The 144,179-nt window shown below is 36.0% G+C and overlaps 4 protein-coding genes and 1 non-coding gene across 7 annotated transcripts; 4 read left to right on the top strand and 1 right to left on the bottom strand.

Moving 5' to 3' along the window:
• Positions 1–11,709: 11,709 nt before the first annotated feature.
• On the top strand, positions 11,710–11,818 carry LOC140837574 (small nucleolar RNA R71). Its single transcript, XR_012119402.1, has one exon. It is a non-coding gene; the product is annotated as a small nucleolar RNA R71 (small nucleolar RNA).
• A 19,115-nt stretch (positions 11,819–30,933) lies between these two features.
• LOC140836149 (uncharacterized) lies at positions 30,934–37,918 on the top strand. Its single transcript, XM_073201560.1, has 2 exons — positions 30,934–31,166; positions 37,286–37,918. The coding sequence occupies exons 1-2, from the start codon at positions 31,005–31,007 to the stop codon at positions 37,865–37,867; spliced, it is 744 nt and encodes a 247-aa protein (XP_073057661.1). The 5' UTR covers positions 30,934–31,004; the 3' UTR covers positions 37,868–37,918.
• Positions 37,919–45,618: 7,700 nt separating this feature from the next.
• Positions 45,619–46,859, top strand: LOC140835703 (uncharacterized). The gene is made up of 2 exons (XM_073201107.1): positions 45,619–45,839; positions 45,884–46,859. The coding sequence occupies exons 1-2, from the start codon at positions 45,619–45,621 to the stop codon at positions 46,857–46,859; spliced, it is 1,197 nt and encodes a 398-aa protein (XP_073057208.1).
• A 2,960-nt stretch (positions 46,860–49,819) lies between these two features.
• LOC140837246 (multicopper oxidase LPR2-like) lies at positions 49,820–58,724 on the bottom strand. Of its 3 annotated transcripts, XR_012119250.1 has the most exons (5): positions 58,375–58,724; positions 51,239–52,699; positions 50,473–50,541; positions 50,249–50,330; positions 49,820–50,192 (listed from the first exon to the last, which is right to left on the bottom strand). XR_012119250.1 is itself a non-coding variant. In XM_073203336.1 (4 exons), the coding sequence occupies exons 1-3, from the start codon at positions 58,597–58,599 to the stop codon at positions 50,488–50,490; spliced, it is 1,740 nt and encodes a 579-aa protein (XP_073059437.1). In that variant the 5' UTR covers positions 58,600–58,724; the 3' UTR covers positions 50,198–50,330; positions 50,473–50,487. The 3 variants fall into 3 exon arrangements, 2 of the variants coding, with proteins under 2 accessions (XP_073059437.1, XP_073059438.1); XM_073203336.1 differs by lacking the exon at positions 49,820–50,192 and having other exon boundaries at positions 50,198–50,330; XM_073203337.1 differs by lacking the exon at positions 49,820–50,192 and having other exon boundaries at positions 50,198–50,327.
• Positions 58,725–74,665: 15,941 nt separating this feature from the next.
• On the top strand, positions 74,666–77,017 carry LOC140835701 (uncharacterized). Its single transcript, XM_073201106.1, has 3 exons — positions 74,666–75,179; positions 75,294–76,318; positions 76,388–77,017. The coding sequence occupies exons 1-3, from the start codon at positions 74,666–74,668 to the stop codon at positions 77,015–77,017; spliced, it is 2,169 nt and encodes a 722-aa protein (XP_073057207.1).
• The last annotated feature ends 67,162 nt before the right edge of the window (positions 77,018–144,179 follow it).

The raw sequence follows: 144,179 nt of genomic DNA, 5'->3' as shown, positions 1-144,179 counted from the left end.
CATGAAAATGGTATCTTTACACAGAAGTATTTTTCACTGTTGCTTGTGGTTTTATACATATTATTTGGTATCAAGAATATGATGTGTTGAGTCTTTAGACTCAATAAGTGTGATTGATGCAGGTGAGTATGATAATAATGTTGAGGAAGGCTTGGATGCTTGATTTGACTGGACTAGAGGTGCACATAACCCGAGAACCAGTGCTTCTATTTTCCGCACTCATGATTTAATTTTATGATTATGTTAAAGATTTTAAGAGTTTTTGTTTATACTTTTTGAGGGATTTTTTAAAGGTTTAGTATGAGCTACACTTTTCAAATTTATTGCCTTTTAGGATTGGTAAATGTTAGATAATTTGACGATTGGACTATTTCTTTAATTTTCAAATACTAGTTGGTTGATTTATTATTTTAAAATGATGCAAAATATTTTATGTATATGTGAGTGTTCGGCCGATTCCTTAGAAAAAAAATTTCAACTACTTTTTAAAACAAAACGATTAGCAGACGTTTCAGTTGATATCAAAGCAATGGTTCTGTATAAGGTTGTGCCACCATCAGCGCCGGAAAGAACAGTTGTCAAGCCTCAATCTGTAAGTTTACATGCTTTATATGATTATATGTTGTTACCTGCATGACTACATGAATTATATGCTTACGTTTCATGTTTAGTAGCATTATGAGGATATATGATTTATATGCTCTAGAATTTTTTATACGTGATATGATATGAAATAAGAAATTATTTTATTTTAATGCATGTTGCTTTGTGGTGAAATTGGACTATGTTAAGTTTTGGGTTTTAGTATTTACGTTCTACTTTCTGAGGCATAAGTTAAACACAAATATTATGAATGCTTTTGGGACATGTAGATTTTCTAAGAAAATATTTATGATTCATGGTTAATAGTTGAGTTTATTTTGGGAATTAGACGTAAGGAATAATGATTCGAAGACTGCGATGATCTTTGGAAGTATGACAATGTATAAATCGAGATTTTAAGTTTTGATGAAATGTAAGATTGGTTATGATAATTGATTTTTTGGGTAAATAAGTTTAAAAATATTGAACTTTATGTTATGAGAAACCCGTAGTGGGGAATTAAGAATGCCAAAAACTTATGGGTTAATCGTAGGATTTTCGAAATTTAGGACCAATTGGATAATTTTTGAGGAAATTAAGTATTGATTCTACAATTGTTAAGAAAATTTGGGGACTAGTTTAGCAATAGAGAGAATTGAATGGTTAAATGATAAGAATTTTCGATGATTTCGACTTTGAATAATATTTGGAACCTTGGGATATATTGGTTATAATGTTATAAAGAATGTTAATCAAGGGCTTTTAAAGATGGACCAATATTAGGCTTGAAAATTTAAGCATTAGCGGATGCATTTGAGATTTTGATTTTGAAATATGATAAGTTGATGAACATTTTGGGTATAAAATAAGGAAAGTAACATACGATAAGTATGGCCATCCATCTTTTGATATTGAGAATTGTAAGAAAAGTTGAAATTCGAGGTTATAATAATATATCATTAAGTCATCATGGGTCTTTTTAAATTGCAAATTGCAAATAAGGATTTAGAAGGAAAATTTAATTGGGATCAAGGAGACGTAAGGACATTCTAGAACTTAAGTTTTATCAGAGTAGCGCAGCGAAAGCGTGGATTATTGGGATACTAGAATTGAACCTAAACTTTGGGTTATTGAGGATAAGCGACTTTCGAGTACGAAATTTTATTTTAAAGGGAGGAATTGTAAAGTCCAAAATTAAGATGACGTAAATCTAGGAAATATGAAAAATGGCTAATTAAATTATTTTAATTTCTTAATTGATTCTGTGACATGCATGATTATATGCTAAATAGGATTTTACTGTCATTATGCATACAATGTATTTTTAAGGATTATTCGAGTTGCGATCGAGAAACGGAGACCGATGGCTGAAAAATGAAAAATATTTTTATTAAATAATTGTTTTTAATTATTTAAAATAAGGTTGATGTATTTTTTTCATATTTTTGAAAATACGGGGTTTTAGTTAATTTTATACGTCGGAGCGTAAATTTTATTGGTGTTGGTTTTTCAACAAAAACACAAATGCGTGGCAACCCGACTAATAAATTCACAATTTATTTAAACAAAACTACTTTTAATATTTTAATTAAGCACTTATGGGCCTAATTTGTATGCTTAATGGGACTAAGCTTTAATTAATGATTTGTTAAGTATAAAATACTCAAAACCCTTCCCATTAACCCTCATAATTCACGCCCCACACTCTCACAATTCTCTCCATCAGCCTACACGACACAACACATCAAAGTTTGAGGAAAGTTCGAAAAGCTTCGAAGGAATTTCAAGCCTAAGCCCTCCTCGTCGTCGTTGTTCATCGTCAACGTAAAATCGTGCGTTAAATACACAAAGGCACGCATATTTCTTTCCTTCAATATCTATCACACAATATTAATCATCTAAACTTATTTTGAAGAAAAACATGGCACACAAGTTTAATTTTCGTAACTACATGCATATGTGTCCTAAACTTGTGATTTTTATTCCAAAATTATGTTTGCATGATGTTTCAGGGGCTGCCATAAGTTAGGAATTGATCAAGCTTGTTTTTACATGAGTTTAGAGTCCTAGAACATCATCAAACGCTGCACACAAATAGAACTCACAAGCTGGAACCAAATTCTGGTGTAGGTTGATCATAGGGCTCATTTTTCTTGACATGGTGGCTTGGCTTGGCTCGGTTGGACCAGGACAGGGCTAGAGAGGGCTCGAGACTAGGGCTGGGGAGGAGTCCTAGCAAGCTAGGACTCCCAGAGAGGTGATCAAGGGGCTGCGCATGGTGTTCAGCTTGTGCAGGGTTAAAAGTCTCAGCTAGGGGGCTCTGGCTGGGCTAGGGCGACTCATTAGGGTCCTAAGAACGTGCATCTTCTTTTCGGTAGCTCATCACATAAGAACTCCAAAGTTAAGAGTGGTTGACTTGGGGCAATTCTGAGATGGGTGAGCTCCTGGGAAGTTTCCTAGGGTACGTGTGAGTGATGACATAAGCACACTGGAAAAACCTGTCTTGGTACAGTGAGGACAGTCATCGAATCTGGAGCGTTACAAATTATCATCCAATATTTGAGAATAATTACTGGAATATCAAATACAGCGGAAAATTTGTCATTATATTTATGACATGGTGCTCATTACTTAATTATTAATAAAAGTTAAAGTTTACATTACATCAAAATATTGTAGCTTAATACAATTAAATACAATGATTTACCTCGTCGAGATTTAATAACAAAAGGTGACAATATATATATATATATATATATATATATATATATATATATATATATATATATATATATATATATATATATATATATATATATATATATATATATATATATCCAAGTCACCCTCACTGGAGTGGATCATTTAATAGAAGTCTAGGAAACTCATACGTAATTTCTTCAACCATCATACGAATCCCATTTACGTACATAATAACATGAGTAAATGTCTCACTCCCTTCCTCACTAAATAGAACTATTATCGCCATGATTAACTGACTACCATCCACACACGAAACAGTAACCGCCCCCGAGAGGGTGAGTAATAACCTAATATGATAAAACCAAATAAAAACACCATGTAACGTAATGCATGATATGTGGATGTAATTGTTGCGACTTTGATTGTTGCACTCCCAAGAGCAGGTTGTCCACAAGTAATATAATTCGATGAGTCCGAATATCGTATCCACGAGGAAGCTAAGGTAATTACAAGTCCACTACAATGTCTTTTTGTTTTGTTTTTGTTTTTGTTTCTTTTTAATTTTAATTGTTTGAATATTTAATGGGTAAATTTTAATTGTTCAAATTTTAATTTAAGAAGTTGAGATTAAAAGATCCACTCTTGGCATTTTAATAAAATTAACATTAATGAACAATATTGAAATCCACTTAATAAAATGGTTCCAATATATTAAAGAATCATATTTATATTATGTTATATATTATTATCTTATAAGTATATAATATATACCAAAACTTATAAATGTGGTCAAGTATTTATTGTGCTATATATATTTGTAAACACTAAATCAAGGTTCCCACTTTAAATGGTTGGTAAAACCAAACTGACATTTAAATGGTACCAAGAAAATATTATTATGATATATTTATATATAGTAAATCAAGGAATCCAAGTTAAATGGTTGGTAAAACCAAACTAACATTTAAATGGTACCAAGAAAATATTATTATGATATATTTATATATAGTAAATCAAGGCATCCACTTTAAATGGTTGGTAATACCAAACTAACATTTAAATGGTTCCAAGAATTTAGTGTAACATATAGCAACAATAAATCAAAACTCCCACTTATAAGTAGGGTATAAAAATGCTTAAAGAAATAAATATAAGGTAAACAATAAATAATGATTAAATAATATAAAATATAGATTCTTACCTTTTAATAACCTTATTATCATGCCAAGAGTTTCACCTTATCATCTCAACTTTAGGAAGTTAGCTATTCATTATTCAAAGTGTAAAACTTTGAATATGAAATTAACATGCTAATTATATTTAAATGAAGAAATAAAAGAAAAATATAGAGAGAAATATTATGAACTCAAAGATTTGTTCATAGAATGAGGGATATCCCAATACATTACAATGCACCCCTATTTATAGCCAAATTTGGGGAGACAACCACAAATAAAATATTATTTTTTACACATAAGTCTTCATTGGTGTTCCAAGAAATTAATATTATATTACACATCACTTTTGAAAATCTTCTTCTCCGAATTTGCTTCTTCACATAAAATGAAACATGTGGATAATTGAGTTGTCTAGTTGTGGTATTTTTTTCAGAATATTTGACCAAGTAATTTGAGAGATATGGTCAAAATACTATAGCATGGTAAAACTGCCACTCCTTTGGTAACTTTAATTGTTGCTTAATTTGATCCCACTTATGAGAGGATTTTTATCTCATGCTTGGCAAAAATATTGTAGATCTTATAATCAACTTTCTACAGGTCCAAGAATCATCTTAATCCCATTTGCAACGCCAAGGTTATTCTTGTTTTATCGAACCTGTAAAAAATAGTAAAAACTTATAATTACACAACAACTTATATTTTATACAATTTATTATAAAACATATAATATTTAAACATTTAATAAAACAAAAACTATATATTTATATTATAAAACATTTAATTAATGTACAATTTTTATGTTCATCACACCTCCCAACCAGCTTATTGCTAGTCCCTAGCAATTTAAGCGTTAATAGCAATGCAAAACATATTGATTAATTTAAATAGAAATGTAATCAGAACTATCTAAGTGTTTAAATTAAATTTGAAAACTGTCAAAGTTATATCAAGATCATCATAATTATAATTTATGAAATAATTTGAGATGATTAATTCAAAGCTTATTTCAGGTAGTTAAATGTACACGGCCTTCAGAAATTCCTAGTAAGAGTCTCAACTCCATATCCTCACAGGTTAATAAATGTTTCAATTTATGGCAACGATTTCTCTCATGGAGTTGGAATACAGATAAATGCTCAGAAAAATGGTTTACAGAATGCAGACAGACAAACGAGCCAAACTAATCAAAAGATAGGAAATCCATTGATTTAAAATCAAGTTGTTCTTATTATATATATATATATATTTTTTTTTTCCTAAATTTTTTTTTTTACATCATGGAATCAAACTAAGTTTATGCTTCTTGACCACATATTTATTTAATTTGTACAATGTATTTCTCTCTCTTTCTTTTTTTTTTATTTGTATTTTTATGAGAGAAAAATGGGTCGCAGCATATAACTTAAATTACATAAATCTTCAACATCTTTCTTTCTTTTTTTTTTCTTCGCTTTTTTTTTTCAGGAAATATCAATTTTTTTTTTTCAAAATAAGAACTCAAGATCTAAACAATTGATAGCCTCTCCGATGATCAATAAAGGCTCGCAAGCTGTTTTCTCAATCCTCTCCACTCACTCACAAAATATGTGTGAGTTCAAAAATTTTAGGCACTCTTGTAAGGTATATCTTGGGCCATATACTTTAATACCTAATTTTATCACAATGGTTAATCACTCAAAAAGATTTCATAAATCATATTTTTATATTGATCATAATATTAAAAATGACCTTTTTTCAAATAAAAATTTAAACATTCTTAAATAGATTAATGCATGTTCTAATTTAAATCTTTCAAATATGTAATGTATGACATTTTTGCAAAAATTACTAAGGTACAAACAATAAACATGGTTTTATTTTAAAATAATATTTAATTTTTTTTTAAAATTTGTTTTTTTTTTTAAAATGTGTTCTCCCCCCAATCAGAATATGACATTGTCCCTAATGTCAAAATAGCTATTAATAAAGAGTACATAATGAAAGAGATATCACCTGGAATTTTATTGAAGATAACAAACTGAAACAAACGCAAACCAATCCACGACTTTTGAATCAATGATCCAACTTCTTTTTCTTACTGCTTGATTGCGACCAATTGATCTTTGTTATCATCGGATCAGGCTTATGAACAAAAGCTTCCAAATCATCAATTAATTGATCGGCAGTCGAAGCACAGATGAGCATCCGTCGTGAATTTTCTGAAATGAAATTCTGTTCCACAGCTTTATCAAGAAATGTCAACAAACTGTCATAATAATTATTGATATTCAACAAGCCCACAGGTTTATTATGGATATTAAGTTGTGCCCAAGAAACAGTGTGGAAAATTTCTTCTAATGTACCAAAACCACCTGGTAGTGCGATAAAAGCATCAGAATTTTCAATCATTTGAGTGATTCTTTCATACATAGAAGAAACTTTTAATTCCTCCCCAATCGTAACATCTGTAATATTTCCTTCAGCTAAAGCTATAGGAATAATACCCAAAACCTGACTACCTCCAAGATGAGCAGATGTTGAAACAGATCCCATTAACCCAAAATTACCTCCCCCATATACCAAGTGAATTTTTCTCTCAGCCAATATCTTTCCAAGATTATTCGCTGCTTCTACAAACACTTCAATTTTTCCAGGACTCGACCCAAAAAATACACAAATATTTTTCAATGTTTGTGCAGAGGATCCAGCCATGTTTTTACTTTTTTTTTTTTTTTCTGCAAAAATAGAGAGAAAGATGAGAGATTTTATAGGGGTAATATGTTATCATGACAAAACTATGGGTCACAGCTGCAAACAGAATAAATAGTAAAAACAATAATGACACACATGCATATAAACAGTAGTGTGATTGTGGCTCACAATTTTCCTCTGGTTTTACGTCCAGAAACGGCTTCAACGCCTTCTATGAGTCGAGGATATGCTTCCCATCCAATTTTCTTATAAATTGGCAAACAGGGTCTTTTTTATTCGGATTCCCAAGACTATGACGCTCATCTTGAAATTTTTTCCATAAATGGAGAAGTTCAATATGCACATGTCCACTAGAATGCGTCTCAAGAGTCAATAAGTTGTTATCTAAAGACTCCTTACTCAGCCCATTCTTAATGAAATTAATTTTATCTTCTCTGTTATTGGAAACACATCCCAAAGATCTGCATCGTTTGTCACAAGTCAATCTCGCACACTTATGACAAACCCCTAAACTTTTGGCCCTTCGTTTTTCGCATAAGTGCTTTTTCCTAATCCAGGCAAATACCGAATGAGCAATGAGTGTGGAACTTCTCCTCCTAATCGGACCTTAGCTTTTATTACAAGACGAATATCTTCTGGAATTCCTTTTTGCATTAGCAATCTCAATCTTTCACACCTTCTTGCATAAATTTTTCTTAGAACATTTTCAGAAACAGAGGGAAAATATTTACAAATTTTTGAGAGAATTTCATCCATTTTGAAAAGAAAAGAAATGATTTTTTTTTTATTTTTTGTATCAGCAATTGTGGGAAACTGATTTAACCGACTATGAGAGTCACGGAGTACCGTTATCCGCCATTTAACCAGGAAAATAAAAGGATTAAGGAAACCTGAAATAAAAACAAACAAAATTAAATGCAACATAAAAATTTAAGGATCATAAAAAGGAAATAAACTCTTCTTCAGAGATTTCATTTTCCAAAAATGGTTTAAGCCTTTGTCCATTCACTTTGAAAACATCACTATTTTTAGGATTTTCAATATCCACAGCTCCATAAGGATACACATGCTTTACAACATATGGGCATGTCCATCTTGATCGTAATTTTCCTGGGAATATGTGAAGTCGAGAATTATAAAGCAAAACTTTTTTACCAATCTCAAAAGATTTTCTAAGAATTGTTTTATCATGAAATGATTTGATTTTTGCTTTATAAATCCTCGAATTCTCATACGCGTCATTTCTGAGTTCATCAAGTTCATTAAGTTGCAATTTACGCAATTTGTTGGCATCATCCATGCTTGAATTTAAAGTTTTGATCGCCCAATAAGTTTATGTTCCAATTCCACAGGCAAATGACAATGTTTTCCATAAACCAACCTATAGGGAGACATATTCAATGATGTTTTAAAAGCTGTTCGATATGCCCACAGTGCATCATTAAGTCGCAGAGACCAATCTTTTCTATTTGAATTAACAGTTTTTTCCAAAATTTGTTTCATCTCCCTATTAGCTAATTCAACTTGTCCATTTGTTTGAAGATGATAAGGAGTAGTTACTTTGTGAGTAATACCATATTTTTTCATTAATGAAGCAAATGGTTTATTAACAAAGTGAGTTCCCCCATCACTTATCATGGCTCGAGGAATTCCAAATCTACAAAAAATATTTTCTTTTAAAAATTTGATGACGATTTTATGATCATTTGTTCGACATGGAATTGCCTCTATCCATTTGGAAACGTAATCAACTGCAACTAAAATATACAAGTATCCAAACGACGGTGGAAAAGGTCCCATAAAATCAATTCCCCAACAGTCAAAGATTTCAATTTCAATGATAGGATTCAAAGGCATCATGTTTCTTTTTGAAATTGCACCCAATTTTTGACAATTTTCACAGATCTTGCAGATTTCGTGGGTGTCTTTAAAAAAGTGGGCCAATAAAATCCACACTGCAAGATTTTTGCAGCCGTTTTCTTTGAAAAAAAAAGTCCTCTGCATGCTTCTGAATGACAAAATTTAATGACACTACTTACCTCATTGTCGGGTATGCAACGTCGAAAAATTTGATCTGGACAGTACTTGAACAGATAAGGATCATCCCAATAAAAGTTTTTTACCTTATTCAAAAATTTTCTCTTATCTTGGGAACTCCATTGCGGTGGCATTTTTCCTGTCACAAGAAAATTTACTATGTTAGCAAACCAAGGTGTAGTAGTAACTGAAAATAGATGTTCATCAGGAAAATTATCGTTAATTGGTGTCATTTCAAAAGATGATCCTGTTACTAGTATCGATAAATGATCGGCTACAACACTCTCGGTTCCTTTTTTATCTTTGATCACAATGTCAAATTCTTGGAGCAACAAAATCCATCGCATCAGTCGTGGCTTTGCATCCTGTTTCGTCAACAAATATCTAATAGCAGAATGATCAGTAAACACAATAGTCGTTGATCCAATCAAATAAGAACGAAATTTATCTAATGCAAATATTACAGCAAGTAGTTCTTTTTCAGTTGTGGAGTAATTCATTTGAGCATTGTTTAAAGTTCTACTTGCATAATATATCACATAAGGCTTACTGTTTCTTCTTTGACCCAGTACTGCACCGACTTCTTGATCACTTTCTAGTTTGGAAGAAATTACCACCAGATATGTTTCATCTTCTCCAAGAAATGCATACTTCAATTCTTCTGGCAAGGGTTTTAACTCCAATATGGGTGGTTCGTCTTTGTTCTCATATTTCGCCTCAAATTCTTTCTCTGATCCTGGTAACGAGTGATACCTGATAAAATCATCAAGATCAATTTCAATATTTTCTTTAACAGTTTCAATTGAACAAATATCTAATTGATCACGAGTACTCCCTTCTTGAATGTTTTCTTCCACAAGAGTTTCAATAAGATTTTCATCTTCACTTTCATCTCCTTTGTCATGTGGTTGCTTACAAAGATTAAAAACATTGAGCTCCAAGGTCATGTTACCAAATGACAACTTCATTATTCCATTCCTGCAATTTATAAGAACATTAGAAGTTGCTAAAAATGGACGACCCAGAATTACAGGAATTGCATTACAAGCTTCGATAGGTTGTGTATCTAAAACTATGAAATCGACAGGATATACAAAGTTATCAACTTGGACCAACACGTCTTCTACCATACCTCTTGGCACTTTAACAGATCTATCGGCAAGTAAAAGTGTTACCGAAGTAGGTTTTAACTCGCCTAGATTGAGTTCTTGATAAACTGAATATGGAAGTAAATTCACACTAGCTCCAAGATCAAGCAAGGCTTTTTTAATCTTTCGTTCTCCAATAATACAAGAAATAGTAGGACAACCAGGGTCTTTGTATTTCAAAGCATTATTATTTTGAATGATTGCACTTACTTGTTCTGCTAAAAATGCTTTCTTTTTCACATTCAATTTTCTTTTCACAGTGCACAAGTCTTTCAAAAATTTGGCATATGATAGTACCTGTTTTATTGCATCTAATAAAGGAATATTAACTTTTACTTGTTTAAAAATATCATATATATCAGAATTCAAATTTGATTTTTTTGTATTTTTCAATGCATGAGGGAATGGTGGTGACACTGTCTGTTGAACCTCCTCTTCAGAAGTTATGGGTTCCACTTCCTTACCCTTTGAAGCTGATTTATCATCATCTTCACAAGGTTCAAGAATGGATTTTTCCATAACCTTACCACTTCGAAGGGTAATTACAGATTTTACCTGATCCATCGGTTGAGTTCCAGAAGTTCCAGTTTGTGAATGATGATCCTTGGGATTAGGCAGATGTTGTGAAGGAAATTTGCCTTTTTCATGAACATTAAGTGCAGATGCAAATTTAGCAAGAGTATCTTTCAAATCTGTCATGGTTTGAGCAGTTTGAGTATTGATAGACTCTTGCTTTGCAATGAAAGAATTCAATGTATCTTCCAAATTTGTTTTAGGTGGAGGAACATAAGGTGCATAATTTTGAAAATTTTGTTGATTTTGAAAATGTGGTTGCGGAAATTGTGCAACATTATCATTCCTCCAACTAAAATTTGGATGATTTCGCCAACCTGGATTGTAATTTTGAGAAAATGGTTCAAAATTTGGCCTTTTGAAATTGTTCAAAACATTGGCTTGTTCATTGAGACATTCTTTAAAAGAGGGCAAAGTGGGACAATCTTTTGTAAAATGATCACTTGTATCACAGATGTGACACACAATTTATTGAACAGATTTTAATTGACCATTCTTTTTCAATTCAAGTGCCTCAACTTTTCTTGCCAAAGAGGTAAATCTAGCTTGAAGATCATGTTCATCTTTGAGAGTGTACATTACCTCCACCAGATGTAGGAGATTGAATCTTGTTTGATGGTTCGATTGTACCTATAGTGTCCCAATTTTGAGCATCTTCAGCTAATGAATCGAGATACTCAATTGCCTCGTTTGGATCTTTATCTTCAAATGTTCCATTACACATAAATTCAACCATTTGCCTATCTTTAGGTGTTAAGCCTTCATAAAATTGAGAAACAACTCTCCAAATTTCAAAACCATGATGTGGACAAAGATTAAGCAATTCTTTGTATCAATCCCAACACTGATAAAAAGTTTCTCCTTGTTTTTGAGTGAAAGTGATGATTTGCTTTTTGAAAGAATTTGTTCTATGAGATGGAAAAAACTTTTTCAAAAATTGTTGTTGCAATTCATCCCAAGTTCGAATGGATCCCGATCTAAGATTTTGTAGCCAAGTTTTAGCTTTATCTTTTAAAGAAAAAGGAAAAAGCTTAAGGCGAATGGTATTCATGCTACAATTTAGATCATTATATGTGTTGCACACTTCTTCAAACTCTCGTAAATGCATGTATGGATTTTCAAAATCTAAGCCATGAAAGTTGGGTAAAAGTTGGATAATACCAGGCTTAAAATTGAAATGAGATGCATCAGGGGGAAAAACTAGACATGAAGGTGCACTAGTACGTGTAGGATTCATGTGATCTCTAAGTGTTCTTCGTCTATCATGATCATGTTGAGATTGAATTTCATCTTCATTTTTTTGGATGGGTTCTTCCGCCATGTTTTGTAAAAATAAAGGGTTATTTCGAATGAGTCGACCACTAAGTGTACGTGACCAAATGCTCATGCAAATGTAAATGCAAAAGAATAAAAACACACAAAAGCAATAAATATTAAAATAAATAAAAATAAACTATAAACAAAATTAAATAGACTTGAAATTAAATTATACTTCCCCGGCAACGGCGCCAAAAACTTGTTGCGACTTTGATTGTTGCACTCCCAAGAGCAGGTTGTCCACAAGTAATATAATTCGATGAGTCCGAATATCGTATCCACGAGGAAGCTAAGGTAATTACAAGTCCACTACAATGTCTTTTTGTTTTGTTTTTGTTTTTGTTTCTTTTTAATTTTAATTGTTTGAATATTTAATGGGTAAATTTTAATTGTTCAAATTTTAATTTAAGAAGTTGAGATTAAAAGATCCAATCTTGGCATTTTAATAAAATTAACATTAATGAACAATATTGAAATCCACTTAATAAAATGGTTCCAATATATTAAAGAATCATATTTATATTATGTTATATATTATTATCTTATAAGTATATAATATATACCAAAACTTATAAATGTGGTCAAGTATTTATTGTGCTATATATATTTGTAAACACTAAATCAAGGTTCCCACTTTAAATGGTTGGTAAAACCAAACTAACATTTAAATGGTACCAAGAAAATATTATTATGATATATTTATATATAGTAAATCAAGGAATCCAAGTTAAATGGTTGGTAAAACCAAACTAACATTTAAATGGTTCCAATAATTTAATATTATAATATATTTATATATAATAAATCAAGGCATCCACTTTAAATGGTTGGTAATACCAAACTAACATTTAAATGGTTCCAAGAATTTAGTGTAACATATAACAACAATAAATCAAAACTCCCACTTATAAGTAGGGTATAAAAATGCTTAAAGAAATAAATATAACATAAACAATAAATAATGAATAAATAATATAAAACATAGATTCTTACCTTTTAATAACCTTATTATCATGCCAAGAGTTTCACCTTATCATCTCAACTTTAGGAAGTTAGCTATTCATTATTCAAAGTGTAAAACTTTGAATATGAAATTAACATGCTAATTATATTTAAATGAAGAAATAAAAGAAAAATATAGAGAGAAATATTATGAACTCAAAGATTTGTTCATAGAATGAGGGATATCCCAATACATTACAATGCACCCCTATTTATAGCCAAATTTGGGGAGACAACCACAAATAAAATATTATTTTTTACACATAAGTCTTCATTGGTGTTCCAAGAAATTAATATTATATTACACATCACTTTTGAAAATCTTCTTCTCCGAATTTGCTTCTTCACATAAAATGAAACTTGTGGATAATTGAGTTTTCTAGTTGTGGTATTTTTTTCAGAATATTTGACCAAGTAATTTGAGAGATATGGTCAAAATACTATAGCATGGTAAAACTGCCACTCCTTTGGTAACTTTAATTGTTGCTTAATTTGATCCCACTTATGAGAGGATTTTTATCTCATGCTTGGCAACAATATTGTAGATCTTATAATCAACTTTCTACAGGTCCAAGAATCATCTTAATCCCATTTGCAACGCCAAGGTTATTCTTGTTTTATCGAACCTGTAAAAAATAGTAAAAACTTATAATTACACAACAACTTATATTTTATACAATTTATTATAAAACATATAATATTTAAACATTTAATAAAACAAAAACTATATATTTATATTATAAAACATTTAATTAATGTACAATTTTTATGTTTATCAGTAATGCATGATCAGGTAAACACATATGCATGGTTGAATGGAATAACGATAATTGCAAAATTAGTAAATGCAGCACAACAACAGCTCGAGCAACAGGCAAGGCTCGGATACACTACCATAGTAACCACTTCTCTCAGTCTACTACCGTGTGTTGGTCAGCTTGCCAGGGATTACAGACATATTGCGCCTTAACGGCTTGCAAAATCTCTCGGGCTAGTCACAGCTCCGTATCATCCCAACAATCACCTCGATCATACACATGATATCAAAATGTTCAGTGATACTCACTGAAAAATTAGGGTCCGATTCCAGCAACTGACACTAGTCCAGACGCAGGCGTCCAATTTGCTATGAGCCTGGAATCACGAAGAAGACCGTTAGAAGAGGGCCGAGAGGGTATCTCGGAGTAGCCCCTCCGACGCTCAAGTCAGAGACTGAGGATATAAGAGGAGAGCATCTAAGTGTACTGCTGAAAAATAATATAGTGAACGGATGAATCACACACTCAAACCTGGTATTTATAAGAGAATACATGGGTCTGCCTTTCACATGGGCTAGGGATGGGCCGGGGGTCCCAAATCTGGTTTGGCCTAACCCTAGTAGGCCCCTCCATGCGGTATCACAAGTCTCCCCCTCCCAAGTCGAATTGAATTGTAGGTTTAAAGTTCGATTAATTGTGTTATCCTCGGGTTACTACATGTAAGTTGTGCATTTTCTCCCTGTTGCTCATCAATATCCAAGAATTTGGAAGCAAATCAAATCACATTCCCTTTTTGAAGGACCAGAACTGACTTGGGCTTCCCCTATATATAGAGGTCCCCTCACTTCATTCTCATTTCTTCCACACAGAATTTACTCCTTGCTTCATTCACCAGCCCTCCCTCGCTTACGCCACATCTACGAGTTAACCCTAGATCTGCCAACATCGCTTGCAGCCTCTCACAGCTTCCCCCTAGCGCAGTCAACGCTTAACCTCGCCCCCTCCGAACAGCACCTCACCCATATCTCCTTCTTCCTCGTATGCCCCCACGCTGTCCACCCTACCACCACATCTTTCTCGCCAAGCCATAGCGCCCTTGCCTCAGTGCGCCTCCCACCTTGCCATCTGCTCGCCCCTCGCCCAGTGCCCCCTCGCTTTAGCCCCTTGCCACATCACCTTTCCTCGTGCATAGCCACTCGCCCCACACGACCACACGTTCTCGCCTACGCCCTCGCTAGCCCTTACTCTCACCCGTGCTCGCCTTGCCCATTCACCTTGCACCCTCGGCCCCTCGTCTCGCCCACTCACCAGCCTCGCCCCACCAATAGCCCTTGCCATCGCATAGCTTCTCCGCCTGTCACGCCCACGCCCGATCCACTCTCGCAATACCATCCTCGGCCCTACCCTGGCCCTCGCCGACCTCGCTCCTCACAAGCCCTCGCCTAGGCCTTACTCTCACCTGCGCTCACCTCGCCCATTCACCCTGGACCCTCGCCCCCTTGTCTTGCCCACTCACAAGCCTCGCAAGCACAGCCCTCACGCCCCACAAGAACATCCCTCGCCCATCCACCAGCCTCGCCTCGCCCATCTCTCATCTAGCCACCACGCTCGACCAGCGAGCACTCGTATATAGCATGCCAACGTTCGGCCCTCGAGCTCGAACGTTCGTCCCACCACCCATTCGTTCTCTTACTTTTATCCCTCGCATATTTCCTCACGCTTCCTCCGGGTTAGTTTGCTCCTCTATTTGTTTGATTATCCTTAACATTTATGTCTTTTTATAATTCCGAGTTTAGTTTTTCGAGTGATTCCGAGGGATCTAGCAATTCTAGCGAGAATATGAATTCCTTAGAAGATCCTGAATTTACTCTTAACTCTCATGAGGAGGAAGTCATCACCCATATCCGTCCAGGTAAAGAAATTCGTCATGTGACCCACCCAACAGATGAATATCTCTATTCTGATACCCTCTGGTACGGCCACCTATCACCCACATCCCCCCTACTAGCGAGTCAAAACTTAGGGCTTTGTGGCATATTCCTTCCTCTCACCAAATCATCATTCCTACCCCCTAGGACCGACCCTATCTAGCTCCCAAGGGTTACTATACTTTCTTTCAGTACCATTTTGATGAAGGTCTTCGCTTTCCCTTATGTGACTTCCTACAGGAGTTGAGAAATTATTATCAGGTGCATCTAGGTCTGCTAACTCCCAATGTTTTCCGCTCGATAAGCTGTTTCATTGTGTTATTCCAGGCCTTAGACCTTCCTTTAAATTGCTTCACTTTCTCTTACTTATTGGTCTTAGCCAAGTCGAAAGAAGGACCTTTCTACGTGACCTCCCGGTTTAGCCATAAGCTTTTTGATGGGGCCCCTAGTCATGTGAAGGATTGGAAAATATATTTCTTCTTTATCCAGCCTCCCAAAGAGTTGACTTGTTCCACGGATTGGTACCCTAATTTTACCAAGCCTAAGCTTTCCAAGGGTTACAAGAAAGATAAGGAATATCTGCGCATAATGAGAGTACTAGGAGATCGATACTTTAGTATTCCCCAACTCTTATCTGAAGATCTCTTGTCCCATGCTGGGTTGAGTCACGCAAAAATTAATCTACAGGAGGACGCTGGTATATATTCTCATCTTTTCACACTTCTTGTTTTTCTTTTGCTTATTGTGTTCTTTAATAATATTCTCATTTGGTTCATTGTTTTTATTTGCAGGTACTAGAGTCATGAATGTTGTAATGCTCCGTGAGGCTTCAAAGAAGAAGGCTGGGGATTCAACATCAGTATCCAAGAAGCCAGCTATCCCGGCAGTCACAACAAGCACGAAGGGAAACTGTTCTACTGCTACGAAGAAGCCTGCTAGCTTACCTACTGCCGTGAAAAAGAATAAGGTAGGCTCATCCTCCTCCACCCAAAAGCGAGCCTCCTCCCCTCCTCATTTTATCAAAGAGAAGACGTCTACGGATCCCAGCCCATCAGTCCAATAGAAAGAGAAGCGCAAAATCTCCGAGATCGCAGTCACATCAGCCTCTTTCCTAGAGGTGTTTGGATCAGATGATGAGCATCCTTATGGGCCGGTGATACATCCTTTCTATATCTCGGAGTCAGTTATAGTGTGCCGAGGCCCTACTCACATAGCTCAGAAGCTATTATTTCAGCTCCCCTCCCACGCAGACGCAGCTTTCTTGAGTTCACTGGGATGGTCTGATTTACCCCGCCGGACATGCAGCAGCCTTACCGAGGTATACTTCTCCTTTCAAACTTTAACTTGATAATCAATATATGATTGATATTTTTCTTGTTCTCTTGCTTTTGTCTCCTTTATTCAGGGCATCATGTATCTTGGGGAGTTGAGTGCGCCGACATTATCAGGTCCACTGCGTGCCACGATTTATGCCATGGTAAGGCTCTTCGTGACCAACTCCAGGCGACGATAGATGAGGTGAAAGAGACACATGCTAAGGAGTTTCGGAGTCCCAAGCTCGATGTGACGAGCTTCTGAAGGAGAAACAGGAGCTTCAACGACTGACAGAAGACCAAGCGAAGGAGATCCAGAAGCTAAGGACGAGTTAAAGAGTTCCCGAGCTGAAATGACACAAGTCCGCAGTGACCTTAAAGACGCCAAGGCACAACATGCTACAGAAGCCTCCTCATTCAAGGAAGAATTCCTCAAGTCTAAAGAACTCAACGAGATTTGTGGTCCTAAAGCTTAACATTACTTGGAGGTGGGTTTCGAGGGTGTTTTTGACCTCTTCAAGGCTCACGGTTTGACATCCAGGATTTCATAGCAAGTTCCCTCCTGATTCTTAAATCGTGCTTCTTTACTTATGCTAATTTTTTCATTTGCGTAGACGATGTATGCCTTCGGGCCGTATTTGTCACGCACTGCATTGTTTTACTTTCCGTACTAATTATGCGACTATGGATTTTATGACGCTTATATTTGGTTATCTCCTTTTGCGCACTTTTGGTATGTACGAAACTCGCTTTATGCCACATTGAATATTTTGCATTCGGACTTACCGCTTCTTACAAGTTTATCTATAATGTTTTTAAACCACTAGGGTAAATAAAATCCTAAGAGTGCGAGCTTACCGAAGCACTTTCCTTCTGATAACATACATTCTTCTGCAACACTTAATTCAGTAACTAAGATATAACTTTTGTTCCACCTCTCCTTCTCTTCTACTAGGCACATCCTAAGTAGATATATATGATTTTCGATCTCTTCACCACTTCTTCGTTATTTGCTGCAGTCCAGATAATAATAACTTCACCTCTTCACCCCCATGACTCTTAGGAAGAAGGCTATAAGATTTCCACCTCTTCATTCCTAACTCCTCTGCTAGACGAAGCCTTAGCAGGAAAATAAAAATTTCTCTACTCCACTCTGCTTCTATACTAGGCGACTGCTTAGTAGGAAAATTTAATCTTTATCCTCCCCAACTCTGCTCCTTTGCTAGACGATGCCTTAGCAGGAAAAATTTAATTTTTCTCCTCCCCAACTATACTCCTCTGCTAAAAGATGCTTTAGCAAGAAAATTTAATTTTTCTCGTCCACTCTACTCCTCTATTAGGCGATGCCTTAGTAGGAAAAATTTAATTTTCTCTCCTCCCCAACTCTGCTCCACTGATAGGCAATGCATTGGCAGGAAATTTTATGTTAGAAACTTAATTTCGGAAGTTTGAGAAACAAAGCGTAAAAAGATTGAACAAACTGATCAAGAAGACTGAAAAGAACTGATCTAAAAATACGCAAACTATTGGTTGCTTAACTTAAAATTAGTGCACAAATAAGGCAATTGAACTAAGCTAACTGAACTATGTAGTCGATTAGATGATCAATTGGAACTGATTAGTTTTACTACAATCAGTTGAGAGCTATCAGCAAATTCTATCGGCTGTGTCAAACTAATAAAATAGTTTGACACGTCATCAGTTAAGGAATGTAGCTATGAACCGACAACTATACAAAAGCAGACCGCAACATATAGTGGGATTTCCGAATTTCAGCAATGCTACAGTGTACGATTTTCAGAAGGATATTGATGTGGCAAACAACGGATAAAAAGATTCAAACACACTCATTGTTACCGCTGGAAGAAAAGCTTGTAAATAGCCGAGCAGAGCAGCTGAGAAGAGATCAAACAAACCGAGCTACCAAGTTTTATTCTGCTGAAATCTCTTCACAAGATTTCTGTTCACATTCAAAAGATCTCAAAAGCTCACACCTATCATGTAGTGCCCAAATTCAGTACATGTATAACTCATGCATTTAATTAATTATTAAAGCATTTATTTAAGTTATATTGAGTTTTTGTCATGCATGATTTATTTAAATGCATTGTTTTTAATTATTTATGTTTATTTGATGCACGTTAAAATGTTTTTCGAATTTCATGTTCACGCGATTATTCGAGGCGGGATCGAGGAAAAGTCCGGTGACGATTTTTAGCAATTTAATATGTGGTATTTTAATTTAAGTTAAGGATGAGACATTTTAAATAATTTATTAAGTTTTTAGTATTTTAAAAGCCTTATTTATGTATTTAATAATTTAAGAGTTTAGAACTTTTAAAATTATTGTGTACTTTTTTTAATTGAGGAGATTGATTAAATTAGTGTGTGTTAACTTTTAATTAGTAATTTTAGTTAGTTAATTTAGCACTAATTTCTCCTAATTAAAAACACGCACACACGTTACACACACTCACACATACTTACACGTTTTTACACACACTAAAACACACAACACACCATACACATCTTATTTTCAGATTTTTAAAAGAGAGAAAACCCAGGGTTCTTCCTTTTTCAACAGCCGCCCCTACTCCTCTGATTTTCCAGCGTATTTTCGTGTGTTTTCTTCAAAAAGTTTTAGCGCCACGATCGTCCCGGATCAACCTCGCATATCTCCCTGCTTCGGCATCGTCGTTACAGTATTTCAAATTATCAAAAGGCATGTATATTCTGTTATTTCTGCATCGATCTTGTCATATTATGTGTTGTTATTTTTATGCGTAAAAAATTCATGTGTGACGTTCGTCGTTTGAGCGGAAAATAGTTTGAATCAGTTTTGAAATAATTTTTAGATCTGAAAACTCGTTTTTATTGTCTTTTTAAATACAGTGACTTTTCAGTCATGATTCTGAGAAAACTTTCAACACGGAAATTGTAGAATTTTCGATACCTTTGATTTGACAGTAAAGTCAAAATATTTGGATAAATATTGAGTGAGTTATGGCGTTTTTCGTGGGACTGCTCAAACTGCATTTTCAGAAAATTAGGTTATTGTTGTGTTCTTGAAGTTTTATGGTCGCAGGCTTCGTTGGGGATCGACGGGTGATCGTTGCTGTGTTTAGGTATTCTTAGTATGATGTTGGGTTGGCATTTGGATTGTCGGTTAGTGTCGATATGCACTTTAATCCATTAGAAGTTGTAGGAAACGATTTGGTGTCAATTGCTATGTTTTTGACTTGTATAAGTAGTAAAGTGGACGTCGTTGCTTTGGGATGTTTGTATAAGTTTGGTTCAATGTTATGGTATGCTAGGATGGGTCTCGGGGTGTCATTTCATGGTCCGTATAGTCGAGTCTAGGATGATAAGTTGGCATGTACAGATTTTTCGTGAGTTCGCGTCCAACGAGGGTACACGGACCCGGACACGAACCCTGGCACGGGGTCCGTGTCTTCGTTTCTTCTTGAGTGTCCTTTTTGCGAGCTGACACGGACCCCCAAACGAACCAGAGCACGGGGTCCGTGCCTTTGTTTTCTTCTCAGTGTCAAGTCTGCACACACACACGGACTCCCACACGGACCAGGGCACGGGGTCCGTGCCTCCCCTTTTCTTCACGACACATTTCACCGCATGGACACGGACCCGGAGCCGGATCTGGGCACGGGGTCCGTGTGTTTTTTATTTTGGGAAAAATTTTATAGTATGCTTTGAGTTTTGATGTCATGGTTTAGTTCAATGATTTACAAGGTCGAGTCATGTGAATGTTAGAGCGTCCTAAGGAATTGAATGAGCTCGTAAGTAAGCTTGATATTTACATCTAAGTTATGAAAGTTAAGCATGTGAATTCATGTTAATATGTGCAGCAACGTCCCCAATTGAAGTCCAACGAATCCCTCAACACCAAGTAAGTATGTTTAACGTGCAAGAAAACATTTTAAGTTTTTGAGATATGCTAAATGTCTTGTAACCAAATTATATTTAGGATTGGAAAGCGTTAAATTATGAATGGGGACCAATTTTTCCCGTTAAATTATGAATAGGTTTAGATCGAGATTGGAAAACGTTAAATCATGAACGTTGACCAATCAGCCCGTTAAATTATGAACGGGGATCTAATGTATATGGCAGTGGATACGTCCCTGTCATCCCAGTATTGTGGTTTAATCTGATCAGGCGAATTATGCTATGGGTCACTTGCTTTGAAAGATGCCTTTACGTAAAATGGTGAAGTTATGTATTTTCAAGTATGTTCAAGTATGCAAGCATGTTTAGGAAAAGTTTATGGCACGTCTAAGTATTTATGTACGTATGTTCAAGTTTTATCATGCAAGTTAAAGTTTAAAGTATGTATGTCCTATTTTAAAGTTGCATGTGATCTTATTATGTAGTACATGTTACTTCCAGTTTATACGTGTTTAGTCTTTAGACTCACTAGACTTGATCGATGCAGGTGATGATGTTTATGAGGAGACTAACGGTGGGGACCGAGGAGCAGGCTTGGGCTGAGCGGGAGGCTAACCTGAGGACCGTCATGTTTTACGTGTTATGCAAACATTTAGTACTCTTGTCAAACTTCAACTTTCAAATCTTTTGTTGCAACAACTCTTGAAACGTACAGATTACTTCTTTTATCGAATTTTGAATGTTCACGTTTATTTAATAAAATTTTTAATTTTTATGCAAATTTTAAGTAGTAAAAAGTACGGTACGTTACATAGCATATACATTCACAGCATTCAAGGCTATACATTAATATAACAAGCACAAACACATATCGTTGTAATATTCGATATTATAGAGATCGGTTGTGCTAAATAGTTTCAGATCAGTTGAGAATTTTTATACCGTATTGAAACTAAGAATTTCAGTTTGGAATTGTTATGTCCAAAACTGAACGAGGTTTGTAAAAGTCTTGTATTGATCAAAGTCTTTTAGTGAATTTCTTATATTCTAGATAGAAGGGGTGACGTGGGAGTGATTGAAATCTCCAAACATCCATAAATCTCGTGTCTCTTATTTCAAGTTTTATTCTATCTGTCAGTTTATTTCCGAACTTTCATTAGTTAACTGATTGACATTGACGTAACAAGATTCTCGATCTCAGTTTATCACTAAACTGACTCATTATTTGAAAAGGTGGTAATATTATCAATTATTTGTTCAACACCCTTTTTCTACACACTCTTTCACCTACCAACCGATCCTATCAAGTGGTATCAGAGCAGTTGAATCTTGTTCCTGAATATTCCTACCTACAAAATCTGATTACCATGTCTTCCTTCAACAAAATTTCTATCAAGAGGAGAGTTCGATGACTGGATGATTAGAATGCAGGCTCATCTAGCTGCACAAGATGATGACATGTGGTATGTCATTATTGACGGACCCATGAGAATACTGAAAGCAAATACTGTTGTTGCCATAACTGATGGCGCACCACACCGTAGTGAGAAGCCAAGAGAAGAATGAACAGCAGAGGACAAAAGAAAAGCCTACTTGGACAATGCGCCTAAAGATATATTGTACAAAACGCTGGATAAAATCACTTTCACCAAAATAAAGATGTGCAAGACTGCAAAAAAATTCTGAGAGAAGTGGACTCAGCTCTGCGAAAGCAAACCAAAGAGAATAAACTTTCAGTTTTTGTTCAAAAATTAGATAATATTAAAATGAAGATTGGAGAATCTATGCATGAATATGATGAGAGAATCAGTGGCATAATAAACGAATTGAATGCACTTGGAAAGGTGTATTCAAATAAGAAGTAGCGCTGAAAGTAGTCAGAGGTCTTCCCAATGAATGGGATGTTAAGACAATGGCTATGAGAGAATCAAAGGACCTGAATAAGGTCTAATTATATGATCTATTTGCTGATCTAAAGGCCTATGAATTCGAGTTGCAAACGAGAGAATGAGATTCTTCCACACCAGCAGCTGCAACAACTCTTAGTGCTGTCAAACTTGAACCAACTGTTTCAGTTGAGAAAACAACTAATCAGTTAAGTAATGACGCAATGTCATTATTTCAAAAAATTTGAAAGATTCATGAGAAAAAATCAAGGCTCTTTTTGAAGACAATATCATAGGAATAACACCAAGGAAAAACTAAATGCTTGCTACAACTGTGGAAAAACTGGACACTTCATTGCTGACTTTTCTAAGCCAAAGAATGATAGTCGAGTGTCAGCTGAAAAGGGAAAGAAATCACATGAGCACGGGAGAAGAACCAAAGATGGTAAGAAATCATTCAGAAAGAAACACAAAGTTTTTCTAGCTTAATAAAGTAAATCCAAATGGGCTGAATCTAACAGTGATGAATCAGAACCTGAGATCTTGTATAGCTCCAGCGATGGTGAGGAATTCAAGTGTCTTATGGCTGATGACACAGAACTAGAATCAACCAGTGAACAGGTATTCGATTTTAGTTCAGCTGACTTTACTCGTGGTGAACTTATTTCCACATTGCATGACATGATCAACGAGTATCATAAGCTTGCCCTCACAGTTGAGAAGGCCAAAGCAAAACAACCTGATCCCAATGACGATAAAACTGAAACTGGTAAATCAGTTGAACTGTTTAGTCTTAAATGAGAGATTGCTGAGCTGGATGCTGAAAGAAGCAAGAATCAATCTATGATTCAGCAGTTAACGCTTGAGATTTCAAAGTAAACTGAGCTTATTCAGGCATGGAATAAATCATCAGTTGCACTAGCTGAAATGCAAGACATGCAAAAATCAGTTACTGATAAAACTTGTTTAGGCTTAGCAATCATGATAAAACTTCTACCAGTGATACTCAGCCAAAACTGAACATGGGCAAAGGGAAATATATTCACTTTGTTAAATCAGTTGTGGTACAAAAACAACTTGAGCCGAGTAGACCAGTTGAACAGCCTATTGAAAAAAAGAACAATGATAAAAGGTATGTAATTGGTTATAGCCCTAAAAATTCAACTGATTCACGTAGCTGGCCACCTAAAAGGTTCAACAATAAACACTTGATTTCTCCAAATGTCTATTCCAATTACCATAACTGTAAACTAATTTAGAAAAGATATCGGCTGAACAACCAGTTGAACAAGGGTAAAGCACATATTGCCTCGTATGCACACAACACACCAAGCACACACAAGCCGGGAAAAACTATTTGGAACACAGCAACTGTAAAGTCAGTCGGACTGATCCAAGTCTGGGTCCTAAAGGACTAATCAGTTTAGGACCCAAATAGATATGGGTACCAAAATTATTCATTGAGTGTAATTGCAGGTGACATGTACAAACAAAGAATCAATATGGTATCTTGACAGTGGATGCTCGCAGCATATGACAGGGAATGCAAATTTGCTATCCCAACTGATCAAATACACTGGTCTAAAAATCAGTTTTGGAAACAACTCTAAAGATAAAACTGTGGGTAAGGGTAATCTTATCAATAGTAACTTTACGATTAAAGATGTTTTACTAGTTGAGAATTTGAAGTATAACTTGATTAGCAATTAGTCAGTTATGCGACAACAATTTCTCAGTTCACTTCAACATACACACCTGCACAGTTAGAGACTCAACTGATGAGATCATTTTAACTTAAAATCGTTGCGAAAATACTTACAAAGTCAGTTGGACTGATCAACATAATGCACCAGTTTGTTTTATAGCTTCAAAATCTTCTAAGAACTAGTTATGGCATAAAAGGTTGAACCAGCTAAACTTTAAGTCTATTGCTTATCTGAGTAACCATGATATTATAAGTGGTTTGCCCAAAATAGATTTTTCAAAGTATAAATTTGTTCAGCATGCCAGTTTGGTAAGCAAGTAAGATCTTCATTTAAAAATAAGGAGAGTAAATCATCCTCCTGATGCTTAAAACTGCTGCATATGGAACTTTTTGGTCCTATACCAATCATGAGTTTAGGGGGAATGAAATACACCTTGGTGATTGTTGATAACTTTTCAAAATTTACTTGGGTTATCTTTCTAAAATCTAATGACCAAACTGCAGCACAACTGATTAAACTTTTCAAAAGATTCTTAAATGAAAAATCAGTTGGTATTTTGATAGAATAAGGTCTTATCGAGGGACTGAATTCATCATTCTAAATCTTTCACAATTTTTAGAAAATACATGGATCAAGCATGAGCTCTCAGCAGCTAGAACACCTCAGAAAAAATGGTGTAGCTGAGGGAAGAAATCAAAACCCTAAAGAATCTGCAAGAACAATACTTGCTGATTCTGGTATTTCTCAGAGGTTTTTGGCATAAGCATTAATGTAAGGTCCGAAATTAAGACGACGTAATCCAACGGCATGCAAATCTAGGAATTCTGAAAAATGGTTAATTAAATTATTTTAACTGCTTATTTGATTATGTGATATGCATGCTTATATGTTAAATATGATTTTTATTTTCATCATGCATAAAACTGTATTTCTAAGGATTATTCAAGCGACGATCGAGGAACGGGGACCGAAGGCTGAATAACGAAAAATGTTTTTATTAAATAATTATTTTTGATTATTTAAAATAAGATTGTGGGTTTTTCTTATTTTTTTAAAATAAGGGGTTTTGAGGTGAGTTTATACGCCGGTACGTAATTTTTATCGGTGTTGAGTTTTCAACAAAAATGCGAACTTTTTGGCAACCCGGCTAATTAATCCACAACTTAATTAAAGGAAAACTTTGTTATTATTTTATTTAATCCTAATTAAAGCTAATGGGCTTGAATTTTGTGGCTTAATGGGCCTAAAGCCTACTTAGGGATTTAATTACTATATAAAGTGTAATTTGATCATATAACCCTACACTTAAAAACCTACAAGAATCGGCCACCTAGAGTTTTAAAGCTGAAAACACTCCCCCACCCCTTACAACACAACACACACGGCACCACACCATATTTTGGAGAGAAAAATCGAAGGGCCTCAAGAAGATCAAGCCAAATTTCAAGTCCCGTTCTTCGTCGTCAACGGATAATCGTGCGTTTAGAACGCAAAGGCACGCCTATTCTTTCCTTCTAAAACCATCATCACACCATATTATTCTTTTATGCATGAATATTATGAAAAACAAGTGACAATTATGGTTATTTTCGTTTTAGCATCTAACATGAATTTTCAAGCGTGTTTCTCAATCCAAATTGTTGTTTATTATGATGAGTAGGGGCTGCCATGACTAGGGATTGTAAGGGGATAGTTTTACATGGTTTTAGAGTCATAAGACACCACAAAAACGCTGTACACGGAAATAGAAACATGTTGGACCCAGCTTCACTTCTTGTGTCTAGGTGATCGGCTTTTGGGAATTTAAGGCTGGGGCTTGGTGCGATGGGTTCCAGGGGATGGCTAGGGTCCTGAGAGAGTCTAGGGAAGAGTCCTAGCCAAGCTAGGACTCATACCAAAGGGATGGGAGGAGTCCTTGACAGCAAGGACTCCTACCCGAGAATCATGCTTGGGGGCAGAGGCTTGTCTCGCTTCGTGCGAGCTTGGGGCGCGGTCCAGGGGGCCAGGGCAGGGTTGAGTCATGTCCTTAGGGTCCTTAGTAAGTGCATGTCACGTTGGTTCAGGGGCTGGTGGTGTGGGAAGAGTCCTAGTACCAAGAACAAGAGTCCTAGTCTAGGTGCAACTCTCGGCCAGCACATGCATCATGTATGGGGCTCACGTTTTTGTTGTTGCGGACGGGTTCTTGGTAAACTTAGAGTCCAGTAGGGTACTTTGGCATGTTGGGCAAGTTTTGGCTCGATATGGTTCGGGGCTAACTCGTGAAAATCGAGAGTTGGCTCGGGGTCGAAGTTTAGGGGTCAAATAGGGTTTTTAAAAGAAAGAAAATTGGAGAAAGGCTCACGGGAGTCGAGTCGTGGTCCATAAGGGCTAAATAATATAAAAGGACTAAATTTAGAATTTAAGAATTTTATATTAAAGTTTGGTATTTTTCGGGATTAAAACACCGTTAAAACAATTAAGAAAAGATAATTGAAAAAGTCTCAGTTTTAAGCCAAATAAAATTACGAAAAAATTCACGTAAGCTTAAATAACTATTTGGGACATGTTATAGTCAATTAAATTAAGAAAATGTCGAAAACGGGAAATTTTACGTCCAGGGGTAAAACGGTCTTTTTACACCTAGAAATTAGTAAACGTCATGGCAGTGCCCTGAATGCTGTTTTATGTGATAATATGGTTATTTGAAATGTTTAAGATTTTCATGATGTTGATTTTAAAAACGTTTATGTTTTTTTTTATGATTTTTATATGTTAAAACGTTTATTTTAATGTTCATGGATTTTATGGATTAATCTTTGACATTTAAAAGATATGTTGCATGCTTGGTTTCGAAAAGATAAAACGATATGTATATACATGATTTTTATTAAGTGATGATAACATGTTGAAGGATGTGAAGAGATTGTGACTACTGAATATGTTGGAAATATCGTGAGGGTTATGGTCCCAGTGGGAGCCCGACGATCGTGTTTCCTTGGATACGGATACGAATATGTAATACGAATACAAATATGTGATACGAATACGAATATGTTAATACGTTGGGCAAGGCCTAGTTGACGGGTGAGAGTGTCGCTGGTGTCCCCGCCACCCAGTACTGTGGTTACATGTAGATGGATCCATCGCCCATTAAGATTAAGAATACGAGTCACAATCACGATCTGAATTCAACAAACACGAACATGAATATGAATACGAATATGAATATGAATATGAATATGTTTATGTTTTTAGGAAAATGTTTTTATGCATCATGAAAATGTTTACGAAAATGTTTAAGTTTAAGTTTATGCATCTTCATGAAAATGATATTTTAAGTACAAGTATTTTTCACTGTTATATGTTAACTGTATTACGTATTACTTGTTATCAAAGATAGGATGTGTTGAGTCTTTAGACTCACTAGGTGTGTTGATGCAGGTGACATTAATAATTATGATGTTGGAGGTCTTGACGAGTGACTTGCTGGACTGTCGGTGCACACAACCCGAGGACCAGCGCTTCTATTTCCGCATTTAAGTTTATGATTTTAAGTTAAAGATTTTTACGACATTTTATTTATGTTTGAGAGATTTTGAGAGGTTTAGTATGAGCTACACTTTTCAACATTTATTGCTTTTTAGGTTTGGTAAATCATTTGACGAATTCGTTTTATGACTATTTCACTTGATTTTTAAATGCTAGTCGGTCGACGTTTTATCTCAAATGGCAAAATATTTTATAAAAATATTTTCATATGGTAAATGTACATGGCCAAGAGTTGAGTGTTTGGAAAAAAAATTTCAAGTACTTTTAAAGCAATAAAAAAAAAAGGACAGGACGTTTCAATTAAACACTGCATGTTACACTCAGAACAGATCGATGGTTAATAAAAATCATTTGAAAACTCCATATAAGATCTGGCATGGACGTAAAAGTGTGGTTTCTTATTTCAAAATATTCGGCTGCAGATGTTTTATTCTCGATAATGGCTAAAATCATTTAAAAGCTTTTGATACTAAATCTACAGAGGGAATATTTTTTGGTTATTCATCAGTTAGTAAAGCTTATAGAGTATTTAACAAATGCACTTTGAATGTCGAAGAGTCAATTCATGTGGCATTTGATGAATCTGTACTAACTGATAAGCCAACTGATCCAGTTGAGCTAGTTCATCGTTTTACAGATATAAGTTTGGAGGATGATAGTGAAGAAGAAAATCACATCAATCAAAATATCCTTCAAACATCAGAACCACAAGTGCTGGATCAATCAGTTGAACAAGAAATTGTTCCTGATAATTAGTTGGTAGAGCAAAATGATAATATTCCAATACCAACTGAAGCATCAGCAACTGAAAATGAAGAGAACATTTAGTTGCCAACTGAACCAGTTGCTGAGATCGATGCAAAAAATGCTGAATACAGATGGAGAAATCTCATCCACCAGAATTGGTGACAGGTAACCCATCTGATCTGGTAAGAACTCGAAATCAAATGATTAATTTATTTATTCATTCCGCTTTTGTTTCCCAACTGGAACTGGAGAAAACTGATGAAGCTCTTGCTGATCCAAACTGGATAAATGCTATGCAAGAAAAGCTAAATCAGTTTACCCATAACAACGTCTAGAACTTAGTTCCAAGACCAATTTCTAAAAGTGCTATAGGTGCGAAATGGGTGTACAGAAACAAACTGAACAAAGAAGGTTCAATTGTGCGCAATAAAGTGAGGCTTGTAGCACAAGGATATAGGCAAGAAGAAGGAATAGATTAAGACAAGACATATGCACCAGTTATAAGACTGGAAACAATCAGAATATTCCTTGTTTATGCCTCATTCAAAAATATTAAAGTCTACCAAATGGACGTAAAAAGTGCAATGGTCAGTTGCAGGAAGAAATATATGTTGAACAAGCACCAGGTTTTGTTAATCACTCTCTTCCTGATCATGTTTATTATTTGAAAAAATCTCTATATGTTCTTAAACAAGCTCCAAGAGCTTAGTATGAAACACTTTCAAAATTCCTAACTGATCATGATTTTACTCTTAGATCAGTTGATAAGACTTTGTTTAAATTTTCCAAAAAAAATCATATTTTTATATGTGCAAATATATGTTGATGATATTATTTTTGAGTCATTTAAACCATAAATTATCCTAGGGTTTAGAGGAGACATAATGATTGTGTAGGAGACAATAGATAGACAACATATGTTCGATGACAAGGTGGATGTGACATTTATTATAATTATATTGCATTTACCTTTTCACTATACTTGCATATTTATTTTTTTATTGTATTATGGTGTGTGTGTCTGTCCATGTGTGTGTGTATAAATTATTGTTGAAGTTTTTAAACCGCCATCCACGAATTGAGACATTTATGTATTATTAGACTCCATATTATTTATATTTTTTTGAATATATATTTTATTATAGTTTTATACATGCATCGAAAATTCGTCACATCTATTGCATCACACGTGATTGACTAAATATATTTATGTTATTCGAATTTGAATATAATTGGAAAATAAATTGACTGTTTGTTTATTTTTTGACATTAAATATCACAAAAACTTTTGTGATTCGGTCTCACTAGCTAATTTTGTAACACGGATCTCCTATTTGGGTCACCAATTAAAAATTAAAAAACATTACTTATTATTGTAAATATGAATATGATTGATTTGTCTCACGGATAAAGAAATGTGAGATCGTCTCATAAGAGATCAACTAAATGAATTTATAGGATTGTATAAATGGTAGAAGATTTAGATATTATGATAGACGCATAAATAAAAGTATCAAAATATTATTAGTTCGAGAAAAACATTTTTAGATAGTATCAAGATAAAAACTTCAGTAATCCTTTTGATTTATTCAATCGTATAGTATATCTTATTTGTAAGAATGTATGTGCTAAAGAATTGTGACATCTTCAACAGATAATGGCAAAAACTCGTATTTTGGGAGACGGATATCTTATTTAGGTCATCCATAAAAACGTATAATTTTTTATGCTAAAAGTATTACTTTTTATTGTGAATATCGATAAGGTTGACCCGTCTCACAGATAAAGATTCGTGAGACCGTCTCACGCGATATTTACTCCAACTCTAATTAGAAATTCTTATATAATAGTACGTATCTTTGTTTACTACGAAATAGCAGGATAAAGTCTCATATGCCAACCAAAGTTTCAGCGAACAAAAACTAGGGTTTTTCAAAATTTCCTGTAATGATCTGAATTCTAATTATTTAGTTATTTAATTTTAACCATAGCTAAATATATATGGAGGAAAAAATTCTTGATTATGTTTTGATGCCATTGGAGTTGATCGTGATGGTGGCTTATCACATTTGGCTACTCCGTGAGATAATCAACCGCCCCACCACCACCGTCATCGGCGTTAACGCCATCTACCGCCGCGTCTGGGTTCAAGCAATGATGGAGGTTAGTTTTTGTTTTTTTAATATCAGTTTCCCATAAAATCTTGTATTTCATGTTCCATTTTTTCGAAAAATATATAAAATTATGTGCCATGAAATAAATTTATCTTAGAAAATTTGCTTATTCTTCTCTTCTTTTTGTGTTTATCAGCATGCAATCCGTAGAAATCGAATCATCCCAATCTTGTCTTCGTTTCGCGTATAGAAAAGACAAGTGTACAAATTCACTGGACTCATTCACACAACTAACCACCATCTTTTTCGTTCAGATTTGATGTTTGAAAAATGTGTTTCTGGGATTTTTCTTGTCCCGATCAATGTCGAGGATAATATTCACCTAATAAAATTGTTGTTCCGACCCGAAATAATATTATTAATATGTTATTCGCCAAAATTCATACAGAAAATGACTAAATCATTTAAAAAGGAATTGCTCATAGATAAAAAAAAAAATAAAAAAAAAATTAGGGCATAAATTAAATTATAAATAAGTCATCCCAATAAATAAATGAAATTTTTTTATTCTAACCTATGGTAAAGATATATTTTAAAAAGGTCTTATCTATTAAATATTATATAATATGGCATTTAAAATTTTAAAAATCATAAAATACCCTTCATTTACTAACTATCTCATTTAATTATAACTTATATATATATATATAATTAAATATTTATTGATTTGCGCATATTTTGATGTTCATATTGGTTTCATAGCATCATTAATCTCTTTTTTATTCTAGTTAATGTTGGTTGTGCTCGTATGGTTTTCTCGCAATACCTAATTTTATGGCCCTATGGTGCAAGCAAGACGCTCGATTTTTTTGTTTTCACATAGACATATTGGTTTCGTATTTGGATTATCTGTTGTGGCTGAAAACATAGCATCTAATACTTTACATTTTTTACACGAGATGATAAGTTGATCATCTGATTGACCTCACACAATATCAGATAAATTTGAAAAATTGTCACAGTGTCAGATAAATTTGAAAATTGTCAGATGTCCATCAGATGATCAACTGACTATCTCGTATAAAAAGTTCACAGCTCCAGATGCTATGTCTTCAACCGCAACAGAGGATCCAAATCAATTTGTTTCTCCGCAATACTTCTTGCGCTCCTAGATAGTGAGTCCTGGGTATGAATTGAAAAGATTTAGCTGGACCTGTCCGATCCACCCTTGAAAGATCACGTCCTCTCCTCAAGTGATCCATAGCTTTCCAAAATATATAGATCGATTGGGGCGGAGCCAATCGAGGCGGGTGTCCCCGTAATTTTTTTAATTTTATTGATTGTGGGCCCAAAATAATTATAGTTTTCACTTTCTTCCCTAATTTTATTGATATTATCTCACCCTAAAAGTTTTTTAATTTTTTTTTTTTGCCCAACTCCATTTTCTAGTTCCGTCCCTATAGATAGCGACCATAGATTTCAATTTCAATTTCAATCCACTCAAATCTTTTCTCCTTTCTCTATAATCATATTATCGTCAGTTTTCGAGTAATAAAAGCCAAGACTGGACTTTAAAAAATGTAAAATCATAGTTTTTCTTTTTTATGAAATCAAAATTCAAATTTGAAATTCGAACATGTTAGTTGATTTGTTTAACATTAAAGTAAAATATTAAATTTGTGTGTATAAGATTTTAGGTTATCAGATTTTAGGTGTTGTGTACAGATGTTGTAACACATATCCATAACATGCAACAGAATAAACTAGAAAATGGTATGAAACTAGAAAAACAATCTTTCTTAATAGGTCAAGGAAGTAAAGTGTATCCCAAACAACCAATTATCAAAATACATATGCATTATTTGTATTGACGAAAACCTGGAGACGCACGTTGCTGTTCGATCAATACTTTGCACGAGTGTTACCTGCGAGTGTCTTCAACACCTTACAGCAACACAATAAAACCATCGTGAGTTAATCACACGAAATCTTCACTTCTTCAATTTCTCTGCACGCCTTGACAATCAACACCAAAAGTTATGCACACTTCTCTCTCTGTTTTGTACAACTACTGCTCCACAGTTCTCACTTAACTTTTTCCCCTTTTGCTAGATTTCATTCCTTGTCCTCTTTTAGCTAGACTTGATTCCTTGCATAGAGTCCTACACAATTAGGAAATTAAGAATTTCATTAGTAAAAAAATCTTTTCAATAAAAATATAATATCTAGAGAAGTTATCATTAGCCTCAATAAAACTATCAATATTATAGAGCAAGAAAAAGTATATGAAGAAAACTTACTTAGTTTAGAAAGATATAAATTCTATCACTATAAAAAAAAGGTAAAACGATAGCTTTCAGAAAACCATTGTAATTGGTAGTGTTGTTGAAAGTGCGCTCAACGACAAATGTTTTAAACTATTGTCGTAGCTATCATATTGCGACGATTTTTGAAATACCATCACTAATTAGCAACGGTTTATACATAATCCATCGCTAATTTTTTAAGTAAAATAAAAAAAACATTACTTTTATAATTAAATAAATCTACCAAAAAAACTTACAATCTGACTAAGCTAATAATATTCATGATCTTATTCATGATTTTAACTAACACTTAGAAATTTACCAAGAATTGAAGCGAAAAGACTTGCCCTAAATCGAAACTAAAATTGTCTAAGAGAGAAAAATTTATCGTAGATGTAGACGGTGTGGAGGAAAATAGACCAAAAACGCGAGTATTTATAGATAATTAGCGACGATTTTTGATAAAACTGTCGCTATTAGCGATGGAATAGCGACGGTTGTTTATTAAACCGTTGATATTAGTGATGGTTAACCAAAACCGTCGCTATTAGCAACGATTTTTTAATTAAATCGTCGTTAATTAAGCAAAAAACCTTCGTTATCAGCGACGGTTTTTGTTTAAACCATAGCTATTTTAAATCGCGACGATTCTAAAATATTCTCCAAGTGCGTCGCTAATTAACAACAGTTCGCTAAAACCATTGTCGTTTCTCCAAAAAACACGCTAATCTACAACGATGTTATAAGACCGTTGTCATTTGTCCAAAAAAACAGCTAAAATACAACGGCCCCAAAAAATAAGGCTATAAAACTGTTGTCTTTTAGTGTTTTTTTGGGGTTGTTTAAAAAAATGCTCAATAACAACGGTTTTCACTAAAACCGTTGTTAAAAAGTAAAAGACAACGGTTTTTTATAAAACCGTTGTCTTTTTAAGTGTTGCGTATTCAGTATTTTCTTGAAGTGTATATTTAATGGCAAAAATTTGTGTGAGATGGTCTTACGGGTCGTATTTTGTGAGACGGATTTCTTATTTGGGTCATTGACCGACGAATTCGGTTGGGAATAACTCTAGCAAACGGACTAGGTCAAGTTATAGTAAATGGACGACAAGTCCAAGTATCGATCCCACAGAGACTATTATTTAAGTACTAAGATTTAAATTATTCTATTTAATCTAGTCGAACAATAACAAGTGATTTGATGATAATTTAAACTAGTTAAATTAAATTAAATTAAATTATGCTAAATTAATAACTAAGATCGAATTTGCAGAACATGTTGAAACTTGGGAAATTTCAAATTCAACAAAATGACCGGGAACACACAACGGTCCAAACTTTGATTATTGTCACGCATTGGAATTAATTAACCACATATTATTGATGTCCCGATAAAATTCTCTAATTTAACTATAAATCTATTTCTAGAATTTATAATCCTATTTTCATTTAATAGTCCAATTATTTCTAATTGAATTTAATTTAACAAAAACACATTATTCAACGATAGAATCATAGTCGTCGACTAAAATCGCACCTTGAAACCGAATACTATTTCTAGCCGATTTAACCATGTGTTGATTAATATTTTTGAAGCTAAATTCAATCTATTTTCTTTTGAGTCAAGATCAAACGACAGACATGCAAATAATTGGCTAAATTAAAAGCACGAAAATTACGCAAACATTAATCAATAACATGAAATTAATTCATTATAAATCAAATAATCCAGTGAATGAACAAGATCAAAAGTTTGTCTCTCTCGTGGTCCTGATCACAAGAAAAATTACTCCATAAATTCTAAATTAGAATAAAATCTAATATTCGAATTCATGAATGAAAATAAGAAAACAAGAGAGGAGAAAATCTCAGCGATAGTGCGCAAATCTTGCGGGTGAAGTGCGGTTTTCTCTCATTTCTCCCAAGTCGCCGCCGTCTTCTCTGCAATTCTCTCCAAGTATATTAAACGTTCAAAAGTCCTCTCCTATCTTTGGTCCCTCTCTTTTATCTTATATTTTTGAGCTTTATTTGATATCTTCTCCTGCAAACAAATCTTCGCCAAATCTCATGTTGATATGAAAGGCACGGACCCCGTGTAGACATCCGTGTACGGGTCCGTGTACACTCTGTAAAACTCTATCCGGAAAACACTGGACACGGATCCCGTGTAGGGGTCCGGATACAGGTCCGTGTAGGCTCTGTGATTTTCATTCTCGGATGATAATGGACACGGACCCCGGGTACAGGTCCGGAATGGGGTCCGGATGTGCTTTGTGCTATTCCCTATTTATCCGGGTGTTTCTGACATGTAATTGTGCAACTTGACTTTCTTTCACTTTCGTTGGCTTTAATCATCTTTTGGTCAAACCTGCAAATAGTAATAATAAAACGAATAAAGTGCAAAACTCGGAATAAAATCGCTAGATAAGAACAAATACGAAAAAATAAAATCCTTAAAATGCTATATAATTCGTGCTTATCAATTCCCCGACACTTAACCTTTGTTCGTCCTCGAACAAATCAGATATGAAATAAAGATGAGACATATCTTAGATTCAGAACTTAAATAACACAATCAAAACTTCTCAATTTGTCAAATTCTATCACCCCCGGTCAAAAGATCATGCTTTGAATATCACAAGATTCGTTTTCATCGTACTTTAAGATTTAAACATTAGCTAGTAAAGATCAACAGAATGAAATGTGTGTAGTGTGCAAGTCAGAACTCATATTCATCAACAGCTACTTGGTTTCAGGATAACTTAAATTCATTTATTCCTGAAACGTCACATATGCTTGACTTTCATACCCCTCTCTACTAAATGTTGAACGATCGTGACTTGGTTAATAAGTCTTTTCAAGCTTATAACGTAAGGCCAATGATCACGGCTACAATAAAAGAAATGAGAATCAAAAGTGAGAGAAAATAAACATATTCCTGCAGCGCATTCATTCAACTTTTAACTTGCCACCAATCATTACGGACCTCGTGTACAAGTCCGGAATGGGGTCCGGATGTGCTCTTTGTGCTATTCCTTATTTTTCCGGGTGTTTCTGACATGGCATTGTGCAGCTTGACTTTCTTTCCCTTTCGTTGGCTTTAATTATCTTTTAGTCAAACCTGCAAACATCAATAATAAAACGAATAAAGCGCAAAACTCGGAATAAAATTGGCAGGTAAGCACGACTACGACAAAATAAAATCCCTAAAACGCCATATAATTCGTGCTTATCAGTCATCCATGAAAAATTATTACTTTTTATGCTAAGAGTATTAATTTTTATTGTGAATATCGGTAAGGTTGATCCGTCTTATAGATAAAGATTCGTGAGATCGTCTCACAAGAGACCCGTTCATATTTAATTATATCAATATCATCATAAGGAAGGAAATTATTACAGAATATTAAGAATAAAATATTCTTTTCAGACAAATTTCGGAGTTTTATCGCTAAAAACAAAGACAGCTCGAAATATTTGTTGTTTCATTGGACTATGAAGTTTGTAGTGTCACTACATTGAAGTTTTACTGGCTGAGGTCTATAATGTTTCACAGATAAACAGTACAACTCTTGCTTTCATTATCTTTTGCTTTTATACTTTGTGTTCTGCTACCCAAAAAATACGTATATTTTTTCATGTAACAGAGAGTTTTTAAATGCCAAAAACAAAGACAAAGCTCAAAATATTTGCTGGTTAGTAGGTATTGGAAGTTTGTAGTGCTGTATTTTTCTACTCGAATGATGCGTATATATTTTTTTTATCATTGGATAAATTGTTCGTGATTCTTTCTAAAATCTAAAATCACATCCAGATCACAGCTGCATGCATTAGTTTAAAATTGAATTATGTTTTTATGACAGGATCCATCCAAGAACGGGATTCTAGCAGTGCAGACGCTTCGAAACAACATAATGGCATCGACCCTTTTGGCGTCCACGGCCATTATGCTAAGCTCCCTAATCACCGTCCTGATGACCGGCAGCAGTGCCTACAACCCTGCAGCAACACGGGTGGTTTACGGTGACCGTGGAGAACCCGAGTTTACCTTAAAGTTTTCCTCGATATTGGTGTGTTTTTTGGTGGCATTCTTGTTGAATGTGCAGTCAATTAGGTACTACAGCCATGCAGGCATACTCATCAACGTCCGGATGAGCCGAAATATTGATAATAATAACTGTAGTGATTGTGCTACGGCTGAGTACGTGGGATGCTTTGTGAATAGGGGCAGTTATTTTTGGTCATTGGGTTTGCGAGCATTTTACTTCTCATTCCCTCTATTCTTGTGGATCTTAGGCTCCATTCCGATGTTCTTGTGCTGCGTGGTGCTGGTTTTCTTGCTCTATTTTCTTGACGTGACGTTCGGTTTAGGATGTGTAGTTTCTGCTGCTCCAAAAGAAGAGATTGCATGTGTGGACGAGAGTTCGAATTTTCATAATATGTAACTTTTGGGATGGTTTTAATTTTTTTTTATTTTCGTTCGCCCAAAACTTGGTACTTATTTGATCGGAGTAGTTATATTTTTCATCCCTTGTACTTGTTGGATCTCAGTTTTTTCGTGCCTAAACGCAGCGGAAATTTTAAAAATTTTAGATCTTCACATTCAAGATATATTTGTTTGAATACTCGTATGGTTTTAAAGAACAAACATACATAGGATATTTACTCATATACTTTTAATGAATTTTCACTTAGCTCCAACTACGTCGGTATAAACGAACGTAGTTCTTATTGTAAATACCACGTTTATTCTTCTAATCTCCTTTCTTCAATCTTCGAATCAGGTCCACGACCGAATTACTTGTTCCTCTTCTAACTTGCACTAAATAATTAGAAGGATTTTTTTAGATTAATTAAACAAGAGGAGGCCGAAATTAGGAGAGGAGGGGAATTTTTGAAATCCTTGGTTTGGAGGCTAAGGTTTCAAAAATTGTGAATGAATTAATTATAACCCTAAACCTAATACACTTATATATAAGCTTAGGGCATTTTAAATAAATTAAATATTTAATGGGCTTAATCAATTAATTACTCTAGTCCAAGTAGTTTAATTAACTAATTAATCATTTTAAAGCCCAATTAAGAACCTTAATAATTTGTATGGTGTCTTGTACTTCTACAAGCCCATAATACATACACCCATTACATTTAATTTAATTTTTTTTATAAATTCAACATTTGAATTTAATATTTAAATTATAAACTCAACTCCTTGAATTTATCACCTCCAAAATTTAATATTTAATAAACTCAACTTTTGAGTTTAATAATCAAATTCTCAAATTTTATAAATTCAACTCCTTGAATTTATTCTCTCCAAATTTCATAAATTCAACTTCTTGAATTTACTATCTCGTAAATTCAACTCCTTGAATTTATTTTCTCAAAATTTAATTATCATAAATTCAACTACTTGAATTTACTATATCATAATATAAATTCAACTCCTTGAATTTATTCTCTCAACGTTTTATATAAATTCAACCCCTTGAATTTATTATCTCAACGAGGACAAAATAATCCAGTACTTGTGTGACCTTCAATGGTTTAGGGATACATCTATCTGTGGGTTCACAACTCCTTGTGATTCAGGACATAATCCTTTGTTCAGGCTTACCCTTATTTGCCTCATTCTATGTATCAATAATGATCACAATTGATCATGAGAATGTCAGAAATCATATTTCTGATTTAACCAATCGAACCATGGTAAGAGCGTCTAGTAGCATCGCCCCATGATTCCCTAGGTATAACTGATAGTGCCTGCAAGAACTAGTCGATTATGATTAACGTGCAGTATGGTCATATATCCCGATCGAATCTGCAACCATTGGTTCATCGATGGTTGCATATCAATTCGATAACTATGTCATAAATATAAATAGTGGCATCGCATGTACTATTTGAGAACTCCTTCTCCAATGTACATCTCATACTCTAGCCAAAGATTACACGCACTATTATTTAATCAGATCACATAAAATATCTACACCCGTAGGTGAGCGGTGAATCTCCGACTACAATGCACTGGCTTCTATATGTGTCGCAACTAAATCCAACCTTGCCACCTGATGACTCTCCTGGAGCCGGTAAACGAGTCAAAGCACATCCCTAGCATATAGAGCATGTGAGGGCTGGGGCCGAAGAGGGTGGAGGGTGATCGCCGGTGCCATGAGGTTGCACGGACAATGAACGGCTCCTGACAGGCTTCTAGGTGGAGGGAACATTAATGAACCGATCCCACACAGTAATGAGGGGGATTCCAAGACTGTTCAATGTAATGACTGTACAGTTGAAGAGGGCTTAAAAGATTTGATATTTACTACTCATATTAAGAAGGTGCATCTTCTTTTCGGTAGCTCATCACATAAGAACTCCAAAATTAAGCGTACTTGACTTAGGGCAATTTCGGGATGGGTGATATCATGGGAAGTTTCTTAGGGTGCATGTGAGCAGAGACGGATTTATTCTAGGGCTGTACTGGGCTGTAGCCCAACCCACTTTTTTTTAGCGACGGTTTTTCAGCAACCGTCGCTAATATTTGCGACGGTTTTAGTAAAACCGTCGCCGATTTGGATCGGCGACGGTTTTAATTCAAACAGTCGCTATTAGCGACTGTTTTTTGAAAAACCGTTGCTAATAGCGACGGTTATTTCAAAAACCGTCGTACATCAATGTCTTAGTCCAATCAAGTCTCGTCCATTTACAAGGATGAGACCAAATTCATCCCATATCCTCTGATCCGCCCCACCTCAATTCTACAAAATTTCTCTCCCAAGTCTCAAGCCCTTTAGCGACAGAATAGAATTGCGGACTCCCGAAGAAATCGAATTTCTCATCAGCAAAGCAACAATCCAGGTAAGAATCGGCTATACATTTTTTATTTTGTTTTTTATAGCTTCTCTGTGCGTGATTTGTAGTTTCTTGATTGTTTGTTGTTGAGTTGTTGATTGACTATTACTTGTTTATTTGTTTAATAATTATTTTATTCTTGTTTAGGATTATAACTTGAACTATTTCAAAAGAGAACATCAATAGAACATCATTACCACTTTGATGTTTTTAATGCAACAATAGATTTCATTTTGATGGAGTTAAATACTCGGTTCAATGAGTCATCGGTGGAACTTCTTTCTCTTAGTACAGCTTTAGATCCTAAAAATTCATTTGACTCATTTAACAGTGATGATATTTGCAAGCTTGCGAAGAAGTTTTATCCTGAAGATTTCACAGCTCAAGAAATTGTTGCTTTGGAGTATGAATTGATACAGTATAAACTTGATGTGATGCAGAATTTAAAGATTTGTACACTTGTTGAGTTGTGTCAGCAATTGACCGAGAGTGGACGGTCAAGTGTTTATGTTATGTTGACTAGATTGATTCATCTTGTTTTGACATTACCTGTGTCTACTGCCACTACTGAGCGGGCTTTTTCAGCAATGAAGCATGTGAAGACGGCACTTCACAATAAAATGGAGGATGACTTTCTTGCCGATTGTTTGACACTCTATATTGAACGAGATTTAGCTAAACATAATGATGTAAAATCTATTATTGATGAATTTTATGTTTTAAAATCTCGTAAGGCACAACTTCGTTGAACGATATAATGTAAATTTTTTTTAATAATATACAACTTATCATATTGAGTTCAAGCCCCCCCCCCCCCCCCCAACTTTTATTCTTGGATCCGTCACTGCATGTGAGTGAGGACATAAGCACGCTGGAAATACTCGTCTTGGTACAGTGAGGACAGTCGTCGAATCTGGGACGTTACAGAGCCTCAGTGTTGTCCCGGGTCGTAAGGACTAATGTTGTATAATCATAACCATGAACTTATACTCTCGATGAATGAGAACCACTTGAAAAGTCCGATCGAGGGATGTTCAGTATAATCATCATATGACTACGCATCTGCATGTTTGGACATCTCTATGCCCTTACCAAGAAACGTGGTACACGACATCACATATGCTAGTCTCGAGCTCAAGCGACCTTTATCCATGTTTTAGGCGGCTGAATCGACTAGGAACGAATTTAGAATATGTATTGTTTACAAATGAGTTTCAACATCGAATTACGATTCATTTGTATTAAAGCATAATCAAGGACTTTATCTATGCTGATTGCATGGGTATACAGATAAAGTAAAACAAAACCATGAAAAGTTAAATTATATTAAAATAAAGATGGTTTATTACACTTGAGTCAATAAATTCTCTAGCCAACAGTTGACTTGCAGGACATCTACTCCAACAATTCTCACGTCACCATTTCCGTTAGTTTAGTACCACAACTCAAGGTGAATCTTTTTGACAAATCACAATTTTTCGAGGGATCAAAACGGTTTGGCTCCAAGCCACGGTAAAAAAAAGGAAAAAAAATTGTACTCTTTTCTTTGTTTGGGATTAGTTTATGATGGTCCCTTCATTAAAAATGACTTTTATATTACGCTCTTTATTTTTATGGAAAATTACAATTTTATTATGTAAATTGGTCTATTTTGAGTTTTTTTCTGGTAAGTTGTCAAAGTTTAGTTTTCATACAGTAACTTTGATATTTTATTCATTTTTTTGTCTGAAACCACTAAACACATCGAATATGATTTATTTAGTGTTCTTTTTCTCCTAAGTGACACATGTGACTAGAACTAAACTCATATTACTTGAATTAAAATTTATCTCACAAAAAAGAAGGGAAAATGAATCAAAACGACTTTCAATACTTCAAAATGACAAAAAAATAAGTTTGTTGTTTCTCTTTTTTTATGTATATTTAATGTGTGTAATATAAATTTTATTCTTGGTACATGAGTTCACGTAGGAAAGTATTAGTATTAAATAAACAATATCCGGTGGATTTAATGGTTTCAAGAAAAAAAGAACCAAAAAAAAAAATCAAGTTACTGTATGAAAACTAAACTTTGACAATTTACATGACTAAACCCAAAACAACTTACAAATCTAAAATTAAAATTTCCCTCATTTTTATTTTTTGATGGATTGATGGATGAATAAGAAGTCAATTTGCTCTATGATCATTACCTTGTAACTTAACTTTGTAAGCAGAGTTATGGTAATAAGATGATTATATGTGTTGCGATTACTTTTCTTCTTATTTAGTGCCTTTATTTCAATGTTGCCAACCAAACTTCTTGACCAACAAACACTCTTTGGCAGGCCTTGAAATTTAGAAGATAATTCAAATGTATACTTTTTCCAGAAAAATAATAAAATACTTTAAGGGACGATTTAAATACTTAAAAAATTCAAGAAACCTAGCGAACTCTAGCCATATCCAAATTACATCGATTTTTATATAATTTATATGATCGTTTGCTTTGTTTCAAAAGTTTTAGCTTCAATATTAGGGATGACAACTTTCCCCACAGATTTGGGGCTCCGCGGAGAAAACCCGAAACGGGGATGGGGATCCTCGATTTTTTCGGATTTGGGAGCGGGTTCGGGGATTTTTTTAAATCCCCGATATAGTTCGGAGCGGATATGGGATTACTATCCACATTCCCGAAATCCCCGAACCCGTCCCGAAAATAATATAAATAATAAAATAATAGTATTAATAATATTAATACTATTATATTTTTAAATATTAATAATCTTATTATTATTAATATTGATATTGATATTAATATTATCTCTAATAATAAGTTTCGGCTTGGAAAAATCTCTGAATCCATCATCGTTTTTCCATATTAATATTTTTGAAACGGGGATTGTGAGAACCGAGAATTTTCAATAATGTATTTAATAAAATTGTAAGGAAATTTAATAGTAGAGGATATTCTTGTTGGATTATTGTATTAAAATAAGATTTACATATTAGAGAATATTTGATATGGGAAATATGGAGATACTCTAGGATATACAATATTAAGTCATTAAGTTATGAATATCATGCAAATTTCGAAATTAGGGAGAATGATTGCTAGATTGGTAGGTCATACAAGGTGCAAGGAAAGAAGATAAATTAGTCCTTGAGTATTCCTAAAAATTTAGGAATAAATCCCTCATCTTGGTAGCTAAATAACTCAATTGTGGGAAGAAAATTCTAAGCCAAAAACGTGAGATTGGGTGGTAAATTGAAAGGAAAATCAAGGGATTTTGATGCTTATCAAACATGATTTAGGTGCCATATTAAGTTCTTCTCTCCTCCCTATAAATATGTCATCACCATCACTCCACAACACACCCAATTTTCGAGATTCTAGGCTGCTGTTTTCGAAAAATTCAGCAGCACTCCCTAGCCGAAACTCTGCCCGAAAATCGTCCAAGAAATTAAGCCGAAGTTCTGTCCGAAGGAGGAGCAAGGAGCGATCCAATTTTCGAGTTGAGCATCCACGTTTTTAGCGATTAAAAATACTGTAAGTGGGCTGTTTTAAAACTTATAATTTCGAGTTATGCATACGTGAAAATTTTCGGTTTTGTTGTTTTAAAAATACGGTCGAGCACCGTCGTTTTGTCTATACGTTTTTACGAAAGTTATTACGTTTATGTTTGACACTGTGAGGATTCCCTGAAAATGGGTGGAATTCCAACATATGGCCCTTAACAGTGGGATAGAACTGTTTTATGGCCTCGCCCCCTTAGAGGATTAAAACTTAGGGACTGACGTCAGTAAACCGTTAAAGGTGAAAAATCGCAGTATTATTATGTTATGGAATTTACGTTACGATTATGAAAAGCATGTTGTACGTTTATGATATGTTTCGAAAATGTTATAAAATTGTTATGTTGTGTTCAAAGTCCCCCATTTACTGAGTATTCCCAAAATACTCACCCCCTTACAACCCTTCCCAGATAAGTCCGAAGAACAGGTTGAGGAAGAAGAGTCGGAACAATTTTGGGGTTGGTGATTTTCCAGATTAGTAATGGGATTTACATCGAATTTATGATTTAATAATTGTAAGACGCTTCCGCATTATTTATTATTTCATTGGATTTCTTTATTGTAAAGACAATGTTTATTTCGTGGAAATTATGATATATAAACTGGTTCGGTTTATACTGTGCTACGAAAGGCTTGTTGTTTCGATTGTGTGATTGCTAAACAACGCCGGTGTCGACTAACCCCGGTCTCGGGGCGTGACATTTAAGTGGTATCAGAGCCACCAGGTTCATAATCCGAGTGGGAAAATTCGATTTTCAAAAAAAAAAAATTCGGAAAATTCGCCAAACAGGCCTTAGTGCGCGCGCCGCTTCTCCACCGATTCCGGCCGCGTCCGGTACTCGTTCTTCGATCGGAGAGCAGTTCCAGAATCATCTCGACGAAGCGAATAAAAGCCCTCAAGCAATTTCATATTTCCTGTTCGTGTGAAACCGGAATTTCAGATCTACCAAATTTGCGTATGAACCCTAAAACCGAAAATTATTTTGTCCAATTACCCTAACAATCTTACTCCGATTTTCAATTAATTTTACCCAAACAATCTACAATCCATGGGTAACGTTTCCCAAGAATCAATTTTCCAATCGGATCAACCAATCTGGAACGCCCAATTTCATTGAATTAACCGAGTTGCGCGAGTTTCCGGACAAATTAGGTAGTGTTCCGACCGATTCTTTCTGTGCCGTCACCGGTTCCGTGACCCTTACGCCGTCGCCGTAATACGCCTTTCTCCGACCATACTCCGGCGAGTCAACCCGGCGAGTCAACTCGGCCGAGTCAACGAGTCAACCCGCCAGCATGTGTTCTTCGATTTTTTCGTAGGAAACTCCGAATTCGGTTCTGTCAACTGATCTGAAATCCTCTCGACATACTCTTCGAATCCATATGTCCATCTCAAAACTTTCCATTTTGGAAATTTTCGAAAAATTTAATTTTTTTTATATATTCGACTCTATATGACCTTGATATTTTATTCTGTCCTATTTTTTTGATATTCTGAGCATTTCCTTTTTATTGTTTCCAGGAAATGGAGAGATATCGGATTAGAGTGTTTTAGTGAACCGTTCTTAGTAGTTAATTTCCATTGTCGCTACGTTTTTCTATTCAGTACATTCATTTCATTAGATTGATCAAATACTTTTAATTCATTTGGATTGGTCATGTTCATTTATTTTCCTGCTGGAGAAATCAATAAAATATTTTATTTTTTCCATTGATTTCAATTTACTTCTACGTAACCTATTGCATTAATCATACTCGTACAACTTCTTAGAACTTGCGATTATAGGAAATGGCCGGCAGACCCCCGAGGCAGAACCGCAACCCGCGTTACGCTAATGTCAACCGTAAAGGCAGACAGGAGAACGAGCAAGGAAATGGACCCCAGCCGGCAGTCAACTTAAGCCAAGCTGATCTTATGGCCATAGCCACTATTGTGGCGACGACACTGCAAGGATTGGGAAATTCGAACGCCAATCAGCCATCACCACCTACACCACCAAATGGAATCAAGTTCCACTATGAATCACTGCGAAGAACAGGTGCCCAACTTTCAGTGGCGCTGCCGACCCTGAGGTTAGCCAGAGTTGGCTGAAAAGTGTGGAGACTCAGCTGCGACTGTTGGAAGTCCCGGATGCACTGAAAGTGGACGTGATAGTGCCCTTCCTGGAAGATCGAGCAGGCAAATGGTGGGAAGCAATCTCGCCAGCCATGACAGCTGCAGGACCAATGACTTGGCAGCGATTTCGAGAAGTCTTTCTGAAACAGTATTATCCAGCCGAGGTCAGACTGCAGAAACTGAGTGAGTTTGAAAACTTCACTCAAACTCCGGATATGTCAGTTGTAGAATACACCTCCCAGTTCAACGCCTTAGGATCTTATGCTCCGGCAATCATGGCGGACGAAGTTCTGAAATTACACCGCTTCAAAAAGGGTTTGAACAGCAGAATACAGTCGGCTTTGGCAGTCTACCAACCTACGAACTTCTCAGACTTGATGGGCGCAGCAATCCGAGCTGAAACTGATATCCAGCGCAGAGAGAAGGAGATTAGGAACAAAAGGCCTATGAATGATCAGTCATCTCATGGCAGTCAATCGTTCAAGAAACCGAACCATTCCGGCGAACCATCTAAAGGGACTTCGCCTGCCTCAGGCTACCAGGCCATTAAGCCTTGCCCAACTTGCCACTTACGACACCTGGGAGAATGTCGTAGAGCCAGCGGCGTCTGCTTTGGATGCGGAAAACCAAGACACCGTATGGCAGATTGTCCAGCTGCCAGCAACAAAACAACTGGACTAGGTAAAGGAGACGGGTCAAGCCCAGGGGCGAATGCCAATAAACCACGGGAGAACAAACCAAATGCCAGGGTGTTTGTCATTACGCAGGAGGAGGCAGATGATGCAAGTGATGTTGCGTCAGGTACCATATTTTTTCAACAAGTGCCTGCTTATGTCTTATTTGACTGTGGCGCTACACATTCTTGTACATCTAAGAGATTTGGTAAGAAGTTAGGACGTAAGCCGATAATCTAACCGAACCTTTCCAAATAGCCACACCTAGTAGAGCCATTGAAACTGACGAAATTTACGGAGATTGAAAAGTCAGTATTGGTAATTAGATTTTTAGAGCCAACCTGATACAGTTGATCATGGTCGATTTCGATATTATCTTAGGAAGGGATTGGTTAGCAAGAAACAATGCAGTAGTAGATTGTAAGGGAAAGGAATATCCCTACCTATTTGGAGACCAGGCCAACTCCAGTTTCGAGAACGAAACTTCTCATAAGGAGGGAGGAATATGAGAACCGAGAATTTTCAATAATGTATTTAATAAAATTGTAAGGAAATTTAATAGTAGAGGATATTCTTGTTGGATTATTGTATTAAAATAAGATTTACATATTGGAGAATATTTGATATGGGTATTATGGAGATACTCTAGGATATACAATATTAAGTCATTAAGTTATGAATATCATGCAAATTTCGAAATTAGGGAGAATGATTGCAAGATTGGTAGGTCATACATGGTGTAAGGAAAGAAGATAAATTAGTCCTTGAGTATTCCTAAAAATTTAGGAATAAATCCCTCATCTTGGTAGCTAAATAACTCAATTGTGGGAAGAAAATTCTAAGCCAAAAACGTGAGATTGGGTGGTAAATTGGAAGGAAAATCAAGGGATTTTGATGCTTATCATACATGATTTAGGTGCCATATTAAGCTCTTCTCTCCTCCATATAAATATGCCATCACCCTCACTCCACAACACACCCAATTTTCGAGATTCTAGGCTGCTGTTTTCGAAAAATTCAGCAGCACTCCCTAGCCGAAACTCTGCCTGAAAATTGTCCAAGAAATTAAGCCGAAGTTCTGTCCGAAGGAGGAGCAAGGAGCGATCCAATTTTCGATTTGAGCATCCACGTTTTTAGCGATTAAAAATATTGTAAGTGGGCTGTTTTAAAACTTATAATTTCGAGTTATGCATACGTGAAAATTTTCGGTTTTGTTGTTTTAAAAATACGGTCGAGCACCGTCGTTTTGTCTATACGTTTTTACGAAAGTTATTACGTTTATGTTTGACACTGTGAGGATTCCCTGAAAATGGGTGGAATTCCAACATATGGCCCTTAACAGTGGGATAGAACTGTTTTATGGCCTCGCCCCCTTAGAGGATTAAAACTTAGGGACTGACGTCAGTAAACCGTTAAAGGTGAAAAATCGCAGTGTTATTATGTTATGGAATTTACGTTACGATTATGAAAAGCATGATGTACGTTTATGATATGTTTCGAAAATATTATAAAATTGTTATGTTGTGTTCAAAGTCCCCCATTTACTGAGTATTCCCAAAATACTCACCCCCTTACAACCCTTCCCAGATAAGTCCGAAGAACAGGTTGAGGAAGAAGAGTCGGAACAATTTTGGGGTTGGTGATTTTCCAGATTAGTAATGGGATTTACTTCGAAGTTATGATTTAATAATTGTAAGACGCTTCCGCATTATTTATTATTTCGTTGGATTTCTTTATTGTAAAGACAATGTTTATTTCGTGGAAATTATGATATATAAACTGGTTCGTTTATACTGTGCTACGAAAGGCTTGTTGTTTCGATTGTGTGATTGCTAAACAACGCCGGTGTCGACTAACCCTGGTCTCGGGGAGTGACAGGGATGGTGCCGGGGATAGGAAGTTGATTCCCAAAGTTTCGGGTTTGTGGATTCCTCGAACCCGAAAAAGCGGGAATTGGGGCGGGTATGAGGGTGGGGATGGAATTCGGGGATGGGATGGCAAACCCGCCCCAACCCATTGTCATCCCTATTCAATACTACTCACTAGCTTCCTATTTCTTGAACATAATGCCATTTGAGGTCATGGTTTTTCTCGTGTTCAAAACGCGACGGAAGTTTTAAAATTTTATTTTGACATTCAAAATATTATCTTGGACACTCGTATGTGATGTGATCCGGGTGAAATGGGTGAGCCGTATCGAGTGCTCCACCGGATCTGCTATCAATATAATGAGGGAAATAAGAGCAGGACATCTGGATCAAAAGCTTTTTTCCTTGGACAGCCTAGGATATCTGCAAATAAGAAGATAACCACATGAATAGGCGCCAGAGGGATGTCTGGCGTGGCCGATGCTTAAGTCAGTGAATGACTCAAGCAAGAAACCAATGTAACCAGGTGATAGTTGTGATATTAGTGTAAACAATAAATGAGTAGTAAATGCGAGTATTTAATATCTGAATAGAGAGTAAATGTAAAAAGAGAACCTGATATTTATAGGAGGGGATGTAATGATTGCCTCGTTTTTTGTGTTGCCTATTAATGATAGTAGGACGGCTGATTATACCATACATTCAGACATGTCAAATCTTCCACTAGTCACATCCAGCCTTACTGCTTTTGTCAACTACTTGGTGTCAGAGAAGGCGGCCGCCCACACCCTACCTTACTAGTGTACTCGAGGGCAGCGCTTATACCGAAGTGGCCCGGGTAGAAAGCCTCCAGGGAATTTGTATGAGAACCCGGGCATCCAATAGCCCGGGGAGAAGACGTCCCCGATGTTCAATGGCCCGACCATCTGATGAACACTTTCCGTAGATTCACCTTGGAGAGCTATCTATCCAATATCCCCTTCACTCGAGATCCGGCTTATATGCAGATCCCCGCCCCATCGCCATGACCCAAGAATAATTCATTTTCCTGACCCGGGCACTATTCATGGCTCAGGGCATCCCGGGGTATCATCACTCCCTCCGTAAATAGTCGGGCTAGAGTCATACTCGGTGTCCCGATTAGTCTTGTGTGCCCGGTCAGGGAAAATAATTTGGTGTTTATTCTCCCTAGTTAATAAGGCTGATGTCATATTATTAGGGCTGACATAAGCACTAAAATTTAGTTTAGATCTCTACTGCGATCTACATGAGGGATCTAGTTTCTGACTATAAACTTTATTTTGGCAATGGAAGGAAAAATATCTCTTCGTAAAGAATTACAAAAAAGACCAAATCCTCTAATCCCGATCTGGGTTGGTGGCCAACGTTAAATGCGCAGAGGTAAACAGATCTAAACACACTATGAATGTTTTATATCATAGAATATCCAATGAATGTTTTGAACGTTAAAACAAAAAATTTTAAACTTTTGACGCATCTTAAGTGCGAGAAAACAGTACTCTAACAAGTATACCAGAAGGAAAATCATCTACCCCTGAACATTTATCAAGCGAAGCTCGGATGCCCAATATTGCAAAAATAAAAATAAAAATACAAAGTCATTATATTAACAACTCCAATTTTTTTTTTTAAAAAAAAAAATTTAAGTTGTGCACTCAATTCAACCTGTCAAATTCTATGCAACCTAAAAAAAAAAATTTAAGTTGTGCACTCAATTCAACCTGTCAAATTCTATGCAACCTGTTCACCTTTGGTTATCTATCATGGAAGTGCTGCAGCTAGCTAGCCTTCAATCTGAAAGTATATCTCATTGCTCTTCCTGCTAATAAAATAAATATAAAAGTATATGTTAAATTGTAGGCTGCGATTATCAAATATAATCACCAAATAAACCAATAAATTTCGATAAATTAGTTATTTCGTGTAAGATAAAAAAAAAAATTAATAACCATTACTCCACTCACCTCTACAGAACGTCTTCAGTTGATAAATTTCAAGGGTCTCATCATAACATTGTCCTCGTGATCTAATATCTGAAATTCAAAAAATAAATTATATAAAATACGATTTTATGCATAGCCATGAAAACAACTATAAATAATCTATGATATATGTACTCATGAGAAAAGATGACAAAAACTTATGTGAAACGGTATATGGGTCGTATTTGTGAGACAGATCTCTTATTTGGGTAGTCCATGAAAAATATTATTTTTTATGCTAAGAGTATTACTTTTTATTGTGAAAATCCGTCGGGTTGACCCGTCTCACAGATTAATATCCATGAGACGGTCTCACATGAGACTCACTCTGAGAAGATATATGCACCCAATGGATCTTAAACACACAATCAAAAATCAACTTAATTCCAAGCAGATTTAGATAGGGTTATGGTTTCTAATTATTCAAAATTTGATATTAATTCAATAAATTGGCCATTTTCGTATTTTAGCCCTTTTAATTTAAAAAAACTGATGCGCCACCAATAATCATTGGTACGTTATGCAAGAAAAGGACTAAAATGTGGAAAATGTCAATTTACTGCATTAAGACCAAATTTGACTAATTAGAGGACTAAAAATGCTTTGAAATTTTCCTAAAAGCAATATTTATCATGGTTTAATAAAATATTTCGATCATGAACACATGAGGAATATTCAGTCTATTATAAGATATATGTCTATATATTATATAAGATTTGAAATGAAATGGATATATTGAGATACTCACATGGCAATGGTACACATATCCAGGCTCTGCAGTTGCGTCAAAAGGGTATGATTCATTCGAATGAATAAACGAAAATCTGACCAATATTTTGGTCACATATCCAGGCATCATCTTGTACACATTCTTCCATCCGTTCTCATGCGTAAGCACCTCTATTTTCTTGCCACGAGCATATTTATCGACTCGGCATTCGATCGCGTCGTTGATTTTCATCATACACTCTTTAAATTCATCTACGTTCACCAATTCCGTTTGATCCAAGGTTACAAAGAGTCCCAAATGGATGTGCAACGGGTGATTATCCTCCGTCAGATTGATCACGTTCCAAATCTCCGTCGTACCCGCCTTAGGTGTCTCGGTGGCCGGTGCTTCGAATGGTTTTCCGTTTATGTATAACTTTGTAGGCTCGTCAGTGCTGCTCGTGTACTCGTACATCGCGATGTACCTCGTGATTGATGCACTCGATGGGTTCGGGGACGGATACTTGATCAACTCACGAGGAATTTTCGACCGGTCTATGTCATGGTTCGGTTTTATGACAAATTTCATGACTTTACTATTTGCATCGTTGACCGGGTCGCCCGAAGGGTATGGGTAGGGTGCGTCATTAGACAAGATAGTCGAATTCGAGATTGAATTTGCGAAGTCAACGACCACATCAGCTATTTCAGATGGTGCTAGTAGAATGTTGTCGAGCAACACTGGCTTGTCATGGTAAGCTGAATCTGATCCAATATGAACGAATCCCAAGCTACCATCGCTGAAATAAAATCTGAAAAACCTAGCGTTGCTTGCGTTGATTATTCTGAATCGATATTTTCTTCGTCGGACGATCATATAGGGCCACGCCTTCCCGTTGACCACGATGGCGTCGCCAAAATACTCCGGCTGCCACTGAGGATGTATCGAGGGATTGTTCCCGGTGGAATTCATGAATATCGAACCATCGGTGCGGAAGCTCCGATCGAACACCACTAACGGACGTTCGAACTCCTCGTCGTATGGGAGTCCCAATGGCATCTCGACGTGTGGCTGTCGAATAATATAGGCCCCGGACAGGCCAGCCAAAATGTTAACCCTAGTCAATCCCATGGCATGATCATGGTACCATAATGTCCCGGGATGTTGTAAATTATGGTAGTGATATTTTTTCTTGGTCCATAACGGCCCACGCTCTTTGAACTTGGAAGTGAACCAGGAGGCCGAGTGCCCGTCACTCTCGGGCTCGCCAATCCCACCGTGGACATGCACCACGGTCGGAATACCTTTTTTCGTGCGAGGTATGGCGGTCGGAATGGTTGGATCCCATGGCAAGATGTGCTTTGATGGAAGATAATTTTCCCAAGTTATATGAGTGTGGATTCCATGGAGGGCTTCAATTGTTGGGCCAGGAACTGTTGCGGATTTCTTTGATAGGCCGTATGTGAAGACTGGGCTAGGAGGGAGGTCTCTATGAAATTTCTACCAAAAAAAAAAAAATAGATACATAACAAAAGCATAGTTAGGCGTATTTAAAAAAAATATATTACAAAAAAAAAATGTTTCTACTCCCAATGAATGAGATAATGAATTATTGTGCCCTTCATAATTTTTTTTATATTAATACTATCAACATTAATACTACTCATATGTTGGGATATGAATTTGGATCCATGATTAGGATATTATCTTAGGATTGCATCTCATCTCCGACAGATATAGATATATATGAATTCGAGCAATATATGCCCAGCTTCTAGAGATGCAAAAGAGTCGAGGCGAACAGAATCAAGCATGAACTTGACTTTTTTAAGATTTATATAGGCTCGAACTTTTATCATTAGGTACTAGTTTACTTGTTTTGAAATTACAAAGCTCACGAATAGCTGGAGCTCCGATTTTTAATAACTCATTTATCATGTTTAACGAGTCTAGATTGAGCTCGACTCATCAATCAAATTCATTATAGAGCTGTTAAACAAATTCATTTTCGAGCTCGTTACATGAGCTCAATTTTGAGCTTGTTGAACAAGCTATTTTTCGAGCTCACGGAGATTTTTTTTTCAAAATGTCAACTAAGATAGGAGAATGTAAAATGATATGCTCTCATTTTATAGTTTCTCAATTCCTTCCATTATAAGCTATAATCATGGCCAACAAACAGCACAACAAACTAATCGAGCTTGAGCTCAAACTCGTGAACAGGCTCGCGAGCTTACAAACCAATATCATTAAGCTCGAAATCTACTCGATAAGCTTAATGAACGATCTCGAATGATCTTTTTATCAAGCCGAACTCCAAGTAATTCAAGAGCAGCTTGATTCATTATTCTTCTATATTTAAAAAGAAAAAGAACAGAAACAATAATTGATTGGATTTCATAGTATTTTTTTAAAGAATATATTTCAATCCGAGCAATTATCGCTGGGATTTCATATTACGTTTCATCCTCCTGTCACCGAGGAAACGGTTTTTTTATATAAAATTATGGAACTGAGAAAAATTGTTTGGATTCCTTTTTAAAAAAACAATCCGAATAATTAAAAATATATGAAATCCAAGAAATTATTTTTCGAATTCCTTTTTATAAAATCAATATTAGAGCGAGGCAATATCATCGTTTGGTCACCTGAATTAATAATAAAAATCTTGGAATTGGAGGAATTTTGAGAATCTAAGGAAAATTTCCTCGGATTGACACAAATCCGTAACTCCTCTCAGTTCCGTAGATGAGTCATTCAACTTGGGCCCTTTTTTTAATGGGGATTATAAATTTTTTTGTTTAAAAAAAACTTATTATATAATAATGTAAATTGATATAATATAAATTTATTATTCTCGAGCTTTTTTCTTTCTTAATTCTTATCATAAAAATTTACTTTTTAGTGGGTAATATTAATTCTTATTATTATTCCTGGGCCTTTTAAATTTATTTATAAAATTTATTATTCCTAGGTCTTTTAATAATTTTTTTCTCAATATGAAATTATTTTTTCTGTACCCAGTATAAACAAAAAAAAAAAACAAATTTTATTCCCTAAATTTATTATACAATAACATAATTAGAAAACAAAAATTCATTTCCAACTCATAGGGTTTTTTTTTTATATTAACGAGGACAATTTATTTTCGCAATGACATTCTTAAAGTTCTCGTTACCAAGAGAAACAAAACCAGCAAGTTTTTTGATATTAACGAGGACAATTTATTTTCGCAATGACATTCTTAAAGTTCTCGTTACCAAGAGAAACAAAACCAGCAATTCTTGTAGTGAATTACTTGTTAGATGATATTTCACAAATGCTTACATTACTTTTAAAATCTTATTGACTGTCACAGATACATTTGTAAGTGCAAAACGAAATTTTTCAAAGTTAAAGTTCATCGAAACTTTTTCTCGATCAACCATGTCACAAGAAAAGATTAAATGGATTAAATATGTTATCAATCGTGAAATATATCACTGAACACTTAGACTAAATTTTTTAGCTACAAAATTGTAAGACAAGTTATTTTACATTGCTTATTTTGTATATGTTTAATCTAATTACTCAACTATATATAACAGAAATACTTTGACCGTTGCGCATTGTCAGTCCACCAATGCTTGATGGGTTGGCGCATTTCAATTTTTAATTTTTAAAAATAATTAGTTTATCTACTTTATAAAATTATTTATAATTATTTCAAAAAAAAAAAAAACAATACTCACTCAATTAATTATTTTATGAGTATTTACAATTTCCTAGTCTTTGGTTCAAGATTGGTTATCGATTTCACATTGTTCTATGTATATTATTTAACAAATTAAGTAAATTAAATATTTAAATAAAATTGATTAATTATCTATGAGATGCCACAGTTGCGGTATTGGTGAAATAATCTTTGTCGGGGTGGCGCATATGGTTATATTCTATTGAATTGGATCCCATTATGCAGCACTATCTCCACCATAAAATTCGTTACGCTGTAAGCCATGTATCTATCGAAAGGAGTACAAAAGATTATCAATTTAAGAGTAAGTATCTCGTGAGACGATTTCACGAATCATTATCTATAAGACAGGTCAACCCTACCGGTATTCACACTAAAAAATAATTCTCTTAGCATAAAAAGTAATATTTTTTCATGGATGACCCAAATAAGAGACCCGTCTCACAATACGACTCGTGAGACCGCCTCATACAAATTTTTGCCTCAATTTAGAGGGCAGCCTAACCTCTAATGTGGAGTCATTAGTTAAAAGAGAAAATAGTGAAGTCGGTTATATGCATAAGATGACCTAGAATTAGATTTTGGTCATCGAAAATCTGGTCTTACTACAATAACTTGTTTTTTTTTTTTAAAGAAATTGAAGTGTTGATATAATAACGAATATGATTGACATGATGTCAATGTAACATCAGAAAATGATAACACATAGTTGACAACATTTTTGTTAGAAAAATTACTAAAATTTAAAACAAGATTAGAAGACTAAACTGAAATTTTTCAATATTGAGGATAAAAACACAAAGAGACAAACATATAGACCAAAATTGTAATTTACCTATTTAACTGTTTATAAAATTTAACCTAGAAAAACTCGTGTATCTTCTCATTGGATAATTAATCTTTGGCATTACTTTTATTAAATTATAAATAATAATGCTAACAATACTCAAATTGTTAAGGAACACAACGATGCCAATCAATTTTGGAATAGATGGAGTTTTTAAATAAAACCTAACATCCAAAATATCAAGAGAATAAGTAAAAGTTGCAAGTTGAACAAATAATGAATTAAAGGCAATTGGTTGGAAAGAAAAGGCAAAAAAAGTAACGCATGAAAATAGATAAGAAAACTCACACCTAACTTTATTTGACGAGATAGGTCAGTGGCAGTCGTTTTACAGGTTCGCCACAAAAATCTCTATATTTTGTCCATGTATGTCTGATTTGCGCATACGGATACAATATATATATATATATATATATATATATATATATATATAGCATTATTTCATTCAAATAATTGCCTTATACTTGGTCTGTATAGAATTTTAGTCATTGTTCGCATATTTAGTCCGATTTTTTGTTAAATTACAGACCAGGGAGACATATTTTTAACATGATTTTGGATATTACAGACATATTTTCACAAGATTTTTGTGTAAATTGAGTCGTGTTATAATCGATTTGGTAGGGCATCGTTTTAAGTTGTTTCTAAATTATGTAAGTAATAGACAAAGAAGTGATAAAACTATAATGTGTAGTTGTCAAGGCTCTCTTCAAATTAGAAGAATTTTCGAACTCATTTGTTAGGAGACGACCATATCACTCACCTCACATTATGGTTAAGAAAAAATGAGAAGAAGAACGAGATCGAAGAGAACCACATTTTTAGAAGGTTGATATCTAATAATATTGATTCACTGTTGATATTGATAGAATAGTTTTGTTGCAACTTTTTATAGCAATTTTTTTTTTTGTTCCGCTGTTATATTGGACGTACAATGGAATGTAGAGATATAATATTTTATTGTTTTTTGTGTTTTTTGTGTAATTAAAGGCTGATCTTTAGAATTTTGAATTTTATTTTTTTGTGACAACGTCCATATTATTGGCATGTGTAGCTCAATGATCATCCCTCACCTCACCTCCTCGTACTAAAGATTTTTAAGTTCTTAAAAATAGAAACTTTATTTTCACATATTTAATCCTATTTTCACATAAATGTTAGACATAGTGTTGAGAATCGATGGCATAACGCCAAGTAATATCGCTGGTTTTTAAGAAATAAAAGTCAGATTAAATACACACACACAAAAAATTTGTTATACTAAAAAATTAAACTTTAACTTGTTAAAAACCCAAAATTTATATAAACCAACTTACATGAAAATTTTTAAAATTTTCCTCTCCTCCGTCACAATTAGTATGAGATGGATCAAATCAAAGGCCACGTTTTTTCGGTTTATTTCTTCCTACCCATATGGGCATTGCCTCCATGATAGGATGGATGACCATGATTTGTCCATGCATATATAGGACCCACTTTTTTTTTGAAATTGTATGTGTGGCAAGATCTTACCCGTTGAAACGATGTGAGGGTAGTGCCCAAATAGGTAGGATCTCGTTAACCCACGTTTTCTTGGTAATAAATTAAGAGCTATTTAAAGCTGTAAAGTATGACACTATTCTTGCCTTTAATTAATTAGCACCCAAAGCTGAATAAATGAAGGAATTTTCTTGTAAATGGTATTGTTTGCCAGCAAAACATAGGCTACCCAAACGTAAATTCAACCAAAAATCACTCTTTTTATATGTTGATAATCTACCGTGTCAATCTCGAGCCCACCAATAAAGTGACACTCATATATTGTATGTGATGATGCCTATAAAATTGTATATTCAATAGATGGATGTCACCTTATAGATGAGAATGGAACTAGACACAATGGGTGGACAACATATCAAAAATCTATATATATATTGACGCATTCATAGCATAAATCAGAGGCCTCCACTCTGTATTTAGGGATAAATTTACCAACAAGTTGATTATTTTAATTGGCATTTTGGTGCAACTTCTACATTAGTTATGATATGCGTCTTAAACTGAAGTCAGATTTAGGCGTGAGTATTTACATTTAATTAAAAAATATACTTCATTGTTCTCACCTTAAGGATTTATGCCCATATTTCGCCGCCATGGTTGAATGATCTAACTACTCGAACAAAGAATTCTATAATTCTACAAATATTTTCAAAAATAAATACATGTTTGCTGGGAATTGCGCTAGTTAGGACAGGAGTTGATACATGACGGTAGGTTGTCCTATTATTTAAAAATATTTGAGTTTATCCTCAAGACAAAAACTTGTGTGAGACGGTCTCACGGGTTGTATTTGTGAGACAGATATCTTATTTGGGTCATCCATGAAAAAGTATTACTTTTTATGCTAAGAGTATATTTTTTATTATGAATATGAGTAGGATTGACCCGTCTCATAGATTAAGATCCGTGAGACGATCTCACATGAGACCCACTCTATCATTAAACATGACGGTAGGTTGTTGTATATATATATATATATATATATATAAATATATATATAGGATTTATGACTATATAATTCGAATTATATAACACACACATATATACAATACGTACCCATTTTTTGTGAAACATGCCGATATGGAGTGATTTGGGGACAGGAGAACCATTGACGACGTCGAAACCTTTGATTCTCGGCATGTCTTGAAGCTCATCAACAAACATCTCTAACTGAGATGGACTTGTAAGCTTATTATGATTTACTCCTCGTCCGAAAACATCAAATGATCCCTGTTGGAATAAAACTACTAAACAAAGAATGAACGAAACCCTAATCTCCATTGATGAAGATTACGATATCTCTCACTTTATCTTCTGCCCTAATTATTGATGGGAAAACCAAGCTGGGATATGTATGTATATATATCATACAATATATAGTGCGGTGTGTGTGAGTGTTTGTGTGAAGTACGTACCCAGTGAGAAGGTTTGGTGACAGTTTACATCTGTAGATGTAAAACGTCAAGAATATTGGTTTTTTTAGATTTAGAGAATTATGGTTTTCAGAATTTGTGTTTAGTTTTGAAAAATTATATTCAAAATAAACGGGAAATTTTCTCCTACTTGTTAGAAGGGAAAAATTATATTCTTCACTAAAAGAAAATTTTGTCAAAATAATAACGTACGTCTATTTTTTTTGTTGGTGCTTTCAATAATCAAAATTTGGTTTTAGTCCAATAAATAAGTTTTTCCCCCACCAGTTGGAAGGCTTAGATGTGGCAGCGGACATTGCTGACATACCAAACACTACATTAACTCTCAATTAAAAAAATAAGATTAGAAGCACCAAGAAAAATTAATTTACAGCATTAAGATAAAAACTTTGACAATTTAAAAAGCAAAACTCAAAATATACCAACTCACGGGACATTTGGATAATTTTTCTCAAGTAATTATTGAGTTTGTTTTTTTTTTTTAAAGTTGTTTTTTTAAACATAAAAAGGGGTATTTGTGTGAGTGAATTGTGTTGTCATGGAGAATGAATGATTTTATTAATAGAAAGTTGGGAAAAACTTTTTCTTGAATGGATGCCTTGTGGGGTTTCATGTTTCCCAAAAGAATTTTGTCCACACAGATTACCACTATGCATCATATTATTCTGCAGAGGGTCATTATGTACTAAAGTTTAACTTTATTAACTTTTTGGTAAAACTAAATGAAATATTCCATAAATATATTTTTCGATAAAATGGGCGATACATACATATCAAGTCACCCATTTTGTGAGGAGTGGGTCTCATGACCGTCTCACAGATTATAATCTGTGAGACGGGTGAACCCCACCTATATTCACAATAAAAAGTAATAATCTTAGCATAAAAAGTGATACTTTTTCATGGGTGACCCAAATAAGAGATCCGTCTCACAAATACGACCCGTGAGACCGTCTCATATAAATTTTTGTCTTTTATGAGACCCCATTTCCTAAAGTCCAATCCATATCATTTATATAATTTTTTTTAAAATAAAAACATAAAAGAAGAAAGAAAGAAAAAAAAAGAACTTTCTCTCTTTCGTCCGAATCATCTGCTACCTTCTGTTTCATACCTTCACAACCATTCTCGACACTTTGGAAAAAAATTCGATCCCCGTCAGCCCTGTTTCTGGACAGCTGCGCAACTTATTCCTCCACTGCCGATGGTAGCCGGAAATCATCGTATAAGGCTGTTTTGAAATTCGAGTTTAGCACATAGGGTCAAATTATCCACTGGTTTGAGGTAAATACGAAATTAGGGTTTAGAAATTTGGGAATTTTGATCCATTTAATTCCAATAATGATATGTGTCGAGGAAAGACTGGTGCCAAGAGGAAGGGCTAGCTGTAGGGTGAAGGTTGGTCGCGTGAGTCCAAGGTTGCACGGGTTTGAGGGTTCTAGCGTGCAAGGGCTGTAGGGCCGGTCCAGTAGGCTTTAATGGGTTCGGGAAGGGTCTCAGCTCGGTGATCTAGGGGCTGGATGGGTCAGTAGAGGCCTAGACATGAAGGGGCATATGATTGGTTCGAGCGAGGGTGTCCAAAAAGAGTGCAGAAATTTCAGTAGCTGTTTATGTTGTTCAAGGTTTTTTTTGGCTTGATTTGGGATGAAAAAAAGGTAAGTAAGGTTTTAATGGGATTATTTTACCCTATTCTGGCCCAATTTTTTTTTTTTTATTTTTTTATTCTCCATTATATGAATCTCAACCCTTGATCCTGGGTGTGGGCACTGTCCTCACACCCAGGATCGAACATTCCGTGTTAATATGCTACGATTTCAAGTTTTATTAAGTTTTGAGTTGATACGAGTTAAAAACGGGACATATGGTTAAGTTTTAAAAACGAATTGAGAAATTAGTTGATGAGCTTAATTTTACATCTAAGAAATGTTTATGAGTGTATTTTAAGATGTCATGTTAAGTTTAGGAATGAAAATTTTATGTTTAAAATTTGGGAAGAAAATATTAAGTTTTGAATTTATTCGAGTAAAAAACGCTTCATGGTTTAGTCAATAAGTTATTAAATCGAAAGGCTTAGGTTTACGTCTAAGAAAAATAATAAAGGAATAATTTAAGCTTATATGACGATTTGGGATAGGCTTGGGTCAATAAAAGGAGGAAGAAAATGTCAAAATTGAGAATTTTCGGGTCCAAGGATAAAATGATCATTTTGTGTCCCGGATAGTACGAAAGGCTTGGCAGTGTCCCGAAGAATCATAATATATGCTAAATGATATTTTAAAATGTTTATGATGAAAATATGGAATTTTATTATTTATGGTAAAACTGTGCAATTTTTATTGTTAAAATACTATTTTTGAAAAGTCCATATATTTTATGCTTGAAAAAGAAAAAAGATAAAAAAATTTAAGGGAAATTAATTGACTGCGACAAATAATATAGAGGATATGTGGGGGATCCGTTTTAAGAAGAAACAGTGAATTTACAATTTATGAGAATGTCGTGAGGGAAAAGGCTCAAGAGGGAGCCCGATGAATGTATTTCTATGGCGGTGTCTTCTACCCGTCCCCATGCGCTATTGTGAGCTAAGACTGATCAGTCGACCAGAGGATAAAATGCTAGTCACTTTCAAGGATCAAAGTTCACCCAAAATGATAAATGATGAAAGCTTTACGATTTTATAATTTTACGATTTATGATTTCTTTATGCTTAAATTATTTTAAATAAAAGTATGATTTTAATACATGTGCTTGTATATGTATTACTTGTTACTCATGTTTAGGACGTGCTGTGTCATTAGACTTACTATGTTTGAATGTTGCGGGTGATGATGATATTGAGAGGTTAGCTGAAGCTTGAGTGGATCGAGTACGGCAGTACACTCCCGAGAGACTTTATTTTCCGCACTAAATTGTTAGGCAAAGTTTAAAGGATTTTGTTAAGGATTTTATTAGAGATTTTATTATTTACTTTAAAGTTAAATTTTGATCATATTAAAGGTAGAAGTCGAATTTTGGTAAGTGACGATTTTAGGGATTTTATGCACTTGAGATTTAGATTGTTAAATTATTTTGATTTATGGAATTGTTAAAGTTATTTTCAATTGTTGGTTTTCATATTAATGGATGAAAAAAATAGTAGAATTTCAATGTAAAAAGTAGGTGTCGTTTCAGTTGGTATCAGAACGAAGGATCCCGAAAGGGTTGTGTTATTGTCACTTTGAGAAGCTCAAGAAGTCACGCCTGAGTTTACTGCTTTATAATTTATATGCAAAAAAAAATTTGAATGCTTTTCTGAAATAGAAATTTGGAGGTTACATTTTTTCTTGAAGAACCTAAAGGGGGGGTGAATAGGTTCTTTAAGGCCCTTTAGCGTTTTTAAAACGAGTTTGCAAAAATTGCAAGCGGAAGACTTGAGGGACAATCACAAATAAAAATGAATGCGTAAAGTAAGTGCGTAAAATAAATGCGTAGTAAAGTAAATGCGTAAAGTAAAGAGGGATAGAGATGTTTATGGAAGTTCGACGAAGAATCGTCTACGTCTCCCCTTCTCGATGAGGATCGAGGTATCACTATGACGACTTGGCTTTAGGAGCTCCAAGCTAGCTTTTACAACCACGCCTCGATGCGTCTACTTGGCCTTGAGGGCTCCAAGGATAGCCACGAACTTTACAACCCACTCGAGAGTATTACTTTCACTCTTTTTCTACAACTCTTTTGATATTACAACTCTTTTAATCAACGCACACAAGAGATAGTAGAAAGCTTTGTAAGAGACAAGAGAGAATGGAGTGGGATGATTGAGAATGCATCCTCAAAGGCCTATTTATACTAGTCTTGGACGCCAAGGTTCGGATCTTCTGTTTATACTTCGGAACGTCCGATGTGATTGAAATCAATTTGCGTAATTCTGGAATGACTTCGTATCTTCCGTTCTTGACTTCGTAGGGTCCGAACATATGCTTCGGAGGGACTGATCAAACTTCGTTTCTTCTGAACAGTTCTTTTAGACAGTGTATGAACAACTTCGGAAGGTCCGAACTCCAGTTCGTACCGTCCGAACATTCCCGCGTTTCCGGAGATTTGAAATCTTCAACACTTCGTAGCTTCCGATCATGTCCATCGTAGCGTCCGAAATCTACTCAATCAACAGTCAGATCAATTTGTCTCCGGATTGAAGTGATTTGATTGCTTGTGTTCGGAACGTCCGATCCAGTCTTCGGAACGTCCGAACTTGCTCCTCGCAGCTTCCGAACAGCTTCTATTTTGCTTCTGATTGGCACAATTTCGGAACGTCCGAACCAAATTTCGGATCTTCCGAACGTAACCTTGTTCTTAATTTCCTGCATGCCTCAATATAAAACATTAGTACATTTTTAATCCAAGTTTTGGTATCATCAAAACAAAAACTTTGGGATATGTTACAGCATTAAAAACATTAATCTCATCCTCGAGATTTGTATGCGTTTAAGGCGTAACAATCTCCCCCTTTTTGATGATCACAAAACTTGGTTAAAAATTGAGAAACAATAATCAACATAATCTAATGGTTATTAAATAACTCCCCCTTAATCAAATAACAAGTCTAAGAGGTTGAATTAATAGCAATTTTAATCAAATAAATTCTCCCCATTTTTGCGATAATAAAAAAGACATAAGCATAAAGAGAGACAAATAAACAGGTAAAATATCCACTAATAAATGCAAGTATTTTATACAATGATGCATAAAGATAAAATAAACAAAAATAACAAAAACATAAGCTAAGAATCCGCATCCTCGAACGATCCGAACACGTTCGGTGAATCCGAAGTGAAACGAAGCATCCGAATAAGGAACGGTGATTCCGAAGTAGCCAAGATGAGGAACACCTAAAATTTAAAATATTTAACACATAAATGAATGTTGAGCCATAATTATGGATAAATAAAATTAATTTGTATTATCCGACATTATAATGCTCACATTAATAATACTCCCCCTCAATTTAACAAATATGTACGAAAGTATTTGACTAATGTTTACAACTCAATCATGCCAAGTTCACCACGCAAACGACTAAAAGTAGATTCATCTAGTGGTTTTGTAAAAATATCAGCAATTTGATTCTTGGTGTCAACATAGTGAAGTTCAACATCATTTTGCTCAATGTGATCACGAATAAAATGATGTCAAATGTCAATATGTTTTGTACGAGAATGTTGAACTGGATTCTTTGTTAGACATATGGTGCTTGTATTATCACAAAAGATTGGAATTTTTGAAAAAGTAACACCATAGTCGAGTAATTGATACTTCATCCAAAGAATTTGTGCACAACAACTACCGGCAGCCATATACTCGGCCTCGGTCGTTGAAAGTGCAACACAGTTTTGCTTTTTAGAAAACCATGACACCAAGCAATTTCCCAAAAAGAAACAAGTACCACTAGTGCTCTTTCTATCCACCTTATATCCTCCAAAGTCGGCATCACAGTAAGCTTTTAAATCGAAAAATGAGTTCTTAGAATACCATAATCCGAGATTTGGAGTATTTGAAAGATATTTGAAAATGCGTTTTAAGGCGAATAAGTGTGATTCCTTTGGACATGATTGAAATCGTGCACACAAGCAAACACTAAACATAATGTCAGGTCTACTAGCAGTCGCATAGAGTAGGGAGCCAATCATGCTACGAAATAACTTTTGGTCAACAGGTTTACCTCCCTCATCTTTGTCGAGTCTGACTGTCGTGATCATAGGTGTGGATGAGGCTTTGGAAGACTCCATCCCAAACTTTTTGAGCATCTCCTTGATGTACTTCCCTTGGTTGACAAAGAAACCATCCTTGCATTGCTTGATTTGGAGACCAAGGAAGTAGTTGAGCTCGCCCATCATGCTCATCTCAAAGTGATCCTGCATAAGCTTAGAAAAATCTCTACACAAGTGTTCATTAGTAGCACCAAAAATAATATCATCTACATATATTTGTACTATCAGCAAATCATTATCTTTAGTCAAGGTAAACAAGGTAATATCAACTTTACCCCTACAAAAACCATTAGACAGCAAGAAAGTAGACAATTTCTCATACCAAGCTCTAGGAGCTTGTTTCAAACCATACAAAGCCTTATCAAGTTTATACACATAATCAGATAAGTGCACATCTTCAAAACCAACAGGTTGCTCAACATACACTTCTTCTTTCAAATCACCATTAAGAAAATCACTTTTAACATCCATTTGAAACAATTTAAAGTCTCTAGAGCAAGCAAAAGCAAGTAGCATGCGAATGGATTCTAGTCTAGCAACAGGGGCATAAGTCTCATCATAATCAATTCCCTCTTCTTGACTATATCCTTTAGCTACTAGCCTAGCTTTATTTCTAGTGATTGTACCATGCTCATCTAACTTGTTCCTAAATACCCATTTAGTTCCTATGACAGGTCTATCAGTGGGTCTAGGTTCAAGATTCCAAACTTTATTCCTTCTAAATTCATTTAGTTCATCTTGCATAGCAATAATCCAAGAATCATCAAGTAAAGCTTCTTCTATGTTCTTAGGCTCTATGTGAGAAAGAAAAGCAAGATAATTTCACATATTAGAGGAGCGAGTAGATACTCCCTTCGATGGGCTACCAATGATGAGGTCCATGGGATGATCCTTGTGCGTAGTCCACTCCTTCGGAAGAGGTGCGTCCTCTTGATCTTTAGGAACATCATCTAGGCTTGTGGACTCCAACTCTTCGCCAAGGATATCTATATCATCATCATCAGAAACAACAGGTCTAGGCAAGCAAGGGTTAGTTTCATCAAATATGACATGTATAGATTCTTCAACTAGTAAAGTGCGTTTATTAAAGACTCTATATGCTTTGCTAGAAGTAGAGTAACCAAGAAAGATACCTTTGTCCGATTTAGCATCGAACTTACCCAGGTTGACCTTACCATTGTTGTGGATGAAGCATTTTGATCCAAAAGCGCGGAAGTAAGAAATGTTAGGCTTTCTCCCTCTCCATAGTTCGTATGGAGTTTTCTTGAGAATTGGCCTTATTGATACGCGATTGATGATGTAACAAGCAGAACTCATCGCTTCAGCCCAAAAATATTTTGGTAGAGAATGCTCACATAGCATGGTCCTTGCAATCTCTACTAGGGTCCTATTCTTCCTCTCAACGACACCGTTTTGTTGAGGAGTTCTAGGACAAGAAAAGTTGTGACCAATGCCTTTGCTTTGACAAAAAATTGAAAAATTTTCATTTTGAAATTCCGTTCCGTGGTCACTACGGATTTGTTTGATCAAAAGATTTTTCTCATTTTCAACCTTTTTGACAAAAATTTTGAAATGATCAAAGGCATCACTTTTGTGGGCTAAAAACAATGTCCAAGTAAAACGTGAAAAATCATCCACAATGACAAAAGCATAGGATTTACCTCCTAGACTAGTTGTCCTCGAGGGACCACATAAATCTAGGTGAAGTAATTCAAGGGGCATAGAAGTGGATACAAAATTTTTATTTTTGAAAGATTCCTTTGTGTGTTTACCAAGTTGACAAGCATCACAAAAAGAATCTAATTTTAAATTCAGCTTTGGCATTCCGGAAACTAGGTCAAGTTTTAAAAGTTTTTCTATGGTGCTCATCCCAACATGACCAAGTCGTCTATGCCAAAGAATGTTGTCATCAACATTTAATGTTACAAGGCTTTTTATTTTTGAAAAAGATGAAATCTTTAAATCGACCTTGTATACATTTTCACTTCTATAACCTTTGAAACTAAATGATTTGTCAGTTGTGAGTGATACAGTGCAATCGTGTGGTGTGAATTTGACTTCATAACCCTTATCGCACAATTGACTAATGCTTAGGAGGTTATGTTTAAGTCCTTTCACAAGAAGTACATCATCAATAATAGTAGAGTTAGATATACCTATTGAGCCGATGCCTTCTATGATCCCTTTGCTGTTGTCTTCAAAGGTCACCGATCCCTTTTCTTTTGGTCGAATGGATTGTAGCAGCTTCTTTTCTCCCGTCATGTGTCGAGAGCATCCACTGTCAAGATACCAAGTGCTCGATAACTTGTCTCCCCTTTGTCCCTATAAGATTGAGATACAATTTGATAGTTGGTACCCGTTTCTTTGGGTCCTTTGAGGTTAGTAGTAGTTGGGGATTTGGGGATCCATTTCCAATAACTATTCTTATTGTGTTGGTGTCTAAGTTTCTTGAATTTAGGTCTTATGTGGCCTATCTTACAACAGTAAGTGCATGTTGGTGGTGTTCTTAGTTTTGCCTTTGCGATAAGACTAGCGAAGTTGACTGATTTCTTTTCATATCCTAGACCTCCTTTGTCGGAGTTACACCTTTGCATGCTCAAGAGGTTTTCTAGTTTACCGCTACTCACATTGAACTTGTTGAAGGCTTTCTCTAAGTCTCTTAGGTTTGTCTTGAGCGTAGTGTTGTCATGCATCCTAGCTTCTAGTTCAGTTTTAAGTTGCTTATTCTCATTTCTAAGTGACTTAGCCTTATTGTACATACTAGTGTAAGCGGAGAGTAATTCATCGTAAGAGGGTACCTCGTCGTCATCCGAGTCGGTCAGATGATCTTCCTTTGCCATGAAGCATAGGGTAGACTCCTCTTCGTTGTCGCTGTCGCTCCACGTGGCTAGAAGGGCCTTCTTCTTGTCTTTACCGGCCTTCTTCTTGGAGGGACACTCGTTTGCATAGTGACACTTTTGTTGACAGTTGTAGCAGGTTACTTCCTTCTCAATCTTTTTGTCCTTCTTGTTGAAGTTGGAACTCCGCATGAATCTTTTGAACTTTCTAGTGAGGAGTGCCATTTCTTCATCGTCGCTATCTTCAAGTTGACTGGTCAAGGCGATCCCTTTCGCCTTTACTTTGTCGTCATCTTTCTTTGTCTCCTTCCGGGTAGATACTTCAAGTTCATGGGTCTTTAAGGTCCCATGAAGTTGATCAAGGTCGTAGGATGCCGCATCTCCCTTGTTGGATTCAATGATAGCCGTGCGCTTTGCATCCCATTCCGCGGGTAGTGCTCGAAGGGCTCTCCTCCACACTTGTTTAGTTGGGTAGTTCTCACCAAGTTGGGCAAGCTCATTGATGATTTGGGTGAGCCGCCGGAACATGGTGTCGATATCCTCCTTGGGTTCCATCTCAAAGGTCTCGTACTTGAGTTGGAGAAGATCTATCTTCGTTTCTTTGACTTGATTGGTTCCCTCGTGGCAAATCTCCAATTTGTCCCAAATCTCTTTGGCGGAGGTGCAAGCCGAGATTCGGTTGTATTCATTCATATCTAGGAAACAATGAAGAATATTCATAGCTTTAGCATTTTGAGAGATAAGTTTCATATCGTCCTTGGTGAGGTCATCCATTCCCTTAGGAATTTCCTTATCATCCACCGTTTTCATGGGGATATAGGGACATTTCACCGTTATTTTCCAAAGGTCGTAATCGACGGATTGGATGTATAGAGATATTCTATTCTTCCAATATCCGTAATTGGTACCATTGAAAAGAGGGGGACGATTTGTGGATTGTCCTTGGGCATACTCGCTTGCTAGATTGGCCATTTTAAAAGATTTTGAAAAACCTGGCTCTGATACCACTTGAAGAACCTAAAGGGGGGGTGAATAGGTTCTTTAAGGCCCTTTAGCGTTTTTAAAACGAGTTTGCAAAAATTGCAAGCGGAAGACTTGAGGGACAATCACAAATAAAAATGAATGCGTAAAGTAAGTGCGTAAAATAAATGCGTAGTAAAGTAAATGCGTAAAGTAAAGAGGGATAGAGATGTTTATGGAAGTTCGACGAAGAATCGTCTACGTCTCCCCTTCTCGATGAGGATCGAGGTATCACTATGACGACTTGGCTTTAGGAGCTCCAAGCTAGCTTTTACAACCACGCCTCGATGCGTCTACTTGGCCTTGAGGGCTCCAAGGATAGCCACGAACTTTACAACCCACTCGAGAGTATTACTTTCACTCTTTTTCTACAACTCTTTTGATATTACAACTCTTTTAATCAACGCACACAAGAGATAGTAGAAAGCTTTGTAAGAGACAAGAGAGAATGGAGTGGGATGATTGAGAATGCATCCTGAAAGGCCTATTTATACTAGTCTTGGACGCCAAGGTTCGGATCTTCTGTTTATACTTCGGAACGTCCGATGTGATTGAAATCAATTTGCGTAATTCTGGAATGACTTCGGATCTTCCGTTCTTGACTTCGTATGGTCCGAACATATGCTTCGGATGGACCGATCAAACTTCGTTTCTTCTGAACAGTTCTTTTAGACAGTGTATGAACAACTTCGGAAGGTCCGAACTCCAGTTCGTACCGTACAAACATTCCCGCGTTTCCGGAGATTTGAAATCTTCAACACTTCGTAGCTTCCGATCATGTCCATCGTAGCGTCCGAAATCTACTCAATCAACAGTCAGATCAATTTGTCTCCGGATTGAAGTGATTTGATTGCTTGTGTTCGGAACGTCCGATCCAGTCTTCGGAACGTCCGAACTTGCTCCTCGCAGCTTCCGAACAGCTTCTATTTTGCTTCTGATTGGCACAATTTCGGAACGTCCGAACCAAATTTCGGATCTTCCGAACGTAACCTTGTTCTTAATTTCCTGCATGCCTCAATATAAAACATTAGTACATTTTTAATCCAAGTTTTGGTATCATCAAAACAAAAACTTTGGGATATGTTAAAAACATTAATCTCATCCTCGAGATTTGTATGCGTTTAAGGCGTAACATTTCTTTAAATTAAATGCATGTTGGTTACGTGATTTGGATGGTATGAACAATTAGGCTTCAGAGACGGGATGAGAATTTGGTTTTGTCTCTCAAAATTTTTCACTATCTAAGATTAAGTTGAGGCAAATTGAACTTGGTGATTTAGGACAACATGTTTCGAACTTTATACTGTGTAGGAAGATAATTTTGGACTTTATAGTATGAGTTGAATTTTAAGGAATCATGATCTTAGGCGACTGAATTAGAATAATTTGAGGGAATTAATTGCAAGTTTTCGGAAATGTAGAGGGTGATTTTGCTATAATTCGAAGATCATAGGTCTTAGTGTATGAATCCGTAAACTTGGAGGGCTAAAATGCAAAAATTTGGGGCTAAATTGGAGAATTCAAGAATTTTGGGTCTTGATTGCAAATTTTAAGAGGATTATGGGGTCATTTTAGCATTTTTGACGAGAAAATAAGATTCGTCGAATTAATAATTTTTGGGTATCATAGTGGATTATAGAGAATTATAGTAGTATTATAGGTGTTATAAGTTTATGCATCTAGGTATGATTCAAGTAGGTTTAAAACCTTTTACACGATTAGGTTTAAATACTTCTGCCTTGATTATTGTACGTGATCAAAGGCATAACAAATTTGAAGATTCCTTATTAGGAATAATAGAGTCCTCATTATGTGAAGGTCCAATACATTTTAGTTGTTTTATCAATTTTCCGATATCTCTTTCTGATCCAAATATCATGAAAGCCCTCACCTTAAATATAAAAATTGAAGGCTTCGACATGAATAGAATTTGTTATAAAGTTATGAATTCTACAATTTCTAATTTTAGAAATAATACTAATCAAATTAATTCAAAAAGAGGTGAAACTACACTCTTTATAAAAGATATTAATAAAAGTAATATTATGATTCCCAAAACAATAAATTGGAATCAAGTTACTTTGCCAGAAATCTGGAAAATGGAGAATATTGCTCCTACTATTAAAGAAGAATCTAGAAACTAAAAAGTATAGTTCAATACGTAGATGGTTATGTTGAAATAAAATTCTCATATCAAAGACATCTACGAATTAAACTTCCTGAAGAAAGTAGAAATTCTACTTCTTCTATATCTGATTTTGAAAAAATATCTCAACCAGAATATAAGGTTGATCTTCTTGAATCTAGTACTTCTCGATTTCAAAGAAGTTATTCTGTTAATAATAGAAAATCTAACTCTCCCACTTTTTCTGATATGGGTTATAATGTTATGGTTATTAATCATAATAATCTTATTCAAAAAATTTTAGAAAAATTTAAAAATTAGATAAGAAAAAATGGTTTTTAAGTTGTTTAAACCCAAAGCAACAAGCTTTATATAACGCCCTGAAAATTTAATAGTATACGTAAAATCAAACATGATACATTTATATTATTTTAAATTATGCATGCACCATATTTAATTGTTATAAATATATTTATGTAATTACATATTATTTTATTCATGTATATATTTAATTGTATTATTTGAGTTCCAGTTTTACATGAAAATACACGAGATCGGACCGGGGATAGGATATTTGAGATATTTATTTTTGAGCCAAATTCAATGCCCAAAAATTATTTTAAGTTATGGAGTATTTTATTTTCTGACAATTAGTATTTTATTTTCCCTTAATTGTTGTGCAAAATTAGTAAATTTAGGAATATTTTTATGTATCAGTTTTCAAGCCTCGAGTAGTCTAAAATTTTATTTGGACTACACCATATATTGATTAATTAGTTTAAACCTACTCAATATATTTAAATTATCCCTAAAATACCCTAAATCAACCCTACTAGCCTCAAATCTTCAAGACTTTGGCCAAGTCTTCTCCGGAAGAAACTTCACATGCCCATCAATTCTCCTCCATTTCCCCTCATTAATTCCCTTCTCTCCTCAAGTGTTCTTGAGCTCCATTTCCACCGGTTCTACCATTTGAGAATAGCAAAAAGCTCCAAATTTCTTCCTCGTGTCCGGATCGTCGAGATTTGCGAGATTCTCTACGTTTCAAGACCAAAAGCATGTATATTACGTTTCTTTTCGCATCAATCAAGTAATAGTATGGATTTTCAAGCATTCATGTTTGTGAGAAACATTTTCATACAAGTATGTTCAAGATTTATGTTCATGTCAAGATTATACACTTGTTTCTCACGTTTTCATATTGTAGGCGACGTTGGATGGTCCGGGCTAACATGACTGCTTATGATCGTGTTCTTATATGTTTTAAAACCATGTTGGTATGTTGGTTGAGGATTTATAGCACTTAGAGGGGGAGGGGGGGAGGTAAGAGTTGATAGCATGAGTTCATTGTGCAGTGGGTTTCTGGGTGTGTATTTTACTTTCATTGTTTCGAAAACTGGTATCTATCCATCCATTTTCTGAAAATGATTTCCACACAAAAATTGTAGTTCATTGTGTTATCTTCGATTCAATATAAAATTCGTAATTTTTGAATAAGAAATGAGGGAGATATGATTTTTCTTGCAAAACCACACAATTTGTCCAAAGAATATTTTTGACAGCAAGCTCTAGAAATCCGATCTTTTGTAGTTTTAAATTCTGGTATCTATCCGTCCATTTTCTGAAAATGGTTTCAACACAAAAACTGTATTTTATTGTGTTATCTTCGATTCGATATAAAATTCGTAATTTTTCGATAAGAAACGAAGGAGTTATGATTTTTCTCGTAAAACCGCTCAAGCTGTCTTAATTGTGCAATAACATCTTTGTTCAAGGTTTTGGTGTGTGTTCGGGTTTGAGATCATTTCCTGAGTGGTTTTGAGCAGTGTCATGTTCTTAATAAGTGTCTTAGGGTCGAGTCTAAGTTTTTGTTCGAGGTTGATTCGAGTCGGTTTGTGTTTAGAAATTCTATTGTTTCTGTAAGCTGTAAAGTGCCATTTCTTGGGATTGGCTAGAGTCGTAAACTTTCTTATTTTATTTTGGGTTGTTTGAAAGTGTTTGGGTCATGTTTGGGTTTTTGGACAGTAAGTAACAAGTTGTTTAAGGTTGATTCGAGTATCTTGTCAACTGGTAGATCCTAAGTCGTCGAATGAATTTTGGGAGTTACACGTATACGATTTGGGACTAGTTTTGAGTTGTAAGTCAAGTTCAATTGCAGCGAACCCGAGAACAATCCAACGAAGTCTACAAAGTGTATAAGTATGATATCAGGTATGACATGTCTTAAAAGTATATTTTTGAGATATTTAACTGTTTTGTGGCCACTCATTTTACGGGTTTGGAATTCAGGTATCGTGACCGGTGAACACTCCAAAATATGGGTTAGGAACCCAGAGTACACGTATCTGGCGAACTATCCAATAGATTCAGTTATATGTGTTATGATTGGACATCCAGACCCAGAACTTGGATGATCCTTACAAGCCTAGTACTATGGTATAGTTTGATCAAACGATTCATGTGTGCCACAATTCGAAAAGCAGATATCAGTATTATGAACAGTATATTCCACCCTCACACAGTGTCATGCCAGTTATGTTCTCATCATATTATGACATACTTATGTTAAGACTACAGTTTGTTCTCAGGAAATTATTTTCATGTATAGAAGCCAAGTCATACATATTTTTTATTCAGGTTCAATTTATCATGTATCAAATATGTTAAAATCACATGATTTTTATTACGTATAATTTTTTATCCACGTATATGCATGTTGAGTCTTTTTAGACTCACTATACTTGATTGATGCAGATGTTGTTGATGAGGATACTAGGGGCGGTGATCAATGAGTGGCATCGTACTGCGGCAGTTGAAAACCCGAGGGCCGCCAGTGTTGTATTATTTATGTATTTTATAAAGTTGAATTTGCAGTACTATGATATTATTAAACTGGGTTGTGTATTGTAAAAAAAATTCTTATTTATGTTGCATGAGTGTATTTTATTTTTAGTGACGACTCGAGTTTGTATTAATAAGAAATTTTTTTATTTCTTATTCAAATTTTAAAAAAAAAATCTGGGTCGTTTCACTTTATATTCTTTAAGATATAAAGAATGGGTTGAGGAAACTAAATTAAATTTATATTTTTTCAAATGGCTAGAAACTTTATATTTTCCAGCAAGAAATAAAATATTTCCAAATTTTAGAGATGAGTCTTTTATAAATACTCTTAAATAAACATATAAATTATATGTTAATGAAACTGGAGAAGAATCTTTTGAGATTCATCCTCCTTTTACTACTTTACAAATTAAAAGGGTAATAAAGAGATTTATGCTACTCCCGTAAAATCTGAGTTAGGACATGGTAATTTTGACCATATAATTCAGTAAAATAATTTTACTAATCTCACTTTACATTCTTTAAGAAATCAAACTACTAGAATAGAAGAAATTTTATCTAAACCTAAACAAGAAATTTCTAGAGGTGAAAGTTCGAAAGCTCTAATGATAAAACCACCTCCTAATCTTAAAAAATAAATTTTTCTTTTAAGCTCCAAAAAATATGAAGATTTTATGGAAGGTCTAATAGACAGATTACAAAAAATTAATATAAAAGAAAACGGTTCAATTGTCGGTAATTACCAAATCTGAACAATTTGAAATTTTTTCAAAATCTTCAGAAGATGAAATGCAAATAAATAAAATGCATAAAGTTTCAATTGTAAAACCTTTTTATAAAAAGCAACACCAATCAATCTTCAAATTGAAGAAAAGAAAGATTATGTTCAGTTTAATGGCGAAGCTATTACTGAATGGAATATAGATGGAAAATCTGAATATCAGATAAAGACTGTTATTAAACAAATGCTAATATACGCTTCTGCCGCAAAAATAAAGGGTAATAATGATAGGCAAATTTTTCAAGCTATTATTATTTGTTTCACAGGTCAACTTCAAGGTTGGTGTGATTTTTTATCTTTCAAAAGTTGCAAAGAATTAAAATTCTTAACTCTTTTATAATTGATCTTAATGGAAGAGAAGAGTCGGATGCAGTTAATACACTTATTTATACAATTTTATCTAATTTTATTGGAGCTAATGAGCTTCAATTAGATAGGTCTCAAGAACAATTAATGAATTTAAGATGTCCTACGCTATCTGAATTCAGATGGTACAAAGATGTTTTTATGACCAAAGTTTTAATTAGAAATGATTGCAATGCAAATTTCTGGATAAGAACATGTTCGCCAAAATCAAGACCTGCACCACTGCTAAAGAAATATGGAAAAAACTCACTCAATTGTGCGAAGGAAATGATCAGACCAAAGAAAACAAACTGACAGTGGCTATTCAAAAATTCGACAATGCAAAGATGAAGCCAGGAGAAACTCTTGCAGAATTTGATGAGCGATTCAGCAACGTTATCATCGAACTCACCTCACTTGGAAAAGAGTACTCCAACAGAGAAATTGCTTTAAAGGTCATGAGAGCTCTTCCCAGAGAATGGGATGTGAAAACTATAGCCATGCGAGAATCCAAAGATCTAAACAAACTCGAACTCCATGATCTATATGCTGATCTTAAAGCATATGAATTTGAGCTCGGGATACGAACCGAAGAAGAGCCGTCCACAACCCAACAAACAAAGGCCTTGGCAGCGGCTACAGTGACTCTTCCGGTCGAAGAGTCCACAAGTAAGAAATCGACTGAGCAACTAAGCAATGAAGCCATGTCTCTGTTTGTTAAAAAATTTGGTAAATTTATGCGCAAAAATCAATCTCAAATGAATAAACCTTATTTTAAAAAGGACCATACTGAGGATGGTCAAGGTTGTTTTAACTGTGGAAAGAAGGGAAATTTTATTGCAGAATGCAATAAGCCAAAGAAGGATGAAAAGAAACAGGAGAATAGAAGACGATTCAAAAACGACAAGAAATTCATCAAGAAAAAGAATCATAAAGTTTTAGTTGCAGAAGAAGACAAAGGCAAATGGGCTGAAACAGAGTTAGAAAAGTCTTCTTCTGAAGAATCTTCGAGTGAAAGTGAAGACAAAAGAGTCGAATGTCTTATGGCCAAGGAAGATCAAGAAGCCACTGATGAAATGGTATTTGATTTTAATTCTGAAGAATTTACACGAGAAGATCTTGTTACAGCACTTCACGACATGGTAAATGAGTTCAAAGGACTATATATGAAATTCAATGAAGCTGATGCAGAAAAGAAAGACTTGAAAAACAAATTAACTTTCTCCAGCTGCTCGCAGCACAAAGAGGTTGAAAGTTTGAAAGTCAAGCTAAGTCTGATAGCAGCTGAGAATGATGATTTACGAAGAGTGTTCCATGCTACATTAAAAGAAAACAAACGGTTATTAAGTACCATCAAGATGTGGAACAAGTCCTCTGCTTCTCTTGATAAGATACATGAAATGCAGAAACCAGCCGGAGATAGAACTGTGCTAGGTTACGGCATAAATGATTGCAATATCTCAGAAGCTTCAACTCAACCGTTGCTAGAAAAAGACAGTTTAAGATCAATTAAATTTGTCAGATCTAGCTCGGTATATGAAAATGATGAGCCTAAAGTTCAAGGCATTCAAAATATAAATCTTGAGAATAATGGGAGGCGATGTGGTTTGGGTTATGTTCAGAGTGATAAATCCAAACAATATTGGCGCAAACCCAGGCCAAATCCAACCGGATACGAAGGGTCAACCAGATATCACTCAAGAATCAGACTTAACAATTACTACAATTGCCGACCAGTTCAAAAGAGGTATAGATTGAATGATGATAATCAAAGGCCCAAACAACATATACTGCATTCATCACCAGAGTATGCTTTCGATCATGATTACCCTGCAACACATCACAAAAAATCCGCAAGGATAATTCAAGTGTGGATTCCTAAGGGTCTAATTAACCCTGGACCCAAATAAAAAGGGGTACCAATCTTTCATTTTCAGGAACTAAAGAAGAAAAACATAGAAAAGTCATCATGGTTCTTAGACAGTGGATGCTCAAGACATATGACAGGAAATAAAGATCTCTTGTCAGAAGTTGTAGACCTCAAAGGACCAACAATCACCTTCGGTGACAACTCTAAAGGTAAAGCTATGGGTAAGGGTAAGATTACTCATGGCAAAATCATCATCAAAGATGTTCTTCTAGTAGAAAAGTTATGTTACAATCTGATCAGTATAAGTCAACTTTGTGACAATGGGTACACGGTTGAATTTCATAAAGAAAAATGCATGGTTAAAACTAATGCAGGTTCTAATGTGTTGACTGGTTATCGAAGTCAAAATACCTATAGAGTAGAATGGAATGATCAAAATTTAAATGCATCTACCTGTTTCGTTGCTTTAAATGGAAATAAAAACTGGCTATGGCATAAAAGGCTAAATCATCTAAATTTCAAATCCATTGCTACCATTAGTAAGCTTAAGCTAGTATCTGGACTGCCTAACGTTGATTTTGCCAAAGATAAAGTATGCAATGCTTGTCAGCTTGGAAAACAGGTTCGATCAACTTTCAAAAGCAAAGGAAGAAACTCTTCAACTAGATGTCTAGACCTTCTTGCTAATCTAGGTTAGGATATTGGTTATGAATTAATTAGTTAAGGATGGTTAATAATTAAAAAGGCTTGCATGCTAAACTTAACAAAGAATGGGTCAAAGGGTGAGTTGGCAAAGGAATTGCCTAGTAACCTAGGGGGCCGAAATTCAACAATAAAAATGAAGGAAAATTGTTGTTTAGTTGATAAATTTATAACCCTTAAAAATCTCACCTATCCTTTAAATAATTTAGTGAACTAACCCCTTAATTAAAGAACTTAAATGAATTTATTTTTTACTCACCTTAACTTAAATAATTCCTTAAACTTCCTTTTTAACTTAAATTAACTTACTTGCTAGCTACTATAAATTCTGGATTTGTTTTGTGAATCTTAAATTCTATCTCAAAACTCCAACTCCAGTTCGGCCTCACTGAATTAACTGAAATGATACAAATTTAAACTGCTACGGAAAATAATTAAATTTAAATACTCATGCCATAAAAATCATTTTAATTTTAAATACTAGAATTATGCATGACTTATACGTAGTCTGATTTACGGGTTCTACAATCCTTCCGCCCTTAAAAGAAATTTCGTCCTCGAAATTCGCTTATCCTTGATAAACAAAAAGTTTAGACTCTTACTTCTAGAATCCTAATAATCCACACTTCCGATGCGCTACTCTGATAAGATAAATATTAAGCTGTCCTTACGTCTCCTCAATCCTAAATAAATTTGTCTACCAAAGTCCTTGTTTGTGAAGCGCAACTTAAAACAACTTATGGTGAGTTAGTTCTATTCTACTACGAACTCGAATTTTACTTATCTCGCAATTCCTCATAATAGAGATGAATGTCCAAACTTATCGCACCTTACTTTTCTTTTATTATACCCCTAATATTCATCGAACTATTGCATTAGCATTTCTGCAGTTCGACTTAAGAAACCTTTGTACCAGAATTTACTGATCGACTTCTATTCTCAGTAGAACACTTAGAGGTTATACCTTATTTCAACCTCATAATAAGATTAGCCCAAGATCCTTGAATCGTATCTTTATCTTATGTCACCAAATTTACATAACTTAATTATTTACAAGTACATCCCAAATATTAAATTTCGCAAATCTTAAATTTCGAGTAGTGATAATTCATAAAACCCATTTATTCAATATCAAACTTCTACCTATATTTGAAAGCCCTTCAAGTATCAGTTGCATGCTTAAACCATTTTCTTCCCAATTACAATATAATTGAGGCCTAAGGTCCTTGGACTTTCCTTATTGAAGCGAACGTCGCACCCTTACGTATCTTTAATGCTTAATTGATACTAGCGTATAAAATTAATAAGTTAGCCCATGATAGCATTAGACTAACTCTAATAAATCAATTTCACTTATAACCCATAGAACTCTAGAATCCCCGTATCAAGCTTTTAGATTCCTTATTTAATAAAAAAATCTTTATATTCATCAATTGATAACTTATATTGAACAAAACTAATTCCCTTTTGTTTTTATTTCACTCAAAATTTCCGTATGAACAAATATCCCATAAATTTGAAATTCAAACTTACCTAATCCAAATAGCTTTGAATAAAATAATTCCAATACGCATATCCGTTTAGTCCCAAGTTTGTTAATGACTTCCAAAATTTCTCAAGACAAGGTGTCAACCTCACCTCTTACGTGCTTCTACCAATTAAACTAACCATCATCGTACCCAACTTTCCTAAAAATTAAATTCTCACAAGGTATAATCTTAACTGCTAAGATCATGACTAAAACTTGTGACACATCAAACTTATGTTCCCAAAAATTTACTAACTCCATGTTTATCCTTAACTTAACTAGCCGATCAAATTTACCTTAAATCGTCATCTCTTTAAATCCTTAATTTTCCACAACATGATTTCACTAACACTTACATTTTCACGCCTAAGATTGATTCATCCTACAATGTCCTTGGTTATCATTCATTATAACATTATAATCCAAATATCTAAATATTCTATATTTCCTTCGAGCCTAAATAACCGAAAATTCCTACCATTTAAACCGTTCAATTCTCACTTACTACTAAATAAGTTCTCAAATTTCTTAAAAATTGTAAAATTAATTCTTACTTTCCTCGAATATCATCCATTCTTTTTTCTAAATCTCGAAAATTCCACAATTACCAATGAGTCCTCAGTATTTCCAATTTCATTTTATAGATTTCCCGTATCATAAGGTTCAATAGTCTTAAGTTTATTAAACCCAAAATTAATTCCCATAATCTCGAAAAATTACTGATGTAACCCAAATGTTCCTCAAAGTTCGAATTTAATCCTCAAAAATTTCGGACTTTACAATTTTGGTCCTTAAAGTTCTCAAAATTATATTTTGGTCCTACAACTCTTCAAAATTTGCATCTTTGTCCACATAAAATTTTCGACTTAGTCTCCTTAAACCTTAAAATTCTCGAAACTCAAAATTTAATCCCAAAGTTCGATAAATTCGAAAATGGTCCATTAGAATTTTTTCTTGAACTTAGGTCCTCAAATAATTGGTTATTACAATTAGGTCCTTAAAATTCTCAATTCCTGCAATTCAATCCTTAAATCCAACTATGTAGAGCATGCATCCTACATAAATTCTCATAATTAATCTTACATTTCCATAGATAATCAAAATCCTCAAATTGTACATTTATAATTCTAAAGATTGTCGTAGTCTTCGAATCGCTATTGCTTATATGAAATACTCAAAAATTTACTCGACTTGCAACCAAGAACAATTAATAATTTCTTAGAAATTCTACAGTCTCAAAAGCATCCATAATTTTCAAGATTAACTTATAACCCATAAGGAGGACATCAACATCATTGATCTAAAAATTAATATAGTCAAATCATTTTCAACCTCTCCTAAAGCCCAATATTCGAATTCTTAGACATGTCCAGTTCCAAACGTACCCAACATGCATAATTCCATAATTTATTATTATTATTATTATTATTATTATTATTATTATTATTATTATTATTATTATTATTATTATTATTATTATTATTATTATTTAAATAAACACTGAACAATTAAAATCTGAACGTAAAAACATTTCATGAAAACGTGCTGATAAAATAATTCATGCTTTAAATAAAATGCCTAAATGTAAAACTTACAGGCCGAAGACGTGACTTCACGAGCTTCTCGTGGTCAGTAGTAGTACAACCCCATACAGAATCATTGCTCTGATACCAGCTATAACGGCCCGAAAATTCGTGTTTGCAAATTTGCGGAAAAATTTAAAATTTTCTTTTTAAAATAACCAAAATTGCCTAATTCACAAAATCAAATGATAAATCAAGTTTAAATGTTCAAAATAGCAGTGGAAGAAATTATTACTCGCCAAAATAATAAGTTAAAGTATCCAACAACAGATAAAATGTTTGAGCATAAAAAAATGGCAGGTGTTGTAAATGAGGTCCTCGGGTTCCACTACTGCCGACCCAAGCTAGCTCACTGGTCCCCGTCCTCGGCCCCGACATCATCAGTACCTACAACAATCAACATGCATATATCCTAAATAACAAGTAAATAAATAGTAAAATTGCATGCAAGTGAAAATATCATGTCATGAGGCATATCGTAAAAATGTCGTGTCATGATTAATTATAATACGTGCATCACTGAACTGGGAAATCATAAATGAAAATGGTTGCTCTTTGGAGCCCTGTCATGAAATAACTTGTAATAATTTTCTTGTGAGATTATGGTCTACGCAAGTGGTCCCTGAACTGAACTGAACTGAGCTGACCGGTAACTGGTGACCGGACCGGTAACTGGCGACCGGGTTTAATAATGTACGTCTGATCAGACTACTGCCACAGTATACTGGGTAAAACAACTGAACTGACCGGTAACGGGTGACCGGACCGGTAACTGGCGAGCGGATTTAATAATGCTCCCATGACCGGTAACTGGCGACCGGATTTAATAATGATAGTAAAGTAACCACAAGCAATATCGCATAAATCTCAAAAATGAATATTTTTGCACGTAATATAATTAATTCACATAATTAAATATCCTGCAATAATTTTACTAAATGGATTGGATCGCTCCCAGGCTCGCTGCAACCTACATATGCCATGAAAAATATGCAATAGCTTTTACTTGACCAAACTAGGCAATTAAATCCAAAAACTGAGACAAGTGCGCCTAATGACTTCGTATTTATTCATGACTCCGAACCAACCCGAACCAACACTGAAACATCATATAGTCATGATTAAAATACGCTTAAAATGATGAGATTATGCTCCTAAAATGGTGAGGGTCGAAATCTAGGTGAATGGAGACCAGAACATGAAACGCTCTTTCGAGAGTCAATTTGGCACATCGCACCGATCTAGACATCTAGGGGTATGGTATGAACCGTGGCTAAGGGCCATAGGCCAACCAAGATCCACAAAATTCCACCATTTTTGAAACAAACTTGCTGTAAAATGGGAAGGGCCGAAAGGGGAAGGGGTTGTTCTTGTGTTGTTTTGTAAAAACCGATTCACCATGGACCAAGCCATTTTTAATGTCAAATTGAGTTTCTTGAAAATCAATTGAAGGATCTAGAAATTAATCCTGTTTATAAATAGTGGTATTTTTAAATATGAGAATAGAAAGCTAGAGAGAATTCTCCGAAATATTAAACTTTGTATTATGAAAGAGAAAGTAGTTTTTTCGGTGTATGGATCACAAAGGGAATCCACTCCTTAAATAGAGCAAAAAACAGTACAATCACATGTTGTAGTACTATTACTAACATGACACGTACAACTTAAAAATAAGCATACAATCTCAATAATTCACAACAATAATACAAACTTTTACAATGGACTTTTAGTCGTGACATCCAGCTCATACTTCCACTGGCTTATGCATTTAATAATGCGAAAATATCATCCCCATCATAAGGGACCTGTGCATCTTGTTCTTGATTATCCTGTTCCGTCATAGGAGTGTCTTCTTCAGTTTTCTCTTTCCTTTTTGAGGAGGTCGATGCTTGAGTTGATAAATTTGATTTTGCACCAAATACTTCAGAAAACATAGAAGTAATGATATCTTTAACCAAATGTTGGAAAAGCTCTTTACGTAATGTAGTCTGATTTGGGATGTCATGTTTTAAATTTTTCATGGTCTCTCTGGCTGGTCCAAGAGCAATTACCCCATGTCGATCATAGACTTTTCCTTCTGCAAAAAAGTCCTCTTTTCCCCACAATTTTATTAAAATTTTTCTGATTAAGATGGTAGGGGAAAATTTGATTTCGAACTTTTCTTTAACCATATTTTGGAGTCCAATATTCCCATCGTATAATCCAGGGAACATTATAATTTATGGCAAATTTGATCATGGCTGTCAATCCGTCAAATTGTATATTTGCTTGTTGAAATTTAATCCATATGTTTTTAACATTTCTTGGAAGAATAGAGGGCATTACCCCCCATGAAAAGAAGAAAGTTTTAAACCAAGTAGGTATAAACTGATGAATATCATCTAATTGGAATTTTATCCACCAAGAATGTTTGCGTTGAGAATTCTCATAGATAATAGTTGTATCCTAAGCCATAATATAATCATGATAATTGAACATATTTAGCATTGCCTGAAATGTGTTCAATTGCCTGGCTTGACCAAGAGGTAAACCCCAATTAGCAGAGGGGATAATTTTCTTTATAATCATTTTAGAAAATGCGAAATTGCGATTGCGACCCATATGTTGTATTTCAACTGAACCAGTTTCTACTAAGATTGTTTCAAAGTAATCTCTAGTTTTTCTTCCTAATATGAGTTGTAAATCTTTAATTAAATAGCTTTGAGCTATATGGATTGGTGATAGACCTTTTAGGTCTTTGTCAATAGGACAACAATTTAGACATCCTGAAATTAAGTAAGGATATTTTAATTCTTCTTTTGATCTTTTTAATGCAATTATTGCATTATTATAATAATAAATTTCATATGCAGTAGAATCATCTGCGAATTCTTTAATATGATCGAATTTCTCTTCCTCTGTATCAGCTATATTAGGCTGAGAAACAATTGCACCTCTTTTAAGGGGTGGCTTATTAATGGGATTTTTTTCCCATTGATGGCCGTTTTAGGAGTGTCTTCCAAGGTTGATCCATGTAAGAATTCTCTAATTAGGAAATTTGGTAAAGAATTAGATTTTCCAGAGATATGCTCTATATCAAAATCAAAACATGCTGATATTGCTTGCCATCTAGCAAATATTTGTTTAGATGCTATTACTTTAACATCTTTTAAAAGAATATCTTTAGCAGATTTACAATCAACTCTTAATAAAAATTTCTTATTTAAAAGATCACTTTCGAATTTCGTAATACATTTGACAATTGAAAGAATTTCTTTCTTTATTGTTGAATAATTTTTCCGGTGTAGTATAGAAAGTTCCAGAAGTGTATCTGACAAGAATTTCTTTAGATGTATTATCTATTTTTCGTTTACGTATTCCTCCATATCCAATATTAGAGGCATCTGTTTCAACTGTTTTAAATGGTTCAGGATTAGCAATAGATAAACAAGGGAGTTCTTTAACTCGTTCTTTTATATTTTGTATTGCTAAAGTGTGACTATTAGTCCATGGTTGATGATTTTTCTTCAACCTTTGAAATAATAATTTACACTCTTGAGCGGGATCTTTATAAAAATCTCCTATATAATTAAGACTTTCAAGAAATCTTTGTAATTGATTTATATCAATGATTTTATCAGGAAATTTATCAGCAAAAACAATTTTTCTTTCTATAGGAATCATTATTCCATTTTCAATGTAATGTCCTAAAATTTTTATCTTAGTTTGAAAAAGTTTTATCTTTTTCTGATTTACTGCTAACCCAACTCTTTTATTAGCTTGAATAAATATATTAAGATGTTTAAAATGCTGATCTATATTATCAGAATAAGTGAGTACATCATGAATGTATACTATGATATAATCTATATATGAATTATAAATTTCATTCATTATATTTTGAAATTCCATTGCAGCATTTTTTAATCCAAATAGCATTACATTCCATTCGTAATGCCCAAATGGTATAGTAAAAGCATATTTGTATTTATCTTCTTCTTTTAGAAGAATTTGATAAAATCCTGATTTTAAATTGAATGAAGAAAATATTTTTCCTTTAAATAATCTATTTAATAGATATTTTTTTATTTGGTAATACATGCTTTATCCATTTTAATGCTTTATTAAATGGTTTATAATTAATAACAAGTCTAGGAGCCCCTCTTTCTATTTCAGCTGCATTTTCCACATAGAAAGTTGGACAACTCCAAGGGCTATTACTTGGTCTAATTAAATCTTTTTTAAGAAGAATATCAATTTCTTCTTTGTAATTATTTAAAAGTCTAGGCCTCATAGCAATATGCCTTGCTTTTGTAGGAATTTTATCCTCATTAAAATTATATGTATAAGGAAGACTAACTTGATGTTTTTTCCTATTGCAAAAGACATTAGGAACATCTGCACATATCTCTTTAGATATAGTTTCTGAAATAATTTTTATTTTTTCTTGAATTTTTTCAAACATTTGAAAAAACGGTGTTCGTAATATAACATGAGTAGAGATATTCTTAATAAGAATAAAAGTAATATTAAGACAAACTACAGAATTACATATTGCCACATCAGACAATTTGTAATTAACTATAAGAGGTTTCTTATTAGCAGTTGTTTTAAATTGAGTAGTCTTTTTATAATATTTAGAAAGAACAATTCATTCACTGATGCAATTTACATCAGCTCCTGTATCTAATAATGCTTCAATAGTAATTTTAAATTTTTATTGATGATAAGTGTTACTTTTGAGTATTATTTTTGAGAAATAATTTGATCAATTTTATTGACCCATACCATTTGGTTTATTTCATTACCATCTTTGGATAAAATATTTTCTTTTTCTTCTTCATCAGAAGTAGAATCTTTTTCCCAAATATGATCATTATTAATTCTAAGAGTATTTACACTTTCTTTTAAATATTTTATCTCAGATTTTATCTGATCTATTTCTCCTTTTAATTCGGAGATAGTATGTTCTCTTTCTTTTTTTTTAGCTTTTTCTATATTTTATTATAAGAATATAATTCATGTTCTTGTACAGTATTTTGTATAAGTTTAGTAGGCTTATGATTTGCCATATTCAAATAATGTTCTATAGTTTTTTTTTTTTTTTTTTTTTTTCTATAGGGTCTTTTATTTGATCTATAAGATCTAAAATGAAAGTTTCTTCATTTGATATAACATTTATTTCTAATCCCATAAAATTTATGAGACATGTATCACAATCATAATTTGGGTAAGAGATTTTATTTTCTGATATTTTAAAATCATTATCTGAACTACTATTAGAATATTCAGAGGATTCATTATCAATAATATTGATATAGAAATCTTTTTGTTTTAAATTTTCTTCTTTATTAAGAAGAATATTTATCAATGATTCTTTTAAATCATTGTTTATGCTAAGATTATTAATCTTTTTCTTGACATAATACTTATTAGCCTTATGTCTAATTTTTCCATATTTCCAGCATACTGGAACTTTAGTAGAATCATTATTTTTTATAGGTTTTTTAAATCTTTTCTTAGAATATTTTTTAGATTTTTCCTTATCATTTAGATAATGTTTCTTCTTTTTAAAAGGAAATATTTTTATTTTCTTATCTCTTTTAGGATATTGTATTGGTTGAAAGCCTATTTGCTCACAAAAAGCACCAATAATATTTCTATTTTCTTCTTTTTGCATATCAAGTTGTCTTTTTAACTTGATGTCATTGCAAAGAGTAATTTCTTCGGCAGTTATTTCTGCAGATAAATCACCATAGGTGAGTATATTCCAATCTATAGAATTTGTTGGAGATTTTGATTTTAATCTATTTTTAACTCTTTCGGCAAAAAGAACTAGAAATTCAGAAATAAATTTTTCTTTCCAGAAATTTGCATTGCAATCATTTCTAGTTAAAACTTTAGTCATAAAAACATCTTTGTACCATCTGAATTCAGATAGCGTAGGACATCTTAAATTCATTAATTGTTCTTGAGACCTATCTAATTGAAGCTCATTAGCTCCAATAAAATTAGATAAAATTGTATAAATAAGTGTATTAACCGCATCTGACTCTTCTCTTCCATTAAGATAAATTATAGAAGAGTTAAGAATTTTATTCTTTACATCTTTTGAAAGATAAAAATCCCACCAACCTTGAAGTTGACCTTTGAAACAAGTAATAATAGCTTGAAAAATTTCCCTATCATTATTACCTTTTACTTTTGCGGCAAAAGCGTATATTAGCATTTGTTTAATAACTGTCTTTATCTGATATTCAGATTTTCCATCAATATTCCATTCAGTAATAGCTTCCGCATTAAACTGAACATAAACTTTCTTTTCTTCAATTTGAAGATCGATGGGTGTTGTTTTTTTATAAAAAGGTTTTACAATCGAAGCTTTATGCATTTTATTTATTTGCATTTCATCTTCTGAAGAACTTGAAGAATTTTCAAATTGTTTAGATTTGGTAATTACCGAAATAGAACCTTTTCTTTTATATTAATTTTTTGTAATCTGTCTATTAGACCTTCCATAAAATCTTCATCTTTTTTGGAGCTTAAAGAAAATTTTCTTTTTTATGTTTAGGAGGCGGTTTTATCATTAAAGCTTTCGAACTTTCACCTCTAGAAATTTCTTGTTTAGATTTAGATAAAATTTCTTCTATTCTAGTAGTTTGATTTCCTAAAGAATGTAAAGTGAGATTAGTAAATTTATTTTTCTGAATTATATGATCAAACTTACCATGTCCTAACTCAGATTTTATGGGAGTAGCATAAATCTCGTTATTACCCTTTTTAATTGTAAAGTAGTAAAAGGAGGATGAATCTCAAAAGATTTTTCTCCAGTTTCATGAACATATAATTTATATGTTGATTCAAGAGTATTTATAAATGACTCATCTCTAAAATTTGGGAATATTTTATTTATTGCTGGAAAATATAAAGTTTTTAGCCATTTGAAAAAATCTAAATTTAATTTAGTTTCCTCAACCCATTGTTTATATCTTAAAGAATATGAAGCTTGTTTCTTTGGGTTTAAACAACTTAAAAACCATTTTTTTCTTATCTAAATTTTTAACTTTTTCTAAACTTTTTTGAATTGGATTATTATGATTAATAACCATAACATTATAACCCATATCAGAAAAAGTGGGAGAGTTAGATTTTCTATCATTAACAGAATAACTTCTTTGAAATCGAGAAGTACTAGATTCAGGAAGATCAACTTTATATTCTGGTTGAGATATATTATCATTAATATTTTGAAGACCAGATATACTAATTTTTCAAAATCAGATATAAAAGAAGTAGAATTTCCACTTTCTTCAGGAAGTTTAATTCGTAAATGTATTTGAGATGAGAATTTTATTTCAACATCACTATCTAGTATTGAACTATACTTTCTAGTTTTCTAGATTTTTATTTAATAGTAGGAGTAATATTCTCCATTTTCCAGATTTCTGGCAAACTAACTTGATTCCAATTTATTGTTTTGGTAATCATACTATTACTTTTATTAATATCGTTTATAAAGAGTGTAGTTTCACCTCCTTTTGAACTAATTTGATTAGTATTAATTCTAAAATTAGAAATTGTAGAATTAATAACTTTATAACAAATTCTATATAATAGAACAACATTTTATATAACATCTATAATGTCGAAGCCTTCAGTTTTTATATTTAAGGTGTGGGCTTTCATGATATTTGAATCAGAAAGAGATATCTGAAAATTGGGAAAACAGCTAAAATGTGGGGACCCGGACGCTAATCATGTTCTTAATCATCATTGGGACTAATTAGTCAATTATAAAACAGGGTCTAAATTTTTCTTAAAAAATTGCGGAACGTAGTGAAATAAAACATATATATACATCTCAGTATATAAAAGTACAAATCCTGTATCACATACATTTATTCAACTAAGGTTTAACATCTAATGTCAAGTGTCCAACCCTATCTTTAATCCAAGTCCGGAATCTCCACTCTAATCACGATCTCTCTTCATCTCCTCAACCCTGAACCTGTCTCACCTGTTGTCATGTACACATACAGACAAGACAACAGCCGGATAACTCCGGTGAGAATAAATCCCAGTATAAATCAACGAAATATGCAATCATATGATAAACATAAAAGCATGGCAGATAACAGCAATATATATCAAAAGCTGAAATTTAATCAATATCAAACTGTAACGCCCCGAAAATTTAAAGTCCACGCAAACCACGTGCATGCATTATTAAATTCTTTTGTATTTTAATTAAATATTTTAATCGCATTAATTTATTATGTTGTGCATATTTGCATGTTTAAAAATATATTTTCTATATGGTTACATAAAAATGTATTTTTAAAGGTTATTCGAGTTGCGATCGAGGAACGGAGACCGATGGCTGAAAAATCATAAAATGTTTTTACTAAATAATTGTTTTTAATTATTTAAATTAAGGGTCATGATTCTCATTATTTTTGAAAATATGAGGTTTTTAAGTGATTTTATACGCCGGGACGTAAATTTTATCGGTGTTGGTTTTTCAACAAGAACTCGAGCGATTTGGCAACCCGGATAATAAATTCACAAACTTATTCAAGCAAAATTATTTTTAAATCTTTTAAATATTTTAATTAAGAATTAATGGGCCTAATTAATATCTTAATGGGCCTAAACTTTTGATTAATGTTTTTAATTCTTATTTAAGCCTAAACCTACCCCATAACCCATAAAATTCCCACGCCCCACTCCCCTCTTCAAATCAAACTCTCCCTTGCAAAGTTTCACACGGCGCACACAAAATAATTTGGAGAAAAATTTTAAAGCTTCAAGGGAATTCAAGCCATGATCGTTCGTCGCCGTTCTTCGATTCGTCAAAGTATATTCATGCGTAAATTACGCAAAAGCACGTCTTAAATCTCCTTTTCTCATCTATCACATCGTATTATTGTTTAAATTATTTTTAAATGAAAAGCATGAGGTTTTTACGAATATTTTCGAAATATTGCATGTATATGAGATAAACATGTGAATTGTTGTTCCAAAATCATGTATATTGTGGTGTTAAGGGGCTGCCATGGCTAGGGGTTGTTAAGGGATGATTTATACAAGTTTAGGGTCCTATTATCACACACGAAACGTTTCATCATGATAGAAAACAAGCTGGTAAAAAACCGAGAAAAGAAGAGCCGTGAGTTCTATGGCTTGTACAAAAATTCAAGGAACTTGGCTAGGGTGCATGGGGCTTAGGGTGTTAGGTGAGGGGTTAGATTTATTTAATGTGGTGGGGCCCACACATTAAATAAATAATAAGAAAACGTTCATCCCACATCGAAAGAAGCTGAAAGTTGAAGGAGGGAATTTGTTATAAATTGAGCCTTCCTTGTTTGCTTTTTGTATCCCAAAATCAAAAGTTTTTTAGCTTTGATAAATAGAGAGTGCATAGAAAAAAAGAGTGTATTTTTTTTCTTGAGTGCGGGTATTCTCTTGTGTGAGTTAGAGAAAATATTTTCTCGGTTATACTCGGGTTGGGAGTGTGAGATATTGAGTGTATTGTGTATACACTTGTTGTAATATTCTTCCAGTTATAAAAGTTGTTGCAGTGCTCCGTGGACGTAGCCTATTTTGGGTGAACCACGTAAATCTTGTGTTCTTGTTGATTATTTTATTCCGCATTTTTGGGTACTATTATCATCGTGATCGGCATCGCTTCAGGGGGGTAATTCCCCAACAACTGGTATCAGAGTCTTGTTGTGAAAATTCTTAAAAATTCTGAGTATGCTCTGTGGTTGCAGCTTTGTCTGATCTTCCACATCAGAAAAGATTTTTTAGATTTTTTGCTAAGGCTAGAGAAGTGATGGCCGGAGATGATGGATCGGGACCGGGAATCAACAAGTTCGACGGAACAGATTTTTCGTTCTGGCGGTTACAGATAAGAGATTATCTGTACAGTAAGAAGCTGCATCAACCTCTATCAGGAAAGAAACCGGAAAATATGGAGGATGATGATTGGGAGCTCCTTGACCGACAGGTTTTAGGTGTCATACGATTGACCCTAACAAAGAATATGGCACATAACGTGGCGGAGGCAAAAACCACAGAAGAGATGATGTCCATTTTATCGGACATGTACGAGAAGCCATCAGCAAACAACAAAGTACATCTCATGAAGAAGTTATTCAACTTGAAGATGGGAGAAGGTGCTTCGGTGGCTAAACACATCAATGAGTTCAACACGATTGTTTCTCAGCTAACATCGGTTGAAATTAATTTTGATGATGAGATTCGTGCTCTTATTCTTTTGACGTCTTTACCAAATAATTGGGAACCAATGCGGGCAGCGGTTAGCAACTCTGTTGGAAAAAGAAAGCTACAATTCAATGATGTCAGGGATCAAATTCTTGCTGAAGAAGTTCGCAGGATGGATTCGGGTGAAGGAACATCATCGAGATCTGCTCTAAATATCGAGAACCGAGGAAGGGGCAGGAGTAGCGAAAAGAATTCTAACCGATGGCGCGGTAGGTCCAAATCAAGAAATGGAAAAGACAAAATCAACTATGAAAAGAATGTGAAGTGCTGGAGCTGTGGTGAGACTGGTCACTTGAAAAAGAATTGCAAATCAACAAAGAACAACGCTAATGTTGTTACTGAGGAGGTACATGATGCTCTGCTATTATCCATGGAAAGCCCTGTTGATTCTTGGGTTATGGACTCGGGAGCTTCGTTTCATACCACTGGTAATCGTGATGTATTCGATAATTACATTGCGGGAGATTACGGAAAAGTTTTACTGGCTGATGGAAAACCTTTGGAAATAATTGGTATGGGTGATATCCGGATGAAGATGACAAATGGATCTGTCTGGAAAATCAACAAAGTAAGGCATGTACCAAAGTTGACACACAATCTGATTTCAGTGGGACAGCTTGACGACGAAGGCCATAAGGTGACCTTTGGTGATGGTTCCTGGAAAGTGAGAAAGGGAGCCATGATTGTTGCTCGAGGAAAGAAAACTGGAACACTTTATATGACTTCCAGTTTGAGAAATAAATTAGCGGCTGTGGATGCTGGAGCTAATTCAAGTCTATGGCATAGTAGGCTTGGGGATACGAGTGAAAAGGGAATGAAGATGCTTGTTTCAAACGGAAAGCTACCGGGATTAAAGATCGTTGAACACAAGCTGTGTGAAGCTGTATTTTTTGGAAAGCAGAAAAAGGTGAGCTTTTCAAAAGAGGTCAGAGAACCGATATCGGCGGATTTGGAGCTAGTACATACTGATGTATGTGGACCATCTCCTGTGACATTCCTTGGAGATCACTCAAGATATTATGGCACTACTGTTGACGATTCGAGCAGGAGATTTTGGGTTTATTTTGTGAAAAATAATTCGGATGTTTATGAGACCTTTAAACAGTGGGAGTTAGCCATGGAAGATGTGATGGATTTGCTGTCATCCAATCACATGTGGAGGTTGTCAGAACTTCCTGAAGGTAAAAAGGTTTTACAGAGCAAGTTGGAGTACCGGTTAGAAAATGACGGTAGCAAGCGGTACAAAGAAATACTTGTTGTAAAAGGTGAAAAGAAAGTCATTGGTTACACTGATATTTTCTCTCTGGTGGTAAAGTTAACTACTATCAGGACTGTACTTGGATTGATGGTAAAAGAAGATTTACATCTTGAACAGTTAGATGTAAAGACGATGTTTCTTCATGGTGAGCTAGATGAAGAAATGAATCAATCACAGGGATTTGAAGTACGAGGGAAAGAGAAAATGGTGTGCAAACTTCAGAAGAGCTTGTATGGTCTCAAACAAGCTCCAAGACAGTGGTACAAGAAGTTTGATGGTGTAATGAATAATGATGGTTTTCTGAGGTATCAGGCTGATCACTGTTGTTATGTGAAGCTTGATGGTTATTATATCATACTACTGATATATGTAAATGAAATGTTGATAGCAAGAGCTTGTCTGGAGGAGATTGATAAACTCGAGAAAGAGTTATCAAAGGAATTTGCTTTGAAGGATTTGGGTGCTGCAAAAAAAATCCTTGGAATGAGGATCTTTAGAGATCGGGTGAATGGAGTCTTGAAATTTGAGAAGATTCCTGAAAGCAAGAATCCAGCTGATATGCTCACGAAGGCTGTTATCATTAAAAAACTGAAGTTGTGTTTGACTTCAGTTGGTCTCCTGGACTAACAAAGGAGGTATGAGCTGCTGCACTGATGGTGTGAAGACATGATTGAAATCAAGTCTTCAAGTGGGAGAATTGTTAGGTGAGGGGTTAGATTTATTTAATGTGGTGGGGCCCACACATTAAATAAATAATAAGAAAACGTTCATCCCACATCGAAAGAAGCTGAAAGTTGAAGGAGGGAATTTGTTATAAATTGAGCCTTCCTTGTTTGCTTTTTGTATCCTAAAATCAAAAGTTTTTTAGCTTTGATAAATAGAGAGTGCATAGAAAAAAAGAGTGTATTTTTTTTCTTGAGTGCGGGTATTCTCTTGTGTGAGTTAGAGAAAATATTTTCTCGGTTATACTCGGGTTGGGAGTGTGAGATATTGAGTGTATTGTGTATACACTTGTTGTAATATTCTTCCAGTTATAAAAGTTGTTGCAGTGCTCCGTGGACGTAGCCTATTTTGGGTGAACCACGTAAATCTTGTGTTCTTGTTGATTATTTTATTCCGCATTTTTGGGTACTATTATCATCGTGATCGGCATCGCTTCGGGGGGGTAATTCCCCAACAACTGGTATCAGAGCCTTGTTGTGAAAATTCTTAAAATTCTGAGTATGCTCTGTGGTTGCAGCTTTGTCTGATCTTCCACATCAGAAAAGATTTTTTAGATTTTTTGCTAAGGCTAGAGAAGTGATGGCCGGAGATGATGGATCGGGACCGGGAATCAACAAGTTCGACGGAACAGATTTTTCGTTCTGGCGGTTACAGATAAGAGATTATCTGTACAGTAAGAAGCTGCATCAACCTCTATCAGGAAAGAAACCGGAAAAGATGGAGGATGATGATTGGGAGCTCCTTGACCGACAGGTTTTAGGTGTCATACGATTGACCCTAACAAAGAATATGGCACATAACGTGGCGGAGGCAAAAACCACAGAAGAGATGATGTCCATTTTATCGGACATGTACGAGAAGCCATCAGCAAACAACAAAGTACATCTCATGAAGAAGTTATTCAACTTGAAGATGGGAGAAGGTGCTTCGGTGGCTAAACACATCAATGAGTTCAACACGATTGTTTCTCAGCTAACATCGGTTGAAATTAATTTTGATGATGAGATTCGTGCTCTTATTCTTTTGGCGTCTTTACCAAATAATTGGGAACCAATGCGGGCAGCGGTTAGCAACTCTGTTGGAAAAAGAAAGCTACAATTCAATGATGTCAGGGATCAAATTCTTGCTGAAGAAGTTCGCAGGATGGATTCGGGTGAAGGAACATCATCGAGATCTGCTCTAAATATCGAGAACCGAGGAAGGGGCAGGAGTAGCGAAAAGAATTCTAACCGATGGCGCGGTAGGTCCAAATCAAGAAATGGAAAAGACAAAATCAACTATGAAAAGAATGTGAAGTGCTGGAGCTGTGGTGAGACTGGTCACTTGAAAAAGAATTGCAAATCAACAAAGAACAACGCTAATGTTGTTACTGAGGAGGTACATGATGCTCTGCTATTATCCATGGAAAGCCCTGTTGATTCTTGGGTTATGGACTCGGGAGCTTCGTTTCATACCACTGGTAATCGTGATGTATTCGATAATTACATTGCGGGAGATTACGGAAAAGTTTTACTGGCTGATGGAAAACCTTTGGAAATAATTGGTATAAGTGATATCCGGATGAAGATGACAAATGGATCTGTCTGGAAAATCAACAAAGTAAGGCATGTACCAAAGTTGACACACAATCTGATTTCAGTGGGACAGCTTGACGACGAAGGCCATAAGGTGACCTTTGGTGATGGTTCCTGGAAAGTGAGAAAGGGAGCCATGATTGTTGCTCGAGGAAAGAAAACTGGAACACTTTATATGACTTCCAGTTTGAGAAATAAATTAGCGGCTGTGGATGCTGGAGCTAATTCAAGTCTATGGCATAGTAGGCTTGGGGATACCAGTGAAAAGGGAATGAAGATGCTTGTTTCAAACGGAAAGCTACCGGGATTAAAGATCGTTGAACACAAGCTGTGTGAAGCTGTATTTTTTGGAAAGCAGAAAAAGGTGAGCTTTTCAAAAGAGGTCAGAGAACCGATATCGGCGGATTTGGAGCTAGTACATACTGATGTATGTGGACCATCTCCTGTGACATTCCTTGGAGATCACTCAAGATATTATGGCACTACTTTTGACGATTCGAGCAGGAGATTTTGGGTTTATTTTGTGAAAAATAATTCGGATGTTTATGAGACCTTTAAACAGTGGGAGTTAGCCATGGAAGATGTGATGGATTTGCTGTCATCCAATCACATGTGGAGGTTGTCAGAACTTCCTGAAGGTAAAAAGGTTTTACAGAGCAAGTTGGAGTACCGGTTAGAAAATGACGGTAGCAAGCGGTACAAAGAAATACTTGTTGTAAAAGGTGAAAAGAAAGTCATTGGTTACACTGATATTTTCTCTCTGGTGGTAAAGTTAACTACTATCAGGACTGTACTTGGATTGATGGTAAAAGAAGATTTACATCTTGAACAGTTAGATGTAAAGACGATGTTTCTTCATGGTGAGCTAGATGAAGAAATGAATCAATCACAGGGATTTGAAGTACGAGGGAAAGAGAAAATGGTGTGCAAACTTCAGAAGAGCTTGTATGGTCTCAAACAAGCTCCAAGACAGTGGTACAAGAAGTTTGATGGTGTAATGAATAATGATGGTTTTCTGAGGTATCAGGCTGATCACTGTTGTTATGTGAAGCTTGATGGTTATTATATCATACTACTGATATATGTAAATGAAATGTTGATAGCAAGAGCTTGTCTGGAGGAGATTGATAAACTCGAGAAAGAGTTATCAAAGGAATTTGCTTTGAAGGATTTGGGTGCTGCAAAAAAAATCCTTGGAATGAGGATCTTTAGAGACCGGGTGAATGGAGTCTTGAAGCTTGAGAAGATTCCTGAAAGCAAGAATCCAGCTGATATGTTCACGAAGGCTGTTATCATTAAAAAACTGAAGTTGTGTTTGACTTCAGTTGGTCTCCTGGACTAACAAAGGAGGTATGAGCTGCTGCACTGATGGTGTGAAGACATGATTGAAATCAAGTCTTCAAGTGGGAGAATTGTTAGGTGAGGGGTTAGATTTATTTAATGTGGTGGGGCCCACACATTAAATAAATAATAAGAAAACGTTCATCCCACATCGAAAGAAGCTGAAAGTTGAAGGAGGGAATTTGTTATAAATTGAGCCTTCCTTGTTTGCTTTTTGTATCCCAAAATCAAAAGTTTTTTAGCTTTGATAAATAGAGAGTGCATAGAAAAAAAGAGTGTATTTTTTTTCTTGAGTGCGGGTATTCTCTTGTGTGAGTTAGAGAAAATATTTTCTCGGTTATACTCGGGTTGGGAGTGTGAGATATTGAGTGTATTGTGTATACACTTGTTGTAATATTCTTCCAGTTATAAAAGTTGTTGCAGTGCTCCGTGGACGTAGCCTATTTTGGGTGAACCACGTAAATCTTGTGTTCTTGTTGATTATTTTATTCCGCATTTTTGGGTACTATTATCATCGCGATCGGCATCGCTTCGGGGGGTTAATTCCCCAACATAGGGGCTCGACCAGGTCAGGGTATTGGGTCCTAAGGGACGTGGGTCAGGGTTAGGAAGGGTCCTAGCACTGCTAGGACCCCTTGGTTGAAGCCTAGGAGGAGTCCTTAGAAGTAAGGACTCCTCGTGCGCAGATTTCGGAAGTTGGGCAGGGAGGAGCGGCGCAGTGTGGGCTGGGCTAGGTGATCTAGAGGGTGCCTTAGGAAGGTCCAGGGAGGGTAGGAAGGGCTGGGATCAGAAGGTGGCTCGGTTGCGTCCTGGCCCATGAAAAGCGTGAGTTGTGGCAGCAAGCTAGGAAGCGCGTAGGTTGGTGCTTCTGGTTCAGGAGCTTCGCTGCTGTGTCTTAGGGAGTGGGCTAGCCTGGGTATGGTTTGGCCGTGGTCCAGGCTTAGTTAGGGTCATGGGTGGTCAGTGGTTAGAGGGCTGGTGGAGTCCTAGACAACTAAGGAACCCAACACGTAAAGAGCACCCTACACGCACACACACATGCAGATGGGCCTGCTGTTCAGCAAGTTTGGTCGGGTTAGGGTCACGATTTGGGCTTGCACAGTAGGGTCCCTAGGTGAGTTGGCTAGGTTTTGGTTCAAGGTGGCTCGGGTAAATTAGGAGATGGCTCGGTGCGTTCGATAAAGGGTCAAAAACGAAAATTTAAGAAGGAAAAATTGATCCAAGGGTCCACGGGGGTAGTCTCACGACTTGGAAGGATAGAATAAATCATAAAAAGGTTATGGTAAAAATTTGGGATCAAAATAACGAGTTTTGGATTTATTCGGAATTTATTCGCCGCACGAAACGTCAATTAACGAGTTAATTGAAACGCCTAGTTTTAAGCTTTATACAATTATGAAAAATTAGATTTAAGCTTAAATAATTATTATAAGTTTAAGTTTTTAATTTTGGAATTTTATATTAAAGTTTGGTATTTTTCGTGATTAAAACACCGTTAAAACAATTAAGAAAAGATAATTGAAAAAGTCTAACATTTAAGCCAAATAAAATTATGAAAAATTCACGTAAGCTTAAATAATTATTTGGGACATGTTAGAGTCATGAAATCAAGAAAAAAGTCGAAAACGTAAAATGTCGAGTCCAGGGGTAAAACGGTCTTTTTACACCAAGAAATTAGTAAAAGTCATGGCAGTGCCCTAAATGCTATTTTTATGAAAATATGATTATTTTCAAATGTTTATGAATTGTTCCTGATTAATTGATGATTTTTAAATTTCTAAGGGATTTTCATGATTTAAGAAGACATTTAAAATACATGTTGCATGATTGGTTTCAAAAATGAAAAATGTAATGATATTCATGATTTTTCTAAAGTGATTATGGTCCCAGTGGGAGCCCGACGATCGTGTTTCCATCATTGCGAATATGTGGTAACAGATATGTGGTAACGGTTTTGTGGTAACAGAAGAATGGGAATATCGTGAGGGGAGAAGGCCCCAGAGTGAGCCCATTTATGGGAAAGGCCCCAGAGGGAGCCCCGACGATCGTTTTTCTGTTCGAATCATGATAGGCCAGGGCCCGGTTGACCGGTGAGAGTGTTGTCGGTGTCCCCCGCCGCCCAGTACTGTGGTTTTATGTAGATGGATCCATCGACCCTCATGAGAATGATCAGAAAGTCACAATTAACGATCTGAATTTAACAAAAGGAAAAGGAAAAGGAAAAGGAAAAATGTTTATGATCATGAAATTGTTTATGTCATGTCATGTTGAGCAAAAAGGAAAAAGGTTAAGGTTTATGATTGCATGTCATGAAATAGTGTTTTACAAAAATGTTATGTTTAAAGTTTTATGCATCATGAAAATATTTATGAAAATGTTTATGTTCAAGTTTATGCATCTTCATGAAAACGATATTTTAAGTACAATTATTTTTCACTGTTATATGTTGACTGTATTATGTATTACTCGTTATAAAGATTATGGTGTGTTGAGTCTTTAGACTCACTAGGTGTGATGGATGCAGGTGGTATTGAGGGATGACTTGATGAGTGATTTGACTGGACTGAAGGCGCACACAACCCGAGGACCAACGCTTCTACTTTTTCCGCATTTACGATTTATGAATCATGATTTATGATTAAAGATTTTTAAGACTATTTATTTATGCTTTTGAGAGTTTAGTATGTGCTATATTTTTCAAATTATTGCTTTTAGTTTGGTAAAATGTTTGACGATTTTATGCTTTAAAATATTTTCCTTTGGATTTTTAAATAGTAGTTGGATGTTTTTTTTTTAAAATGATGTCAAAAATATTTTATGGTTCGGCCGAAGCTAAGTGAGGTTTAAAAAAAAAATCACGACTCAGACTAGAGTTAATCCTAGCCTAGGGATCCCGGTTTCCAGACATTGACATTCCATATCAACCAACAGTAATAGAAAAGACTCAAGTTCTATCCACGTCGATATGACATCGATCACCAGTAATAGAAGAAGCTCTGATTCTATCCACATCGGTATAGTATCGATCACCAGTAATAGAAGAAAACTCCGATTCTATCCACATCGATATGACATCGATCATCAGTAATAGAAGAAGTTATAATTATATCCACATCGATACGGTACCGATCACCAGTAATAGAAGGAGCTATAATTCTATCCACATCGATAGCCAATTATCCGGTGACAGACTATGGCACTATCGTCAATACACTATCTTATGACATCGTGCAATGTGCCCGTGGCGATCCCACCACTAACAGACACTTCTGTCATAAGATTACCCTTCTAATACCTGCTATCTATAAATCAAGAGAACAAGTACATCAATCAAATCAATGCAGTATCAATGCAATAAAGTAAAGTATGTGATTTAGGGAAACTCAAGTCTAAACCGACTTAAGTCGATCTCCCAATACACATTGACTTATACCTTTATCTTCCCGCTCTGATGAAGATGAAGTCCTGAATTCAACTCTATCCATTCTCAATCTGGTAATAACAATACCGAACAGACACAATATCAATATATAACTCAATTCAGAACATGTTCTGATCAATACTCAAATCAAAACATAATCTAATCAATATCGAATCAAGACACAATCTAATCCATATCGACGATATCACAATATAATCGAAATTACTGAATCTGATCAATATCAATTTACGGATGTTTCGACGACATAATAATACAATCTCGATAACCCTGTCAGTCTCAACATCACCGACATAATATCAGAACTCATCATCAATATCAGTACAATTCATAATCTCAGTCACAGTACAAATCTGATATCGCATCTCAGTCAAATCGATTCCGAATATCATAATAATTACATAAACAGTCTGTTCTTCGATCTGACTTCAAATACACAATGTCTACTGTATCAGAAACACCATATATGATCCATATTCAATTCTGACAATATCATAATTTCAAATCATGTCTAAACGTAACAAAACTTACGTCCAGTTGTAGCTGTCGTCGCTAGGAACACGATACCGTACTCGGATTCAAAATCAGACGGACGAATTTGCGTGACGTTCAATTTTCGCACATCAGAGACTTGAAGCTTCAGTTCCTCTTTTCTTAAGTTTTTGAATAATTAACGTTGCTTACATATATATATACACACGTCGCACGGTGAGGCCAAATGGCTTGTTCTTGTTCTGCATGACTGGCACATATGCGCGCACAATTCCGCGCATATGCGCCGGAGGCTTTATCATAAATCTGCTACTGGAATGCTCGCGCATATGCGCGTCTCCCCGCGGCGCATATGCGCGAGGCTTTCTGCAAATTTGCCTTGGCTACTGGACATGCCGCGCATATGCGCGCACTCACGCCGCGCATATGCGCGGGGTCTTCTGCCAAACCTGCGCATATGTGCGCACCCGATCGCGCATATGCGCGAATGGCACCTCCCTCGCATATATTTCGCGTCTTTTCTCACCTTTCTCGGTTCACTCCGTTCCGTCTATAACTACCTTGATTAATCAATAAATCATTTCAGATTAATCTCAGATTATGGTAAATATACCCAAATCATTTCAATTACGGTAATCAAATTCTCGGACATTACATTTATCCCCCTCTAAGATACGATTTCGTCCTCGAAATCATAGGCAATCCAATCAAATAAAGAAGAAATGTATATTCAAATTGAATCAGAATACCCGTATCGGTGAAGAAACCCTGGACATGGCTACCTCATATCAGACTCTGTCTTCCAAGTAGCCTCTTCAATACCCTAAAGATCTTACTGTACCTTCAACAGCGGAATAGTTTTCATTCGGAGCTATTATTCGTTCCCGGAGTTCTTGTTTTCAATTTAGAATTATAATAAATCGAGAATATTAGTATCGTAATACTATTCCAAATAACTCAGGAAAATCAATTACCCAATGCTGGCTATACAACATCCGTATATACCCATCCACAGCTCATAATAGTCACTACCATCATCGGTTATCCATATGTTCAATCTCAGGCATCAATGCAATATACATTTCATACGAAGAAAATCCACAGTTCTTACTGTACAACACTTCGAATAAAGCTATTTCGATATTCCTCTAATAGCTATTATTGTATAATAATTCATAAAGTGACAAGACATCAAGTCACTAGTGCTAAAATCCAGCACTACAGTTTCTGGATATCTTCCAGTATCAAGACAGTTCGCTCCGATTATCTTTCAATCTATAATTCATAGCTGAAAAAAATCATGCTATACATTCTGCCAAAAGTACAAAATCAATCAAAAATCATGGTATAATATAATAAATTTTGGCATTTAATACCATCTGACCTCTGTTTCTGATATACCTCTCAGTCGTCTGGATATACTTGTACGTCATCTTGTACAATATAACATAGACAGATTTGAACAATCGTTCAATCATAACCACATACTGGTACAATCTTGGCAAGATTTCGGTAATTCCAACACCGGATCCATAGAAATGTACTCCTATTTCTGTTTAGGAATCAATAATTTGTATAACCAATCCCTTGGTTTATATCTTTCTGTCTTCATCTGTCAGCAATTTAGACATTGCAATGCAAATTCTGACATAACTGATTTCATCTGTTTACTTCAAAACTGTCTATTCGAATTATCACATATTTCCTGTTACCAGAATAGTACTGAATCTACTACTGTGTGCATTTGACAATACCTGTCATTTCAAATTCGAAATATCTGACACAAACAAATCAGCTAATTATATAAAGTAAAGCATTACCTACCTGGTATTTTGATTGACACACTGTTCTGACTATCAAAATCAAGTCTTGAACATTCTGATCAAATTTTCTGAACTGCTTGAATCTTCAAAATCAGTTCTAACTCAACTGAACTGTATATAATCTCAACGGTTCACACAATCGGTATCAAACCCGGATTTAGACTGATAATAATATCGGATCAGATTCAAACTACCAATCAGTATACTATCTTCAGATATCGCAAATTCTGAATACAATCTGTTGCAATCACGATTCATACCCTGAACAATTCTGTATAAAACAATCTCCGTTCCCAGAATATTCAATACAAATTTCAATTGTTCGATTCAATTCAATCATACGCTGGGAATATATCAAATGTCATAGATAAAACGAGTATAACATCATAAGAATACTTCTGAACACAGGATTATCAACTCATAAACAGAACTGATATATCTTACAGAGGAACACATAATCGGATGTAACTCTAACTCTCGGGCAGTAATTATTTCAATTGATATCTCAATTCTTTCAGTTCAATCAGTGTCAACCTATACGGAATTTTAAAATAAAACCAGTACCTGATGTAAAATCAAGGCTGAAATCCTCCCTGTTATAAGATAAGCCTGAAATCTCATATGAAATACTATAGCAAACTTCCTGCTACTAGTAAATCAATCCCTAATAGGCACAACTTCAGTAATTAACTGAATACATAAGGAATTACTCCATTCCTTTCGATAAATCATCGATTCATAATTAATATAGATATCAAGGAATTCAAAATCGAGAATCCTTATGTTGGAAACTTAATTCCGGTGCTTTGACAAAAAGACTTACCAACTGAACTTAACAACTGAACTGCTCATCAACTGAACACGTCATCTGCTGAACTCAATCAACTGTTCTATACAACTGAAGTTCATTCTCGGCAACTGATCCGTTACCAGCTGACCTCTCAGTTGTACACGTCATCAGTTGAAAGCGACAACAGACAAAATAGTACATATACCTGCAACTAGTAGTGGAACGCCGCATTGCAGAATGAACAGTGTATGATTGTCAGAATATATCGACGTAGCAATCAACGGTTAGAATATTCAAACATTCTTTAATGTTACCGTTGAGAGAAGAGCCACTAAATAGTCGAAGAACAACAACTGAAGAACCCCCGACTTTCAGTTATCATATTCTACTTGCTGTTACACTGCAAAAATATCTACTCGCAATCAGAAATCAAAGCTCACGCTTATTAGTCATGTCAGTAGTATTCAAGACTACATTCTCGAGCTTATATAGCACTTTGTAATCTTTAATAGATTTTCTAAGTTGTGCTAAGATCAGTTACGATCTATAAAAGTGTTGTATGCTAAGAGTTTCAGTTTTGGCAAAGTGATAAGTCCAAACTGAAGTGGGTCAGTACAGTGTCGTGTATTTGATCAAAGTCTTTTAGTGGATATCCTATCTTCGTGATAGAAGGGGTGACGTAGAGTTATTCAATTCTCCGAACATCCAGAAACTTATTGTGTCATTACTTTAGTTACCATTTTCAGTTAGATACTCTGTCCTTCAGTCAGTTAGTTTTCCGCAACTATTTTATTCAATTTAACTGATTGTTGTTGACCGACGGGATATTTAGTTTCAGTTTGTAACAGAACTGAACTCATATTGTCGAAGAATATTTTAAACTCGAGCAGTGTTTATTCAACCCCCCTTCTAAACACTCTTTATTCGATTAACCGATCCTATCAAATGGTATCAGAGCATAGTTATATCCTATCAAAGATTATCTTACTTAAATTGTTCACTATGTCTTCATTCAACAAGATTCCTATGTTCTCAAGAGAAGACTTTGACGATTGGAAGATCAGGATGCAGGCTCATCTAGCTGCTCAGGATGATGACATGTGGTACGTTATAACTGACGGACCCATGAAGATTTTGAAAGCCAATACAGTAGTTGCAATCACAGATGGGGCACCACACAGAATTGAAAAGCCTAGAGATGAGTGGACTGCTGAGGACAAGAAGAAAGCAAATCTAGATAATGTAGCAAAGGACATATTGTACAAAACACTGGACTAAGTAACGTTCAGTAAAATCAAGATGTGCAAGACAGCCAAAGAGATTTGGGAGAAGTTAATTCAGCTTTGCGAAGGCAACGAACAAACCAAAGAAAACAAACTTTCTGTTGTCGTGCAGAAGTTCGACAACATCAGAATAAAAGTTGGAGAAACAATGCATGAATATGACGAAAGAACCAGCTGCATCATCAACGAACTTAATGCACTTGGAAAGGTGTATTCAAACAAACAAGTTGCATTGAAAGTAATCAGAGGTCTTCCCAAGGAATGGGATGTGAAAACCATGGCAATGAGGGAGTCTAAAGATCTAAACAAAGTTGAACTCCATGACCTATTCGCTGACTTGAAAGCATATGAGTTTGAACTGCAAACTCGAGAGGGAGAACCATCTACCCCAGCAGCTACTACCGCCTTAACTGCTGTAAGAACAGAACCAACTGGTTCAGTTTAGAAAGCTACTGATCAACTAAGCAATGATGCCATGTCATTGTTCATTAGAAGTTTGGAAGATTCATGAGGAAGAATCAAGGGAATTTTCAAAAGAATTATCAAAGAAACAACTCCAGAGAAGAGTCAAATGCATGCTACAACTGTGGCAAACCAGGTCATTATATTGCTGACTGTCCCAAACCCAAGAAGGACAGTCAAGTTTCAACTGAAAGAAAGAAGAAAGTGTATGAGCACTAGAGGAGATCTAAGGACGACAAGAAGCCTTACAGAAAGAAACATGAAGTACTTCTAGCTGAAGATAGCAAATCCAAATGGGCAGACACTGACAGCGAGGAATCAGAACCAGAAACTTCATGCAGTTCTAGTGACGATGAAGAAGAAGTAAAATGTCTGATGGCTGCTGATACAGAACTAGAGTCCAGCAGTCAACAGGTATTTGATTTTAGTTCAACTGATTTTACCAGAGAAGAACTTATTTCGACATTGCATGACATGGTTAATGAGTATCAAAAGCTTGCTTTATCGTTTGAAAAAGCCAGAGCGAAGCAAAATGATCCCAAAGACGATAAAACAAAAACTGATGAATCAGTTGATATGTTGAGTCTAAAAAGGGAAATTGCTGAGCTCAGAAATGAAAGAAGCAGGGATCAATTAATGATTCAAAAGTTGTTGCTTGAAAATTCAAAGCACACTGAGCTTATTCAGGCTTGGAACAAATTGTCTGATGCTTTAACTGATATACAGAATTCTCAGAAATCACTTGCTGATAAAACTGGTTTAGGATTCTGTAGTAAAGATGATTCGTATTCCAAAGATACTCAGCCAAAACTGAATATAAACAAAGGGAAATACATTCACTTTGTAAAATCAGTTATGGTACAATAACAAGCTGAGCCGAGTAAACTGATTGAACAGCCAACTCAAAGTATGAACAAGGGCAAAAGATGTGGAATTGGTTATAGCCCAAAAGTTGTGACTGACTCTCGAAGTCAGCAACCGAAAATTTTCAGCAAAAATTACTCTAATGGCTACTCAAATTACTACAACAGCAAGCCAGTTCAGAAAAGATACTGGCTGAACAATCAGTTGAAAAGGCCAAATCACATGTTGTATCTCCTGCACACCGTACATCAAGCACACACAAACAGGGAAAGACCATCTGGAATACAGCAACTGGACGGTCAGTTAGATTGATCCAAGTTTGGATTCCTAAAGGACTAATCAACTTTGGACCCAAATAAAAAAAAGGGTACTAGAATCTTATCTTCTGTATGATTGCAGGTATCAGGTACAAGCTTTGAATCTATATGGTACTTGGATAGTGGATGTTCACGCCACATGACAGGAGATTCAAATTTATTATCTCAACTGGTCAAATATACTGGACCAAACATTAGTTTTGGAGATAATTCTAAAGGTAAAACTGTGGGTAAGGGTAAGCTTATCCATGGTAACTTCACCATTAATGATGTATTATTAGTTGAGAATCTTAAGTATAATTTGATCAGTATCAGTCAGCTATGCGATAATGGATTCTCAGTTCAGTTTGACAAACATTCTTGTTCAGTCAAAAACTCAACTGAAGAGATCATCCTAACTGGCAAAAGGTGTGGAAACACTTACAAAGTTAGTTGGAATGATCAACCTTATGCACCAGTATGTTTTATTGCCTCAAAATCTTCTAAAAACTGGTTGTGGACATAAGAGATTAAACCACCTTAATTTCAAGTCTATTGAATATTTGAGTAACCACGATCTTGTTACTGGGCTGCCCAAAATGGATTTTATCAAAGACAAAATTTGCTCAGCATGTCAGTTTGGTAAACAAATCAAATCTTCTTTTAAGAACAAGGGTCGTAAATCTTCTTCCAGATGCTTAGAGCTGTTACATATGGATCTATTTGGTCCAATACCAGTCATGAGCTTAGGGGGAATGAAATACACCTTGGTGGTTGTAGATGATTTTTCAAGATTCACTTGGGTTATATTTCTCAAGTCCAAAGACCAAACTGCTGCTAAACTGATTAAGCTTTTCAAAAGACTATTAAATGAAAAATCAGTTGGAATTGATAGAATCAGATTTGATCAAGGAACTGAGTTTATCAATCAAATTCTTTCAAAGTAATTAGAGAATGCCGGAATTAAGCATGAGCTCTCAGCAGCTAGAACTCCTCAGTAAAATGGTGTAGCTGAAAGGAGAAATCGAACCCTTAAAGAGGCTGCTAGAACAATGCTTGCTGATTCTGGTATCTCTCAAAGGTTTTAGGCAGAAGCAGTGAACACTGCGTGTTACACTCAAAACAGATCAATGATTAATAAGAATCATATGAAAACACCTTATGAGATCTGGCATGAAAGAAAATGTGTGGTTTCCTACTTCAAAACATTCAGCTGCAGATGTTTTATACTTGTCAATGGTAAAACTCATTTAAAAGCCTTTGATGCTAAATCTGCAGAGGGAATATTTCTTGGTTATTCTTCAGTGAGTAAAGCGTATCTTCAACAAAAATACGTTAAATGTTGAGGAATCTATTCATGTTGTTTTTGATGAAACTATACTAACTGATAAGCCAACTGATCAAGTTGAGCTAGCTGATAGATTTACAGATATAAGTTTGGATGATGATGATGATGAAGATATCTATATCACTCAAAGAAATCTTCAAACACCGGAACCGGAAGTATTGGATCAACCAGAAGAACCAGAAGCTGTTCCAAATGATCAGTTATTAGAGCCATCGAATGACATTCAGTTACCAACTGAAACTGAAAATGTTCAGTTACCCACAGAAGCAATTGCTGATTCAGAAGCAATAAATGCTGAACACTGATGGAAGAAATCACATCCACCAGAGTTGGTAATAGGTAAACCATCTGATCCAGTAAGAACAAGAAATCAGATGCTCAATCTATTTATTCATTCAGCTTTCGTATCACAACTAGAACCCAAGAAGACTGATGAAGCTCTTGCCGATCCAAACTGGATAAATGCAATGCAAGAAGAGCTAAATCAGTTTGTCCATAACAATGTCTGGAACTTAGTTCCAAGACCAATTTCGAAAACTCTTATAGGTACAAAGTAGGGTGTACAGGAACAAACTGAACGAAGATGGTTCAGTTGTGCGTAACAAAGCAAGGCTAGTGGCACAAGGCTATAGGCAGGAAGAAGGAATTGATTATAATGAGACATATGCACCAGTTGCAAGACTGGAGGCAATCAGGATATTCCTCGCCTATGCTTCATTCAAAAACTTCAAAGTCTATCAAATGGATGTGAAGAGTGCATTTCTGAATGGCCAGTTGCAGGAAGAAGTCTACGTTGAACAACGTCCAGGTTTTATCAATCATCACTTTCCTGATCATGTATATCATTTGAACAAAGCCTTATATGGTCTTAAACAAGCTCCAAGAGCTTGGTACGAAACTCTTTCCAAATTTCTAACTGATCACGATTTTTCTGTTGGATCAGTTGATAAGACCTTGTTCAAATTTTCCAAGAATGATCATATTCTACTCGTTCAAATTTATGTTGATGACATTATTTTTGGGTCAACTAACCCCAAATTATGCGAGAAGTTTGCTAAGTTAATGCAGGATAAATTCGAAATGAGCATGATGGGTGAACTGACATTCTTCCTTGGTTTACAAGTGAAGCAACTGGATTCAGGAACCTTTATCAGTCAAACCAAATTCACTAAGGAATTACTGAAAAAATTTGGTATGGAATCATGTTCAGCTGCAAGCACTCCCATGAGCTCATCAGTTAAATTAGACACTGATCAGGGGGAAATATCAGTTGAGACGACACTTTACAAAGGTTTAATAGGTTCATTATTGTACCTAACTGCTAGTCGTCCTGATATTGTATTTGATGTATGCATGTGTGCTAGATTTCAAGCAAATCCTATGCAATCACATTTTACTGCTGCCAAGCGTATTTTGAAATATCTTAAGGGCACACAAAATGTGAGATTATGGTATTCTAAAGATTCATCTTTCAATTTAGTTGGATATTCAGATACAGATTATGCAGGATGCAAGCTTGATCGAAAAAGTACAAGTGGATCATGTCAGTTTCTTGGAGACAGACTGATCTCTTGGTTCAGTAAGAAGCAAACATCTATAGCAACTTCCACAACTGAAGCAGAATATCTCGCTGATGGAAGCTGCTGTGCTCAACTGCTCTGGATTCAGCAGCAACTGAAAGACTATGGTGTTGATGCAAAGGAATCTCCTATATTCTGTGACAACACAAGCACAATTGCTATTACCTATAATCCAGTTCTTCACTCCAGGACTAAGCACATAGATGTCAGACATCACTTCATCAGAGATCATGCCCTGAAGAAGAACATCAGACTGGAAGTACGTATCAACTGAGCAGCAAGCAGCTGATATCTTTACCAAACCATTGGCTGAGACTAAGTTTTCTTATTTTCGCAATATACTTGGATTAATTGATTTATCCTAATCAGTCGTTACTTTTGTCTTGGTTCTTAATCCATTCTTCAGTTTGTTGTCACTTACTGACTCCTCAGTTAATTGTTTAATTCTATAATTCTCAACTGATGTCAGTTGATCTTCTATTAGTTAGCGTTTTATCAGCTCATATGTTTGCATAGTATCTCACAAAGCTCATTACGTGCAGGAACAAGAAAAACGACGATAAAACAAAATAAACATTTTATTCAACCATAAATATTCGCCAGGACTACATCTTCATATTTTTCTTCTATATCAGCTATCCACATCCTCAACCAAACAGCTAGAGCTGAGGAAGATGTCTTGCAGAAGCTGTGCGAAGAAGCTATGCGATTGAGAGTCTCCAGCTCCTTTCGAAGCATCAACTGGTAGAGATGACCATCTTTGAAGACGTCCACCTCCGCAGAAATGTCTAAGTGCTCCCGCACTTCTCTCAGTTGTGCCATCCGTTGGAAGGTGGTAGCCCTTCCAAAGTTGTACAGGAGCTCAAGCTCCTGTAACTCTTCCCAGTAGGGAAGACTATCATAGAAGACCTCGTCTTCAATAGCAGATTTTCTGGCCTGCAGAGAGAATGGAGAAACGTTTGAGCTACTTGCACCTTCCATATTTTTTTTGCTGATATACTTGTGACTAACTCTTTAACTCTTATTTATAGACCAGGTCGAGGAAGATGAAAGGACAATTTTTAATGACGTTTACTCTACCAAGCATCAGGATTTCCTTAATTCCGGTGCTTTGACAAAAAGACTTACCAACTGAACTTAACAACTGAACAGCTCATCAACTGAACACGTCATCTGCTGAACTCAGTCAACTGTTCTATACAACTGAATTTCATTATCGGCAACTGATCCGTTACCAGCTGACCTCTCAGTTGTACACGTCATCAGTTGAAAGCGACAACAGACAAAATAGTACATATACCTGCAACTAGTAGTGGAACGCCGCATTGCAGAATGAACAGTGTACGATTGTCAGAATATATCGACGTAGCAATCAACGGTTAGAATATTCAAACATCTTTAATGTTACCGTTGAGAGAAGAGCCTATAAATAGTCGAAGAACAGCAACTGAAGAACCCCCGACTTTCAGTTATCCTATTCTACTTGCTGTTACGCTGTAAAAATATCTACTCGCAATCAAAATCAAAGCTCACGCTTATTAGTCATATCAGTAGTATTCAAGACTACATTCTCGAGCGTATATAGCACTTTGTAATCTTTAATAGATTTTCTAAGTTGTGCTAAGATCAGTTACGATCTATAAAAGTGTTGTATGCTAAGAGTTTCAGTTTTGGAAAAGTGATAAGTCCAAACTGAAGTGGGTCAGTACAGTGTCGTGTATTTGATCAAAGTCTTTTAGTGGATATCCTATCTTCGTGATAGAAGGGGTGACGTAGGAGTTATTCAATTCTCCGAACATCCAGAAACTTATTGTGTCATTACTTCAGTTACCATTTTCAGTTAGATACTCTATCCTTCAGTCAGTTAGTTTTATGCAACTGTTTTATTCAGTTTAACTTGATTGTGTTGACCAACGGGATATTTAGTTTCAGTTTGTAACAGAACTGAACTCATATTGTCGAAGAATATTTTAAACTCGAGCAGTGTTTATTCAACCTCCCCTTCTAAACACTCTTTATTCGATTAACCGATCCTATCACCTTATCGTATATTATTCGTTCTTCAGTCATTTCAAATCTGTATCTCACCATCTCCTGGCAAGAAATTACAACCTCTATGTACTTATTAGCATATTAGTATCAATAATGCGGTCAGAATCAGACAACACAAGCACAACATAATTTAATTCAATCTCATTCTCATCTTAATGTAGTATACAATATATCACAGAATTCACTGATATTAACTCCTCTTCCCCGACGGATAAAGAGATCAATACTACAGTAATACAGACCCAACAGGTACAACATATATCAATGCAACTCATTTAAAGATAATCATAGTGAATGCATTAGTATATATCAATACATATGCAATATAATCATAAAAGAGTAGTACCTGTCGCTATATCATCAAGTGTGTCCTGGGTCTGTTCCTCGATCACTACCCCTAGATGATCCTGCTCCCTGAAATCTTCGGGAACCTCTCTGTGGACAAACTCTAGCAAAGTGTCCAGACTGTTGGCAGATGTTGCAACTACCAGTCACTCCCTGGCATTGCTCTGTGGGATGTCTCCCTCCTCAAATCCTGCAATAAATTCCAGTATAACTCGGGCTAGAACCACTGGAGCTATATGAACCACTCGGTCCACTTCCTAATTTCTTAAACTGCTTCTTTTGAGCTTTCAGCAACTTTTGCTTCCCACTCATACTGCCACTATCAAATCTGAGAGGGGATTGCTGTGTCTGGGGTTGCATCGCACACAACCTTTTTAGTTGTCTAATCAGACTCGCCTCCGCTCTCTTCGTTTTACTCAAGGCATCAGCAAAACGGTAAGGTCGCTGCATATTCATCAATGCAACTATCTCCGAGTTCAATCCTCTGATGAATTGATTCGCTACAGCTTCATCATTCCCAGCTACATGAGGAGAAAAACGCAGTAAAGTAGAGAATTTAGCAACATACTCTTCAATATTCAGTTGACCTTGCCTCAAATTCTCAAATTCTGTTTTCTTGTCCTCTCGGTACGAAACTGAGAAAAATCTTCGATAAAATTCAGTTCTGAATATTTCCCACGAAATCACTGTACCTCTCTGTTCCAACATTCTTTTACTTGTAATCCACCAACTCCTGGCGGCTTCTCGTAACTGGTTAGGCACCATTTTAACTCTCTGTTCATCTGTACAATCAAGTAAATCGAACAGTATTTCTATGTCATCAAACCAGTTCTCAAAATCTTCCGACGTCTCGATACCACTCGAAATTGGCGGCTGAAATAACTGAAACTCTTTCAATTTGGTTTCCATCTGAGTTTTTGGTATATCTATCTGATCAGACTAAGTACTACCCCTTTCTGGAATTCTTCTAGGAGGTATATCTGATAATCATAAGAGTCAGTAATCACAGGAGATAAATCAATCTCAGTCCCTTTCTGATCTGCTTACCTCTGATCAAGAATTGGTTCAGATTCATTTTCAAATCAGACATATTACCAAATCTCATTTCAGATATTCAGGTAACATGTAATTAAAACAGTAAATCGCACTTAGCATGCTGGCATATACATGTAAAGCAACAGTATAAGAAATCACATGCTATCAATCAAAAGCAGGTAAGAAAACTCAATCTACCCCGCTCACTCTCTTCTATCTCAGGAACCTACAGTTCAAGGACCTACAGCTCTGATACCACCTGTTCTGGGGACCCAGACGCTAATCATGTTCTTAATCATCATTGGGACTAATTAGTCAATTATAAAACAAGGTCTAAAATATTTTATTTTTTTTTAAATTGCGGAACGTAGTGAAATAAAACATATATATACATCTCAGTATATAAAAGTACAAATCCTATATCACATATATTTATTCAACTAAGGTTTAACATCTAATGTCAAGTGTCCAACCCTATCTTTAATCGAAGTCCGGAATCTCCACTCTAATCGCGATCTCTCTTCATCTCCTCAACCCTGAACCTGTCCCACCTGTTGTCATGTACCTGTTGTCATGTACACATACAGACAAGACAACAGCCGGATAACTACGGTAAGAATAATTCCCAGTATAAATCAACGAAACATGCAATCATATGATAAACATAAAAGAATGGCAGATAACAGCAATATATATCAAAAGCTGAAATATAATCAATATCAAACTGTCGACAATACTCTTAATTCCACGACTCAGACTAGACTCAATCCTAGCCTAGGGATCCCGGTTTCCAGACATTGGCATTCCATATAAACCAACAGTCATAGAAAAGACTCCAGTTCTATCCACGTCGATATGGCATCGATCACCAGTAATAGAAGAAGCTCTGATTCTATCCACATAGGTATAGTATCGATCACCAGTAAATAGAAGAAAACTCCGATTCTATCCACATCGATATGACATCGATCATCAGTAATAGAAGAAGTTATAATTTTATCCACATCGATACGGTACCGATCACCAGTAATAGAAGGAGCTATAATTCTATCCACATCGATAGCCAATTATCCGGTGACAGACTATGGCACTATCGTCAATACACTATCTTATGACATCGTGCAATGTGCCCGTGGCGATCCCACCACTAACAAGCACTTCTGTCATAAGATTACCCTTCTAATACCTGCTATCTATAAATCAAGAGAACAAGTACATCAATCAAATCAATGCAGTATCAATGCAATAAAGTAAAGTATGTGATTTAGGAAAACTCAAGTCTAAACCGACTTAAGTCGATCTCCCAATACACATTGACTTATACCTTTATCTCCCCGCTCTGATGAAGACGAAGTCCTGAATTCAACTCTATCCATTCTCAATCTGGTAATAACAATACCGAACAGACACAATATCAATATATAACTCAATTCAGAACATGTTCTGATCAATACTCAAATCAAAACATAATCTAATCAATATCGAATCAAGACAGAATCTAATCCATATCCACGATATCACAATATAATCGAAATCATTACTGAATCTGATCAATATCAATTTACGGATGTTTCGACGACATAATAATACAATCTCGATAACCCTGTCAGTCTCAACATCACCGACATAATATCAGAACTCATCATCAATATCAGTACAATTCATAATCTAAGTCACAGTACAAATCTGATATCGCATCTCAGTCAAATCGATTCCGAAAATCATAATAATTACAGAAACAGTCTGTTCTTCGATCTGACTTCAAATATACAATGTCTACTGTATCAGAAACACCATATATGATCCATATTCGATTCTGACAATATCATAATTTCAAATCATGTCTAAACGTAACAAAACTTACGTCCAGTTGTAGCTGTCGTCGCTAGGAACACGAAACCGTACTCGGATTCAAAATCAGACAGACGAAGTTTGCGCGACGTTCAATTTTCGCACATCAGAGACTTGAAGCTTCAGTTCCTCTTTTCTTAAGTTTTCTGAATAATTAACGTTTCTTACATATATATATATATATATATATATATATATATATATATATATATATATATATATATATATATATATATATACACGTCGCACGGTGAGGCCAAATGGCTTGTTCTTGTTCTACATGACTGGCGCATATGCGCGCACAATTCCGCGCATATGCGCCGGAGGCTTTATCCAAAATCTGCTACTGGAGTGCTCGCGCATATGCGCGTCTCCCCGCGGCACATATGCGCGAGGCTTTCTGCAAATTTGCCTTGGCTACTGGACATGCCGCGCATATGCGCGCACTCACGCCGCGCATATGCGCGGGGTCTTCTGCCAAACCTGCGCATATGTGCGCACCCGATCGCGCATATGCGCGAATGGCACCTCCCTCGCACATATTTCGCGTCTTTTCTCATCTTTCCCGGTTCACTCCGTCCCGTCTATAACTACCTTGATTAATCAATAAATTATTTCAGATTAATATCAGATTATGGTAAATATACCCAAATCATTTCAATTACGGTAATCAAATTCTCGGGCATTACATAAAATGTATTGGACCTTCACATAATGAGGAATCAATTATTCCTAATAAGGAATCTTCAAATTTGTTATGCCTTTCATCACGTACAATAATCAAGGCATAAGTATTTAAACCTAATCGTGTAAAAGGTTTTAAACATACTTGAATCATACCTAGATGCATAAATTTATAAGATTGCTTGTGAATATTAACAATTCTTTGAGATAATAAATTAAATGAGTCGTATCCTCCTTTTAGAGGAATCGCTTCTTCAATAGTTTTGATGATATAATCAGATTTAAAATTAAATCAATTATTTCTGAAAATTTCGAGAAACATATTCAAAATTGGAAATTACCAGTATCTTCTAAGATACAAATACCATTGGGTTCAACGATTGTTATGGCATCAAAAAATTATATTTTGGATTTTAGGGATATTAGGCAAAAACTATTGAAGTAATGATATGAAGGAGTCGAGGAATATAAACTAACAAATCTAGGAGTTCATACGATTTCCGAAAATTTCAGTTTATAGGATTTAAGAAATTATTAAGTGAGGATTATACGTGGTAATTATGGAATTTGGGCATTAAGCTAAAAGAAAGAATTTTGTTGTTGAACTTTGTCACCAAACCTTACAAGGATGAGGACATTTCAGGAATTTTTAAAAGAAACAACTCGTAGTGTCATAAAATATTTATTTGGGATTAGGAAATTAGAAACCTAAGTTCTGAATTAAAAAGAGAACAATGATTACTATGGGACAATTATTTTGGAATCAATTGGAAGTATGTATTGAGATTGTATAGTAAGTATAATAGGTAAATAATTTATGATTTTATGGATTCTAGGTTCTGTGGACTATGAGATTATGGGAATAGATGGAGCTGAAGCTCCATGGATCAATTTTCAAGTTGCAATATAAAAATTATTTTTGGGTCAATGATTTACCTTGTGAATATTAAGTTTGGATTTTAGGAATGTTAAACACTTAAATTGGGATATGTAGGTGTAACGTACCGTAACTGTAACCTACCATACTTTAAAACTAGTTAAAATTTTGCAGAAACTAATTTTTTTCTTAAATAAGTAATAATCTTTCAAAATTCAATATAAATAAAATGCTTGACTATATATTTAAAATATAAACAAGTGAAAACTATTTCTGTGTCATCAACGTCACAATCAAAACGAGCTTGCAAATAGTACTTGTTTAAACAATATGAAGTATTTCATTAAAATCAGAGTAAATGAATTTAACATGCATAAAATTCTTGAAAACTTAAGTGGTCCTCGGGTCAGGCCTCCGCACAGTCCGAGCCAACCCACTGATCCCCACCTCTCGCCTCCTCGTACTCGTCCTTATCTGCATCGATCAAGTCTAGTTAGTCTAAAGACTCAACATTTACAAACATAAAATAACAAGTAATACATAATAAAACCACATGCATTATAAAGTAGCACATACATACTTTAACTCTGAACATGTTTACATAAATATAGACGTGCCATCATTTCATAAAAGTTTTCATAAATTTGCTGCATCATACATACTTAAACATACATAAACATCATCATTTTGCGTAGAAATTGTTTCAAAGAAAGTGACCCATAACATAATACGCCTGATCAGACTAAACCACAATACTGGGCTGGCAGGTATCATCACAGCCTTTCGACCGACTGTCCACTCCCACATACATAAGATCCCCAATGATGCTTTACTGGATGGATTGATCCCTAGTCATGCTTTATCGCTTCCCAATCGTGATCAAAACATGGTCATGCTTTACTGGGGTCGAGAGGTCCCTGGACACGTTCTTCGACTTTCAAACCCGTAACATAATTGGTCAAATGATAATTCGGATATCTTAAAAACATAAAACCTTTACTTTTTTTTTTGCACGTTGAACATACTTACATAGCGTTGAGGGCTTCTTGGGATCTCGCTCGAGCTACTGCTGCTCATACTAAAACATTATTCATGCAACTTAAATTCCATAACTTAACCGTACCAATCTTACTCACTACCGAAGTAATTAAATAACTTATGGCTTTCTAGACAACTCGGGACTTGACCATGTTTAATAATCATGCTAAACCATGACATCGAACTCCGAATCAATCTCGATACGGAGTACGAACATTTCCCAAGTAATGGAAGACACGACAATACTATTTAACCAGTAGCTCAAAAATCCCCGGACTAGCATCTAGGCGCCGTGCAATGTGGTGTTGCGGTGCCACAGGGGCAGCGTCGTGGAGCTAGACCTATGAAATATTTTCCCAAAACGACTCTGGATCCAAACTCTAAGCCATATCTAAACTACTCGAACCAACCATCGACTAACCTCCCTCACCACCCATAGGACTCTACTGGACCTACTCACTCACGGCCATAGCCACAAAAGTCCCCAAACAATGACACATAACCACAACGCGTCACAATCCCATAAACCCGAAATTTGGCATAATTCTATTCCCTACGACTTCTATTGTAACCATTACTTACTAACCCGAAACGAAACATCAAATAACGTCTGATCACAACACATGACATGCCTAAACGCAGCTGTGACCATCCGACGGTTCACAACGAAGCCTGAAACCAATAAACTTCAAGAAAACATGAAGAACACAATTTGAGCAGTCACACAAGAATGATAATAACTCACTCGTCTCTTGTCCGAAAATTACGAACTTACTGTCAAATCGAAGATATCAAAAAGTAATACGTTTTATATGTTGAATTTTTATCCAGAAAACCGATCAAAAATTTGCAGGATTCGAAATACAGCAGATTCGGTTTTTTTGAGATCTAAAAGTTGTTGCAAAATCGTTCCAAGCATCTTCGCTCAAACTTTGCATAACACATACGGATTTTACACACAATATGCATCAAAATATTTATTATGACAAGATCGATACGGAATAATGAAAGATTATACATGCCTTGATGATTTATACTCACAATACGACGAATATCGAAGCGAGGAGGTGCGAGAACCGATCCAGGACAACTTGTGGCACGATTCTTGCTAGAAAAAGAACGTGAATCTACCGAAATTTGCAAGGAAGATGTGGTGGCTGCTGAAAGAAAATATTAGAATCCTAGTTTTCCTCTCAAAAAAAGAAAACACAAAGTGTGTGTGTGTGCCGATGGGTGTGTGTATGTTGATTGGGGGGTTAATTAGGGGCTAAAAAATACTTAGTTAAATAATTAGTGATAAAATAATAATAATATAATTTTTTGATCTCACTCAAAGATTTAATAAAATAATTAGTTACCAAATTTTCAAGATTAAAATTCCTAAATTCAAATTAGTATTTTTTAAAAGTTTAAAATCTTAAAAACACCTAATAAATTAAATTAGGCTTTAAAATGTTTAAAATTTCATAAATAATTTAAAATGCTAATTTTCTTGACTTGAAATAAAATATCACATTTTTCATTAATTGCTTAAATCGTCATCAGTCTCTTTTCCTCAATCCCGCATCGAATATTCGCCTAAAACATAAAACTCAAGAAGGAATTTTAGCGTGCATCAAATGGACATGTAATAATTTAAAATCATGCATCGTTAAAAATCATTTTAAAATTAAATAAATAATTTAACAATTTAATAAATGCATGGGTTTACGAGTACTGATTTTGGGCTCTACAATTCCTCCTCCACTTAAATAAATTTCGTCCTCGAAATTAAATTTTACCAAACAACTCCGGGTAGCGACTTCTCATATCTGCTTCAGCCTCCCAAGTGGCCTCCTCCTCTGATTGATTTAGACACTAGACTTTGACCAACTTGGTCGCTTTGTTCTGAAGTCTTCGCTCCTGTCTATCTAGAACTCGGACAGGTCTTTCTTCATATGATAGATATGGAGCAAGCTAAAACGGCTCATAACTCAAAACATGCGAAGGATTTGCCATATACTTCCTCAGCATCGAAGCGTGGAACACATTGTGTAATCCGGCCAGATTCGGCGGTAGAGCTACATGATAATTTTAGAGTAGGTGCACGTCGAGCCAAGTGTTGGCCGAGTGTTCACAATGAAACTCTATGTATAAACAGTCTTTATTTTAATAAAATTTGAAATTATTATTTTGGCACTTCTTTATCTGTATACCCATGCATGTTGCATAAATAAAGTCCATGAATATACAAATAGTAGAAAGAATATGAGATGCTCATATGATGAGTATCATGAAACTCATATTTGGAATACTGTATATTCTAAACAGTTTCTAGTCGATTCAGCCGTCGCTAAGAAGGATATAGGCCGCTCGAGTTCGAGACTAGTATCTGCGATGTTTCATTGGTAGGGGACATTGTGATGTCCGAACATGCAGATAGGTGTTCCTTGTAGAGTGCACTGAACAACCCTTCATAAAGGACTTTCCAAGTGGTTCTCACTTATCGAGTGGAAACGTCCTAGTTTATGGTTGTACACCATTAGTCCTTATGACCCGGGACAACATTGAGACTCTATATGCTAGCATTGCACTTTGACTTGTTTACCGACTCCCATGAGGTCATCAGGTGGCAAGGTTGGGTGTTTTGTCGAAACATATAGGAGTCGATGTATTATAGTCAGGGATTCACCGCTTACCTTTGGGTATGGATATCCTCTGTGATCTCATGTGTATGTAGTTTGAAATATCTGATCATAGTATGGTGGTAATTAAGAAAGGGGTTTCTTAGATTACACCATCAATGCAACTACGACATGACACAAAGTATCGATTCATTGACAACTCTCGATATACTAATGGTTGTCGAATCGGTCGGGATATATAAGTTGAAGGGACCGTACTGTACGCTAACCATAATTGAATGGTTCTTGCAGACACTATCATTTGATACCTAGGGAATCATGTAAGCGATGCTGCTAGGCGTTTAACATGATTAGTTGGGTACTATCAGACTTGAGTTCTGATATTCATGTTATCAAGGAGTTGATAAGTAAGAATGCAGCAATTGGGGTATGCTCAAATAAGGACATGTTTAGTCCTGAATCACATGGTGAACCCACGGCTAGTTGTATTAATGAACCATTGAGGGCCACACAAGTACTAGCCTTCTAGATCCCGTTGAGAACTAAAATAGTTCAATGTGTTGAACGGCTTATAAAGGAGTTTATAAGCGTAAGGAAAAATAAAAGTATGACTTCTATTAGGAGAATGTAACTTTTTAATTTGAGGAAGTGTTCCTAAATTAAAAGTTGGCCAAACGAGTAATGTATTTGAAAATTGTGATTTTCATATACATTATTGTGGACTAAATTTAATTAATTCATGTGTTGAATTAATTAAATACTAGTGGACCTAGTAGAATTCAAATAATTAAATTAATTCAAGTGTTGGATTAATTAAATAACATTGGGCTTTGTAGAGCCCAACTAGAAATAATTAAACTAGTGGACTTGAGTTAAATCAAGTAAATGTTAAATTGTCTCAAATATGTTTGAGGCAATTAAATAAAAGTCCACGAGCCTTGTAATTGTTACAAGCCCAAGTAAAATGCATGCTTGGAAGGTGAAGGGTTGGAGACAACTTTTGAGTTAATGGCATGGTATTCACATGCAACTTTTTGACTCTAATTTTTCCACAACCAAGAAAAGTCTTCCTCCCCTTCTCTCTTTTCCACCTTGGCCGAAATTTTCTCTAATTTTTCTTAAAAAATTTTGCTTCTTCATTTGATGAATTGATATCAAACTTCTCAAAGAAAATGCCTTACATTTTCTAGTGCATGTGTAAGATGGATCTTCCTAGTTGGTGGTGGGCTTGATTTTGAGCAAGGACTGCTCAAGGGAAGCTTGAAGATTTGTCATCCTTTCAAGAGCTAAGGTGTTTACACCTTAGTTGGAGCCATCATCAATCTTAAGAGATTGATAGGTAATTTTCTAAAACACCCTATGTATGACATATTTTGGTGTTTTTGTATATGCTACACACTAGTAGAGGTGTTCGAATTTTTGCCCTAAAATTAAATTTTTGAACTTCCGTTGCGCATTTCAACACCTAAAATCGATCCCTTTCAAGTGGTATCATGAGCTAAGGATACTATTTTGTGTAAGCATATACATAATATTATATTGAGGTCGATTTCTAACTGCATGAGATGAGTTTTTGCAACAAAAATCAAGGCCATCTTGGGGGCAATTTTGGGCAGCATGTTGCTGCCCATTTCGGGCAGCTCGGGCTGCCCGAGGGGCTGCCCATTTAGGGCAGCAAGGGCACAGCAAGGGCAGCCCGAGGGGCTGCCCGAACAGCCCCTATCTATTAATAATAATAATAAAAAATTGTAAGTTGGCCGGAATCCGGCGACGGTGATGACGACTAGGGTTTCCAAAAGTGTTTTGGATTATCAAAGTGTCATGAGCCTTGATGTTGTTGGGTCATTAGATTGCTAACATATTTGTGAAATCTAAATGAGCCAAAATATTTTTGGTGAAAAATGATTTTTTGGGCCCTTAAGTTTAAATTTACAAAAGGTGCAAATATTTTCTCATGAAATAAATAATTGAAGTTGGACTTTAATTATTTATAGTAAATGATGATTTACAAGAAATTTGGTTATAAATAAATTAATTAGAAAGTAGACAAATGTGTTTGTATACTTTGTTAATTTAGTTTATAATAGTGGCGGTTAGTGATTGGATCAAGATATATAATATTGGATCAATTAATTATTGTGATAATTAATTGATGGTGTATGATATGTGATATTATGCATGAAGGATGATCAAAAGCCCAAGCCCAATTTGATATGTGTATGCTAGGATATTTTGTGTTGAATGATTGCAATAATTATCAAATTTAAAGTGGGCTTGGTTTATGGCCCGTTCCCACCCCATGAGATGTATCCCTATTTGTCATGGATATTTATTTGTAAATATTAGAATAGTGGAAGATCAAGATTGGAAGATGGTGGCCTTGATGATTATGAAGATCGAAGACATGTAAATATCGAAGGCTAATGTAATAGTTGCATTTGCATCCCATGCATTTTCCTAGGATTGGACCTAGGCCCGTGTTTAGCTCACACTGGGCCATTAGTATTGGGGCGATTGATCATCCTTGTTTAGTTTACTGTTTATAATATATGCATGTATGTTATAAATAATGAGTATGTACGTTATTATTATGATAATAACAAAGTTGCATGAATCCGGCAAACATATGATCAAACATGACGAGCTTTTAAATAAAATTAATGATGAGACCTTTCAAAATTAAAAACCCTCATTTTGAATAAGATTCAAAATTAATATCAAGCCCGAAAAGGGAATTATAAAGTTGTTTATAATTTCCATGTGACACCTCGACCCAATTTGAGAAAATACTGCGGAATTTAAAATTTTCTTTCAAAAGGAAGGAGGTTTCAAATTACATTTCCATGAAACATTTATAATCAAAAGTAATTACATGATCATTCCAATGATATAACAAAAATACAAAATATCATTCCTATGATCATGTCCAAAATACCAACAAAATAATCATCTTCCTTCCAACTTGGTATGCATATGACTCCGGCCCACAATCAACGTCCTGGTCCGTCGCTCTTATCTGCATCACATGAATAAACTGAAATGAGTATAAAACTCAGCAAGTGGAACTCTTACATAGCAATGATACATAGTATACTCTGTAAAACATGGCTTTGAAAACATTAAATACCATCAACTCTGAAACATGAATATCATAGCAATAGCATAACAATGAGATGGTATTTCTCTTTACTATGGTGGATTGATATCAATAGTAACTCTGTCTGTGGTGCTCGTATCCCATCGATATAAATCGACAACTCTGAGGGATATAAGCCTATGGTCGTTGATCAACTAATTGCATGCAATCTCTGACTATGTATCTATCAATCCATGAAACATTTAAACTCTTTCTTTGGGACATTTCATCAAACACTTTGATATTCTTTCTCTTTTGTATTCCCTTCTCATAGTTGAGACATCAATTGCCTCCACAATATACAACAAAGGTATCAATACATAATAGTGAATCAAATGAAGGGAATAACACAATAAAACCTTTGAAACACAATACATATATAGTCATGTGATCACAAGGGATGAAATTCCACTTCCAAACCACTAGAACACCTTCACTAATCTCTTGGTTGAAATCCTACAACAATAATCCATATAAAGAACCATCAACATCTCAATAACCAAGAACCCATGCCAATTAATCCATAAATCCAACACATTCAAAACACCCACATCATCTCTCACCTCAAAACCATGAAATAACTCTACCAAAAGCTTACCTTAGCTTCTTAGAACCAAGAAGAACTTCAATCTCAACTCCAATCACCAACTAAAAGCTTGAATCAAAGTTAGGAAGTGAAGAAATGAGAAACCCTAGGTCTCCTTGAGAGAAGAAACGAAAATGAGAGAGGAAAGAAATGAGTAAAGTGAGTCAAAACATCACTTAAAATCTCGAACAATTTACTGAAATGCGCGACCGTGGGTGCGGTCCTAATTCTACCGCGGGTGCGCTCTGCTCTCGGCATCACAACAAAATCCTGAACTCGACGACCGCGGGTGCGGTCCTACAATCACCGCGGGTGCGGTGCTGCAACGCGGGTGTGGTACACTCCACACCGCGGGTGCGGTGTGGTTTCGGACAAACCACCAAAAATGCTGAACAAGAGACCGCGGGGGCGCTGCTTACACGACCGCGGGTGCGGTCTGGTCACGGCCAAGACAAACTCCAATGCAACTAAAATCGAACCGAAACACTGAAACGATGCAACTACCATCAACTAACAATAATACGAAACATGCTATAACCCATAAACACAACTCTTAACATCTAATTCACATAACCCAATAAACATACGAAAACTTAAACCGTACCGTACACCAGGCTCGGCTATTACATTCCATGTCTTCCATCGACAATAGGGTGCATGATGAACGCTACCCGTGCTTGGGGCTCGGCTCATATTATTTGGGGGGGGGGAGGGGCCCTGGGTGCCGGAAAGCTGTGACATCCATTGACATTGTGATGTGAACTACGTGGAACTCCCATGATTTCGAGTCATATTATTGAGGGAACTCATGGTGACCGTCCATCAATGTTCAACATCGATGGGTAAGGCTTGACACGTGAAGATGAACGACGTCATATTATTGGATCCTAATTAAACGTGAGACAAAAGTTTACGTAGAGGGTTGCATAGAGATGTAATGGGAAACTACCTTTTAGGAATTGTGATTGACTGATATTTCGGGATCATAATTCGCTAATTGGACCTTGAGTACCTACTGAGGAAAGGAGTTTCTTGTTTTCATTAGAGGGTAGTGAAAGATGTCAAAACAGTAGGAGTAAAAATTTATGAAGTAAAAGTCCATTTTTCATATCTTACTAAATATTTTAAAATAGTCATTAACATTTATCTGTTTTACTTTTCAATACTTTTTGACAATGTCTTCGATTCGCAATCCGCTATCTGTAATACTCAACAAACACGTATTAACCGGACCGAATTACCTCAATTGGCTAAGAAATCGGAAAATCTTCTTGAATTCAGAAAGGATAGCATATACACTTACTGAGTCGCCCCCTGTTGAGGCTCCGACTGACTGCACTCCTGAGGAATTGCAGATTTACAAAGAATGGTGTGACCATGACTTGAAAGCCAAGTGTTATATGCAGGCTTCTATGAATGATGAGAAGTCGGTTCTTTATGTGGGTTCTTCATCTGTTACGAAGATTGATCCACGTGGGAAGGGAAAGAATCGTTCTTTCCAACGTCCCAAGAAGAACGTGCCCTTGAAGAGGCTAGCTCCGAGTCCCGTTGTGGCAGCCACACTAGTCAAGGCTGACAATATTGTTGATATTTATCATCACTGCAAAAAGCCTGGACATTGGAGGCATAATTGCAGGGAATATCTTGCCCAGAAGAGTTCTGGAAACAGTATGTTCTATATTGAAGTAAACATTTCAATTAACTTTACTTCTTGGGTATTGGTTACCGGTTGTGACTCACATCTCTGTAATGAGTTACAGGTGATGGGAAGAAGTATAAGGCTCAGGGAAGGTGAGACCTTCTTGAAGATGGGCAATGGAGCAAGAGTTGCTGCCAAGGCCATAGGAAATGTTTACTTGCTTTTGGACAATGATTTTAAGTTAATTTTAAGAGATGTTTTGTTTGTACCTGATTTGGTGAAAAAAATTGTTTCCATTTCTATGCTAGATAAAGATGGATATTCTTGTTTATTTAGCAATGGTGTTTGCAACATTTACTAGAATGAATGTTTAATTGGTACAAGAGAACTTGAAAACGATCTCTATAACTTATAATTGAAAGATATTCCACTAAACAATGTCCAAGCTATAACAACAACAAACAAGCGCAAAACAAGATACTCTAAACTCGACACAATTATGGCATGCTCGATTAGGACATATTTCCCTAAGAAGGATGAACAAGCTAGTGGGAGTGGGCATGTTTGATATGTCTGTTATTAATGCTTTCACGACTTGTGAATCTTGTCTGAAAGAAAAGATGACCAAAATTCCTTTAAGGACCATGTGTAGCGAGCCAAAGGGTTATTGGATTTGATCCATACCGATGTGTGCGGTCCGCTAGCATCACCACTAAGCATGGACACTTCATCACCTTTACTGATGACTTTTCGAGGTATGTGATATAAGTGGATTTTACTTGTTTTTCATGTCATGTTTGTCGCATTGTGTTGCATTTATCGTTTAGATTGCATGCATTTTGTCATATTTTAGAATAAATTATTTTTTATTGTGCTCATGTATCTCGTTGGTGAAAATGCAGAAAATTCGTACAAAACTCAAGAAAAAGAGAATTTTTGCGAAGGACGTCCGCCCGGGCGCTTGAGAGCTGGAAAAAATCTTTTTTTGCGAAATTTGTAATGCCCGGTAAATTTAATCCTCATAATCTGTAAATATTGAGTTATAATTTGATATGATTAGGAAAGGATTAACCGAGACACGATTTGAGGTAACGTATGAAAATGTATGTGCGAGGACAGTACCATCGGCGCACATGCACGACATGAGACGCGCACATGCATGAATTGGACAGAAGGTCTCGCGCATATGCCCGACAGGAGGGCGCGCATATGCGCGAGCTGTGCGATGGGGCAAAGAAAATTCCAGTAGGTCTCGCGCATATGCGCGAGGTAAGTTGCTCATATGTGCGAGCTGCCGAGGAGAACAATGCGCAGACCAGTAGGTCTCGCGCATATGCGCCGCAATGGGTCGCGCATATGCGCGAGACGTGCAGTACGCACATTCAGCCACTTGCCTTGCTGCATGCTATGTGTGTGTATATATATATATATACTCGTCCATTTTCAGAAGAAAGGAAAGAAAGAATCGAGAGAAGCTCTGGGGAAGAGTGAAAAATCCTTACGCCTTTATATTTAAATCCGTCCTTTCGATTTGAAATCTGACTGCAGTACTGTAATCCTATCGACGTAGGCTACAATTGGACGTAATTTTTACTACGTTTTGACATATTTTGAAATTATGATGTTGTTGGAATTGAATACACGTCATATATATTGTTCTTGACATGTTAGACAAGCGTAAAATCGAAGTCAGATTAAGAAACGGACTGATTATGAAATTGTTATGATTTTCTGAAGCTAATTGACTGAGATATGATATTAGAGTATATTGGTATTGATTATTAGTTGAGGGAATTATTATCTGGTGATGTTATATTGACCGGGATATCGGGATTATGCGGTTATGCCAGTAGATTTTGAATTATTGATCAGATTGGTATCGATTTGAACGGTATATTGATATGTTATCATTGACATTGCCATTGCCAGACTGAGGGATTGACAGAGTTTGAATTCCAGAGCGACACTACAAACGAAAGGTATAAGTCAATGTGTATTGGGAGATCGACTTGAGTCGGTCTAGACTTGAGTTTCCCTAAATCACATTCTTTATTTTATTGCATTGATATTTGCATTAATTTGATTGATGTACTTGTTCTCTTGATTTATAGATAACAGGTATTAGAGGAGTAATCTTATGACAGAAGTGCCGTTAGTGGTGGGATCGCCACGGGCACATTGCACGATGTCATGAGATAGTGTATTGGCGGTAGTGCCATAGTCTGTCACCGGATAATTGGCTATCGATGTGGATAGAATTATAGCTCCTTATTTTACTGGTGATCGGTACTGTATCGATGTGGATAGAATTATAACTTCTTCTATTACTGTTGATCGATGTCATATCGATATGGATAGAATCGGAGTTTCTTCTATTACTGGTGATCGATACTATGCCGATGTGGATAGAAACAGAGCTTCTTCTATTACTGGTGATCGATGTTATATCGACGTGGATAGAACTGGAGTCTTTTCTATTACTGTTGGTTGATATGGAATGCCAATGTCTGGAAACCGAGATCCCTAGGCTAGGACTGAGTCTAGTCTGAGTCGTGGAGTCACGAACATTGTCGACAGTTTGATATTGATTATGTTTCAACTTTTGATATATATTGTTGTTATCTGTCCATGCTTTTATGTTTATCATATGATTGCATGTTTCGTTGATTTATACTGGGATTATATTCTCACCGGAATTATCCGGCTGTTGTCTTGTCTGTATGTGTACATGACAACAGGTGGGACAGGTTCAGGATTGAGGAGATGAAAGAGAGATCGTGATTAGAGTGGCGGCTCCGGACCTGGATTAGAGATAGGGTTGGACACTTGATATTAGTTGTTAACCTTAGTAGAATGAATGTATGTGATACAAGATTTGTACTTTTTATATACTGAGATGTATATATGTTTTTATGTCACTACGTTCCGCATTTAAATAAAAAATTTTAGACCCTGTTTTATAATAGGTTAATTAGTCCCAATGATGATTATGAACATGATTAGCGTCCCGAGTCCCCCACAACAGGTGGTATCAGAGCGATAGATCCTTGAGACTGAGATAGGAACTAGTGAGCGGGGTAGATTGAGGTTTTCTTTCCTGCTTTTGATTGCTAGCAGGAATTTTGTTTTAATACATGTTTGCATGAATATCTGATTCTGATATGGTATTGTGTACTATTTGGAATGGATCAGCTGTAAGATGATCCGAGGAAGATTGAAACTGATTATGTGGTAGTTGGAATTACTAACCTCTTCGATTATCAGATATGCCTCCGAGAAGAGTACCTGAACAGGGTAGTACTTCGAATCCTCCCAGTGGATGTGACAGCTACTCCCATGGAGAAATTGTTGAAAAGGTTCCAGTCTTTCCATCCACCTGACCTTGAAGGGTACGGAGAATTCCGTGGAATGTGAGAGCTGGTTGGATGATATTGAAATGATGTTCGAATCTTTGGAGTATACTGATGAGAAGAGGGTGAAACTTATCGGACACTAGTTGCATGACGTTGCCTAAAAACTGGTGGATCACGACGAAATGGGCATTGGAACAACGAGGTACGGCCATTACCTGGAATGTGTTTAAGGCTGAGTTTTATCAAAGGTTCTTTCCAGTATCGTATAGGAAGGACAAGGGAGCCGAGTTCGCTAACTTGAGGCAGGGTCAATTAAATATCGAAGAATACGTGGCCAAGTTTTCTACTCTGCTCCGATTTGCTCCTCATGTGGCCGAACATGATGAGGCCGTTGCGGATCAGTTCATAAATGGCCTAAATTCTGAAATCTTTACCTTGGTAAATACCGGGAGGCCAAACAATTTTACCGATGCCTTGAATAGAGCCAAGGGAGCCGAAGCCGGTCTGATGAGACAGAAAGAGGCTTCGTTTGTGCCTTCAGCACAGAGATCACAGATGCCTCCACCAGCTCCTCGATTTGAGAGCGGCAGTGGTAGTGGGAAGAAAGACTTCCTGAAAGCTAAGGGGAAGAAATTCAAGAAAGTTGGAAGTAGCTCATCCAGTTCGAGTAGCTCTAAACAGGCTGGTCAGGGCCAGAGTTATACAGGACCCTACTGTAGCACTTGTGGAGGGAAGCATTCCACCGAACAGTGCCGAGGATTGTTCGGCAACTGCCGCATTTATAAACAGCATGGACACTTTGCCCGAGTGTGTCCACAGCGAGGTGCCCAGGGATCCCAGGCCGTTGAGTCATCGGGATCAGTGGCTCAGACAGGAAGACGATCTTCTGCCATTCATTCCTTTCAGCCAGCACCGTCTACTCAGTCACAGCAGAGGCCAGGAGGGAGCCAGACAGCGAGCCAGCCTCCTAGACAGCAGGCCCGACTATTTTCTTTGACCGAGGAGCAGGCACAGGATGCACCTGATGATGTCGTGGTAGGTAACTATTTTATTTCTGGTTATCCTGCATATGTATTGATTGATACTGGTGCATCACATACTTTTATTTCTGAGGGGTTTGCATTGAGTCATGCGTTACCTATTGAGTCATTGTCTGCAGTAGTGTCTGTTTCTTCTCCGTTAGGGACATGTTTGATGTCAGTGAAATCTGTTAAATCTAGTACACTGCAGTATGATGGGCATGAGATTGAGTTGGATTGTATTGTGCTTGGGATATCTGATTTTGATTGTATTATCGGTATCGATACATTGACCAAGTACAGGGCTACAGTCGATTGTTTCCACAAAATTGTTCGATTCAGACCTGAGATGGCTGAGGAGTGGAAATTTTATGGTAAGGGTTCTCGTGCCAGAATTCCTTTGATATTTGCTATGAATATGACTCGATTGTTGCAGAAAGGAGCGGATGGATTCCTAGTATATTCAGTTGATTTACTGAAGTCGAGCTCAGTGGCGGACTTGCCAGTGGTGTGCGAATTTGCTGATGTCTTTCCAGATGAGATTCCTGGATTGCCTCCGATGCGAGAGATCGATTTCAGTATTGAATTGATGCCATGAACAGTTCCGATTTCGAGAGCTCCATACAGGATGGCACCGATCGAGTTGAAAGAGTAGAAAGAACAGTTGGAGGATTTTCTGGCCAAGGGGTACATCAGAGCTAGTGTATCTCCTTGGGGTGCTCCAGTAATGTTCGTGAGGAAGAAAGATGGGTCGATGAGACTTTGTATTGACTACCGGCAACTGAACAAAGCTACGGTAAAGAATAAATATCCATTGCCTCGTATTGATGACTTATTTGATCAGTTGCAGGGTTCTTCGGTGTATTCCAAGATCGATCTGAGATCTGGATACCATCAATTGAGAGTTAGGGAGTCTGATATCTCAAAGACAGCATTCAGAACCAGGTATGGACATTATGAGTTTATTGTCATGCCATTTGGTTTGACGAATGCACCGGCGGTATTTATGGGATTGATGAACCGCGTCTTTCAGAAATATTTGGATGATTTTGTTATCATATTCATTGATGATATATTGATTTATTCAAAGAATATGATCGAGCATGCTAATCATCTGAGAACTGTGCTGCGAATTTTGAGGGCGGAGAAACTGTCTGCTAAATTGTCGAAATGCGAGTTCTGGTTGAAACAGGTAGTATTTCTGGGTCATATTATATCCGGAGACGGGATATCAGTTGATCCCAGTAAGGTTGAGGCAGTGATTTCGTGGCCGAGACCGACATCTGTACCAGAAATACGTAGTTTTATGGGTTTGGCAGGAAAATATCGCCGATTCATTAAAGATTTCTCGAGTATTGCCAAACCGATTACAAAGTTGCCTCAGAAAAATGCTCCGTTTGCTTGGTCTGAGGAATGTAAGACCAGTTTTCTCGAGTTGAAGAAGAGATTAACCAGTGCGCTTGTGTTGACTATTCCATCCGGTACTGGTGATTTTGTGGTTTATTGTGATGCATCTCATCGAGGATTGGGGTGTATACTGATGCAGCGAGGGCATGTAATTGCATATGCCTCGAGACAGCTGAAACCACATGAAACTCATTACCCAATTCATGATATTGAATTGGCACCCATAGTCTTTGCCCTGAAGATATGACGACATTACCTCTACGGTGAGAAATTCGAAATCTATTCTGATCATAAAAGCTTGAAGTATTTGTTTTCACAATCTGAATTGAATATGAGACAGCGAAGATGGCTGGATTTACTGAAAGACTTTGTTGTGAAATCAAATATTATCTAGGGAAGTCCAATGCAGCAGCTGACGCAATAAGTCGAAAGGTATGTTCTGTATCCTTATCGACAATAGGTGTCTCGAATTTGATAAAAGACTGCTGTTTGTCTGGATTAGCTTTTGAGACAGATTATCAGCCTCTGAGATTATATGCAATTCGAGCTGAACCAGAATTGATATTGAAAATCAAAGAGGCACAAAAAGTTGATCAGAACGTACAGAGTTCGATTGCAATGATCAGAGCTGGACATCGATCGGAATATCAGGTTCAAAATAGTATTTTGTATGTGAATAAGCGTCTTGTTGTGCCGAATGTTTCCGATTTAAGACAGCGAATACAGTCAAAAGCGCACAACAGTCGTTTTAGCATTCATCCTGGTGGCAGGAAAATGTATAATGATTTAAAGACACAGTATTGGTGGAAGCAAATGAAATCTGATGTTACTGAATTTGTAGCCAAGTGTCTGAATTGCCCACAGGTAAAAACTGAGAGGAAGAAACCAGGAGGACTGTTGCAGAGGTTGTCCATTCCTGAATGGAAATGAGATCTCATTTCCATGGATTTTGTGACGCAGTTACCGAGATCCTCCAAAGGTTGTGATGCGATTTGGGTTGTGATCGATCGATTGACCAAATCTGCATGTTTTATTCCATACAAAATGACGTATAGGTATGACCAAATGGCTGATATTTATGTCAAGGAAGTTGTTAGACTGCACGGAGTGCCGAAGTCGATTGTCTCCGACCGTGATCCTCGGTTTACTTCGCACTTCTGGCAGAGTCTACAGCAAGCTCTCGGTACAAAGTTACATCTGAGTACCGCATATCATCCACAGACTGACGGACAGTCAGAATGGATGATACAGACATTGGAAGATATGCTGAGGGTTGTAGTGCTGGATTTCAGCACTAATTGGCAAGATGCATTGCCTCTCTGCGAGTTTTCGTACAACAACAGCTATCAGACGAGTATTGAGATGGCTCCATTTGAGGCGTTGTACGGAAAGAAGTGTCGATCCCCATTATATTGGGATGATATCTCTGAAGTTCCTGAGACTGGACCTGATATGATCAGAGATATGATGGAAAAGGTAAAACTGATTCAGAAGAAAATGAAGGCAGCCCAGGACAGACAAGCCAAATATGCCAACCTTCGACGACGACCGTTGGTATTTGAAGCAGAAGACCGAGTGTTCCTGAAGATTTCTCCTTTTAGGGGTGTGGTCAGATTTGGCAAGAAGGGAAAGTTGTCTCCACGATACATTGGTCCATATGAGATACTTGAAAAGATAGGAGATCGTGCCTATCGACTAGCATTGCCGCCTTCATTATCTGGAATACATGATGTATTTCATGTATCAATGCTGCGGAAGTATCTCCCTGATGATTCACATGTTATTCAACCCGACGAGACCGAGCTGGATGAGACATTGAGTTATGTCGAAAAACCGATTCGGATTATCGATCGTAAAGAAAAACAGCTCAGAACGAAGACGATTCGTCTTGTAAAAGTTCAGTGGACTCGTCATGGCGTTGAAGAAGCTACTTGGGAGACTGAATCAGATATGAGACAAGAATTCCCAGCATTGTTTCACTGATGTAAATTTCAATACTCCCTATTGATGTAATTGAATGCCTGTGATTTCGGGGACGAAATCATATCTTAGGGGGGAGAAATGTAATGCCTGGTAAATTTAATCTTCATAACCTATAATTATTGAGTTATAATTTGATATGATTAGGAAAGGATTAACCGAGACACGATTTGAGGTAACGTGTGAAAATGTATGTGCGAGAACAGTACCATCGGCGAACATACGCGACATGCGCGAATTGGACAGAAGGTCTCGCGCATATGCGCGACAGGAGGGCGCGCATATGAGCGAGCTGTGCGATGGGGCAAAGAAAATTACAGTAGGTCTCACGCATATGGGCGAGGTAAGTCGCTCATATGCGCGAGCTGCCGAGGAGAACATTGCGCAGACTAGTAGGTCTCGCGCATATGCGCCGCAATGGGTCGCGCATATGCGGGAGACGTGCAGGACGCACATTCAGCCACTTGCCTTGCTGCATGCTATGTGTGTGTGTATATATATATATATATATATATATATATATATATATATATATATATATATATATATATATATATATACACTCGTCCATTTTCAGAAGAAAGGAAAGAAAGAATCGATAGAAGCTCTGGGGAAGAGTGAAAAATCCTTACGCCTTTATATTTCAATCCGTCCGTTCGATTTGAAATCTGACTGCAGTACTGTAATCCTATCGACGTAGGCTACAATTGGACGTAATTTTTACTACGTTTTGACATTTTTGAAATTATGATGTTGGAATTGAATACACATCATATATATTGTTCTTGACATGTTAGACAACGTAAAATCGAAGTCAGATTAAGAAACGGACTGATTATGAAATTGTTATGATTTTCTGAAGCTAATTGACTGAGATATGATATCAGAGTATATTGGTATTGATTATTAGTTGAGGGAATTATTATCTGGTGATGTTATATTGACCGGGATATCGGGATCATGCGGTTATACCGTTGATTTTGAATTATTGATCATATTGGTATCGATTTGAACGGTATATTGATATGTTATCATTGACATTGCCATTGCCAGACTGAGGGATTGACAGAGTTTGAATTCCAGAGCGACACTACAAACGAAAGGTATAAGTCAATGTGTATTGGGAGATCGACTTGAGTCGGTTTAGACTTGAGTTTCCTTAAATCACATATTTTATTTTATTGCATTGATATTTGCATTAATTTGATTGATGTAATTGTTCTCTTGATTTATAGATAACAGGTATTAGAGGAGTAATCTTATGACAGAAGTGCCGTTAGTGGTGGGATCGCCACGGGCACATTGCACGATGTCATGAGATAGTGTATTGGCGGTAGTGCCATAGTCTGTCACCGGATAATTGGCTATCGATGTGGATAGAATTATAGCTCCTTCTATTACTGGTGATAGGTACTGTATCGATGTGGATAGAATTATAACTTCTTCTATTACTGTTGATCGATGTCATATCAATGTGGATAGAATCGGAGTTTCTTCTATTACTGGTGATCGATACTATGCCGATGTGGATAGAAACAGAGCTTCTTCTATTACTGGTGATCGATGTTATATCAACGTGGATAGAACTGGAGTCTTTTCTATTACTGTTGGTTGATATGGAATGCCAATGTCTGGAAACCGGGATCCCTAGGCTAGGACTGAGTCTAGTCTGAGTCGTGGAGTCACGAACATTGTCAACAGTTTGATATTGATTATGTTTCAGCTTTTGATATATATTGCTGTTATCTGTCCATGCTTTTATGTTTATCATATGATTGTATGTTTCGTTAATTTATACTGGGATTATATTCTCACCGGAATTATCCGACTGTTGTTTTGTCTGTATGTGAGAGATCGTGATTAGAGTGGCGGCTCCGGACTTGGATTAGAGATAGGGTTGGACACTTGATATTAGTTGTTAACCTTAGTAGAATGAATGTATGTGATACAAGACTTGTACTTTTATATATTGAGATGTATATATGTTTTTATGTCACTACGTTCCGCATTTAAAAAAAAAAATTTAGACCCTGTTTTATAATTGGTTAATTAGTCCCAATGATGATTATGAACATGATTAGCGTCCGGGTCCCCCACAAAAGTCATCCGCCCGGGCGGAAACTTATTCCGCCCGGGCGCGTTAAGGAAAGTGTTCAATTGAATAGGAAATCCTGTCGGAAGCATACAATCATCACGAACGAATTAATTAATTAACGAGGGGTAGGTGAACCGATATTCCCAACAAATTCATTTCTCATTGAATTTTACTCAACCATTTTAGATAATAATTCTCATTATTCACTTATTGAATCATTTTATTTGCATATTTATTTGATAATAATAATAGAACAACCAATCAATTTTCGTGGCTAAAGATTTAATAATTGAAAATAATAATTGTTAAATACAGTCTCCAGTGGAACGATAGTCGTACTCACGTACATTATACTATTACTTGACATCGTGCACTTGCGATTAATTTTTGAGCATACAAAACCATATTTTTATTTAAAGATTTAACAGTGCAAGTTTTGCTCGATCAAGTTTTTGGTGCCGTTGCCGGGGACTGTTAATCTACAATTTTATTTTCAATTATTTACTTTAGCATTCTCTATTTCACTTTGGTTGACACCTTCGATTTTTTTTTTCGCAGATATATATCTCTCTTGTGCATGCCAAGGTCTCTAGATTCTGAACTAGAGACATTCGATCCCGAGATTGAAAGAACCGTACGTAGAAGACGACAACAGCAAAGACTAAGAGACATAATGAACAGGAAAGAACGTGATGAGGAGCATCACGAAGATCAAAGGATCGAAGAGCCAAGGCGCATACCCATGCTTGAGTATACGCAACCATCGCTTGATGGAGCACGTCCAAGCATAGTGCGAACAACTGTTAGGGCAAACCAGTTTGAGATCAAGCCAGCAATAATTCAAATGATCCAGAACACTGTCCAATTCGGGGAAATGCGCTAGATGATCCGAACACTCACATCGCCGACTTCTTAGAAATTTGCGATACTTTTAAATTTAATGGAGTTTCAGATGATGCTGTTAGACTACGTTTATTTCCGTTCTATTTGCGTGATAAAGCTAAATCTTGGTTGAATTGTTTGCCTGTAGGTTCAATCACAACTTGGGAGGATATGGCCAAGGCATTCCTCTTGAAGTACTTTCCTCCCTCAAAAACCATGAAACTGCGAGCGGACATAACCACCTTCTCTCAATTTGAGCAGGAGTCACTTTACGATGCTTGGGAGCACTACAAAGACTTATTGCGAAGATGCACGCATCATGAGTTGCCTCTTGGGTTAGTGGTCCAAACTTTTTACTATGGTTTAATTTCATCTAACCGAACCATGATAGATGTTGCGGCCTGCGGAAATCTGTTGAGGACAACGGCCGAAGAGGGGAATGAGTTGCTAGAGGAGATGGCTGCTAGCAGCTATAACCCTCAATCTGAAAGGAACACTCAGCGAAGAAGTGCGAGAGTTCACCAGGTAACTGATCTTTCTTCTATTACTGCACAACTTGATGTTTTGAACAGGAAACTAGATGGCTTGAACATGGGTGGCACAACTATGCGTCTTCAAGAGATATTCTGTGAAAAGTGTGAAGGTGAACATTTTTGAAGGACTGTCAAGATAACAATCCATTTTATGTGCAAAATGAGGCACCGGTGAATCAAGTGGGAGTCCACAACCGTCCAAGGAATTATCCATATTCAAACACATATAACCCTGGATGGAGGCAATATCCCAACTTCTCATGGGGCGATCAAATCAGTCAGAATCGACCGCAAGGAGGACAACCATATGGGAAACAACCGATGTATAGATCTGATCCTCCTAGAGAAGAGAAGTACAACCTGGAGCAAATGATGTCTAAATTTATTTCATCCACTGAAACTAGACTTCAAAACCAAGATGCATCGATAAAAGGGCTCGAGAATCAAATTGGACAGTTGGCCAAGATGATAGCAAGTAGAGAGTCGGGCACCTTGCCAAGTAACACAGAGACAAATCCAAAAGAGCAAGTGAAGGCCATCGAGTTGAAGAGTGGGAAAGTTTTAGAGTCAAGAGAAAAAGAGAAAACTCAAAAATTGGATGAGAATTCTGAAACATCCAAAGGTAAGTCTTCTAACTCTACACCAGCACCTACTGCATAACCTAAAATTGTTATACCTCCTCCTTTTCCTGCAACATTAAAAAAAGTAAAACTAGATGCACAATTCGGTGAGTTTCTTGAGGTATTTAAAAAATTGTATATCAATATTCCTTTTGCCGATGCTTTGATGCAAATGCCTAGTTATGCTAAATTTTTGAAAGACATATTAGCTAATAAGAGGAAGTTGGAGGATCACATGACGGTGAACTTGACTGAAAATTGCTCTGCTTTGGTGCAAAACAAAATCCCACCGAAAATAAAAGACCCAGGGAGTTTTTCTATTCCTTGCATGATTGGTGATGTTGTTTTTCACAAAGCTTTGTGTGATCTTGGTGCAAGTATTAATCTTATGCCTTTGTCTGTGTTTAGGAAACTTGGATTGGGGGAACCTAAGCCAACGAAGATGTCTTTACAGCTGGCAGACAGATCTGTCAATTATCCACGGGGAGTTATTGAGGATGTGCTAATGAAAGTATATAAGTTTATTTTTCCTGTTGATTTCGTGGTGCTCGACATGGAGGAGGATATGGAGATGCCATTGATTTTGGGGAGACCATTCCTTGCGACTGGCAAGGCCCTAATTGATGTTCAAGAGGGGAAGTTGAGATTGAGAGTGAGCGAGGAAAAATTGATGCTTTTGTGTCTAACTATGTGCAGGATGCTCTTAGGGACCTTTAGGAGGCCACTCTCACTACTGATATGAGAGAAGATGAATTGGATGCAGAGAAAGACGAAATAGTGGCATACCTCAATGCCAACCAGCCATGGAAGAGGCCAATAAGGATGAGATTAGAGGATTTGGGAGATCGAAGAGACTTGCTCCCTCAGAAGTCAAGCCTGGAGGAGCCATCGAAGCTTGAGCTAAAACCATTGCCTCCACACCTAAAGTACATATACCTAGGTGAGAATAACACTTTTCTTGTCATAATTTCTGCTGCTTTGACAGATGTTATGGAGGACAAACTGTTGGAAGTCTTGAAAGCACACAAGATTGCTTTTGCGTGGAAAGTGGCGGATATCAAACGAATCAATCCATCAGTCTGCATGCACAAGATCTTTATGGAAGATAAGTACACACCTCTTGTGCAACCTCAAAGAAGATTAAATCCAAAGATGCAAGAGGTAGTAAAAGCAGAAACTATCAAACTCCTTGATGCATGTATTATTTATCTTATATCTGATAGTGCATGGGTAAGTCCTGTTCAATGTGTGCCGAAAAAAAGTGGGATTACTGTGATCACAAATGAACAAAATGAATTAATACCCACTCGGACAATTACGGGATGCGTGTGTGCATTGATTATAGGAAATTAAATGATGCTACCCGTAAAGATCACTTTCCACTGCCCTTCATTGATCAAATGCTTGAGAGGTTAGCGGGTCATGAGTTTTATTGTTTTTTTGATGGGTATTCAGGGTATAACCAAATTATGATTGCGTCCGAGGACCAAGAGAAAACCACTTTCACTTGCACTTATGACATTTTTGCTTTCAGACCAATGCCTTTTGGCTTGTGTAATGCCCCTGCCACGTTTCAACGATGCATGACCGCTATATTTCATGACATGATAGAAACTTTCCTTGAAATTTTTATGGATGACTTCTCGATTTTTTGCCCTTCTTTTGATGACTGTTTGCAGAATTTGAAGGTGGTATTGATGATATGTGAGGAGACGAATTTGGTGCTGAATTGGGAAAAATGTCATTTTATGGTACAAGAAGGAATAGTATTGGGGCACAAGATATCAGGGCATGGAATGGAGGTGGGTAAGGCAAAAGTTGAAGTTATCAAGCACTTACTACCTCCGGCATCCATTAAGGGAGTTAGAAGTTTTCTAGGTCATGCCGGTTTTTATCGGCGTTTTATCAAAGATTTTTATAAAGTTGCCAAACCTCTATCTTCCTTACTTATGAAAGATGTGCCCTTTGATTTTAATTCTGACTGTTTACAGGCATACGAAAATTTGAAGGAGCGCTTGGTGACGGCTCCTGTCTTGGTGGCACCAGATTGGGATCTACCTTTCGAGGTCATGTGTGATGCAAGTGATACTACGGTGGGAGCTGTGATTGGCCAGCAGCAGAACAATGTATTTCACACAATTTACTACGCAAGTAAGACCCTAGATGAGGCTCAACTGAATTATGCGACAACTGAAAAGGAATTACTTGCAGTAGTATTTGCTCTTAACAAATTTCACTCATATCTTGTTTTGTCCAAAGTCATTGTTTAAACCGATCACTCTATGCTTAAGTATTTACTTGCTAAGAAAGATGCAAAGCTACGCCTACTTCGGTGGATTTTATTATTATAAGAATTTGATTTAGAAATAAAAGATATGAAGGGTGTTGAGAATGTGGTGGCAGATCACTTGTCTAGACTGGAGCTTATTAGTAATGATTGTGTAGATCATGCTATTAATGATTGGTTTCCTGATGAGCAGCTATTTGAGGTGAGACATTGTACTTGGTATGCAAATTTTACTAATTTTCTTGTCACAGGCACACCGCCACCCAATCTATCGTTTCATCAACGTAAGAAATTCTTTTCTGACGTGAAACATTATTTTTGGGAGGAACCATTTTTGTTTAAGATCTGTGCAGATTCTATGATTAGAAGGTGTGTTGCAGAGGAGGAATTTGGTCAAATTCTTAACCATTGCCATGACCATAAGGTAGGTGGTCATTTTGGACCAACAAAGATGGCATCTAAGGTACTTGAATGTGGCTTTTATTTGCCAACCCTTTTTAAAGATGCTCGTTCTTATGTGCAGCATGTGATAGATGCCAACAGATAGGTAACATCTCTAACCGTCATGAAATGCCAATGAATAATATCATTGAGTGTGAGGTTTTTGATGTGTGAGGGATAGACTTCATGGGACCGTTCCCTAGTTCGTTCACGAAAAAGTATATTTTGGTGGCGGTTGACTATGTGTCTAAGTGGGTAGAGGCAGAGGCATTTGCCACTAATGATGCTCAAGTGGTCCTGAAATTTTTAAAGAAAAATATTTTTAACAGGTTTGGGACACCACGAGCAATCATTAGTGATGGTGACACCCATTTTTGCAATAAACTATTTGAAAAACTTTTGAGCAAATATGGTGTGACGCATAAGATATCTACTCCCTATCACCCCCAGACGAGTGGTCAAGTGGAAGTGTCTAACCGGGAAATTAAGCGGATTCTGGAAAAAGTGGTAGGTGTTAGTAGGAAAGACTGGTCAGTGAGGTTAGACGATGCTCTTTGGGCATATAGGACAGCTTTTAAAACACCTATAGGCACTACACCATATATGTTACTGTTCGGTAAAGTATGTCATCTACCTGTAGAGTTAGAGCATCGTGCATATTGGGCAATTAAAGCATTAAACTTTAACTTTACGGATGCAGGTGAACGACGTCTCCTTCAACTGGATTAGTTGGAGGAGTTTCAGAATCTGGCATATGATCTTGCACTGTCATACAAAGAAAAGACAAAGAAAGCTCATGATAGACGGATCATCGAAAGAGAATTCAAAGAAGGTGCAAATGTCCTGCTTTACAACTCTCGGTTGCGATTGTTTCCCGGAAAATTGAAGTCACGATGGTCTGGTCCATTCGTGATTTCTAAAGTTTACCCATCGGGAGATGTGGAATTGCACGACGGAAAGGATGGGACATTTACGGTTAATGCCCAGCGACTGAAGCACTACATGGGTGGCACAATTGAGCCGCAACTTGGAATCACCCGGTTGCAAGACAATCCGAACTGAAACTGACCGACAGTCCAGCTCTCGACTATAAATTGAGAACTACCTATCGTTCCCTTTTCTTGCATTTAATTCGATTTTTAGTTTGTGCTCTTATTATTTTATTTAAAATAAATAAATAAAAGAAGGGGAAAGACGTGAAGCTTGCACCCAGGCGCGTTCTTTTTCAAACAAATTTTAAAAAAATGTCGTGAAGCTTGCGCCCGAGCGGACATTTACATCCGCCCGGGCGCGTCCCTTTTCAAATTTTTTTTTAAAAAAAAGCCGAGAGTTATCCGCCCGGGCGGAAACTTATGCTCGCCCGGGCGGATCGCGCAGATTTAAAAATCTGCAGCCTTCCTTTCTTCTCCCCATTCGAACCCTACTCCTCCCCCTTCGAATTTTCGCACCTCCTCACTCAAATCTCGCTCACATAGCTTGTTTGGTACCAATTTCAGGTACAAATCGTGGGTCTCCATCTTCACCAAGCATCAAGAAGCAATTTTCCGGCCACCATTGGCATTTTCCGGCCACCTATATATTTTCTCCGGCCATTGAAGCTCTCCTCCGACCGCCGCCACCGATTTCCGGCAAAGCATTCTCCGGCGAAACGCTTACTACTCCGGGCTACTTGTGCTCTTCCCCGATAATCCACAATGGCACCTAAAAAACCTCGGGTAAGTCACGGTGCTTCTTCTTCGTCATCTCATATTTCCCAATTATTTGTGAATCCTGCTACTAGGGAACGATATGAGCATGCGAAAATACATAGAGCTCCACTTCGCGAACGTGGTTTCCAGCTTGTGCAATACATAGATATTATAAATCAAATTGAAAATAGAAGCTGGGGAAAATTTTGTCGCCAACTGCAAGCCGCGGTGGTACCAGTGGTGAGGGAATTTTATGCCAATGCAGCTGAGAGGAGTGATGGTAAGGCGTTTGTGAGAGGGAAGTTGGTCGATTTTAGTTCAGCGGAGATTAATAGGGTGCTTGAGACACCGGCGGGGGATGACTCGGTTTACGTGGCATGGGCAGCAGAACCGAATTTAGACTTGATGATGCAAAGAATCTGTTATCCGGGGTCTCCGTGGAAGACACCTGGCTCGCACACCTGTTCTGCAGAGAAATATTTGCTTGTCCCGGTTTCGTTGTTGTATGCATTTCTGGCCACACGTTTGATGCCAGTCGGGCACACTAGTGAAGTCCAGAGGGAGAGGGGGCTGCTGCTTTATGCATTGATCACTCAGATGCCACTCAATGTGGGCAGGATAATCCATTCGCAGATCCAGCTGAGCATTCATAATCCGAATGTGGCATTGTTCTTTCCCCACATTATCACAAAGCTATGTGCGGGCGCTGGGGTCATTTTTCAGGATGACGATGAGTGGTTGCCACCGACCAAGGCCCTCGATGACGCTAGCTGGCTCCAGAAAATAGCAGTGCGGCGGAAGGCTTTACCGCAATTTGGCCCCATCTGGGACGGTTTTACTTTTGATCTCGTGCCACAGCAGCCCCCACCACCGGCTCCGCGACCTCGACGTTGCCTTCTTCAGGACCGGATGGACGAATTTGCTGCCTTTGTAGACCATCAGTTACAGTGGCAGGCTGTGAGTCACATGTATCAGACGGCCATTGATGCCATGCTTCGCATATCCCTGAGCCACAATGGTGTCGACCCAGCCCTTCTCCTACCACCCATGCCAGCCTTCCCGCCGCCATTCCATTTTCATTACGCCGATGCACCAGAGACGACGCTGGTGTCGTTCCCCTGGAGGAGCACGAGGAGGAGGATCAGTGAGAGGGGAGTCACTTCTATCCCTTCTTTTCTTTATTGCATTTCGTTTCGTTTAGTTTATTTATCTTCGTTGATTTCTATTTCTGTTGCATGTTTAGGTCATATTGCATCTGTTTTGTTATGCACTATCTGTCTCAGTTCTATTGTCTGTTGCATTGGGGACAATGCTAGACTTTAGTATTGGGGGGTGGATGGGTGTTGTGCCATCTTTGTCGTGCTGGTGCTTTGTTCGTATTATTCGTTGGCATGTAGTTTTAGTTGTTTTGCATATGTTTGTGTGTCAGCCGACAGTGTTTGGAGTAGTACATTGTTAGCCAAGGATGATTAGAAAGTGATGAGACATGCCCTGTCTGTCGTGTATTCGCACACCTTTAGCACATACTATGGTAAAGACATAAAATTTTATTTAAAACATTGATCTTTCTTTGCACAAATGTTAGAACTTGAAGCATGCATGATAAGATGGTGAAATTTAAAAACTAAAGTGGGGAACGAAGATGTTTGAAGGTGTAAATTGAAATTGACGACATTCTCTTGAATCGAGGTATCTATCAGCATCGAAAAAAAAGAAAAAAAAAGAAAAAGATGGAGATGTAATGTGTGGGGGAGCCGAATAAAGGAATGAAATCCTATTCCTGGCTAAAGTTGAAGATGTAAGGTGTTGAGGAGCCGAATAAGGGAATGAAATCCTATTCCTGGCTAAAAATTCAAAACACATGGATTTGAATCTGAAATGAAAAGTTCTAATATAGTCCTTTCATTACTATATTCTTTTTCTTTAAAAAAAAAATTGTTGCTAATGGATACTGAGTGCAGAGGAATAAAGGAGAGTGATATTTACACTAACAGGCTGATTTAAATATCTGACAATGGTTGAGAATGGATCCCTTTATCATTTGTGATGCTAGGACTAACAACACACACACACACGTTCAGGCTTTATTTGAAACGATGTCTAGACCAAGGGAAGTGCGAAGAATTGTACTTTTGTGTTGATTGACAAAAGAATATGTTGAGTTTCGCTGAGGCTAGTTGATGACTATGTATTCACTGTCGAGCTAATTGATGTCATGTTTCATTCTGTCTTGTCACCTATTTTGCTCGAGGGCGAGCAAAAGGTTAGTATTGGGAGGTTGATATAGGTGGATTTTACTTGTTTTTCATGTCATGTTTTGTCGCATTGTGTTGCATTTATCGTTTAGATTGCATGCATTTTGTCATATTTTAGAATAAATTATGTTTTATTGTTACTCATGTATCTCGTTGGTGAAAATGCAGGAAATTCGTACAAAACTCAAGAAAAGAGAATTTTTGCGAAGGACGTCTGCTCGTGCGCACATTTATGTCCGCCCGGGCGCTTGAGAGCTGGAAAAAATCTTTTTTTTTGCGAAATTCCCGCCCGAGCGGAAACTTATGTTCGCCCGGGCGCGTTAAGGAAAATTAGAAATACAAGATCTGCGAAAGTCATCCGCCCGGGCGGAAACTTATGTCCGCCCGGGCATGCTCGTTATTTTTGGAAACCTTTTTTGGACGATTTCTTCCCTTAATTCTGAATGGGGAGGATATGGAATGGGTTGGAGGCACGATTTTATTCATTCAGACTTCATTGAAGCAGCCGCGCAAGCTTTGGAGAGAATTTTGCGCTTAGATTGAAGATTCGAAGCTTTCTGGGCGTCGCTCTTCGCAATTTCCGTCAATTCTAGTATTTCTAATTTTGTTTCTATCTTTTAAGCATTGTTTTGCTGATTTCAATCATGAATTTTAGTAGGTAAACATAATTATTTGTTGGGATTTAAGGGGATCCTACCCCGAACTCTGATTTAAATTAATTTACATATCGATTTTTGATGTATTCTTGATTATACTATTATTTTATCGTGTTGTTAAAGCGTAGCTAACTTTCATAACGTTTTTATATTACGAGTGAGTTCGAGAGAATAACTTGTGATAGGAACGAGTAGTATAATCAGTGGATCTACAATTTACATAGATATATGAAATTGGATACGCGCCGATAGTCATAGTCCTAAAGATCGAAAACTACAGGATTTCATAGATCGAAATGCGATTCACTCTTGATAAATAATTAAAGACATTTAATTACTTCATTGAGTAGAATTAGTTTGACATAGATCGAGAGAGTGTGTTTGATTGAATAGGAAATCCTGTCGGAAGCATACAATCATCATCGGACGAATTAATTAATTAACGAGGGGTAGGTGAACCGATATTCCCAACAAATTCATTTCACATTGAATTTTACTCAATCATTTTAGATATTAATTCTCATTCTTTACTTATTGAATCATTTTATTTGCATATTTATTTGAGAATAATAGTAATAAAACAACCAATCAATTTTCGTGGCTAAAGATTTAATAATTGAAAATAATAATTGTTAAATACAGTCTCCAGTGGAACTATACTCGTACTCACGTACATAATACTATCACTTGAAATCGTGCACTTGCGTTTAATTTTTGAGAATACAAAACCATATTTTTATTTAAGGATTTAACTGTGCAAGTTTTGCTCGATCAGTATGGGTATGTGTATTTGATGAAATACAAGTTGAAGCCTTTGAAAGGTTCAAAGAATTCAGAAGTAAAGTAGAGAAACAGTTTGGAAGAAGCATCAAGATACTTCGATTGGATCGAGGTGGTGAGTACTTGAGGGCCGAGTTCCAAGAGTATCTTAGGGAGAATGAGATTCTCTCGCAGTGGACTCCGTCCGCTACACCGCAGTTGAATGGTGTTTCGGAGCGTCGTAACCGGACTTTGATAGACATGGTTCGGTCTATGATGGGGTTCACGGAGTTGCCACCATCCTTTCGGGGATATGCGCTTGAGACAGCGGCACTGTTGTTGAACAATGTTCATTCAAAGGTAATTAACAAGACACCATATGAGATATGGATGGGTAAGCCTCTCAGATATTCTTATCTTAGAATATGGGGATGCCCTGCTTATGTGAAGCAGGTATTGGGAGATAAATTGGATAGTCGATCTATTTTATGTTACTTTGTGGGTTATCCAAGGAATTCAGCTGGATACTATTTCTATCATCCCCAAGAAACAAAAGTGTTTGTTTCTAGGAATGCAACCTTTTTGGAAAAGAAATTTCTATTGGATAGAAAAGAGGAGATGATAGAACTCGAAGAGGTTCGAGAGACATTCACAATTATAGAACC

The sequence above is a fragment of the Primulina eburnea genome, chromosome 7 (assembly GCF_022965805.1).
Source record: "Primulina eburnea isolate SZY01 chromosome 7, ASM2296580v1, whole genome shotgun sequence".
Classification (NCBI taxonomy): domain Eukaryota; kingdom Viridiplantae; phylum Streptophyta; class Magnoliopsida; order Lamiales; family Gesneriaceae; genus Primulina; species Primulina eburnea.
Note: the sequence above shows the minus strand (reverse complement) of the source record. Positions and strands in the feature narration are given on the sequence as shown.

Coding starts and splice junctions, on each gene's coding strand:
- LOC140835703 (XM_073201107.1), top strand. CDS start 45,619: ATGGCCGGCAGACCCCCGAGGCAGAACCGCAACCCGCGTTACGCTAAT. Junction 45,840..45,883: donor ACACCACCAAATGGAATCAA/GTTCCACTATGA, acceptor CCCAACTTTCAG/TGGCGCTGCCGACCCTGAGG.
- LOC140837246 (XM_073203336.1), bottom strand. CDS start 58,599: ATGGAGATTAGGGTTTCGTTCATTCTTTGTTTAGTAGTTTTATTCCAA. Junction 52,700..58,374: donor GCATGTTTCACAAAAAATGG/GTACGTATTGTA, acceptor TTTTTTTGGTAG/AAATTTCATAGAGACCTCCC. Junction 50,542..51,238: donor GATATGTGTACCATTGCCAT/GTGAGTATCTCA, acceptor TTTGAATTTCAG/ATATTAGATCACGAGGACAA.
- LOC140835701 (XM_073201106.1), top strand. CDS start 74,666: ATGTTCGCCAAAATCAAGACCTGCACCACTGCTAAAGAAATATGGAAA. Junction 75,180..75,293: donor TCTGTTTGTTAAAAAATTTG/GTAAATTTATGC, acceptor ATTTTATTGCAG/AATGCAATAAGCCAAAGAAG. Junction 76,319..76,387: donor AATCCGCAAGGATAATTCAA/GTGTGGATTCCT, acceptor TTTCATTTTCAG/GAACTAAAGAAGAAAAACAT.
- LOC140836149 (XM_073201560.1), top strand. CDS start 31,005: ATGGAGGAAAAAATTCTTGATTATGTTTTGATGCCATTGGAGTTGATC. Junction 31,167..37,285: donor GGGTTCAAGCAATGATGGAG/GTTAGTTTTTGT, acceptor TTTTTATGACAG/GATCCATCCAAGAACGGGAT.